Genomic DNA, 144,179 nt, shown 5'->3' on the forward strand with positions numbered 1-144,179 from the left:
ATAACACCTCTGTTGCACAAGCTGCATTGGATGCCAGTTTGCTTCTAGGTCCTATTGAAGGTGTTGGTTATGACCTTTGAAGTACCTGGCATTGGGATAGGCTACCTATGGAACCATCTTCATCCCATTACTTTGGCCCATCTCACCTGGTCTGCTAGGAAAAGTATTTGCAGATCTCATCAGCTAAAGAACTCCAGTTCATGAGGTCCAGGAAGAGAGCTTTCTCTGCCATTGTCCCTGCCCCTTGGAACATTCGTCCACCGGAGATGAGGTTGGTACCCATTCTCTTGACTGTTCAGAAATGTCTGGTTCTGCTGACTCACTTGGGACCCACAGAGATGCACACAGCCATAGGGCTAGTTAGTGGCTTGAAGGACCTGCCCTGTCTTTTTAATTCTGAATTTTAGACATTTTATTCTTGTTTTAATCTGCCTTATATTATAATATCTATATTATCTATATTTTTATGTTTTATATCTTATTTGACAATAATCACAGTAACTGTGAGGAAGATAGGCAGTTTGTAAATGTGATAGGGATAGATAGATAGATAGATAGATAGATAGATAGATAGATAGATAGATAGATAGATAGATAGATAGATCGGTAGGTAGGTAGGTAGGTAGGTAGGTACCATAAATAAAAATAGAAGAACTTTTTGCATTATTAGTCATGTTCTTTAGCTAAGAAAGAGAAAAATCTCTTTAAAAAATGTGGTCTTTTTGTCCAAGGGGCTGGAGGCTGAGGGTCCTGGATAGAGTGCAGCAGGCTTCAGCTCAACTCAAGCAAGATTGAGTTTCTTTGGGTGTTTGGGCCTTCCATTGCCAAGACCTTTTCACAAGCAGTCAAGAAATACATCACAAACTAGCACTTAGTAAAGCAGCCATGAAGGCCCTGGAAAATATATTCAGATGCCATAATAATAATAAAGTTGGAAAGGGCCTTGGAGGTCATCTAGTCCAACCCCCTGCTCAGGCAGGAAATCCTACACCATTTCTGAAAAATGGCTGTCCAGTCTCTTCTTAAAAACTTCCAGTGTTGGAGCATTCCCCTCTTCTGGAGGCAGGCTGTTCCTCTGGTTAATTGTTCTAACTATCAGGAAGTTGTATGTCCATATCTACAAAGGTCAGAATTGTTCAACTCATGTATTCCCTGTAATACTCTATGGAAGTAAATGTTGGACTTTGAAGAAGCAGGAGAGAAAGAGAATTGCCACTTTTTAATTTTAGGATTGGAGAAGACTCCTGAGTATACTGTGGGCAGCCAAAAAAACAAGGAAATGGAACATCAATTGATTCAACCAGAGTGCTCGCTCAACAAATGACCAGGCTCAAATTATCTCAGTTTGGAAACATTATATAAAGAGTTAACTCTCTGGAGAAAGTTATAATGCTGGGAATGTTGGAAAGAAAGAGAAGATGACTAAAAACAATCGGGCTGGATTCAGTTACAGTGGCAATGAAAGAGCAGGTTAGGGACAGAACATCATGACAAATTAGGTATGTAATCAATAAAAGACTCCACTGACTTTATGCACACAATGAACCAAAATCAATTAATAAATCTTGAGCTATTGTTTCATATTCGAATATAATTCATGTGCTCTTCTTTCACTCCCATCTAGTCTGGGTTATTTTAACGGACCTAAGGGATTACCAAATTAAATGATTGCTGACTTTGTTCAGTATCCTGAACCAATGCAAATTTAGGAAATGAACTCCTCCAAGATCTTTTTTTAAAAATAGGCTTCCTTATCTCCTTACAGGGAGAACTAAAAGGCCAGATTGAGGATAGATCTTGACAAACCTGAACACTGAGCCCTATCCAACAAAATGAAAATCAACACAGATAAAAGTAAGGTTTTACACTTAGGCAAAAAAAAAAAAAATTCCAACTGTGTAGCTATAGACTAGGTGAAACTTGGTTCAATACCAATAACTGTGAGAATGGAACTTGGAATCTTAGTGAACAATCACTTAAATATGAGCCAGCAGTGTGCTGCAGTAGCCAAAAAAGCTAATATAATTCTTGGTTATATAAACACAGGCTTGACATCAAAATCATGTGAAGTATTAGTATTGCCTTATAAAATCTTAATATGACCATATCTGGAACACTGCATCCAGTTTTGGTCACCACATTAGAAAAAAGTTCTTGAAACTTTGGAAAAGTATAGAGAAGAGCAACTAAGATGATTTAAGGCCTGGAGATTAAAACATGAAGAACAGTTGCAGAAATTGGGTATGGCTAGTGTAGCGAAAAGAAGAACTAGGAGTGACATGATAGCAGTATTCAAGTATTTGAGGGGCTGCCACAAAGAAGAGGAGGTCAACTTATTTTCCAAAGCACCAGAAGGCAAGACAAGACACAATGGATGGAAACTAATCAAGGAGAGAAGCAACCTGGCATTAAGGAGAAACTTTCTAACAGTGAGAACAATTAACCAGTGGAACAGCTTGCCTTCAAAAGTTGTTGGTGCTTCATCATTGGTGATTTTTAAGAAGTGACGAGACAGCCACTTGTCTGAAATGGTATAGGATCGCCTGCTTGAGCAAGGGGTTGGACTAGAAAACCTCCAAGGCCCCTTCCTGTTATATTCTATTCTAATTCTAAAATTGAGGATAGATCATCCTCGATAAATTCTATCTGCATGGTTGTTCTAAAACAGTATTGACATGATGGTCCTTAATATTACCAATATCCTCCAAGGGATCTAGTGACTTTGATGTGCTTGATGAAAAAAAGGGAAGACCAATGTTCTAGTAGAGCTCTCTTCTAAGAATAATCTGAGGGTTGGGGCAGATTATTCTGGAATAACACTGCATCTTGGAAAATCTCCAAATTTATTCTTCTTTATTATTCCTTTTTTTTCTTCTGTTCAATTGTGTGCAATTCTTGGAGACTGCCTGGATGAGTTCCTGCAGTTTTCTTGGCAAAGTTTTTCCAGAGTGGTTTGCCATTGCCTCCTTCCTAAGGCTGAGAGAAAGTGACTGGCCCAAGGCCAACCAGTGGAACAAGAGTTCATGTTCTTCCAGTTTCTAGCCTGAAGCCTTAATCAATACTCGTTATTCATATAATAAGGAGATAGAATAACTCTCATCTCTCCAAGGCTGACTAGACTGCCTACTCCTTTTGATAACTTTTACATCTTTTTGTTTCTTTCAGAATGTTTTCCAACAATACCCTATCATGTTTCTGAATTTTGCATATCAGCTTGCAAAATTAAGAATAAAAATTCACCAGCCATGATAGAGCCTGCCCTTGCACAGATGCATTGCTAGCTATTGAATCCTTGATATTAAACTTAACATTCCTTTGTCATAAAATAAAATTTTACTTTTATTGTTATTATTGTCTTTTCAGACAGTACACTGTGTAGAATCTTCTATAATATTTCCATACTTTTTCGTAGTAGACAGTTAATGTTGTAGATGTCACTATTATTAAAGCATATAAAGTTTTAATGTTCATATCAGCTAGGTGAAATAGTAAGCATTTTATCTTGCAATAGTTCTGTAGTTCTATATTATTAATTTTAATTTTTAGTGACTTCCCTCACAGTCTGTATGGATTGATACTTCCATACGGGAAGACTGTAATTTTTAATTTTATTGTTAATTTATCCTGATTCAGTGACTGAATTGAATATCTAAAATAAGGCTCCAAAGGTAGCCAGTACTGTGCTGAATTCACCTAATCAAATCAACAAAACTTTTTATGTCAAGACATAATAACAACAACCACTTACTAGAAATGGATTTTTCTTTGGAGCAGCTGAAGTCACCTCTACTAAATTGAATGCCTTTTTAAATAGGATGGATGGATGGTGTTTTCACACTCTTTAGATATCCTACATCCAAGGTCACCTGCCATGGATCCTGCTGTGGTCCTTGGCTTCTTTATTTTTTTTATCTTATTAATTAAAACAAAAGGTAAGATGGAAAATAGCACTCATTCTGAAGAAGCTGAAAGTTAACAGATGAGGACTATGGCCACTTGCCCAGAAAAGATGTCTGTGTGTGTGTGTGAGAGAGAGAGAGAGAGAGAGAGAGAGGGAGAGAGAGAGAGAGAAAACATTAATCACTAGCATGAAGTTCACATCAGGAATTACCTTTGAAAATGGTTGTTTGGAGGCTTGAAGAAGCGGTATGGATTTATGAAACTGCTAGATGTAGAAATGATTCCGCTTATCAGGAAATCTCCTGGCTTGTAGTAATTAAATATGTTACCTCCCTCTTTTTGTACGTTCAATGGACATTTGGATATCAGCGTGCCACATGGAAAATGAGACACCAGAAGAAGAAGCATCAGCAGTATTTCAGATATCATAATGGAGAACGTCTGTCATTCTCTGAGACAGCCACCCACTATATTTGGCTTCAGAGCTGTCTAAGAAGAAGCCCAGTTCTCTTGACAAACAACACAGATCCACTGACTTGGTCAAGCAAGATAAAATTTAATCTGGCACATTAAAAGGGCAGCATTAAAATTCAGACCTGTACAGTATGCCTACAGGAGTTTCACCATGTCTTCTTCATCATCCTTGAGGCACTTGTGGAACTTCAATCTTTTATAAGAATTACAAAATATTTGAGAAATCTGTGGATGAGGGTTACTAACTTCTACCTGGTTTCAAAACAACTGTGGGTGAGAGAAGTCCCCTAGCCTTTAGTGGAAGATGAAGTAATCATTGTGATTTTGATAATTATGAAGGGATTTGGGAATCACAGTTGATTCTCTGTATTAGTTCACTTACTACTGTGCAAGAGAGGAAAACTTTTGCATAATGTATGGACATAGTTTCAATTTAATAGTCAAAATAACAACTCAGGAAACTTGTTCCCATTATTCAAGAAACTTACTCTGGGGAAGCAGAATATCTGGTCCTGTTATATTTGGGTTTCTCATTGAGTCACAGCACAGAGAAAGCACTGATTGTGCCTGTGAATTAATTCTGCTGGACACTGAACCTCTGGTGGGGTATTCTGCTGGATCTCTCAGCAGCTTTCAATATTGAATCACAATATACAGGTAGTCCTCAACTTACAACAGGTCATTTAGTGACCGTTCAAAGTTACAACATCATTGAAAAAAGTGACTTATGGCTGTTTTTCACACTTACAATTGTCGCAGTATCCCCATGGGCATGTGATCTAAATTTGAACGCTTGGCAACTGGTATATATTTATGATGGTTGCACTGTCCCAGAATGATATAATCACCTTTTGCAACCTTCTGGCAAGCAAAGTCAATGAGTTACTAATTTAAGAACTGCAGTGATTCACTTAATTGAATTGTGGCAAGAAAGGTCGTAAAATGGGGCAAAATTCATTTAACAACTATCTCATTTGGCAACAGAAATTTTAGTTGAGGATTATCTGTACCTTTAGGGCAATTGAGAGGGTGGGGAATGAATGTTCCCCTCCCCCCAAAATTATCAGATTTCTCTACTGAGTCAATTCTCTTGTGATTTGCAAATACAGAGCGCCAGGAAAATTCTTCCTCACATTTCTCCCTATGTGAAGTCCCACACAACTCACTCAAGGAAACTGAGAATAATGTTGCTTCTCATATTCTAAACTTTGTAATTAAATTACAAAGTTACTATTGCAACTGAGATATTTTTGGGAAAGAAGTTTTGAAATTATGTCTTAATAAATGGAATAGATTTTTAGCCGGCAAAAAAAAAGTTATTGATACAAAAGAGTATCAATCATTTCCTGATGGAAATGAGCTCGTCTCCTTTCTCTCCTAATGCAAAAGGAGAGAATGCTTAATTCAAAACACCATGTACTTGAGTAGTGCCTTCATATTGGCACTCAGTATTTTCACATTAATAATCAGAAGAATCTAGATTGTCTGCAGAAAAGAACGTGAAACAAAACAACTCACATAGAGCCCTCATCGTCAATCAATCAGAATAGAGCTGGAATGGACCTTGGTCTAATCCCCTGCTCAAGCAGGAGACCCTATACAATTTCAGACAAGTGGCTGTCCAGTCTCTTCTTAAAGACCTCCAGTGATGAAGCACCCACAACCTCTGAAGGGAAGCTGTTCCACTGGTTAATTGTTCTCACTGTTAGAAAGTTTCTCCTTAATGCCAGGTTGCTTTTCTCTTTGATTACTTTCCATCCGTTGTTTCTTGTCTTGTCCTCTGGTACTTTGGAAAATAAGTTGACCCCCTCTTCTTTTTGGCAGCCCCTCAAATACTGGAATACTGCTATCATGTCACCCCTAGTCCTTTTCTCTAGGCTGGCCAAACCCAAATCCGTCAACCATTCTTCATTTGTTTTAGTCTCCAGTCCTTTAATCATCTTACTTGCTCTTCTTTGCATTTTTTCCAAAGTCTCAATATCTTTTTTTTTAATGAGGTTACCAAAACTGGATGCAGTTTTCTAGGTATAGCCTTACTAAGGCTGTATAAAGTAGTACTAATACTTTACATGATTTTGATTCTATGCCTCTCCTTATACCACCAAGGATTGTATTACCCTATTGCTGGCTCATGTTTCAGTGATTGTCCAAGGTCCCTCTCACAGCTACTGTTATTGAGTCAGGTTTTGCCTAGTTTGTACTTGTACCTTTGGTTTTTCTTGCCTAAGTGTAAAACCTTGCTTTTCTCCACATTAAATTTTATGTTGTTTAATAGGATCCATTATTCAAGTCTGAACATGTCTTCTGGGATGTTGGCTATCCCTGCCAGCTTAGTGTCATCTGCAAATTTGATGAGTTCTCTTTCTATTCACTCATCTAAGTCATTTATGAAAATATTGAAGAGTACTAGGCCTAAGACAGAGCGTTGTAGTACTCCACTGCTTATGTCCCTCCATGTAGTTGTAGTACCATTAAGAATTATTCATTGAGTGGTTTATCGGCCAGTTACAAATCCACCTGGTGGTGATGATATCTACCCCATATTTATCTAGCTTACAAAGAAATAGTATACTATGTCCACAGCATTTTGCTGGTATACTAATTTAGTCACTTTGTCAAAAAATAAAATAAGATTGGTTTGGCATGACCTGTTTTTAACACACCCATGCTGGATCCTAGTTATAGCTTTATTTGTTTTGAGATGTTCACAGATCTGATTTTTTATTATCTTTTCCATGATCTTCCCAGGTATTGATACCAGACTGATTGGTCTGTAGTTTCCTGGATCTGAGGTTTTATTTTCCATCATTTTTTCATCATCTCTGACAAGAGATTTGCATCTCATCTAAAAATTATACTGAGGAAAGCTCCTTGATAAAACATCTCTATATTGGTTTCAGAAACTTGTGGAGCCTGGATTGTATTTACTTGGTACTTTGGTTATTCTGCTGCTTTGAGTCACCCTTTGTAGTGAGTAAAAGGAGAAAAAGCAATTCAGTTTTGATTTTTGAAGGTCAGTTCATATGTCATGGGGGGTTGACGAACTGACCTAGTTGCTGATTTTGGAGAAAGCAGTCCCACTGGGCCAGCCTAGTATGTAGGTGTTAGGGACTAGAACCCTGAGGGAGACACATATCTTCATTCTGCTCTTAGGGACTAGAACCTTGAGGGAGACTCATATCCTGATTCTGCTGTTAGGGATTAGAACCCTGAGGAAGACTCATTATGCTGGTCTAGCTTAAAATTTGGACCAAGAGTAGAACAAGGAATAAAATCTGTGCATATTGAGAGTGAATGAAGTGGGTCCATTCCTTACCCCTTAGTTGATCTAAGATGAAATAGAAAAGATGGCAGATTGCTTTGCTTTTGAGGACAAAAATAAGTGCTTACTTTGAAGGGATTTTTTTTTCTGATGTTAACCCTATACTGACATATCAGCTGGTCAATTATATTCACCAAGTTATACAACTGCACAGAACTTTTTATTAGATCTATTGTTTGTTGCCCTATTCTTTTTTTTCCTTTCCCCAATAACAAATTGTAGTATTACACTGTGTCTCTTTTTGTTCTATTCTTTTATGGTAAATGCTGGTGAATGACTGTAAAAAATATTTTATTTCATTTGGTTTTATCATAGATTCGGGAAAATGGAACATCACGTGAAAGCAGCAGGAAGAAAAGTGTCAACCTGCATTTTATTTGCCTGGCATTTTTGTTATTCTGCTTCTGTGAGCCAACCTTTGTAGTCAGTAAAAGGGGAAAAAAGCAATTCAGTTTTTATTTTTGAAGGTCAGTTCAGTTGTCATGAGGGCTGATGAAGTGACCTGCTTGCTGATTTTGGAGAAAGCAGTCCCACTGGGCCAGCCTATTATATAGATGTTAGGGACTAGAACCCTGCAGGAGACTCATTATCCTCATGAGGCTGTTAGGGACTAGAACCCTGAGGGAAATGCATTTGGCTGGTTTACCTTAAAATTTGGTGAAACAAGAGACAGAGGGTGGAGGGAAATTGGAAGGATAAGTTAAGTACCCAAAGTAGATGTCACTTCCTGATTGGATAAACAGAAAACAAAAATACTTGTTAAGATTATGGCTTTTGTATATTATAAAACATAAAATATATCTTAACATAGGTGACCATAACAAATCTTTTAAAATAAATGAAGAATTAAAAGGAATTATGTTGAGCTATGGAATGTTTTTGAGAAATGACAATCTGACAATATCTCTTTGTCCTTTTAAAAAATTTACACAAGGACTCGAAGCCATACTCTGAAAAAACCAGAGTTAAACAGTATGATTTCAGATCAGTAAAGAAATGAGACAACACTGTACTCTCCCTTCTTATTTATTCATCTCGTATATTGAACGGATATTGAAGAAATGTAGATTAGAAGGCAAATAACATGGTTTTCAATTGCTGGAGGAAACATCAGTAACCTTCACTCTGCTATTTATTGATAGTAAGATTAATCACATGGGAGGGAAAAAATCTTTGAACAAATAACTGTTTGCAATGTCTTATTTTAACTTAGCAATAATTTGGATAAAATATAACTGCCAAAATCAAGATCACTCATTGTTTTTCAACATTAGATGCTCCTTCGCGTTCATGTCAGGTCTCAGAATGATGATATAACATTTGGGGACAAAGATGCAGCCAAGTAAGCCGAGGCTGGAGGTCAGGATGGAGAAGATCTGCACAGCCACCATGTATTTTCCTTTGGTGCTCAGGTAGGTGGGGACAAAAGAAACCCAAACACTGCAGAAGAGCAGCATGCTGAAGGTGATCCACTTGGCTTCGTTGAAGCCACCTGGTAGTTTCCGGGCTAGAAAAGCCACCAAGAAACAGATGGAAGCCAGAAAGCCCAAGTAGCCAAGGGCAGAATAGAACATGATGACTGAACCTTCATTGCATTGCAGTAGGATCTGCCCTTTTTGGGAATATAAGTCAGAATCTGGGAATGGGGGAAAGATTCCCAGCCATATGAAACAGATGCCCACCTGAACACCAGAGCAGGAGAAGATGATGAAATTGGCCAAAGATTTCCCCAGCCATTTCCTCATTTTGCTTCCTGGCTTTGTGGCCAGAAATGCCATCACCACCATGATAGTCTTAGCCAGCAAGGATGACACAGCAACTGAGAAAACAATACTGAAGGCAGTTTGTCGAAGAAGGCATGTCACTTTCTTGGGTTGACCAATGAATAGAAGGGAAGTCAAGAAGGAAAGCAAGAGAAAGATCAGGAGAATATAGGTGAGATCACGGTTGTTAGCTTTGACTATGGGAGTTTCTCGATATTTAATAAAAATTCCTAGAACTAAGGCAGTGGTAAGAGACAAAAAAAGGGTAGAGACACCCAGGATGAGACCTAAGTTTTCTCTGTATGACAGGAAAGTTATAACTTTGGCAACACACTGATCCCGCTTCTCGTTGGAGAAATGGTCATCTGGACATTTTGCACATTGGGCTACATCTGGAAAACACAACTGCTTTTTAAATAGTGATTCAATGACATTCAGTACATCATGACCAAACAACCAGAAGCAGGATGTGGATAGAGCAATGAAGATTTTCTCTTTCTCTCTCTATTTTTAAAGAAATTATATTATTAGAATAATGAAATGCAAGGAAAAATGCTTAATTACTAAGAATGAATAAAGTAGTTAATTATGTTTATGGAAACCATTTCTCTCTTTCCTTTCGTTATTTCATTATATCCCCAAACACACAAACACAAACACACCACTTCCACACATAATCTATTTGTTTCTCTGAGTGTGTGTGTTTTACTTTAAAGTGTAAAGATTCTTGCTGGCATCTGATATTAGGTTTGATTCATCTCACAATTTCTGGTTAAACATCATGTTCTAAAGCTTTAAATATAACCTGCTGTTCAATGTGTTCCACATACGGGAGCTATTCTTTTTAAAAGTTGCTTACACTTCATCACAGATTCTGTAGTTCAGCGTTTTCAACCTTCACAACATTAAGACGTGTACTTCAATTCCCAGAATTCCTCAGCCAGAATTCCCCAATTCCCTGAATTCCATGGCTCCTGAGGAATTCTGGGAGTTCATGTCCACATGACTTAATGTTGCCAAGAATCACTGCTGTAGGTATTGTCAAGTGTCATTGCTGCATATTCTCCAAATTGACCTACCAATCTGACATCACTGCCAAAATATCTATTTTTCCAATTCTCTCCTAACTTTCTTCTTGCGACTGCCAGAAAAAATAGGGTTAGGGTTAGCATTTTTTTTATTATTATTATTTTGCTTTTTGAAACTATACCTATAAAGAATATTTGTGATTTCAGTTCATTTTGTATAGGATTTTCTTGAATAATTTGATGTATTTCATTCCAATGCTTTTGAGGTTTTTTTGCATAACCACTACAGATGATAAAGTGTTCCTTTTTCTCATGGCTTTTCCAACATTAAATGTTCTATTATTTGTTTATTTTGCAATTGTTGATGTAGCTATAGAACATTTGAAAAACATTTGCAGCAATTTCCCCTTAAATTATAACTTGGCGTGAATTTTCTATATTTTTCTTTTTAAAAGCTCTTCTCATTTTTGTATTGTGCTTAATTGTTTGACATTTTGCATCCATTTTATCATAAAAATGTTTATTTTTTTCCATCTCCATGTTGTATTTCAAAAACAATTTATATATGGTTCTTAATCATAAATCTTGTTTTCTATATGTGTTTCAAATGCTATCGTGTTTCTTAAGGTCTCTCAATCTTTTTGAAAAATTGCTTGTTATTGTTTCAGCAACTTGTGAAAACATTCACAATGGTGAATTTTACCTTCACTGAACAGTTCTTGCAGTGTTTTTAGTCTGTTTCCTGAGTCTAGATGTAGCATATTGGCATATGAGAACAAATCTTGCTAATACCAGAGCTGTGGTGGCACAGTGATTAGAATGCAGTATTGCAGTCTAACTCTGCCCACAGCCTGGAGTTTGATATTGACCAGCTCAAGGTTGAATTAGTCTTCCATCCTTTCGAGATCAGTAAAACGAGGACCCAGATTTTTGAGGGGCAATATGTTGATTCTGTAAACTGCTTAGAGCATGCTGTGAAGCACTATGAAGTAATATATAAGTCTAAGTGCAGTTCCTATTGCTACTATATTATCCTTAGAATAAAAGACTAGTGCTGCTTCTTTGTTCTTGAATTACCTACCTTCCTGCACAGAGATAGTTCCTTCAATACATGGAGAACAGTCATAGCAGCAAAATGGTTCTCCCTCTCTTGTCAGCTTGGTATATCCTGGGAGGCAACTTTCCATACACCTAGAAAAGGGGGCCTTCTGAACAGAAAGAAAAATCAGAGAAATATATGAATGAGGGGATTACTTCTAAAAATGGAAGCGAGCACCAAAGTGCGTTCATGAATTCAAGAAGGTACTTTCAAGATATTTTTCCAAATACAATGAAAATATTTTTGTTTAGTGAAATTTCTCCACTAGCAGTTTCATTTCAGCAGGCTATAATCTCAGAGTCCCCTTAATGTTCAGAAAAAGCTGCTGACTCTCCAGTCCAATCATCATTATCCCGGGATTTTTCTGCATTTGGGCTTCAGATCCTATCAGATTCAGCCAACTGATCAATGTTACAAAACTGTGGAAAGTCTAGTCCAAAGGTTGGAAAAGAAAGAGTTACTTCATCTTATCTTAGCAATTGCTAGAACATCATCTGTCACAACATTTCCTCTGCCTTCTTACAATATGTATTTCTTAGATCTCAATTTACTATCAACTCAGTCTCAAAGGAGACTCCAGTTCTAAAAAAACATTGAATGATTCAATAGAAGAAAATCTGTGTAACTCAGTGTTGAATTGTAAACTCCTTGATGCTCTCTGGTTTTAACTGCCTGTTTGCAGTTATTTCATTATTTGAGTAAATAACATTATCACTGCTATCATCAGGCACTGATGATGTTACTTAGTTGGGAAATTAACCAATGAAATTACCTGCAAACAAACAACCAAGCTCAGAGAACACCAAAGATTCCCCTGAATAAAACGCCCTACCGTAAGTCCCTCAGTGTCAAAGGCCAGTTCCCTGGTTTATGATGCTCCTAAGTTTCCTTACGTGCTACAAGCAGCATTGGCCTAGCCAACAACATGTTTTCCATTCTACACCATTCTTTCCCATCGTAAGAAATAGATTTTTTTTAAGTATTTTATTAGTTTTCTATCATTACAATTCATTTGTGCTTAATGAACAATGTGTTGTCTGGGTTGATTTTTGCCTAGTCATATTGGTTAAATTCTTACTCTCTGCCCTGCTTTTCAAATCATTGATAAAATAAGTTCTATATTTGAAAGTATTCTGTATCTTCTTTTCCTTTGATTCTCAATGTGAGTCTATCCATTTCTGCACAGTCCAAAATGTTCTTCATTATTGCTTCTTTTAATTGTGCTATCTCATTTTTCCAGTGCAGTGCAAATACATGTAATGTTAAATATACATTTTGTTTATCAAACTTTTCTAGCATTATGCCTAGTTAAAAAAAAAAAATCAGGTTTAAAATCTACATGTTTTCCTAACATCTTTTTTCATCAAGTATGTATTTTAGTTCAAAAGTTTTTTATTTATTTATTTATTTATTTATTTCTAAAATTTATATGCCACCCAATCCCAAGGGACTCAAGGCGGTGCACAAAATTAAAACAATAATATGACAATAAAACAATAAAATAAATACATTCATACAGTGTGTCCGATCATATCCCGCCCCCCCCCCCTTGGACATCAGCCCCAGGCCTGCCGGAACAGGAGAGTTTTAATGGCTTTCTTAAAGGCCAGTAGGGTGGGAGTAGTTCGAACCTCGGGGGGAAGTTGATTCCACCAGGTCGGAGCTACCACAGAAAAGGCCCTTCCCTGAGGGCCTGCCAGCTGACATTGTCTGGCCAACGTGACCTGAAGGAGGCCCAATCTGTGGGACCTCACCGGTCTCTGAGAACTGTGCGGCAGTATGCGGTCCTGTAAGTAACCTGGCCCTATGCCATGAAGGGCTTTAAAGGTGATAACCAACACCTTGAATTGGGTCCAGAGACCCACAGGAAGCCAGTGCAGCTCGCGGAGGATAGGTGACACGTGGGCATACCTTGGAGTGCCCACAATCGCTCTCGTGGCTGCATTCTGAACAAACTGCACCCTCCGAACGCTCTTCAAGGGTAGCCCCATGTAGAGCGCGTTACAGTAATCCAGTCTTGAGATGACAAGGGCATAAGTGACTTTGAGTAAAGCCTCCCGGTCTGCTTTTACACATGTCCACCACAAGTGATAATATGTACTGGGATTTTGATTACATTTCCAACGTTTGCTAGACATATTTTTAAACATTTTTGCTAATCTAACAGTAGCAATTTCAATCAAGAATCTTTTCAATCTCTCTGCTATTACTGAGGCAAAAAATGTATAATCCACATTTAATAATAATATTGGTCTGTAATTTTTCATCTGTGTCAAATCTGAACCTTCTCTTCATATTAAAGTAATACTTGCTTCCATCCTCTAATAATACCTCATTACACACTTTCTTCATTGGTAGGCTTAATGTATCTTGGATATATTTGCAAACCTCTCCGGGTAGCACATCCAGTCCTGGTATTTTATCGTTTTTCTGCCTTTTTATAGCTTCTATGATTTCCATCAGTGTAATTTTTTCATTTAATATATTTTTTAGGTTTTCTGATATTTTTGGTAGGTTTGCATTTTCCAAGTATTGTATCATTTTTTTCTTGAGAAATTCCTTCTACATCATATAATTTTTCATAAAATTCTTTGTTTTTTTAATTGCATCAGTTTGAAATTGTATGTCACCCTTCTCATCTTGTAGTTTATTATCAGTTTCTTCTCTCTTTCTTTTTTCAGTTTATATGCCAACCATTTTCCCAGCTTGTTTTTATTTTCAAAAAAGTTTTGTTTTATCCTTTTTATTTGTAGAGCCAATGCTTCTGACTCTATTAAATTTAATTTATGTTTCATTGTCTCCATTTGTCTTTTCACAATTTTCTTTTGTGGATGTATTTGTAATTCTAACTCCAGTTTCTTGAATTCTTCTCTGTTATGTTTTTTTTTTGTTCTTTTTAGCCATATATGTTATAGCTAATCCTCTAAAATACTGTACTTTCTGGCGTATAAGATGACTTCCGCAAGCATTAAAATAGGTGCCGAAGTCGGGGGTCGTCTTATACGCTGAGTTGTCTTATTTGCCAGAATATACAGTACGCTTTGGCTATGTCCCATACATTCTGAATTGATATTGTTTCCCTTATAGTTTCTTTAAAGAAAAACTCCATTTCCTTTATTGCTAATTCTACAAATTGTTTCTCTTTTAACAAAGATTGATTTAAAGTCTATCTTGATTTCTTCTTTACCTCTTTCCGGGTCAGCATTATTGGATTATGATCCACCCAAATGTTAGGTTTTACCTCAATCTCATATATATTAGTACTTAATTAATTCTAGGCCAAGATTTATGTCTAATCAAATAAAACATGTACTGGGTCTTTTTTGGGTTACTTTCTGTCTAAGTATCCTGTATGGAAATTTCTTCTGTCATTCTAAAAAACACCTTAGGGAGTGTCTTTTTTCCCCTTTCCTCTCTTTTGCTGTTTCTATAATCTAACTTTCTATCTACAATTGCATTAAAATCTCCTATCAAACAAATGCTTTGATGTTCCATTTCCAATATTTTCCTTTGTAATTTTTGATATAATTCTTCTTGTTTGTTATTTGGTGCATATATTGCTACCATCAGTATCTGGTTTTGATTTATCATTATTTCTACCATTAGGATTCCTCCTTCTTTATCTGAGTAGACCTGTTTGGATTCCAATGTCTCTTTTATATATAAAGTGGCCCCTCTTTTCTTTTGAGATGCTGATGTAAAATAAAGTTTCCCAATTTTGGAATATTCCAGCAATTTATAGTGTTGGTTTTTTATATGTGTTTCTTGGTGACAAATTATATCTATTTTTAGCTTCCGTAATCGTGCAAAAAATATTTCTTTATGATGGGATTTCAGTTCATTTATATTCATTGAGAAAATTCCACTTTCTTTCTCCATCTTCTTTACTTATATTTAGGTTTTATTCACCTAGTGGATAATTCCTGTCTCTGTTCTTTTATTACCTACTCTCTTTCTTGATCTGTGTTTTCTTTTTTTTCTTCTTCTTCTTCTCTTTGTATGGGTGTCTCTTCTGTTACTAACTTTCTCTGTATTTCATCTTCCCTATCCCCTTGTGGTTCTTGTGTTTTCTCTTCAAGAAAACTTCTGTATGTCTCATAGAACTCTGTTGCCTTAAAGATGGAGTCCAATCTATAAGTTTTCACATCCCAATTTATTAATATTCCCTCCAGGACCAACCATCTGAAATTCACTCCTTTTTCATTTAATTTTATAATCAAAAATTGGTAGTATTTTTGAGAATCTCTTATCCTCCTAGAGATCTGTTCAGAACCACAATTTCTTTTTTTTTCTATACATCATCATCTCATCTCTCACTCTCTTCAATATTTCATCTCTCATTGTTTTTTCACAAATCTAACGTGAACCTAGGGAGTCTATGTCTCCTTGTGTAGCTTGAGTTAATTCTATATACCTGATCCAATTCTCCTTCCATCTCATTTTTTTCACTTCTACTGCCTCAGCAAACAAATTAGTAATCATTTCTATTAGGACTTCCTCCTTATCTTCAGGTATGTTCTGTTCTTTTAAAAAGTGTGATCTTTTTCCATTTCCAGAATTATGATTGTATCTTCCTAGCTGTCAGTACCTCTTGGACAGAGTGCATGAATGCAGTCCGTCTTTCTTCTGTGGGTTTGGAGGGATTTCCTCAGATCAAATGGGATAATTGCCATCTGCCCATGATCAACAAGGGTTTCCTCCTTTATTGTTGCCTCTCTGGGGTGACCTTTGGCCTTTTGGGGCTCCCTGGCAGAAGAAAACAAGCTGTTTCACTACAACGTCAAACCAAATATCCCTTATCATAAGAATAGATCTTTTGAGAGGACCAGGAGAAATAGTGTCTCCTTCAACTTGTCCTTTTAGCAGTGGTGACTCTCCATCTGAGTTAAAAGACTGATAAACCAAAAAATCACATGGATACATCGGAACAGGTGAACAATAAAACCCACATAGAGGCAGACTTGGTTACCTGGTTAAAAGATGTTGGCCATATGATGGCGCTCTCATCCACAGAGATCTTGATGTCTGAAGACTTCTTTTTCAACATTCCCAATTATCACCCCAGCAGCAGATTTGTTGGGAAATATTGCCCAGTCCATGATATTAAAGTCAGCAGTGGGAATTCCATACTCATTCAAATAAACGTCATTTACAGAAAAATTGTAAATCTGGAAGTTTCTTAGAAATGGATGGAGCTGAAAAGACATGGAGAATCACCCTTGCAATGTATACATTCTCATTTGAGCACTAAGTCAAAACAGAGGTACTTTATCCTAATGCTTCTCTCTGCAAATGTGGTAGGAAGAGTATATTTTTCACTTTAATTACATCTCTCCCTCTCTTTCCCACTCCCATTGTTTCTTCCAGGCTCTTTCCACTCTGTCTGTCTGTCTATGTCTGTCTGTCTCCCCTTCTCACATACATACAGATCATTTTAATTTATTATTTTAGCCTGCTCTTCTTTATGACATTTGTAAGCTCAGATCCCAAACATGTTGTGCAACAATGGTGGAAGCTCAATAGAGCATGATGGTTATTGTCACATCCTTGTTTTTGTTAATTGCAAAGTCATGTCCGACCCATCGTCACCCCATGGACAATGTTCCTCCAGGTCTTCCTGTCCTCTACCTTCTTCTGGAGTCCATTTAAGTTCACACCTACTGCTTCAGTGACTCCATCCAGCCACCTCATTCTCTGTTGTCCCCTTCTTGTGTTGCCCTCAATCTTTCCCAGCATTAGGCCCTTCTCCAGTGAGCCCTTCCTTCTCATTAGTTGGCCAAAGTATTTGAGTTTCATCTTCAGGATCTGGCCTTCTAAAGAGCAGTCGGGGTTGATCTCTTCTAGGACTGACCAGTTTGAACGCCTTGCAGTCCAAGGGATTCGCAGGAGTCTTCTCCATCATCATATTTCAAAGGCCTCAATTCTTTGTCGCTCAGCCTTTCTTATGGTCCAATTTTCACATCCATACATTGCAACTGGGAAAACCATGGCCTTAACTGTATGCACTTTTGTTGGCAGGGCGATGTCTCTGCTTTTTAGTATGCTGTCTAGATTTGCCATAGCTTTCCTCCCCAGGAGCAAGCGTCTTTTAATTTCTTGGCTGCAGTCCCCATCTGAGGTGACCTTGGAGCCCAGGAAAATAAAATCTGTCACTACATCCATTTCTTCCCCATCCTTTGCCAGGAATTGAGAGGCCCGGATGCCATGATTTTGGTTTTCTTAATGTTGAGTTTCAAGCCAACTTTTGCACTCTCCTTCTTCATCCGCATTAAGAGGCTCTTTAATTCCTCTTCACATTCTGCCATTAGAATGGTATCATCTGCCTATCTTAGGTTGTTGATATTTCTCCCGGCAATCTTAATTTTAATTTTTTGATTCATCTAGCCCTGCCTTTCTCATGATGTGCTCTGCATATAAGTTAAATAAACAGTATACAGCCTTGCCAGACTCCTTTCCAATTTTGAACCAATCAGTGGTTCCGTGTCCAGTTCTCACTGTTGCTTCTTGACCCACATATAGGTTTCTCAGGAGACAAATAAGATGGTCTGGTACTCCCATCTCTTTAAGAACTTGCCACAATTTGTTGTGATCCACACAATCAAAGTCTTTAGCATAGTCAATGAAGCGGACGTAGATGTTTTTCTGGAACACCCTAGCTTTCTCCATGATCCAGCGTATGTTGGCAATTTGATCTCTAGTTCCTCTGCCTCTTCGAAATCTTGCCTGTACTTCTGGTAGTTCTCAGTCAACATACTGATGGAGTCTAGCTTGTAGGATGTTAAAAAGTGTAAAAAATGTAAAAACTGTCACATCCTACTGTTATTTATTCAACAATTGTGAAAAGAAACTTCCAGTCTCTTGAAACATCATATCCTAAGGTCACAAGCATCCTGAATCAGCACACCAGGTTTAATCTAGAAGATTCAGCAACACAATCTATTTGTTTGGTTAGAACAAATATTAGAAACAGGCAATTGTTGTTAGGTCATCCCCATATGATGATACTTATCTTTAATGTAACATTTAAGAATTGAAAGGGAACCATCAGCAACATTTTGAAGAAGCATTACCTGCCATGGCTGTACCATCTGGAGTGTCTGGTGGTCCCCAGCAGGCATCCTCCTCTTACTCATTTGGGAGGAAAAGGCAGCACTGAGGATCCTGGCCACAACCTGGATTGTTGTGGAAATACTGGAGCCATCCTCAGACAGGATTCTTCCAACAAGATCCGGGGATGGGATTTCCCAAGTCTCTTTTTCCAGGCATCTCTTCCAAACTTTCTTAGACAACAAAGGGCTTGAATAAGAACACAAAAATGCTGCCTTTCCAAACTTTCCTGTAGCAGAATAATGTGAATTAAAATCATAATATTGTGTCCTTTTCTTTGCCTTAGTTGAGAAGGATAATAAAAGATGGTTATGCTGGAGATTAACCAATTGGTAAAATAATCTCACATTTAAATCTGACAAAGCTGTAGCAATCCATACTTTTTCCTCAAACAGGATTTTTCTCTTTTCAATGTCTCGTATTACCACTGCTAGTATTAATGAGGACTGAGAGTCCAACTGACAAACAATACTTTTCACTTTAGTGTCGCTAAAATATTCAAGGATGTCCTTTTCCCTCCCTTCTCTAATAACCATGGGTAAGATTTCTGAAAAGGCAACACAGACACCTTTCCTTACAGCTTCTGGCACAAAAGTTCTTCTGAACCGTTCTCCACTTTCATTGTCCGGAGCAACGAGGCCGATCCATGTCCATCGGAAATGCAGGAGCAACTTGATAATTGCCAAGTGAGGAGGTTCTTGTTTTGGACTCACTTGGTAGAAAAAAGGGAAATGATGTTTCTGCTCTGGAATGTGGCTGATGACCCCATAGTTGATCTAAGATGAAACACAAAAGATGGTTGATTGCTTTGCTTTTAAGGACAAAAATAAGTTCTTATCTCTAAGGGATTTTTTTTTGATGTTAACTCTATACTGACATATCAGCTGGTCAATTATATTCACCAAGTTATACAACTGCACAGAACTTTTCATTAGATATGCTGTTTTATTTTCCTTTTCTTTTTTCCTTTCCCCAATAACAAATTGCTGTATTACAGTGTTTCTCTTTTTGCTGTACTCTTGTATTATAAAGGCTTTGAAAATATATATCATTTGATTTGATTTGATCATAGATTGGGGAAAATGGAATGTCACGTGATGGCAGCAGAAAAAAAATATGTCAACTGGGTATGTTTTCATTGTCTTTGTGCAAGTAGGGAAAAACTCTCTTAAAGTAACATTTGCCTATGTTATTTCCATTACAATCCTTAGAGATTTTGTTTGGAATTGGTTGGATTAAGGGTAAAAAGATGTTTTTGTCTGCCAAGACATGAGACTGCAGTGACCAGAAGACAGGGAAAAGAGGCAGAAGGGGGGGGGGGAAGAGGATGCAAATTCCATGCAAAATATGGTTGAGAGCACTTCAGATGAGCTATGGGTGAAGATTCGTTCAGTTGGAAAATCTCTGTGTAACCTGTATATCTTATAAAAAAATCAAGATATGCAATGATGTAAGAATGAAGAAATGTATTTGAATGCCTGATGAAAATATTATATTTCAGGAGTCCTATAAGCTCTGTCATCTGACTCATTTTATTCATTATTTGACCCCTTTTGGATTATCAGTAGACTTTACAAAATTAAATTAGTTTCAGTATTCATTCCTACTTGTGGAATTTTGTAGATGCCTAGCATAGTTGAAATGGAAGTAAAGAGCTCCGAATCAGTCTCTTCAAGCACAGCCAGAAGATTATTTTGTCTTCCACAACTGAAGTTTGGGACATTCTCTTGCCCTGTAGACAGCAAGTCCATCATGACCTCATATGTTATCCTTGCATTGAAAAAGTTCTCATAGATGCTGTAGCCCAGGGTGATGTTGGGTAGCAGCTTTGGATTCTGGTTGATCTCATGAATGGCAAAGAAGAAGGGCAGGACATGACAGAAGCTCATACTCTGTATACTGCAAGATAAGAGACTGCAGTTGGTTTTCATCTTCAGTTCATAAAAACACATCATACTTCCTGAAGCTGTTCCTTTAAGGACAGTTGGATTGCTGTCTTATTAGTCTAGTACACAAATTTGACAATCTAATAATCTGAAATTAGTGATGGAATGCATCACCTTCTAATGTATCTCTAATGCTGTAGCCCAGTGTGACCTTTGGTAACAGCTTTGTGTTCTGGTTGACCCCATGAAGGAGAAAGCACGAGAAGATCAGATCAAAAACTCACTCCCTATATTGTAAAGCAGGAAATATTTTCAGAAATTAATTCCTCAATAAAATAATGTGAGATATCTGTATCATTTTTTGGACCATGCCAGGTGATTGACTTCTTTGGAACTTGCTATTAGAAGCACAGTCTTATTGACCACAGAGGACCTTCTTTCCAATGGTTTTCTTCAAGCTCAAAATCATCCCAATTGGAAACTCTAGACCTGATCCCAACCCTTATTTTCTCCAAATGGTGACTTAGAGATGCATTTTATAGTAATAAAATGCATCTCTAAGCAGATCAACTGTCTTAGCAACTGGATGCACTTATTTAAAATTCACTTTGGAAAATCATTTCCGTATTAAAAAAACAGGGTTCTGTTAAATAAGTCTCTTTATGTTGATTTGATTTCTAATTGGAGGAATATTTAAGTGGAATTATTCTGGCAAAAGTTTCCTTGTTATTTATTGTTTCTGCTTTGATGAATCAGTTTAGTTGAAAGGGTGCCTTAAATTCAATGAGTTAATTGTCTTTGGTTTTGGATGGGTTGCAATGCCAACTGTTTGTTTGCTTTTAATGGATTTCCTTATGTCCTTAGAGGAAGAACTAAAAGACTTTTCCCTAAAAAATTTTATCCTTGTAGTTGCTTTAAGTCAGCAGTGATATCATAGCCCTTAATAACAACAATATCATTCAAAGTATCTAATGATACTAGTGCCCCTTCTAAGACAGCTAGAAGTTTCAAAGGCTAAAGGGGGCCTCAATTTGGGAGATATAAAGTTCTTCTTTGACTGTGCTTGATGGGGAAAAAGGAAGAGCTCTCTTCTGGAATAATAACCTGGGAAGTGCAGCAGATTCTTCCTGAATAATAGTATGCATCTTGGAAAATCTCCAACATTGTCTGTCTTTATTACTTACTTAGGTTTTTTTTTCTTCTGTTTGATTATGTCTGATTCTCAGAGAATGCCTGGACACGTTCCTGCAGTTTTCCTGGCAAGGTTTTTCAGAAATGATTTACCATTGCCTCCTTCCTGGCATTAAGAGAATGTGACTGGTCCAGGGCTAGCCAGTTTAATTTATATCCAAGGCAAGACTAGAGATCATGCTTTCCTGGTTTCTAACCTGAAACATTAGCATTCATATCAGCTAACCATCCCTATTAAAAGGAAAATATGGGAAAAGATAAAATTAATCATTAGTGTTAAGTACACATTAGGAATTACCTTTGAAATCTGTGATATGGAGGCTTAAAGAAGACGTATGGTTTAAATACTGTGCTTGATGTAGAAATGATTCCACTAATCAGGAAATCTCCTGACTTGTAATAATTAAATTTGCTACCTCCCTCTTTTTGTATGTTCAATGGACATTTGGTCATCAGCGTCCCACATGGAAAATGGGATACCAGAGGAAGCAGCATCAGCAGTATTTCAGATATCATGATGGAGATCTTCTGTAGTTCTGTGAGACAGGTGCCCACTGTCTTTGGCCTCAGAGCTGTCTAAGGAGAAGCACACTTCTCTTGCCAAAGAACACAGATAGGCTGACTTGATCAAGCAAGATGAAATTTAATCTGGCACATTAAAAGGACAACATTAAAATTCCGACCTGTACATTTGTGCCTACAGGAGTCTCACCGTGTGTTCTTCATCAACCATGAGGTCCTTGTGAACCAGATTTTCAGATTTTTATAAGAATTACTAAATATTTGTGAAATCCATTGATGAGGGTTACTAACATCTACCTTGTTTCAAAATAACTGTGGCTGAAAGAAGTCCCTTAGGCTTTAGTGGAAGATGAAGTAATCATTGTGATTTTGATAATTATACAGAGAAGAGGAAGAGGAACAAAAACTGCATATTGACAGAGTGAATGAAGTTGGTGCAGGGAAATTGGAAAAAAATTTACAGTAAATACGCAAAGCAGATCCTGACTGGATCAACAGAAAACAAAAATACCGTAAATGCCGGCATATAAGACGACTTCCGCGAGCGCTGAAATCGGCGCCAAAGACGGGGGTCGTCTTATACGCCGAGTCGTCTTATACGCCGGAAATACTGGTAGTTTCCGGCGTATAAGATGACGTTCTAGGAATGCGGCCCGGCTATAAAGACGGGGGTCGTCTTATATGCCGGGTCACCTAATACGCCAGCATATACGGTATTTGTTAAGAACTTCAATTTTCAAGATTATAAAACATTGGCAAGAAACTAGGTTTCGGGCAAAGACAAAGGTTAAATATCTGGGGTTACATTGACAAGTAAAAAGTCTAAATTGTTTCAAAACAATTTTGTACTTGGAAAAACAATTTGGAACTCTGGTTTTATATATGGTGACGGCAACAAAACTGGCACAAAAATGGAAGGAGGCTTCCATTCTCACCATGCAGAAATGTTTACAAAAGCTGATGGAATTAGCAGAGATGGCCCAATTGATTGTTTTCATAAAAGAAAAGAATATAAGTACTTTTGTTTCTCTTTGGAATATGTTATTTTTATTCCAGACTTTACTGATATTGACAACTGACACTGTAGTTAACCAATGGCAAAAAATAAATAAATCTAAATTCATCTGGTAAGGGTTAGCATTAGGATTAGGTAAACTACTGCAAAATGATAAAGAAAGAGGAGCTTTGGGTTTACCAGATTTGAAACTGTATTTTGATACCTGCTCTTGGATCTGGATGAAAGAGTGGGTGACTCTCCAAAATAAGAGATTACTCAAATTAGAAGGTCATGAACTAAGATTTGGATGGCATGCCCACTTATGGGATGACAAGATTAAAATAAATGTTGACTTTAAGAATCTTTTTGCTAGGTGTGCCACCCTAGGGTTCTGGAATAAATATAAAATAAAGTTCTCTATGAAATTAACTCTTTGGGTGTCACCTTAGGAAGCTTTCTCTTAGAAAATAAATGATAGTGAGGCCAGACTGGTGGACCTATGGTTAAATAAGTGAACTTACTCTCAAGTCCAAAGAAGAGTTGGAGTCAGAAGGATTTGTCCGTTACTGGTTTACAAACCTATTGCTAAGGTTTATAAATTGTCACTGAAACTGAATGTGGAAAATGAATATATGAAACAGTATATGATCAAATGGACAAAAAAATTCAGGGTATAATATAAAACTTGTACAATGGGAAAACATGTGGCTAAAGGGTTTAATTACGCTTAATTACAATCTGAAAGAAATTTTTTATGCTATGATGTATCTTTGATCCTTAACAACCAATAAATTGTCAAACATGTATAAAAGTATTTCAGATGCATGTTGGAAATGTAAATGTAAATATAAAAAAGGAACTTCGTACTATCTTTGGTGAACCAAACCAAAAAAATATTATATTATCATGTTCATTTTGAGAATCTTCTGTATTAAAATTCATCCCTGCCAAGGAAGGGACGAGGGAAGGGGGAGAGGTTGGCAGCACTTCACTCAAAGAATGACAGAGCCATTAGAGATCTTCTATCTAAACCACAGGTCGGCAACCCACAAGGGCACTTGTGCTTCCCTTCTCTCTCTCTCTCTCTCTCTCTCTCTCTCTCTGTAAGAAAGAGAGTGGCCTCATACTGTTCTCCAAGCCGAGAAGCTTATTGGGCAGGGCTCCTCCTTTGCTGCATCTCTGCAAGAAGCAGGAAGCAGCAGGAAGCAGCAAGTAGCATATCTCTCTCTCACACACACACACACACACACACACACACAGAGAGAGAGAGAGAGAGAGAGAGAGAGAGAGAGAGAGAGAGAGAGAGAGAGTAGGGGAAGAGGACTGACAGACCAAGGGCAGGAGAGAGCCAGCCCAATAAGAATGGTAGTCCCAGCTTGTCTGAGAACAGCATGAAGCCAGCTTGCCAGGTGAGCAGAAGATTGGAGAGAGGGGGAAGAGAGAGAGAGAAAGAGACAGAGACAGAGACAGAGAGAGAGAGAGGAAAGATTGAGGGGGGAGAGAGAAAGACAGAGGGAGAGAGAAAGGGAGACAGAGAAAAAACAAGGGGAGAGAGAAAGATAGAGGGAGAGGAAAGAGAGAGAAAAAGAGAGAGGGAGAGGAAAGAGAGAAAAAGAGAGAGGGAGAGAGAGGAGAGAGAGGGAGAGAGAGGAGAGAGAGAGAAAGAGAGGGGGTGAGAGAGAGGGAGAGAGAGAGGGAGAGAGAGAGTGTGTGTGTGTGTGTGTGTGTGTGTGTGTGAGAGAGAGAGAGAGAGAGAGAGAGAGACAGAGAGAAAGTCATGCACAGCACTCTCTATTTCTTTTTAATTAAACTCTTCAATCAAGCCCCCCACCTCCAGCAAGCTTGCATACATGCGCACAATTTGCAGCTCCCAGTGTTTTCTTTCTGTGGGAAACAGGTCCAAGTGGCTCTTTGAATATTTAAGGTTGCCGATCCCTGATCTAGATCAACCCCCTGCTCAAGCAGGAGACCTATACCATTCCAGACAATGGAATGTCTATATCTCTGCTTAAAAGGAGCACCTACAACTTCTGAAGGCAAACCTTACATTGGTTAGTTCAGGGTCCGCAACCTGTGGGCCATGGCCCACTACCAGGCCATGGCTTGCTGTCTAGCAGGCCATAGAAAAGTCTGGTCAGGGCACACATGTGTGCTCACCCCCATTTGCTCTACTGCCTCGGTCACGGAGAAAACGGGACACCGCGTGGCAAAAATGTGGCAGTGCTGGTGTCATGCGCAGGCTAGCACTGCCCCATTTGCATCATGCCTACTTGCAGCCCTGTTTGTGTGTACACACAGAGACATGTGTAAAATGCTTCCCCCTCCCTTTCCCTCTGGTCCACCAACCAAGAAAGGTTGCAGACCCCAGGATTAGTAGTTTTCACTCCTTAGTTCTAGGCTGGTTTTCTCCTTGATTAGTTTCCATCTAGTGTTTCTTGTCTTGCCTTCTGGTGCTTTGAAAAGTAGGTTGACTCCTTCTTTGTGGCAGCCCCTCAAATATTGGAACAGTGCTATCATGTCATCACCGTTTGTCATATGTTTTAGCCTCCAGCCCCCTAATCATCTTTGTTTACCATCCATTAAGATCAGATGGTCCCACTGGTTTTGTTTATAGAACAATGAATGGCCAAGAGCAGAGCCTTCTCAGAGACAGCACCCCAAAAATAGAACTTTCTCCCAAGGAAAATATGAAAAGTACATCCCTCACCCGTTTAGAGGCAACTCCAAACACACTGTTCAGCCAGGCATATGTAGAACAACAACAAATTTCATGGTCAAACAGCACTAATGAAATTACTACTAATATTTTTCTTTCTTAAAATATACACTTTTAATAGTTTTAAGCAGTGCTGGTAATGCTTTACAATAGTTGTATTTGAGGGTTTTCTTGTAAACCACCTGGATTTCTCAGAAACATTGAATTTTGAATTAGATATTGATTTAATAAATTAGGCAGAAGAAACAAATGCTTAAATACATTTAAATTCCACAGACCCACTGCCTCCTAGGTGCATACTGCAGAAAAAATAAGGCATTTCTTTTCTAGCCAGCACAAGGTTCCTGTGGTTCTCAACCTGTGGGTCGGGACCCCATTTGGGGTCGAATGACCATTTCACGGGGGTCGCCAAACCATGCTGTCCACCATTTTTTTCCCTTTTCCCTAGCTGTCCTAATCCCTCTTATTGGTGGCCACACCCACTTGGGGGTCACCACAACATGGGGAACTGTATTATGGGGTCACGGCATTAGAAAGGTTGAGAATAACTGTCTATCATTTCATCTCTGTTAGTGAGAATTAAGTTCAATATGGCTGCTTCCTTTTTCTACTTTTGGGGAGACAAAGTTGTCTGCTAGGTTTGTCAGGAACCTATTTGATCTTCCACTTAGTGCAGAGTTTGTCTTCCAGTTGATGTTAGGGTAGTTAAAATCACCCATTACTGTTGTGATATGCTACCTACATACCTTAGTTAACTGACTAACAAAAACTTCATCTACTTCCTCTGTTTGATTGAGTGGCCTATAGTATACACCTACGGCAATGTCATTTTTTCCCCTTTTATTATATTGACCCAAATGCATTCAAAACAGTTTTCATCATTGTTGTGATTACTACCTATCTTGGTGCGACACTCACTATTAAAAGCTTGATTTTGCTTGACAGCAAGGTTGATATTCTTACCTGCAAAACATCTATCTTACATGTACTGATAATCCTATTAGTTTTAGATTGCTGGGGACAGAAATGTTCTATATCAATTAACTCATTGTCCCTGTTGTTTAGTTTGAATGTTTCTCCAGAAAATCTGTGGATTTAACTCAATCCCTTTAACTACATATTGAAATCTGATATACACTGGCCTTTTCCTTTTTGGTCCTTATATAGTGGTAAAACCATTAAAGAAGTAAGCCTAAAGCCTATCCTACTAAGTTCCTGCCCAAACTCTGGAAATCCTTCTGCACAGAGAGCACATCTTTTTGGGACAGATCATTCATGCCAAGATGTAAAATAGCATCAATATCACAGTCCTTACTAGTATTCTTGACTATCTTAAAAATATGTCTTTTGTCTCTGCTGGCAGTAGCACCTGGCAGACACCTGATGTTAGAACCCAATGCATTTTATCTTTCTTTCTTATGCTTTCATTTTCAGATTCTGCCATTCCAATGGGAGGAGAGGGACCTATGGGTATTCTGCAGTGTACTTCCTTTGCTTTGTTCTATTCTTTTTGAAGCATCTTTCTTGAGTGAGAATGAAATGAGCCTCTGCTTTATCTCCAGGTGGAGGGAAGAAGCTGCAGAGAAACCTGACAGCCTTGAGAACGGAAACTTATTGATTCTTTCCCACAGAAATTTGACACCTATGGATTGGCTCAATTTGAACCAGCTGGATGGACAGTTGGGATGGGATTTGAAAGGATTCTTTTAATATAATGTTTTACATGGGAAATCCTCAGATCCTGCCTTACTATCCTGCTGTCAATACTTTCCAATAAAAGTTCCTGTTGAGACAATGCAAGTTTCAAGAGTTCTGCTTTCTTGGGAGGTTTAACTGAGGCAGGTCCTTACACCTGACCTCTTTCAAAATCTCCATATTCTTTCCTAAATTTACATCCCTTATAATTGAATCACCAACCAGAAGGTGGCTTCTGTTTTTGGATGCCTTGCTCTATTTGAATGACTGATGTGTATTACCTGATTCACACTTTCCCCTATCCAAAACAAGTTCTGCCTCTTAGATCATAATCCCCTGCTCATTTGAGTTGTCATCATCATCATCACAACCAGCTTGACCTGCCACCTCAATATCCCTATTAAGGTCACCAAGTGCTTATCTTGCTTCACTGGACTTTGTCTCAGTCTCCCTAAACTCTATATGTACGGTGCATACAGAACATTTATTTATATACATACATAAACATACATATTTACATATACATACACATATCCACAACCAAATAGATAAAATATCTGTTAACTAGCAAAAGATGAGAAAGGTTTAAGTTATTGAAGGAGAATATAGATCAGCGTTTCTCAACGTTTGTGTGACGGCGACCCCCGTCACACAGACGCACCACGCATGTGCGGCGCCGCCCCATGCGCAGCGCGCATGCGTGGTGCCGCCCCCTGAGGGGGGGAAATGGCAGATCGCGTTGTTTGGCGACCCCCGTAAAATGGTCGTTCGACCCCAAATGGGGTCGCGACCCATAGGTTGAGAACCGCTGATATAGATTCACTGATCTGAACTGTGCTCAATTCCAAATGACTTTCAACAGTTCTCATGTGTTCCAGAAGAAGCTTTGCATTGTAACTATATTACTTATCTTTCTGTTTCCATACTCTTCATATGTATTTGTTTTTCATTTAAGTGAGCATATTTCTCACAAGGAAAGCATACACTGTTGGTTATATCTCAAAGAGCAGTGTCTCCATTGAAAAGGCATGCTTATGAATTCCAGTCCTCTTATCTCATGAAAGTGGCAGAACTCACAGTGATATTTGAGTAAGGTAGGCTGAAATTTGGTGGAGAAAATGTTCCTGTGAATACTCCATGGCAAAACTATATACAGCTTAAAAGCTCAAAAGCAACAGATTAAATTGCATTCAGAAGGTCATAGGAAGCCAATGTGGGATCTTTTTTGACCTACCAACAGCTCTGTAATTGGATTCTAGTCCAGTTAAAGCTGCTGAATGGGCTTCAAAGAAACTCATGTGTACTACAACACATTGAAATAGTCTGCACAAGGGAGAAAAGTGCTTATCACCAGACAAGTCTGAAAAAATGTGGTATCCAGACCTGAGCAAAGGTAGAAGGAAAGAGAAGTAGTGGATGACCAGCAGCAATATGGATGGGCTTAATTACAGTGTCAGAGATCATCTTGAAGAAGATCTAGCTATGATGGCATTACATACACATATGACAACCCATAATAACTCAATCCATAATAACTCAACCTTGAGCCATCCTGACTGGCTCAAGGTTAATTCAACCTTCCATCCTTCCAAGGACAGTAAAATGAGGACCCATATTGTTGGGGGCAATACGTTGACTCTGTAAACCGTTTAGAGAGGGCTGTAAAGCACTGTGAAGCAGTCTTTAAGTCTAAGTGCTACTGCTATTGCTATATCATGATCTGGAGGCAACCATATGGAATAGCTGATTTTCTATGTGATACACACCAGACAGAATAAGAATAAATTATAATGTCCCCACTGGCTAGTTAAAAAGAAACCGGCCCTTGGTGTTTTCAGAGCTTGCTTGTTTTCTAACAGATGTTTACCCTAACTACAAGTTACCCTAACTAGGTAATAATATCAGTGCTAGTAAGGAGAGCTGTTTGTTGTCAGTTTATATTCTGGTGTCTTGCCTGTCTGAGTGGGTGGGGGTGGTCTTAGGGATTCTATGGTTGGGCTGTTTACTAATGGCTCTTTGGCAGTTTCTTGATTGGGTTATTGCTTACTTGATTGTAGGTCTGAAGTTGACTTTGAAGTTATCTATGCTGATCTGAGAGCTGATTGCTGGTGGAGGTATACTGGAGTCTTTTTCTCTTTGGGGCTGGTTGATTGTCTCATACCCAATTCCATCAACCGTTCCTTACATCTTTTAGCCTCCAGTCCCCTAATCATCTTTGTTGCTCTTCTCTGCACTCTTTCTAGAGTCTCAACCTCTTTTTTACACCGTGGTGACCAAAACTGGATGCAGTGTTCCAAGTGTGGCCTTACAAAGGCATTGGAAAGTGGTATTAACACTTCACGTGACCTTGATTCTCTCCCTCTGTTAATGCAGCCTAACACTGTGCTGGCTTTTTTGGCTGCTGCAGCACAAGGCTGGCTCATATTTAAGTGATTGTCCACTAGGAGTCTGAGATCCCTCTCACAGTTACTACTATTGAACAAGGTACAACCTATACTATACCTGTACATTTGATTTTTCTTGCCTACATGTAGAATCTTACTTTTTTCACTGGTTAAAATCATGGCTTTTGAAGATTATAAAACATAAAATATATCTTAACATAGGTGGCCATACAAATCTTTTAAAATAAATGAAGAATTAAAAGAAATTATGTTGAGCTATGGAATGTTTTTGAGAAATAACAATCTGACAATATCTCTTTGTCCTTTAAAAAAATTTACACAAGGACTCGAAGCCAGACTCTGAACAGAACAGAGTTAAACAGTATGATCCCAGATCAGCAAAGAAATGAGACAACACTGTATTCTCCTCTCTTATGTATGCATCTCGTACATTGAATGGATATTGAGAAATGTAGGTTAGAAGACAAATGACATGGTTTTAAATTGGTGGAGGAAACATCAATAAATTTCACTATGCTATTTATTGATAGTAAGATTAATCACATGGGAGAAAGAAAAAATTCTTTGAAAAAATAACTGTTTACAATGTCTTATTTTAATTTAGCAATAATGTGGATAAAATATAACTGCCAAAATCAAGATCACTCATTGTTTTTCATCATTAGATGCTCCTTCGCATTCATGTCAGGTCTCAGAATGATGATATAACATTTCGGGACAAAGATGCAGCCAAGTAAGTCGAGGCTGGAGGTCAGGATGGAGAAGATCTGCACAGCCACCATGTATTTTCCTTTGGTGCTCAGGTAGGCGGGGACAAAAGAAACCCAAACACTGCAGAAGAGCAGCATGCTGAAGGTGATCCACTTGGCTTCGTTGAAGCCCCCTGGTAGTTTTCGGGCTAGAAAAGCTACCAAGAAACAGATGGAAGCCAGAAAGCCCAAGTAGCCAAGGGCAGAATAGAACATGATGACTGAACCTTCATTGCACTGCAGTAGGATCTGCCCTTTTTGGGAATATAAATCAGAATCTGGGAATGGGGGAAAGATTCCCAGCCATATGAAACAGATGCCCACCTGAACACCAGAGCAGGAGAAGATGATGAAATTGGCCAAAGATTTCCCCAGCCATTTCCTTATTTTGCTTCCTGGCTTTGTGGCCAGAAATGCCATCACCACCATGATAGTCTTGGCCAGCAAGGATGACACAGCAACTGAGAAAACAACACTGAAGGCAGTTTGTCGAAGAAGACAGGTCACTTTCTTGGGTTGACCAATGAATAGAAGGGAAGTCAAGAAGGAAAGCAGGAGAAAGATCAGCAGAATGTAGGTGAGATCACGGTTGTTAGCTTTGACTATGGGAGTTTCTCGATATTTAATAAAAATTCCTAGAACTAAGGCAGTGGTAAGAGACAAAAAAAGGGCAAAGACAGCCAGGATGAGACCTAGGTTTTCTCTGTAGGACAGGAAAGTTATAACTTTGGTGACACACTGATCCCGCTTCTCGTTGGAGAAATGGTCATCTGGACATTTTGCACATTGGGCTACATCTGGAAAACACAACTGCTTTTTAAATAGTGGTTCAATGACATTCAGCACATCATGACCAACCGACCAGAAACAGAATGTAGATAGAGCAATAAAGAGCAATAAAGATTCTCTCTCTCTCTCTCTCTCTCTCTCTCTCTCTCTCTCTCTCTCTCTCTCTCTCTGTCTCTCTCTCTCTCAAAAAATATTATTAAAATAATGAAATGCAAGGGAAAAATGCTTAATTACTAAGCATGAATAAAGTAGTTAATTATGTTTATGGAAAACATTCTTCCCTTTTGTTATTTCCCCAAGCTGTGAGTAGAATAAACAAAAATACATACACAAACAACTTCCACACATAATCTATTTGTTTCTCTCCCTGTGTGTTTTACTTTAAAGTGTAAAGATTCTTGCTGGTATCTGATATTAGTTTTGATTCATCTCAAAAGTTTCTAGTTAAAAATCATGTTCTAAAACTTTAAATATATCCTGCTGTGCAATGTGTTCCACATATGAGAGCTATTCTTTTTAAAAGTTGCTTAAACTTCATCACAGATACTGTAGATCAGTGTTTCTCAAACTTCACAACATTAAGACATGTACTTCAGTTCCCAGAATTCCTCAGCCAGAATTCCCCAATTCCCTGAATTCCATGGCTCCTGAGGAATTCTGGGAGTTCATGTCCCCATGACTTAATGTTGCAAAGAATCACTGCTGTACGCATTGTCAATTGTGTTATTGCTGCATATTCTGCAAATTGACCTCCCAATCTGACATCACTGACAAAATATCTATTTTTCCAATTCTCTCAAAAATTTGTTCAGGTTAGGGTAAGGGTTAGGGTTAGCATTTTTTTTTCTTTTTGAAACTATACTTATAAAGAATATTTGTGATTTCGGTTCATTTTGTATAGGATTTTTTCTGAATAATTTGATGTATTTCATTCCAATGCTTTTGAGGTTCTTCTGCATAACCACTACAGATGATAAAATGTTCCTTCTTATCATGGCTTTTCCAACTTTAAATGTTCTATTATTTGTTTATTTTGCAATTGTTGGTGTAGTTGTAGAACACTTGAAAAACATTTTGCAGCAATTTCCCCTTAAATTATAACTTGGTGTGAATTTTCTGTATTTTTCTTTTTGAAAGCTCTTCTCATTTTTGCATTGTGATCAACTGTTTGACATTTTGCATCCATTTTATCATAAAAATGTTTATTTTTTTCCATCTCCATGTTGTATTTCAAAAAGAAACTTATATATGGTTCTTAATCATAAATCTTGTTTTCTATATGTGTTTCAAATGCTGTCATATTTCTTAAGGTCTCTCAATCTTTTTCAAAATTGCTTGTTATTATTTCAGCAACTTGTGAAAACATTCACAATGGTGAATTTTACCTTCACTGAACAATTCTTGCAGTGTTTTTAGTCTGTTTCCTGAGTCTAGATGTAGCATATTGGTATACGAGAACAAATCTTGGTAATACTGACCAGCTCAAGGTTGAATCATTCTTCCATCCTTTCGAGTCAGTAAAATGAGGACCCAAATTTTTGAGGGGCAATATGCTGACTCTGTAAACTGCTTAGAGCATGCTGTAAAGCACTATGAAGCAACATATAAGTCTAAGTGCAATTCCTATTGCTACTATATTATCCTTAGAATAAAAGACTAGTGCTGCTTCTTTGTTCTTGAATTACCTACCTTCCTGCACAGAGATGGTTCCTTCCATACATGGAGAACAGTCGTAGCAGCAAACTGGTTCTCCCTCTCTCATCAGCTTGGTATATCCTGGGAGGCAACTTTCCGTACACCTAGAAAAGGGGGCCTTCTGAACAGAAAGAAAAATCAGAGAAATGTATGAATGAGGGGATTACTTCTAAAAATGGAAGCGAGCACCAAAGTGGGTTCATGAATTCAAGAAGGTAATTTCAAGATCTTTTTCCAAATACAATGAAAATATTTTTGTTTTAGTGAAATTTTGCACTAGCAGTTTCGTTTCTGCAGGCTATGATCTCAGAGTCCCCTTAATGTTCAGAAAAAGCTGCTGACTCTCCAGTCCAATCATCATTATCCTGGGATTTTTCTGCATTTGTGCTTCAGATCCTATCAGCTTCAGCCAACTGGTCAATATTACAAAACTATGGAAAGCCTAGTCCAAAGCATGGAAAGCAAAGGCTTACTTCATCTTATCTTAGCAATTGCTAGAACACCATCTGTGGCAACATTTCCTCTGCCTTCTTACAATATGTATTTCTTAGATCTCAATTTACTATCAATTAAGTCTCAAAGAAGACTCCAGTTCTAAAAAAACATTGAATGATTCAACAGAAGAAAACCTGTGTAACTCAGGGTTGAATTGTAAACTCCTTGATGCTCTCTGGTTTTGACTGCCTGTTTGCAGATATTTCATTATTTGAGTAGATAACATTATCAGTGCTATCATCAGGCATTGATGATGTTACTTAGTTGGGAAATTAATCAATGAAATTACCCGCAAACAAGCAAGCTCAGAGAACACCAAAGATTCCACTGAATAAAATGCCCTACCGTAAGTCCCTCAAAGTCAAAGGCCAGTTCCCTGGTTTGTGATGCTCCTAAGTTTCCTTACATGCTACAAGCAGCTTTGAGCTAGCCAACAACATGTTTTCCATTCTACACCAGAGCAATGCTGGTATTCCCATCAAAAGCAACAGATTTTTTTAAAGTATTTTATTAGTTTTCTTTCATTACAATTCAATTGTGCTTAATGAACAATGTGTTGTCTGGCTTGATTTTTGCCTAGTCATATTGGTTAAATTATTACTCTCTGTCCCGCTTTTCCAATCATTGATGAAATAAGTTCTGTATTTAAAATTATTCTGTATCTTCCTTTCCTTTGATTGTCAATGTGAGCCTGTCCATTTCTGCACAGTCCAATATTTTCTTAATTATCGCTTCCTTCGATGGTGTTATATCATTTTTCTAGTGCTGTGCAAATATAATCCTTGCTGCAGTTAATCCATGTATTGTTAAATATACATTTTGTTTATCAAACTTTTCTGGCCTTATGCCTAGTAAAAAAGGTTCAGGTTTAAAATGTATATGCTTTGCTAACATCTTTTCTCACCAAGTATGTATTTTAGTCCACTTTTTTTTCTTCTATACATGTCCCCCACAAGCGATAATATGTACCGGGATTTTGATTACATATCCAACATTTGCTAGACATATTTTGAAACATTTTTGCTAATCTAACAGTAGTAATTTCAATCAAGAACCTTTTCAATCTCTCTGCTATTATTGAGGCAAAAAAATATAATCCACATTTAATAATAATATTGGTCTATAATTTTTTTTATCTGTGACAAACCTGAATCTTCTCTTGATTTTTGCCTAGTCATATTGCTTAAATTCTTTGAACTATGGTGCTGGAAAAGACTCCTGCGAGTCCCTTGGACTGCAAGGCGTTCAAACCGGTCAGTTCTAGAAGAGATCAACCCCGACTGCTTTTTAGAAGGCCAGATCCTGAAGTTGAAACTCAAATACTTTGGCCACCTAATGAGAAGAAAGGACTCACCGGGTCACTAATGCTGGGAAAGATTGAGGGCAATAGAAGAAGGGGATGACAGAGAATGAGATGGCTGGATGGAGTCACAGAAGCAGTAGGTGTGAACTTAAATGGACACCAGAAGATGGTAGAGGACAGGAAGACCTGGAGGAACGTTGTCCATAGGGTCGCGATGGGTCGGACACGACTTCGCAATTAACAACAACAACAAATTGGTTAAATTCTTACTCTCTGCCCTGCTTTTCCAATAATTGATAAAATAAGTTCTATATTTGAAAGTATTCTGTATCTTTTTTTACTTTGATTCTCAATGTGAGTCTGTCCATTTCTGCATAGTCCAATATTTTCTTCATTATTGCTTCCTTCAATCGTGCTATCTCATTTTTCCAGTGCAGTGCAAATACATGTAATGTTAAATATACATTTCGTTTATCAAACTTTTCTAGCATTATGCCGAGTAAAAAAACAGTTCAGGTTTAAAATCTACATGTTTTCCTAACATCTTTTCTCATCAAGTATGTATTTTAGTCCAAAAGATTTTTGCTTTTACACATGTCCACCACAAATGATAATATGTACTGGGATTTTGATTACATTTCCAACATTTGCTAGACATATTTTTAAACATTTTTGCTAATCTAACAGTAGCAATTTCAATCAAGAATCTTCTCAATCTCTCTGCTATTACTGAGGCAAAAAATGTATAATCCACATTTAATAATAATATTGGTCTATAATTTTTCATCTGTGTCAAATCTGAATCTTCCCTTCATATTAAAGTAATACTTGCTTCCATCCTCTAATAATACCTCGTTACACACTTTCTTCATTGGTAGGCTTAATGTATCTTGTAGATATTTGTAAACCTCTGCGGGTAGCACATCCAGTCCTGGTATTTTATCGTTTTTCTGCTTTTTTATAGCTTCTATGATTTCCATCATTGTAATTTTTTCATTTAATATATTTTTTAGGTTTTCTGATATTTTTGGTAGGTTTGGATTTTCCAAGTATTGTATCATTTTTTTTCTCGAGAAATTCCTTCTACATCATATAATTTTTCATAAACTTCTTTGTTTTTTTAATTGCATCAGTTTGAAATTGTATGTTACCCTTCTCATCTTGTAGTTTATTATCAGTTTCTTGTCTCTTTCTGTTTTTAGTTTATATGCCAACCATCTTTCCGACTTGTTTGCATTTTCAAAAAATTTTTGTTTTACCCTTTTTATTTGTAGAGCCAATTCTTTTGACTCTATTAAATTTAATTTATGTTTCACTTTCTCCATTTGCCTTTTCACAATTTTCTTTTGTGGATGTATTTGTAATTCTAATTCCAGTTTCTTGAATTATTCTCTTAGTGTTGTAAATTGTTGGGGTTTTTTCTTTGTCCTTTTTAGCCATATATGTTATAGCTAATCCTCTAAAATACATTTTGGCTGTGTCCCATACATTCTGAATTGATGTTGCTTCCTTTTTATTTTCTTTAAAGAAATACTCCATTTCCTTTATTGCTATTTCTACAAATTGTTTCTCTTTTAACAAAGATTGATTCAAAGTCCATCTTGATTTCTTCTTTATCTCTTTATGGGTCATCTTTATTGGATTATGGTCCGCCCAAATATTAGGTTTTACCTCAATCTCATATATATTAGTACTTAGCTCAGGAGACATCCATATCATATCAATTCTAGACCAAGATTTATGTCTATTCGAATAAAATATGTACTGGTCTTTTTGGGGTTTCTTTCTCTATAAGTATCCTGTATGGAAATTTCTTCTGTCATTCTATCTTTCTTTCCTTTTTCCCTCCTTTGCTGCTTCTATAATATAATTTTTTATCGACAATTGCATTAAAATCTCCTATCAAGCAAATGTTTTGATGTTCCATTTCCAATATTTTCCTTTGTAATTTTTGATAAAATTCTTCTTGTTTGTTATTTGGTGCATATATTGCTACCATCAGTATCTGTTTTTGATTTATCATTATTTCTACCATTAGGATTCTTCCTTCTTCATCTGAGTAGACCTGTTTGGATTCTAATGTCTCTTTTATATATAAAGTGACTCCTCTTTTCTTTTGATGTGCTGATGTAAAATAAAGTTTCCCAATTTTGGGGCATTCCAGCAATTTATAGTGTTGTTTTTTTATATGTGTTTCTTGGAGACAAATTATATCTATTTTTAGTTTCCATAATCGTGCAAAAATCATTTCTTTTTGATGGGGAGTTCAATCCATTTATATTCATTGAGAAAATTCCACTTTCTTTCTCCATCTTCTTTACTTATATTTAGGTTTTATTCACCTAGTGGGCCTTTCCTGTCTCTGTTCTTTTATCACCTACTCTCTTTCTTGATTTGTGTTTTCTTTTTCTTCTTCTTCTTCTCTTTGTATGGGTGTCTCTTCTGTTACTAACTTTCTCTGTATTTCATTTTCCCAATCTCCTTGTGGTTCTTGTGTTTTCTCTTCAAGAAAACTTCTGTATGTCTCATAGAACTCTGTTGCCTTAAAGATGGAGTCCAATCTATATGTTTTCACATCCCAATTTATTAATATTCCTTCCAGGACCAACCATCTGAAATTCACTCCTTTTGCATTTAATTTTATAATCAAAAATTGGTAGTATTTTCGAGAATCTCTTATCCTCCTAGGGATCTGTTCAGGACCACAATTTCTTTTTTTTTCTATACATCAGTGGCTCATCTCTCACTCTCTTCAATATTTCATCTCTCATTGTTTTTTTCACAAATCTAACGTGAACCTAGGGAGTCTATGTCTCCTTGTGTAGCTTGAGTTAATTCTATATACCTGATCCAATTCTCCTTCCATCTCATTTTTTTCCACTTCTAGAGCCTCAGCAAACAAATTAGTAATCATTTCTGTTAGGACTTCCTCCTTATCTTCAGGTATGTTCTGTAGCCTTTAAAAGTGTGACGCATTTTCCATTTCCAGTATTGTGGTTGTATCTTCCAAGCTTTTATTTTCCTGTGCTAATCTTTGATTTTCTCCTTTTCTTTCTTCCATCTTTTTCTCAGTTTCTTCTGATTTCTCTTCCATTTTCTGGATTTTTTGCTCATTCTTTATAATCATTTGTTGAGAATTTTCTAATTGTAAGTTTATATTGAAGACCTGCTCATTTATCTTATCCAAATTTTTTTGTGTCTCCTTGTTTCCTTGTATCTTCTTTATGCTGACCAAGACTATCATGGTGGTGATGGCATTTCTGGCCACAAAGCCAGGAAGCAAAATGAGGAAATGGCTGGGGAAATCTTTGGCCAATTGCATCATCTTCTCCTGCTCTGGGGTTCAGGTGGCCATCTGTTTCATATGGCTGGGAATCTTTCCCCCATTCTCAGATTCTGACTTATATTCCGCAAAAGGGCAGATTCTACTGCAATGCAATGAAGGTTCAGTCATCATGTTCTATTCCTGAATTGATTGCAATGTTGTTTGCATTTCCTTTTGAAAATTGTTCACTTTTTTGTTGAATCATAGCTTCAATCGATCTCTGATATACTGGGCTGGGCTACCCAGATGATGGTGCTGAAGCAGGTTTTTTACAAGGTTTAGCAAGGTTTGGAATACTCTTTTTTTATTCCCCCTCCAGTTACTCTATCATCAGTCTGTTGTGCCCCCTGGAAAGTATCTTTATCTGAAAAAAACCCAGATCTCATATTCAATACATCAGTACACAATTTAAATTTAAAATCATATTATGTAATTCTTATAGTTCTTGTCTGACTTGCCACAAAAAACCAAAAACTGTAGTCCAGTTTTGTCTGTCAGTATCAAGTCTGGAGGGGTAGTTATAAAGTCTAATGTAGCCCCGTGTCCAGAGTGCAAAGTCCAAGAGTTGCCAATCAATCAATGTTTGTAATCCAAAATGGCCAGCCAATCTTAAACCAATCAGTAAGACTCACCAAGCCAGGAGTAGTAAAAAGCCATATCGTTCTCTGTCTCTAGATGTTTCTTGAAATCCCAGGTCAACTGACATTTGTAATCCACAGTGTGCAGTATAATTCCATACATTCATTGATAAAATATTACATAAAATCCTGCTTCCGTCTTCAGCTGTTTGTTACAGTTCTAAGAGCTTTCAAAGTCATCCAGCTGGCTGCTTATCTGTATCTGGGCTTTATCCCAAGTCTATTCCAGGGATAATATATTGAAAGATTTTGTCTCTATTTCACCACTAGCTGTCACTCTCCCAAGTAATTGGATTTTAAATCGAAAGTTATTCATAAGATTAGTCTCATACTATTATTTTTCAAGCACAAATTAATAATTTTGACAGTTGATCAAATTTAGCAAAGCAATGTCTTTATATTACTCATTGTTTATCATTCTGTATTCTCTATTCCTGTCCCTCTTAAAGTTTTCTTTCTGCCAGTTTTGTTTCTCTGGTAAGGTGGGGGGGGGAATCCCCTTCCTCCAGTCACGCCTGGGGAGTTCTTGATTTGGGGGAATTTATCTATTCCAGGGAATAGTGTTCAAAAGTGGTAGATAGAAAGAGGATCTTCTCACCCAGTTCCATGACATGCTGTTATTGATCCTCTCATAGGGCTAGTCCCTGCCCTTCCCTGCTGTCAGTAGCTCTTGGACAGACTGCATGAATGCAGTCCCTATTTCTTCTGTCAGTTTGGAAGGATTTCCTCAGATCAAATGTCTAACTGACATCTGTCCATAATCAATGAGGGTTTCCTCCTTGGTTGTTGCCTCTCTGGGGTGACTTTTGACCCTTTGGGGCTCCCTGGAAGAAGGAAAATAAGTGTGGGATGTGGAGCTCTGCTCTCTCCACATCTGTATCACTACAACGTCAAACCGGATATCCCTTATTATAAGAACAGATATTTTGAGAGGACCAGGAGAAATAGTGTCTCCTTCAACCTGTCCTTTTAGCAGTGGTGACTCTCCATCTGAGTTAAAAAAACTGGTAAACCACAAAATCACATGGATACATAGGAATAGGTGAACAATAAAACCCACATAGAGGCAGACTTGGTTACCTGGTTAAAAGATGTTGGCCATACAATGGCATTCTCATCCACAAAGATCTTGATGTCTGAAGAGACTTCTTTTTCAACATTCCCAATTATCACCCCAGCAGCACATTTGTTGGAAAATACTGCCCAGTCCACAATATTAAAGTCAGCAGTGGAAATTCCATACTCATCCAAATAAACATCATTTACAGAAAAATTGTAAATCTGGATGTTTCTTAGAAATGGATGGAGCTGAAAAGACATGGAGAATCACCCTTGCAATGTATGCACTTGAGCACTAAATCAAAACAGAGGTACTTTATCCTAGTGCTGCTGTCTGCAAATATGGTAGGAAGAGTATATTTTTCACTTTAATTACATCTCTCCCTCTCTTTCTTTCCCACTCCCATTGTTTCTTCCAAGCTCTTTCCACTCTGTCTGTCTGTCTATGTCTATCTGTCTCCCCTTCTCACACACATACAGATCATTTTAATTTAATATTTTAGCCTGCTCTTCTTTATGAAATTGGTAAGCTCAGATCCCAAACATGTTGTGCAACAATGGTGGAAGCTCAATAGAGCATGATGGTCATTGTCATATCCTACTGCTTATTTATTCAACAATTGTGAAAAGAATCTTCCAGTCTCTTGAAACATCATATTGTAACCTCACAAGGATCCTAAAGCAGCAACCCAGGTTTAATCTAGAAGATTCAGCAACACAATCTATCTTTTTCTCTCTCTCTAAAATGCCTCATCTGGTCAGAACAAATATTAGAAACAGGCAATTGTTGTTGGGTTATCCCATAAGATGATGTTTGTCTTTAATTTAACATTTAAGAATTGAAAGGGAAACATCAGCAACATTTTGAAGAAGCATTACCTGCCATGGCTGTATCATCTGGAGTGTCTGGTGGTCCCCAACAGGCATCCTCCTCTTATTCATTTGGGAGGAAAAGGCAGCACTGAGGACCCAGGCCACAACCTGGATCGTTGTGGAAATGCTGGAGCCATCCTCAGACAGGATTCTTCCAACCAGATCCATGGATGGGATTTCCCAGGTCTCTTTTTCCAGGCATCTGTTCCAAACTTTCTTAGACAACAAAGGACTTGAATAAGAACACTGAAATGCTGCCTCCCCAAACTTTCCTGTAGCAGAATAATGTGATTTAAAATCATAATATTGTGTCCTTTTCTTTGCCTTAGTTGAGAAAGATAATAAAAGATGGTTATGCTGGAGATCAACCAACTGGTAAAATAATCTCACATTTAAATCTGACAAAGCTGTAGCAATCCATACTTTTTCCTCAAACAGGATTTTTTTCTTTTCAATGTCTCGTATTACCACTGCTAGTATTAATGAGGACTGAGAGTCCAACTGACAAACAATACTTTTCACTTTAGTGTAGCTAAAATATTCAAGGATGTCCTTTAACCACCCTGCTCTAAGAACCCTGGGTAAGCTATCTGAAAAGGCAACACAGACACCTTTCCTTTCAGCTTCTGGCACAAAGGTTCTTCTGAACTTTTCTCCGCTTTCATTGTCCGGAGCAACAAGGCCGATCCACGTCCATTGAAAATGCAGGAGCAACATGACAATTGCCAAGTGAGGAGGTTCTTGTTTTGGACTCATCCGGTAGAAAAAAGGGAAATGATGTTTCTGCTCTGAAATGTGGCTGATGACCCCATAGTTGATCTAAGATGAAACAGAAAAGATGGTTAATTGCTTTGCTTTTAAGGACAAAAATAAGTTCTTACCTCTAAGGGATTTTTCTTCTGATGTTAACTCTATACTGATATATCAGCTGGTCAATTATATTCACCAAGTTATACAACTGCACAGAATTTTCAATTTAGATGTGCTGTTTTATTATCCTATTTTTTTTCCTTTCCCCAATAACAAATTGCTGTATTACAGTGTTTCTCTTTTTGCTGTACTCTTGTACAGGCTTTGATTTGCTTTGATCATAGATTGGGGAAAATGGAACGTCACGTGATGGCAGCAGAAAAAAAACATGTCAGCTGGGTATGTTTTTATTCTCTTTGTGCAAGTAGGGAAAAACTCTCTTAAAGTAACATTTGCCTATGTTATTTCCATTACAATCCTTAGAGATGTTGTTTGGAATTGGTTGGATTAAGGATAAAAAGATGTTTTTGTCTGCCAAGACATGAGACTGCAGTGACCAGAAGACAGGGAAAAGAGGCAGAAGGGTGGAAAAAGAGGATGCAAATTCCATGCAAAATATGGTTGAGAGCACTTCAGATGAGCTATGGGTGAAGGTTCGTTCAGTTGAAAAATCTCTGTGTAACCTGTATATCTTTTTAAAAAATCAAGATATGCAATGATGTAAGAATGAAGAAATGTATTTGAATGTCTGATGAAAATACATTTCAGGCGTCCTATAAGCTCTGTCATCTGACTCATTTTATTCATTATCTGACCCCTTTTGGATTATCAGTAGACTTTACAAAATTAAATTAGCTTCAGTATTCATTCCTACTTGTGGAATTTTGTAGATGCCTAGCATAGTTGAAATGGAAGTAAAGAGTTCCGAATCAGTCTCTTCAAGGACAGCCAGAAGATTATTTTGTCTTCCACAACTGTAGTTTGGGACATTCTCTTGCCCTGTAGACAGCAAGTCCATCATGACCTCATATGTTATCCTTGCATTGAAAAAGTTCTCAGAGATGCTGTAGCCCAGGGTGATGTTGGGTAGCAGCTTTGGATTCTGGTTGATCTCATGAGTGGCAAAGAAGAAGGGCAGGACACGCCATAAGCTCATACTCTGTATACTGCAAGATAGGAGACTGCAGTTGGTTTTCATCTTCAGTTCATAAAAACACATCATATTTCCTGAAGCTGTTCCTTTAAGGATATTTATAACTAATCAGTTGGATTGCTGTCTTATAAGGCTAGTACACAGATTTGACAATCTAACAATCTGAAGTTAGTTATGGAATGCACCACCTTCTAATGTATCTCTAATGCTGTAGCCCAGGGTGACCTTTGGTAACAGCTTTCTATTCTGGTTGGCCCCATGAAGGGGAAAGCAGGAGAAGATCAGACCAAAAGCTCACTCCCTATATTGTATAGCAGGAAATATTCTCAGAAATTAATTCCTCCAAAAAATAATTTGAGATATCTGTATCATTTTTTGGACCATGCCAGGTGATGGACTTCTTTGGATCTTGCTATTAGAAGCACAGTCCTATTGACCACAGAGGACCTTCTTTCCAATGGTTTTCTTCAAGCTCAAAAACATCCCAATTGGAAACTCTAGACCTGATCCCAACCATTATTTTCTCCAAATGGCGACTTGAAGATACATTTTATAGTAATGGACCAACTGTATTAGCAACTGGATGCATTTATTTAAAATTCACTTTGGAAAATCATTTCCGTATAAGTGCCCCTTCTAAGATAGCTAGAAGTTTCAAAGGCTAAAGGGGGCTTCAATTTGGGAGATATAAAGTTCTTCTTTGACTGTGCTTGATGGAGAAAAAGGAAGAGCTCTCTTCTGGAATAATAACCTGGGAAGTGCGGCAGATTCTTCCTGAATAATAGTATGCATCTTGGAAAATCTCCAACATTTTCTGTCTTTATTACTCGCTTACGTTTTTTTTCCTTCTGTTTGATTATGTCTGATTCTCAGAGAATGCCTGGACAAGTTCCTGCAGTTTTCCTGGCAAGGTTTTTCAGAAGTGATTTACCATTGCCTCCTTCCTGGGATTAAGAGAATGTGACTGGCCCAGGGCCAGCCAGTTTAATTTATATCCAAGGCAAGACTAGAGGTCATGCTTTCCTGGTTTCTAACCTGAAACATTAACCACCACATCAAACATTCATTTAATAGGGTGATTAAATAACTCTCATTTCTCCAAAGTTCACTAGATTGCCTACCAATTCTGATGTCTTTTACACCTTTTTATTTCTTTCAGAAAGTTTTCCAAAAATACCTTATCATATTTCTGAACTTTACAGATCATCTTGCAAAATTCAGAATAGTTTTTAACAGTAGACCACTAGAATCATAGATGTCAATGTTAAAAAATAAAACATAAAATTGTAGCATTCATATCAGCTAACCATCCCTATTAAAAAGAAAATAGGGGAAAAGATAAAATTAATCATTAATGTTAAGTACACATTAGGAATTACCTTTGAAATCTGTGATATGGAGGCTTAAAGAAGAGGTATGGTTTAAATACTGTGCTTGATGTAGAAATGATTCCATTAATCAGGAAATCTCCTGACTTGTAATAATTAAATATGCTACCTCCCTCTTTTTCTATGTTCAATGGACATTTGGTCATCAGCGTCCCACATGGAAAATGGGATGCCAGGTGAAGCAGCATCAGCAGTATTTCAGATATCATGATGGAGATCTTCTTTAATTCTGTGAGACGGGTGCCCACTGTCTTTGGCCTCAGAGCTGTCTAAGGAGATGCACACTTCTCTTGCCAAAGAACACAGATAGGCTGACTTGATCAAGTAAGATGAAATTTAATCTGGCACATTAAAAGGACAACATTAAAATTCCGACCTGTACATTTGTGCCTACAGGAGTCTCACCGTGTGTTCTTCATCAACCATGAGGTCCTTGTGAACCAGATTTTCAGATTTTTATAAGAATTACTAAATATTTGTGAAATTCATTGATGAGGGTTACTAACATCTACCTTGTTTCAAATTAACTGTGGCTGAAAGAAGTCCCTTAGGCTTTAGTGGAAGATGAAGTAATCATTGTGATTTTGATAATTATACCGAGAGGAGGAAGAGGAATGAAAACTGTGCATATTGATAGAGTGAATGAAGTTAGTGCAGGAAAATTGGAAAAAAAAGTTAAATACGCAAAGCATATGTCAGTTCCTGATTGGATCAACAGAAAACAAAAATATTTGTTAAGAACTTCAATTTTCAAGATTATAAAACATTGGCAAGAAACTAGGTTTCATGACAAAGAAAAAGGTTAAATATCTGGGGTTGCATTGACAAGTACAAAGTCTACATTGTTTCAAAACAATTTTGTACTTGGAAAAATAATTTGGAACTCTGATTTTATATATGGTGACCGCAACAAAACTGCTCTATACACAAAAATGGAAGGAGGATTCCATTCTCACCATGGACGAATGCTGATGGAATTAGCAGAGATGGCCCAATTGACTGCTTTGATAAAAGAAAAGAATATAAGTACTTTTGTTTCTACTTGGAAACCACTTTGTGACTTTGTGCTTGAGGTGGAAAAAATGATACTATGATTTTGGGTTTTACTGATTAGACTGATTTGTTGATAAAGAAATGGCTACTTCATATTACTATAGAAATGTAAAAAGTTGAGATTCAATTTTAATATCTTATTTTATTGCAACAGGGGAAGTCAGAAGTCAATACCTTTTTTTCCTTCCCCTGGCCCACGTCTCCACACTTTTTCATTTTCCCTTTCCCTATTATTATCCCTTACTATTTGCTTCTGTATTTTCATATTTTACATTAAAAATCAATAAAATTATAAAAAAAATTAAAATTGTACCTGTTTGGAATGATACTAGAAAAGATTTCTCATGATGGAGAATTTGCAGTTATTCCTACTGGATAGAATCTCTGTAATTAAGATGAATGCCTTATCAAATATGTTATTTTTATTCCAGACTTTACTGATACTGAAAACTGACACTGCAGTTAACCAATGGCAAAAGAATAAATCTAAATTCATATGGCAAGGGAAAAAAATGAGAATTAGGGTTAGCATTAGGGTTAGCTAAACTGCTGCAAAATGATAAAAAAAAGAGGAGCTTTGGGTTTACCAGATTTGAAACTGTATTTTGCTTGGATCTGGATGAAAGAGTGGGTGACTCTCCAAAATAAGAGATTACTCAAATTAGAAGGTCATGAACTAAGATTTGGATGGCATGCCCACTTATGGTATGACAAGATTAAAATAAATGTTGACTTTAAAAATCTTTTTGTTAGGTGTGCCATCCTAAGGTTCTGGAATAAATATAAAATAAAGTTCTCTATGAAGTTAACCCTTTGGGTGTCACCTTAGGAAGCTTTCTTTTAGAAAAGAAGTGATAGTGAGGCCAGACTGGTGGACCTATGGTTAAATAAGTGAACTTACTCTCAAGTCCAAAGAAGAGTTGGAGTCAAAAGGATTTCTGTGTCACTGGTTTACATACTTACAATAGAAAGAAAGTTTAAAACTAGACAAAAAAATGTTTTGGGTTTGACTTTGTAAAAATGAATTTGAAATCGTATTATGTGGTAATGATGAACATGCTATTGCCAAGGTTTATAAATTGTCACCGAAATTAAATTTGGAACATGAATATATGAAACAGTATATGATTAAATGGACAAAAAAAATCAGGGTATAATATAAAACATGTGGCTAAAGGGCTTAATTAAACTTAATTGCAATTTGAAAGAAAATTTTTATAATATGATGTATCTTTGGTCCTTGATAAATTCTCAAACATGTATAAGGTATTTCAGATGCATGTTGGAAATGTAAATGTAAATATAAAGAAGGAACTTCTTATTATCTTTGGTGAACTTGTAACAAACCAAAGAAATATTATATTATCATGTTCATTTTGAGAATCCTCTATATTAAAATTCAACCCTGCCAAGGAAGGGACGAGGTGAGGGGGAGAAGTTGACAACACTTCACTCAAAGAATGACAGACCCATTAGAGGTCTTCTATCTAGACCAACCCCCTGCTCAAGCAGGAGACCTATACCTTTCCAGACAATGGAATGTCCAATCTCTTCTTAAAAGCCTCCAGTGAAGGAGCAGCTACAACTTCTGAAGGCAAGCCTTCCATTGGTTAATTTGGGGTCCCCAACCTGTGGGCCGTGGTCCACTACAGGGCCATGGCTTGCTGGCCAGCAGGCCAAAGAAAAGGCTGGACAGGACACACATGTGTGTATGTGTGAATCACCTCCATTCGTTCTAGTTCCTCTGTCACAGTGAAAACGAGGCACTGCATGGCAAAAATGGGCCGGTGCTGGAGAGTGTCATGGGGGGGCAAGCACTGCCCCATTTGCATCATGCACGCTTGCGGCCCTGTTTGCGTGTGCGCACGCACACATGTATAAAATGCTTCCCCCTCCTTTCCCTCTGGTCCACCAACCAAGAAAGTTTGGAGACCCCTGGATTAGTTGTTTTCACTCCTTAGTTATAGGCTGATTTTTTCCTTGATTAGTTTCCATCTAGTATTTCTTGTCTTGCTTTCTGGTGCTTTGGAAAATAGGCTGACTCCTTCTTTGTGGCAGCCCGTCAAATATTGGAACAGTGCTATCATATCACCACCCCTGGTCTTTTTCATTAGGCTAGACATACCCAATTCCCACAAACGTTTGTCATAAATTTTAGCCTCCAGCCCCCTAATCATCTGTGTTTACCGTCCATTAAGGTCAGATGGTTCCACTGATTTCATTTATAGAACAATGGCCAAGAGCAGAGCCTTCTCAGAGACAGCACCCCAATAATAGAACTTTCTCCCAAGGAAAATATGAACAGTACATCCCTCACCCGTTTAGAGGCAACTCCAAACACACTGTTCAGCCAGGCATATGTAGAACAACAACAAATTTCATGGTCAAACAGCACTAATGAAATTACTACTAATATTTTTCTTTCTTAAAATATACACTTTTAATAGTTTTAAGCAGTGCTGGTAATGCTTTACAATAGCTGTATTTGAGGGTTTTCTTGTAAACTACCTGGATTTCTCAGAAACATTGAATTTTGAATTAGACATTGATTTAATAAATTAGGCAGAAGAAACAAACGCTTAAATACATTTAAATTCCACAGACCCACTGCCTCGTAGGTGCATACTGCAGAGAAAATAAGGCATTCCATTTCTAGCCAGCACAAGGTTCCTGTGGTTTCAACACCTTCTATCATTCCATCTCTGTTAGTGAGAATTAAGACCAATATGGCTGCTTCCCTTTTCTACTTTTGAGGAGACAAAGTTGTCTGCTAGGTTTGTCAGGAACCTATTTGATCTTCCACTTAGTGCAGAGTTTGTCTTCCAGTTGATGTTAGGGTAGTTAAAATCACCCATTACTGTTGTGATATGCTACCTACATACCTTAGTTAACTGACTAACAAAAACTTCATCTATTTCCTCTGTTTCGTTGAGTGGCCTATAGTGTACACCTACGGCAATGTCATTTTTCCCCCTTTTATTATATTGACCCAAATGCATTCAAGACAGTTTTCATCATTGTTGTGATTACTACCTATCTTGGTACGACACTCAGTATTAAAAGCTTGATTTTGCTTGACAACAAGGTTGATATTCTTACCTGCACAAACATCTATGTTACATGTATTGATAATCCTATTAGTTTTAGATTGCTGGGGACAGAAATGTTCTATATCAATTAACTCACTGTCCCTGTTATTTAGTTTGAATGTTTCTCCAGAAAATCTGTGGATTTAACTCAATCCCTTTAGCTACATATTGAATTCTGATATACACTGGCCTTTTCCTTTTTGGTCCTTATATAGTGGTAAAACCATTAAAGAAGTAAGCCTAAGTTCCTGCCCAAACTCTGGAAATCATTCTGCACAGAGAGTACATCTTTTTGGGACAGATCATTCATGCCAAGATGTACAATAGCATCAATATCACAGTCCTTACTGGCATTCTTGACTATCTTAAAAATATGTCTTTTGTCTCTGCTGGCAGTAGCACCTGGCAGACACCTGATGTTAGAACCCAATGCATTTTATCTTTCTTTCTTATGCTTTCATTTTCAGATTCTGCCATTCCAATGGGAGGAGAGGGACCTATGGGTATTCTGCAGTGTACTTCTTTTGCTTTGTTCTATTCTTTTTGAAGCATCTTTCTTGGGTGAGAATGGAATGTGCCTCCAGCCCTCTGCTTTATCTCCAGGTGGAGGGAAGAAGCTGCAGAGAAACCTGACAGCCTTGAGAACAGCAACTTATCGATTCTTTCCCACAGAAATTTGACACCTATGGATTGGCTCAATTTGAACCAGCTGGATGGACAGTTGGGATGGGATTTGAAAGGATTCTTTTAATATAATGTTTTACATGGGAAATCCTCAGATCCTGCCTTACTATCCTGCTGTCAATACCTTCCAATAAAAGTTCCTGTTGAGACAATGCAAGTTTCAAGAGTTCTGCTTTCTTGGGAGGTTTAACTGAGGCAGGTCCTTACACCTGACCTCTTTCAAAATCTCCATATTCTTTCCTAAATTTACATCCCTTATAACTGAATCACCAACCAGAAGGTTGGCTTCTGTTTTTGGATGCCTTGCTCTATTTGAATGACTGATGTGTATAACCTGATTCACACTTTCCCCTATCCAAAACAAGTTCTGCATCTTGGATCATAATCCCCTGCTCATTTGAGTTGTCATCATCATCATCACAACCAGCTTGACCTGCCACCTTAATATCCCTATTAAGGTCAGCAAGGGCACTATATCTATTAAGCAGGGAGACAGAGAAAGCTTTGTGCTTCTGATTCACAGCTCTCCCCCTTATAGATCCCACAGTTTTACATACTATCATTCTCCTGAAGGATCTTTGTGGTAAACGGCGCTGATAGCATGACAGGTCAATAAAGCAGAATGGCTGAGTTGGATACCTAACTTCTGCCTGAAGAGCACAGACTAGAGACTCTAGATAAGCAATCTGTCCATGTAGACTAATAATTTGTTTACAAATAGGACAGTATCCAAATTTGAAGAATACCCCAAAAGACAGCTGCAAAACAAGTATTGCACTGAACTAAGCCAGATATTCTGAAACTAAAATAAAATTGCAATCATAGACGCATTTATCCTGAATGTACTACTGCTGTTTTAGATTTTTAGTTATACTCACAGCTAGCAGCTCTTCCCAGTCTCTGGGAAATTCAGATGCAATGCAGATGAAACCAGCAGCTGAGCTTCCAAGTGCTTATCTTGCTTCACTGGACTTTGTCTCAGTCTCCCTAAACTCTATATGTGCGGTGCATTCAGAACATTTATTTATATACATACATAAACATGCATATACATACACATACACATATCCACACACAAATAGATAAAATATCTGTTATCTAGCAAAAAATGAGAAAGGTTTAAATTATTGAAGGAGAATATAGATTCACTGATCTGAACTGTGCTCAATTCCAAATGACTTTCAACAGTTCTCATGTGTTCCAGAAGAAGCTTTGCATTGTAACTATATTACTTATCTTTCTGTTTCCATACTCTTCATATGTATTTGTTTTTCATTTATGTGAGCATATTTCTCACAATAAGAAAAACAAAGGAAAGCATACACTGTTGGTTGTATCTCAAAGTGCAGTGTCCCCATTGAAAAGGCATGCTTATGAATTCCAGTCCTCTTATCTCATGAAAGTGGCAGAACTCACAGTGATATTTGAGTAAGGTAGGCTGAAATTTGGTGGAGAAAATGTTCCTGTGAATACTCCATGGCAAACTATATACAGCTTAAAAGCTCAAAAGCAACAGATTAAATTGCATTCAGAAGGTCATAGTTAGCCAATGTGGGATCTTTTTTGACCTACCAACAGCTCTGTAATTGGATTCTAGTCCAGTTAAAGCTGCTGAATGGGCTTCAAAGAAACTCATGTGTACTACAACACATTGAAATAGTCTGCACAAGGGAGAAAAGTGCTTATCACCAGACAAGTCTGAAAAAATGTGGTATCCAGACCTGAGCAAAGGTAGAAGGAAAGAGAAGTAGTGGATGACCAGCAGCAATATGGATGGGCTTAATTACAGTGTCAGAGATCATCTTGAAGAAGATCTAGCTATGATGGCATTACATACCCATATGTCAACCCATAATAACTCAATCCATATCTACTTATGCTCTATACAGGCACAGAGAGGGAAGTATTTTTTCATTCAAAAAAAAAGTTGATGTTAGTCATACACAGTCATGGTGGCGCAGTGGTTAGAATACAGTGCTGCAGACTAACTCTGCTTACTGTTAGTAATTCGATCCTGACTGGCTCAAGGTTAATTCAACCTTCCATCCTTCCAAGGACAGTAAAATGAGGACCCATATTGTTGGGGGCAATACGCTGACTCTGTACACCATTTAGAGAGGGCTGTAAAGCACTGTGAAGCAGTCTATAAGTCTAAGTGCTACTGCTATTGCTATATCATGATCTGGAGGCAACCATATGGAATAGCTGATCTTCTATGTGATACACACCAGACAGAATAAGAATAAATTATAATGTCCCCACTGGCTAGTTAAAAAGAAACGGGCCCTTGTTGTTTTCAGAGCTTGCTTGTTTTCTAGAAGATGTTTACCCTAACTACAAGTTACCCTAACTAGGTAATAATATCAGTGCTAGTAAGGAGAGCTGTTTGTTGTCAGTTTATATTCTGGTGTCTTGCCTGTCTGGGTGGGTGGGGGTGGTCTTAGGGATTCTATGGTTGGGCTGTTTACTAATGGCTCTTTGGCAGTTTCTTGATTGGGGTATTGTTAATTGATTGTAGGTCTGAAGTTGACTTTGAAGTTATCTATGCTGATCTGAGAGCTGATTGCTAGTGGAGGTGTACTGGAGTCTTTTTCTCTTTGGGGCTGGTTGATTGTCTCATACCCAATTCCATCAACCGTTCCTTACATCTTTTAGCCTCCAATCGCCTAATCATCTTTGTTGCTCTTCTCTGCACTCTTTCTAGAGTTTCAACCTCTTTTTTACACCGTGGTGACCAAAACTGGATGCAGTGTTCCAAATGTGGCCTTACAAAGGCATTGTAAAGTGGTATTAACACTTCACGTGACCTTGATTCTCTCCCTATGTTAATGCAGCCTAACACTGTGCTGGCTTTTTTGGCAGCTGCAGAACAAGGCTGGCTCATATTTAAGTGATTGTCCACTAGGAGTCCGAGATCCATCTCACAGTTACTACTATTGAGCAAGGTACAACCTATATTATACCTGTACATTTGGTTTTTCTTGCCTACATGTAGAACCTTACTTTTTTCACTGGTTAAAATCATGGCTTTTGAACATTATAAAACATAAAATATATCTTAACATATGTGGCCATACAAATCTTTTAAAATAAATGAAGAATTAAAAGAAATTATGTTGAGCTATGGAATGTTTTTGAGAAATGACAATCTGACAATATCTCTTTGTCCTTTTAAAAAATTTACACAAGGACTCGAAGCCAGACTCTGAACAGAACAGAGTTAAACAGTATGATCCCAGATCAGCAAAGAAATGAGACAACACTGTATTCTCCTCTCTTATGTATGCATCTCGTACATTGAATGGATATTGAGAAATGTAGGCTAGAAGACAAATGACATGGTTTTAAATTGGTGGAGGAAACATCAATAAATTTCACTATGCGATTTATTGATAGTAAGATTAATCACATGGGAGAAAGAAAAAATTCTTTGAACAAATAACTGTTTACAATGTCTTATTTTAATTTAGCAATAATGTGGATAAAATATAACTGTCAAAATCAAGATCACTCATTGTTTTTAATCATTAGATGCTCCTTCGCGTTCATGTCAGGTCTCAGAATGATGATATAACATTTCGGGACAAAGATGCAGCCAAGTAAGCCGAGGCTGGAGGTCAGGATGGAGAAGATCTGCACAGCCACCATGTATTTTCCTTTGGTGCTCAGGTAGGCGGGGACAAAAGAAACCCAAACACTGCAGAAGAGCAGCATGCTGAAGGTGATCCACTTGGCTTCGTTGAAGCCCCCTGGTAGTTTTCGGGCTAGAAAAGCCACCAAGAAACAGATGGAAGCCAGAAAGCCCAAGTAGCCAAGGGCAGAATAGAACATGATGACTGAACCTTCATTGCACTGCAGTAGGATCTGCCCTTTTTGGGAATATAAATCAGAATCTGGGAATGGGGGAAAGATTCCCAGCCATATGAAACAGATGCCCATCTGAACACCAGAGCAGGAGAAGATGATGAAATTGGCCAAAGATTTCCCCAGCCATTTCCTTATTTTGCTTCCTGGCTTTGTGGCCAGAAATGCCATCACCACCATGATAGTCTTAGCCAGCAAGGATGACACAGCAACTGAGAAAACAACACTGAAGGCAGTTTGTCGAAGAAGACAGGTCACTTTCTTGGGTTGACCAATGACTAGAAGGGAAGTCAAGAAGGAAAGCAGGAGAAAGATCAGCAGAATGTAGGTGAGATCACGGTTGTTAGCTTTGACTATGGGAGTTTCTCGATATTTAATAAAAATTCCTAGAACTAAGGCAGTGGTAAGAGACAAAAAAAGGGCAAAGACAGCCAGGATGACACCTAGGTTTTCTCTGTAGGACAGGAAAGTTCCTCTCTCTCTCTCTCTCTCTCTCTCTCTCTCTCTCTCTCTCTCTCTCTCTCTCTCTCTCTCTCTCTCTCTCTCCCTCCCCTCTCTCTCTCTTTAAAAAAATATTATTAAAATAATGAAATGCAAGGGAAAAATGCTTAATTACTAAGCATGAATAAAGTAGTTGATTATGTTTATGGAAAACATTCTTCCCTTTTGTTATTTCCCCAAGCTGTGAGTAGAATAAACACAATACATACAAACACAACTTCCACACATAATCTATTTGTTTCTCTCTGTGTGTGTTTTACTTTAAAGTGTAAAGATTCTTGCTGGTATCTGATATTAGTTTTGATTCATCTCAAAAGTTTCTAGTTAAAAATTATGTTCTAAAGCTTTAAATATATCCTGCTGTGCAATGTGTTCCACATATGAGAGCTATTCTTTTTAAAAGTTCCCCAATTCCCTGAATTCCATGACTCCTAAGGAATTCTGGGAGTTCATGTCCACATGACTTAATGTTGCCAAGAATCACTGCTGTACGCATTGTCAATTATATTATTGCTTTATATTCTGCAAATTGACCTCCCAATCTGACATCACTGACAAAATATCTATTTTTCCAATTCTCTCAAAAATTTGTTCAGGTTAGGGTTAGCATTTTTTTTTAAACTATACTTATAAAGAATATTTGTGATTTTGGTTCATTTTGTATAGGATTTTTTCTGAATAATTTGATGTATTTCATTCCAATGCTTTTGAGGTTTTTCTGCATAACCACTACAGATGATAAAATGTTCCTTCTTATCATGGCTTTTCCAACTTTAAATGTTCTATTATTTGTTTATTTTGCAATTCTTGGTGTATTTGTGGAACACTTGGAAAACATTTTGCAGCAATTTCCCCTTAAATTATAACTTGGTGTGAATTTTCTGTATTTTTCTTTTTGAAAGCTCTTCTCATTTTTGTATTGTGATCAACTGTTTGACATTTTGTATCCATTTTATCATAAAAATGTTTATTTTTTTCCATCTCCATGTTGTATTTCAAAAAGAAACTTATATATGGTTCTTAATCATAAATCTTGTTTTCTATATGTGTTTCAAATGCTGTCATATTTCTTAAGGTCTCTCAATCTTTTTCAAAATTGCTTGTTATTGTTTCAGCAACTTGTGAAAACATTCACAATGGTGAATTTTACCTTCACTGAACAGTTCTTGCAGTGTTTTTAGTCTGTTTCCTGAGTCTAGATGTAGCATATTGGTATACGAGAACAAATCTTGCTAATACCAGAGCTGTGGTGGCACAGTGATTAGAATGCAGTATTGCAGTCTAACTGTGCCCACAGCCTGGAGTTCAATACTGACCAGCTCAAGGTTGAATCAGTCTTCCATCCTTTCGAGGTCAGTAAAATGAAGACCCAAATTTTTGAGGGGCAATATGCTAACTCCGTAAACTGCTTAGAGCATGCTGTAAAGCACTATGAAGCAATATATAAGTCTAAGTGCAATTCCTAATACTACTATATTATCCTTAGAATAAAAGACTAGTGCTGCTCTTTGTTCTTGAATTACCTACCTTCCTGCACAGAGATGGTTCCTTCCATACATGGAGAACAGTCATAGCAGCAAACTGGTTCTCCCTCTCTCATCAGCTTGGTATATCCTGGGAGGCAACTTTCCGTACACCTAGAAAACGGGGCCTTCTGAACAGAAAGAAAAATCAGAGAAATATATGAATGAGGGGATTACTTCTAAAAATGGAAGTGAGCACCAAAGTGGGTTCATGAATTCAAGAAGGTACTTTCAAGATCTTTTTCCAAATACAATGAAAATATTTTTGTTTTAGTGAAAGTTTTCCACTAGCAGTTTCATTTCAGCAGGCTATGATCTCAGAGTCCCCTTAATGTTCAGAAAAAGCTGCTGACTCTCCAGTTCAATCATCATTATCCTGAGATTTTTCTGCATTTGGGCTTCAGATCCTATCAGATTCAGCCAACTGGTCAATGTTACAAAACTATGGAAAGCCTAGTCCAACGCATGGAAAGCAAAGGCTTACTTCATCTTATCTTAGCAATTGCTAGAACACCATCTGTGGCAACATTTCCTCTGGCTTCTTACAATATGTATTTCTTAGATCTCAATTTACTATCAACTCACTCTCAAAGGAGACTCCAGTTCTAAAAAAAAACATTGAATGATTCAACAGAAGAAAATCTGTGTAACTCAGTGTTGAATTGTAAACTCCTTGATGCTCTCTGGTTTTGACTGCCTGTTTGCAGATATTTCATTATCTGAGTAGATAACATTATCAGTGCTATCATCAGGCATTGATGATGTTACTTAGTTGGGAAATTAATCAATGAAATTACCTGCAAACAAACAACCAAGCTCAGAGAACACCAAAGATTCCACTGAATAAAATGCCCTACCATAAGTCCCTCAAAGTCAAAGGCCAGTTCCCTGGTTTGTGATGCTCCTAAGTTTCCTTACATGCAACAAGCAGCTTTGAGCTAGCCAACAACATGTTTTCCATTCTACACCAGAACAATGCTGGTATTCCCATCAAAAGCAACAGATTTTTTTAAAGTATTTTATTAGTTTTCTTTCATTACAATTCATTTGTGCTTAAGGAACAACGTGTTGTCTGGCTTGGTTTTTGCCTAGTCATAAAGGTTAAATTATTACTCTCTTTCCCACTTTTCCAATCATTGATGAAATAAGTTCTGTATTTAAAATTATTCTGTATCTTCTTTTCCTTTGATTTTCAATGTGAGCCTGTCCATTTCTGCACAGTCCAATATTTTCTTAATTATCACTTCCTTCGATGGTGTTATATCATTTTTCCAGTGCTGTGCAAATACAATCCTTGCTGCAGTTAATACATTGTATTACCTCAAGCGATAATAAGTACCAGGGTTTTGATTACATATCCAACATTTGCTAGACATATTTTGAAACATTTTTGCTAATCTAACAGTAGTAATTTCACTCAAGAACCTTTTCAATCTCTCTGCTATTATTGAGGCAAAAAATTATAATCCACATTTAATAATAATATTGGTCTATAATTTTTTTTATCTGTGACAAACCTGAATCTTCTCTTGATATTAAAGTAATACTTGTTTCCATCCATGTGTTTGGTAGTTTGGCCTCTAATAATATCTTGTTACATACAGTACTTCCTTCATTGGTAGACTTAATGTATCTTGTAGACATTTGTAAAGCCTCTGCAGGTAGCCCATCCGGTCCTGGGGTTTTATCGTTTTTCTGTTTTTTTATAGCTTCTATCACTTCCATCACTGTAATTTTTTCATTTAATATATTTTTTAGGTTTTCTGGTATTTTTGGTAAGTTTGCATTTTCCAAGTATTGTATCATTTTTTCTTGAGAAATTCCTTCTACATTATATAATTATTCATAAAATGCTTTGTTTTTTTAATTGCATCAGTTTGAAATTGGAAGTCACCCTTCTTATCTTATAGTTTATTATCAGTTTCTTCTCTCTTTCTTTTTTCAGTTTATATGCCAACCATTTTCCCAGCTTGTTTTTATATTCCAAAAAGTTTTGTTTTACCCTTTTTATTTATAGAGCTAATTCTTCTGACTCTATTAAATTTAATTTATGTTTCACTGTCTCCATTTTTCTTTTCACAATTTTCTTTTGTGGATGTATTTATAATTCTAATTCCAGTTTCTTCAATTCTTCTCTGTTTTTTGTTTTTGTTTTTTGTTCTTTCTTTCTCCATCTTCTTTACTTATATTTAGGTTTTATTCACCTAGTGGATCTTTCCTGTCTCTGTTCTTTTATCACCTACTCTCTTTCTTGATCTGTATTTTCTTTTTCTTCTTCTTCTTCTCTTTGCATGGGTGTCTCTTCTGTTACTAACTTTCTCTGTATTTCATCTTCCCCATCCCCTTGTGGTTCTTGTGTTTTCTCTTCAAGAAAATTTCTATATGTTTCATAGAAGATGGAGTCCAATCCATATCTTTTCACATCCCAATTTATTAATATTCCCTCCAGGACCAACCATCTGAAATTCACTCCTTTTGCATTTAATTTTATGATCAAAAATTGGTAGTATTTTTGAGAATATCTTATCCTCCCAGAGATCTGTTCAGAACCACAATTTCTTTTTTTTCTATACATCAGTGGCTCATCTCTTACTCTCTTCAATATTTCATCTCTCATTGTTTTTTTCACAAATCTAACGTGAACCTAGGGAGTCTATGTCTCCTTGTGTAGCTTGAGTTAATTCTATATACCTGATCCAATTCTCCTTTCATCTCATTTTTTTCCACTTCTAGTGCCTCAACAAACAAATTAGTAATCATTTCTGTTAGGACTTCCTCCTTATCTTCAGGTATGTTCTGTAGTCTTAAAAAGTGTGACGCGTTTTCCATTTCCAGTATTGTGATTGTATCTTCCAAGCTTTTATTTGCCTGTGCTAATCTTTGATTTTCTTCTTTTCTTTCCTCCATCTTTTTCTCAGTTTCTTCCATTTTCTAGATTTTTTGCTCATTCTTTGTAATCTTCGGTGAGAATTTTGTAATTGTGAGTTTATATTGAAGACCTGCTCATTTATCTTATCCAAATTCTTTCTTGTCTCCTTGTCTTCTTGTATCTTCTTTTTGTGAAATGATTGCTTCCTGAATTGATTGCAAAGTTGTTTTCATTTCCTTTCTTGTTGAATCATGGCTTCAATCAATCTCTGATATACTGGGCTGGGCTACCCATATGATGGTGCTGAAGCAGATTTTTAAAAAGTTTTAGCAAGGTTTGGGATACTCTGTTTTTTTATTCCCCCTCCAGTTACTCTATCATCAATCTTTTGTGCTCCCTGGAAAGTATCTTTATCTGAAAAAAAACCCCAGATCTCGTATTCAATACATCAGTACACAATTTAAATTTAAAATCATGTTATGTAATTCTTATAGTTCTTGTCTGACTTGCTACAAAAAAAACGAAAACTGTAGTCCAGTTTTGTCTGTCAGTATCAGGTTTGGAGGAGTAGTTATAAAGTCTATAATAGCCCCGTGTCCAGAGTCCAAAGTCCAAGAGTTGCCAATCAATTGATGTTTGTAATCCAAAATGGCCAGCCAATCTTAAACCAATCAGTAAGACTCACCAAGCCAGGAGTATCTCTGTCTCTAGATGTTTCTTGAAATCCCAGGTCTACCAACGTTTGTAATCCACAGTGAACAGTATAATTAGTAATAGTAATAGTAGTAAAGTTGGAAGGGACCTTGGAGGTCATCTAGTCCAACCCCCTGCTCAGGCAGGAAACCCTACACCATTTCGGACAAATGGCTGTCCAGTCTCTTCTTAAAAACTTCCAGTGTTGGAGCATTTACTGCTTCTGGAGGCAGGCTGTTCCACTGATTAATTGTTCTCACTGTCAGGAAGTTTCTCCTTAGTTCTAGGTTGCTTCTCTCCTTGATTAGTTTCCACCCGTTGCTTCTTGTCCTGCCTTCAGGCGCTTTGGAAAATAGCTTGACTCCCTCTTCTTTGTGGCAGCCCCTGAGATATTGGAACACTGCTATCATGTCCCCCCTTGTCCTTCTCTTCATTAAACTAGACATACCCAATTCTAGCAACCGTTCCTTATATGTTTTAGCCTCCAGTCCCCTAATCATCTTTGTTGCTCTTCTCTGTACTCTTTCTAGAGTCTCAACATCTTTTTTACATCGTGGTGACTAAAACTGGATGCAGTATTCCAAGTGTGGCCTTACCAAGGCATTGAAGAGTGGTATTAATACTTCACGTGATCTTGATTCTATCCCTCTGTTAATGCAGCCTAGCACTGTGTTGGCCTTTTTGGCAGCTGCAGCACACTGCTGGCTCATATTTAGGTGATTGTCTACTAGGACTCCGAGGTCCCTCTCACAGTTACTACTATTGAGCATGGTGCCACCTATGCTGTACTTGTGCATTTGGTTTTTCTTGCCTAAATGTAGAACCTTGCTTTTTTCACCATTGAATTTCATTTTGTTAGTTAGTGCCCAGTGTTCAAGTCTGTCCAGATCCTTCTGTATCTTAAGCCTGTCTTCTGGAGTGTTGGCTATTCCTGCCAGCTTGGTGTCGTCTGCAAATTTGATGAGTTCCCCATCTATCCCTTCATCCAAATCGTTGATGAAGATGTTGAAGAGTACTGGGCCCAGAACAGAGCCCTGGGGCACCCCACTACACACTTCCCTCCATATAGATGCAGTTCCATTGAGGACCACTCGCTGAGTACGGCCGGTCAGCCAGCTACGGATCCATCTGGTGGTGGTTCTGTCTACCCCACATTTTTCTATCTTGTCAAGTAGTAGGTTGTGATCTACTTTATCAAATGCCTTACTGAAGTCCAAGTAAATTATGTCCACAGCATTCCTCTGATCCACTAATTTTGTCACTTGGTCAAAGAATGCAATAAGATTTGTCTGGCATGATCTATTTTTGACAAACCCGTGTTGGCTTTTAGTAATGACTTTGTTTGCCTCTAGGTGTTCGTTGATTTGTTGTTTGATTATCTTTTCCAGGATCTTCCCAGGTATTGAGGTCAGGCTGATAGGTCTGTAATTTCCTGGATCCATTTTTTTTCCTTTTTTGAGGATGGGAACTACATCAGCTCTTTTCCAGTCCTCTGGTAGTTCCCCTGTGTTCCAGGATCTTTGAAAAATATAGTTCAGTGGCTCCGATATCACATCTGCCAGTTCCTTGAGAACTCTGGGGTGTAATCCATCTGGTCCTGGCGATTTGAACTCATCTAGGCTGGACAGGTGCTCACTTACCATTTTCTTGCCTATCTTAACTTGTGTTTCTATTTTGTTTTTTATGGCACTATTTTTGATAGGTTGGTCTGTTTTTTCCCTTTGTGTAAAGACAGATGCAAAAAAACGAGTTAAATAGTTCTGCTTTCTCCCTGTTGCTTGTCACCTTCTTGCCACTTTCACCCACTAATGGACCAATCATTTCCTTCACTTTTTTCTTGTTTTTTACATGTTTAAAGAAGCTTTTTTTGTTATTTTTGACTTTGGTCGCAAGCCTTAGTTCATTTTGAGCCTTGGCTTTCTTCACTTCATCTTTGGAGGCTCAGGCTATTTGCTGATATTCTGACTTAGTTGTGTTCCCCTCTTTCCACTTTCTATACTTGTCCTTTTTATCTTTCAATTTGTCAGAGAGTTCTTTATGCAGCCATGCTGGTTTCTTTTGAGAGCTGTTGTTTTTCCTCTTTGTTGGTATTGTGCTAGACTGTGCTTTTATTATCTCATTTTTCAAAATTTCCCAAGCTTCTTGAGTTGTTTTCCCCTTGAGGATTCTCATCCATGGAATCCTTCCCAAGCCCTCTCTAAGTTTATTGAAATTAGCTCTCTTGAAGTCCAAGACTCTAGTTTGACTGTGTTCTATTGGTTGTGCTTCTATAATGTTGAATTCTAATATTGCATGATCACTTCCTCCCAGGGTTCCTATGGCTTCAACACCGTCTATCATTTCATCTCTGTTAGTGAGAATTAGATCCAAAATGGCTGATCCCCTAGTTCCTTCTCTACTTTTTGGGAGACAAAGTTGTCTGCTAGGTTTGCCAGGAACCTGTTTGATCTTCCACTTGGTGTGGAGTTTGTCTCCCAGTTGATGTCAGGGTAGTTAAAGTCCCCCATTACTATTGTGATGTGCTTCCTACATACTTTAGTTAGCTGACTAGCAAAAAGTTCATCTATTTCCTCTGTTTGGTTGGGTGGTCTGTAGTATACACCTATGGCAATGTCATTTCCCCCCCTTTTATATTGACCCAAATGCAAAGACAGTTTTTATCATTGTTGTGCTCTATTTCTGTGGAGATGTAGTTATTTCTTATATAGAGAGCAACTCCACCTCCTCTTTTATTTGGTCTGTTTCTTTTAAATAATTTAAATCCCTTTAGCTGTGTGTTCCATGTGTGGGTTTCATTCCACCATGTTTCTGTAATGGCAACAATATCGTATCTGCCCTCATTAACCTGAATTTCTAGTTCACTCTGTTTGCTGTTCATACTCTGTGCATTGGTGTATAAACATTTGAGTCCTTTGTGAATGGCCCTGTGTTTCCTTCCTACATAACCTGTGTGGTGCCTGAGTTCCCCTATTGTCTTACCACCTATTTGGTTAGTGCACTTTATGTGGCACTCGCTATTAGAGGCTTCATTTTGCTTGATAGCAAGGTTGGTATTCTTGTCCATACACACATCTATGCTACATGCACTGATAGCCCTATAATTTTTAAATTGCCGGGGACAGGGTTGTTCCGTATCAATTAACTCCCTGTCCCCGCTGTTTAGTTTAAATTTCCCTCCAGAAAATCTGTGAATTTATAGCCGAGTAACTCAGTCCCTTTTTTTGATGGATGCAAACCATCTCTTTTGTACATCTTTTGATTGGACCAGCTACTGACATCGTGACTAATATATCCAAAGCCTTCCCCTTTACACCACTCCTTTAGCCACATATTGAATTGTGCTATGCGCTGGCCTTTTCCGTTTTGCTCCTTATACACTGGTAAAACCTCTGAGAAAGTAAGCCTACAGCCTATTCTGCTAAGTTCCTTCCCCAAGCTCTGGACATCGTTCTGCACAGAGAGTACATCTTTTTGGGACAGATCGTTACTGCCAAGATGTACAATAGCCTCCACATCACAGTCCTTGCTGCCATTCTTGATTATTTTAGAAATACGCTTCTTGTCCCTACTTTCAGTAGCACCTGGAAGACACCTGACCTCTTTCGAAGCCTCTGTGTCCTTTCCTAAATTTACATCCCTTATAATTGAATCACCTACCAGAAGGTAGCTTCTCTTTTTGGGTGCCTTTCTATTCTTGCATGACTGATGTGCAATACCTGATTCACACTTCTCCCTGTCAAAATCTAGTTCTTCATCTCGGACCACAATCCTCTGCTTATTTGAGTTATCTTCACAAATACCTTTACCTGTCTCCTTAATGTCCCTATTAAGGTCAGCAAGGGCACTGTAACTGTTGTGCAGGGACATAGCGAACGCTTGGTGTTTATGGTCTACAGCTCTCACCCTGCCAGAACCCACGGTTGTCCACACTGCCCTTCTCCTGCAGGATCTTTGTGGTAAAGGGGGCTGATAGCACGGACGATTACTAGAGTAGAGGGGCTGAACTGGACACCTAATTTCTGCCTGAAGAGCACGGATTACAGACCCTAGGTAAATGATCTGTCCTTGTAGGCTAGTGATTTGTTTACAGATAAGACAGTTTCCAAGTTTGAAAAGTGTGCTGTGAAAGACAGCTGCAAAGTAAGTGTTGCATTGAACTAAGCCAGACATTCTTAGATACAGGGGATCTCAGACACACTTGCCCTGAATGAACTGCTGCTGTTTGTGATTTTTAGTTATATAATTCTATAAATATAATGGAGATCCAATCAGGGCCTCGCTACTTTCCTGGTGGATTCTCCCAAAACTTACAGATCTAGCTGCAGCTGATGCAATATAGCACGTTCCAGCAGCCCGGCAGGAGTTGAAATGGGGTTTAAATAGAGTATAATACACTATAAATATATGAATACATAGGAACAGGTGAACAATAAAACCCACATAGAAGCAAACTTGGTTACCTGGTTAAAAGATGTTGGCCATATGATGGCACTCTCATCCACAGAGATCTTGATGACTGAAGAGACTTCTTTTTCAACATTCCCAATTATCACCCCAGCAGCAGATTTGTTGGGAAATATTGCCCAGTCCATGATATTAAAGTCAGCAGTGATAATTCCATACTCATCCAAATAAACATCATTTACAGAAAAATTGTAAATCTGGAAGTTTCTTAGAAATGGATGGAGCTGAAAAGACATGGAGAATCATCTTTGCAATGTATACATTCTCATTTGAGCACTAAGTCAAAACAGAGGTACTTTATCCTAGTGCTTCTGTCTTCAAATGTGGTAGGAAGAGTATATTTTTCACTTTAATTACATCTCTCCCTCTCTTTCTTTCCCACTCCCATTGTTTCTTCCAGGCTCTTTCCACTCTGTCTGTCTGTCTATGTCTGTCTGTCTCCCCCTCTCACACAGATACAGATCTTTTTAGTTTATTATTTTAGCCTGCTGTGCTTTATGAAATTCGTAATCTCAGATTCCAAACATGTTGTGCAACAATGGTGGAAGCTCAATAGAGCATGATGGTTATTGTCATATCCTACTGCTTATTTATTCAACAATTGTGAAAAGAACCTTCCAGTTTCTTGAGACATCATATCCTAATGTCACAAGCATCCTGAATCAGCACACCAGGTTTATTCTAGAAGATTCAGCAACAAAATCTATCTGTTTGGTCAGAACAAATATTAGAAACAGGCAATTGTTACATTTAAGAATGGAAAGGGAACCATCAGCAACATTTTGAAGAAGCATTACCTGCCATGGCAGTACCATCTGGAGTGTCTGGTGGTCCCCAACAGGCATCCTCCTCTTACTCATTTGGGAGGAAAAGACAGCACTGAGGACCCAGGCCACAACCTGGATTGTTGTGGAAATACTGGAGCCATCCTCAGACAGGATTCTTTCAACCAGATCTGGGGATGGGATTTCCCAAGTCTCTTTTTCCAGGCATCTCTTCCAAACTTTCTTAGACAACAAAGGGCTTGAATAAGAACACAGAAATGCTGCCTTTCCAAACTTTCCTGTAGCAGAATAATGTGAATTAAAATCATAATATTGTGTCCTTTTCTTTGCCTTAGTTGAGAAGGATAATAAAAGATGGTTATGCTGGAGATTAACAAATTGGTAAAATAATCTCACATTTAAATCTGACAAAGCTGTAGCAATCCATACTTTTTCCTCAAACAAGATTTTTTTCTTTTCAATGTCTCGTAATAGCACTGCTAGTATTAATGTGACCTGAAAGTTCAAGTAACAAACAATACTTTTCACTTTAGTGTCGCTAAAATATTCAAGGATGTTCTTTTCCCTCGTTGCTCTACGATCCAAGGATAAGCTTTCTGAGAAGGCAACACAGACACCTTTCCTTACGGCTTCTGGCACAAAGGTTCTTCTGAACTTTTCTCCACTTTCATTGTCCGGAGCAACGAGGCCGATCCATGTCCATCGGAAATGCAGGAGCAACTTGACAATTGCCAAGTGAGGAGGTTCTTGTTTTGGACTCATCCGGTAGAAAAAAGGGAAATGATGTTTCTGCTCTGGAATGTGGCTGATGACCCCATAGTTGATCTAAGATGAAACACAAAAGATGGTTGATTGCTTGCTTTTAAGGACAGAAATAAGTTCTTATCTCTAAGGGATTTTTTTTCTGATGTTAACTCTATACTGACATATCAGCTGATCAATTATATTCACCAAGTTATACAACTGCACAGAACTTTTCATTAGATATGCTGTTTTATTTTCTTTTTCTTTTTTCCTTTCCCCAATAACAAATTGCTGTATTACAGTGTTTCTCTTTTTGCTGTACTCTTGTATTGTAAAGGCTTTAAAAAAATATATCATTTGATTTGCTTTGATCATAGATTGGGGAAAATGGAACATCATGTGAATGCAGTAGAAAAAATATGTCAGCTGGATATGTTTTCATTGTCTTTGCATGCAAGTAGGGAAAAACTCTCTTAAAGTAACATTTTCCTATGTAATTTTCATTACAATCCTTAGAGATGTTGTTTGGAATTGGTTGGAATAAGGGTAAAAAGATGTTTTTGTCTGCCAAGACATGAGACTGCAGTGACCAGAAGACATGGAAAAGAGGCAGAAGGGGGGGGGGGGGGAACAGGATGCAAATTCCATGCAAAATATGGTTGAGAGCACTTCAGATGAGCTATGGGTGAAGGTTCATTCAGCTGAACTCTGTGTAATCTATGTATCTTTAAAAAAAATCAAGATATGCAATGATGTAAGAATGAAGAAAGGTATTTGAATGCCTAATGAATAGTTCAGGTGTTCTTTAATCTGACTATTTTATTTATTATCTGACCCCTTTTGGATTATCAGTAGATTTTACAAAATGAAATTAGCTTCATTATTCATTCCTACTTGTGGAATTTTATAGATGCCCAGCATAGTTGAAATGGAAGTAAAGAACTCTGAATCAGTCCCTTCAAACACAGCCAAAAGATTATTTTGTCTTCCACAACTGTAGTTTGGGACATTCTCTTGCCCTGTAGACAGCAAGTCCATCATGACCTCATATGTTATCCTTGCGTTGAAAAAGTTCTCATAGATGCTGTAGCCCAGGGTGATGTTGGGTAGCAGCTTTGGATTCTGGTTGATCTCATGAATGGCAAAGAAGAAGGGCAGGACATGCCAGAAGCTCATACTCTGTATACTGCAAGATAAGAGACTGCAGTTGGTTTTCATCTTCAGTTCATAAAAACACATCATATTTCCTGAAGCTGTTCCTTTAAGGACATTTATAAGTAATCAGTTGGATTGCTGTCTTATAAGTCTAGTACACAAATTTGACAATCTAACAATCTGAAGTTAGTTATGGAATGCATCACCCTCTAATGTATCTCTAATGCTGTAGCCCAGGGTGACCTTTAGTAACAGCTTTGGATTCTGGTTGACCCCATGAAGGGGAAAGCAGGAGAAGTCAGACCAAAAGCTCACTCCCTCTATTGTAAAGCAGGAAATATTCTCAGAAATTAATTCCTCAAAAAAATAATGTGAGATGTCTGTATCATTTTTTGGACCATGCCAGGTGATGGACTTCTTTGGATCTTGCTATTAAAAGCACAGTCCTATTGACCACAAATTGCCTTCAACTGTGAAGCTATAGACTAGATGAAACGTGGTTCAATACCAATAACTGTGAGAATGGATCTTGGAATCTTAGTGAACAATCACTTAAATATGAGCCAGGAGTGTGCTGCAGTAGCCAAAAAAGCTAATATAATTCTTGGTTATATAAACACAGGCTTGACATCAAAATCATGTGAAGTATTAGTATTGCCTTATAAAATCTTAGTATGACCATATCTGGAATACTGCATCCAGTTTTGGTCACCACATTAGAAAAAAGATGTTGAAACTTTGGAAAAGTACAGAGAAGAGCAACTAAGATGATTAAAGGCCTGGAGATTAAAACATGAAGAACAGTTGCAGAAATTGGGTATGGCTAATGTAGCGAAAAGAAGAACTAGGAGTGACATGATAGCAGTATTCAAGTATTTGAGGGGCTGCCACAAAGAAGAGGAGGTCAACTTATTTTCCAAAGCACCAGAAGGCAAGACAAGACACAATGGATGGAAACTAATCAAAGAGAGAAGCAACCTGGCATTAAGGAGAAACTTTCTAACAGTGAGAACAATTAACCAGTGGAACAGCTTGCCTTCGAAAGTTGTTGGTGCTTCATCATTGGTGATTTTTAAGAAGTGACAGGACAGCCACTTGTCTGAAATGGTATAGGATCGCCTACTTTAGCAAGGGGTTGGACTAGAAAACCTCCAAGGCCTCTTCCAGTTATATTCTATTCTAATTCAAAGATTGAGGATAGATCATCCTCGATAAATTCTATCTGCATGGTTGTTCTAAAACAGTATTGATATGATGGTCCTTAATATTACCAATATCCTCCAAGGAATCTAGTGACTTTGATGTGCTTGATGAAAAAAAGGGAAGACCAATGTTCTAGTAGAGTTCTCTTCTAATAATAATCTGAGGGTTGGGGCAGATTATTCTGGAATAACACTGCATCTTGGAAAATCTCCAAATTTGTTCTTCTTTATTATTCCTTTTTTTTCTTCTGTTCAATTGTGTTCAATTCTTGGAGACTGCCTGGATGAGTTCCTGCAGTTTTCTTGGCAAAGTTTTTCCAGAGTGGTTTGCCAATGCCTCCTTCCTAAGGCTGAGAGAAAGTGACTGGCCCAAGGCCAACCAGTGGAACAAGAGTTCATGTTCTTCCAGTTTCTAGCCTGAAGCCTTAATCACCACTCGTTATTCATATAATAAGGAGATGGAATAACTCTCATCTCTCCAAGGCTGACTAGATTGCCTACTCCTTTTGATAACTTTTACATCTTTTTGTTTCTTTCAGAATGTTTTCCAACCCTATCATGTTTCTGAATTTTGCATATCAGCTTGCAAAATTAAGAATAAAAATTCACCAGCCATGATAGAGCCTGCCCTTGCACAGATGCATTGCTAGCTATTGAATCCTTGATATTAAACTTAACATTCCTTTGTCATAAAATAAAATTTTAATTTTATTGTTATTATTGTCTTTTCAGACAGTACATTGTATAGAATCTTCTATAATATTTCCATACTTTTTTGTAGTAGACAGTTAATGTCGTAGATGTCACTATTATTAAAGCATATAAAGTTTTAATGTTCATATCTGCATGGTAAGCATTTTATCTTGAACTAGTTCTGTAGTTCTATATTATTAATTTTAATTTTTAGTGACTTCCCTCACAGTCTGTATGGATTGATACTTCCATACGGGAAGACTGTAATTTTTAATTTTATTGTTAATTTATCCTGGTTCAGTGACTGAATTGAATATCTAAAATAAGGTTCCAAAAGTAGCCAGTACTGCGCTGAATTCACCTAATCAAATCAACAACAACTTTTTATGTCAAACTATAATAACAACAACCACTTACTAGAAATGGATTTTTCTTTGGAACAGCTGAAGTCACCTCTACTAAATTGAATGCCCTTCTAAATAGGATGGATGGTGTTTTCACGGTCTTTAGATATCCTACATCCAAGGCCACCTGCCATGGATACTGCTGTGGTCCTTGGCTTCTTTATTTTTTTTATCTTATTAATTAAAACACAAAGTAAGATGGAAAATAGCACTCATTCTGAAGAAAGCAAAATACCAGCCTCAACTCCTTTTATGGCACAAGTTGCCCATAAACCTTCTGATGAAAAAAAAAAGCTGAAAGTTAACAGATGAGGACTATGGCCACTTGCCCAGGAAAGATGTGTGTGTGTGTGTGTGTGTGTGTGTGTGTGTGTGTGTGTGTGTGTGTGTGTGAGAGAGAGAGAGAGAGAGAGAGAGAGAGAGAGAGAGAGAGAGAGAGAGAGAGAGAGAGAGAGAGAGAGAGAGAGGGAGAGAGAGAGAGAGAAAACATTAATCACTAGCATGAAGTTCACATCAGGAATTACCTTTGAAAACGGTTGTTTGGAGGCTTGAAGAAGCGGTATGGATTTATGAAACTGCTAGATGTAGAAATGATTCCGCTTATCAGGAAATCTCCTGGCTTGTAGTAATTAAATATGTTATCTCCCTCTTTTTGTACGTTCAATGGACATTTGGATATCAGCGTGCCACATGGAAAATGAGACACCAGAAGAAGAAGCATCAGCAGTATTTCAGATATCATAATGGAGAACTTCTGTCCTTCTCTGAGACAGGCACCCACTATATTTGGCTTCAGAGCTGTCTAAGGAGAAGCCAAGTTCTCTAGGCAAACAACACAGATCCACTGAGTTGGTCAAGCAAGATAAAATTTAATCTGGCACGTTAAAAGGGCAGCATTAAAATTCAGACCTGCACAGTATGCCTACAGGAGTCTCACCATGTGTTCTTCATCATCCTTGAGGCACTTGTGGACCAGAGCTTCAATTTTTTATAAGAATTACAAAATATTTGAGAAATCTGTGGATGAGGGTTACTAACACCTACCTTGTTGCAAAATAACTGTGGGTGAGAGAAGTCCCCTAGCCTTTAGTGGAAGATGAAGTAATCATTGTGATTTTGATAATTATGAAGGGATTTGGGAATCACAGTTGATTCTCTGTATTACTTCACTTACTACTATGCAAGAGAAGAAAACCTTTGCATAACGTATGGACATAGTTTCAATTTAATAGTCAAAATAACAACTCAGGAAACTTGTTCCCATTATTCAAGAAACTTACTCTGGGGAAGCAGAATATCTGGTCCTGTTATATTTGGGTTTCTCATTGAGTCACAGCACAGAGAAAGCACTGATTGTCCCTGTGAATTAACTCTGCTGGACACTGAACTTCTGGTGGGGTATTCTGCTGGATCTCTCAACAGCTTTCAATATTGAATCGCAATATACAGGTAGTCCTCAACTTACAACAGGTCATTTAGTGACCGTTCAAAATTACAACATCATTGAAAAAAGTGACTTATGGCTGTTTTTCACACTTACAATTGTCGCAGCATCCCCATGGGCATGTGATCTAAATTTGAACGCTTGGCAACTGGTATATATTTATGATGGTTGCACTGTCCCAGAATGATATAATCACCTTTTGCAACCTTCTGGCAAGCAAAGTCAATGAGGAAGTGAGATTCTCTTAACCAAATTACTAATTTAAGAACTGCAGTGATTCACTTAATTGAATTGTGGCAAGAAAGGTCGTAAAATGGGGCAAAATTCATTTAACAACTATCTCATTTGGCAACAGAAATTTTAGTTGAGGATTATCTGTACCTTTAGGGCAATTGAGAGGGTGGGGAATGAATTTTCCCCTCCCCCCAAAATTATCAGATTCCTCTACTGAGTCAAGTCTCTTGTGATTTGCAAATACAGAGCACCAGGAAAATTCTTCCTCACATTTTTCCCTATGTGAAGTCCCACACAACTCACTCAAGGAAACTGAGAATAATGTTGCTTCTCATATTCTAAACTTTGTAATTAAATAACAAAGTTACTATTGCAACTGAGATATTTTTGGGAAAGAAGTTTTGAAATTATGTCTTAATAAATTGAATAGATTTTTAGCCGGCAAAAAAAAAAGTTATTGATACAAAAGAGTATCAATCATTTCCTGATGGAAATGAGTCCGTCTCTTTTCTCTCCTAATGCAAAAGAGAATTCTTCCAAATGTTCTGCTTAATTCAAAACATCATGTACTTGAGTAGTGCCTTCATATCGGCACTCAGTATTTTCACATTAACAATCAGAAGAATCTAGATTGTCTGCAGAAAAGAACGTGAAACAAAGCAACTCACATAGAGCCCTCATCGTCAATCAATCAGAATAGAGCTGGAATGGACCTTGGTCCAACCCCCGGCTCAAGCAGGAGACCCTATACAATTTTAGACAAGTGGCTTTCCATCTCTTCTTAAAGACCTCCACTGATGAAGCACCACAACTTCTGAAGACATGCTGTTCCACTGGTTAATTGTTCTCACTGTTAGAAAGTTTCTCCTTAATTCCAGGTTGCTTTTCTCTTTGATTAGTTTCCATCCGTTGTTTCTTGTCTTGTCCTCTGGCAGTTTGGAAAATAAGTTGACTCCCTCTTCTTTTTGAAAGCCCCTCAAATACTGGAATACTTCTATCATGTCACCCCTAGTCCTTTTCTCTAGACTGGCCAAACCCAAATCCTTCAACCGTTCTTCAAATATTTTAGTCTCGAGTCCTTTAATCGTCTTACTTGCTCTTCTTTGCATTTTTTCCAAAGTCTCAATATCTTTTTTTTTAATGTCGTGACCAAAACTGGATGCAGTTTTCTAGGTATAGCCTTACTAAGGCTGCATAAAGTGGTACTAATACTTCACATGATTTTGATTCTATGCCTCTCTTTATACCACGAAGGATTGTATTACCCTATTGCTGGCTCATGTTTCAGTGATTGTCCAAGGTCCCTCTCACAGCTACTGTTATTGAGTCAGGTTTTGCCTAGTTTGTACTTGTACCTTTGGTTTTTCTTGCCTAAGTGTAAAACCTTGCTTTTCTCCACATTAAATTTTATGTTGTTTAATAGGATCCATTATTCAAGTCTGAACATGTCTTCTGGGATGTTGGCTATCCCTGCCAGCTTAGTGTCATCTGCAAATTTGATGAGTTCTCCTTCTATTCACTCATCTAAGTCATTTATGAAAATTTTGAACAGTACTAGGCCTAAGATGGAGCGTTGTAGTACTCCACTGCTTATGTCCCTCCATGTAGTTGTAGTACCATTAAGAATTATTCGTTGAGTGGTTTATCGGCCAGTTACAAATCCATCTGGTGGTGATGATATCTACCCCATATTTATCTAGCTTACGAAGAAATAGTATACTATGTCCACAGCATTTTGCTGGTATACTAATTTAGTCACTTTGTCAAAAAATAAAATAAGATTGGTTTGGCATGACCTGTTTTTAACACACCCATGCTGCATCCTAGTTATAACTTTATTTGTTTTGAGATATTCAAAGATCTGATTTTTTATTATCTTTTCCATGATCTTCCCAGGTATTGATACCAGACTGATTGGTCTGTAGTTTCCTGGGTCTGGGTTTGTTTGTTTTTTTCATCATTTTTTCATCATCTCTGACAAGAGATTTGCATCTCATCTAAAAATTATACTGAGGAAAGCTCCTTGATAAAACATCTCTATATTGGTTTCAGAAACTTGTGGAGCCTGGATTGTATTTGCTTGGTATTTTGGTTATTCTGCTGCTTTCAGTCACCCTTTCTAGTGAGTAAAAGGAGAAAAAGCAATTCAGTTTTGATTTTTGAAGGTCAATTCATTTGTCATGGGGGGTTGACGAACTGACCTAGTTGCTGATTTTGGAGAAAGCAGTCCCACTGGGCCAGCCTAGTATGTAGGTGTTAGGGACTAGAACCCTGAGGGAGACACATATCCTTATTCTGCTGTTAGGGACTAGAACCCTGAGGAAGACTTATATCTTCATTCTGCTCTTAGGGACTAGAACCTTGAGGGAGACTCATATCCTGATTCTGCTGTTAGGGATTAGAACCCTGAGGAAGACTCATTATGCTGGTCTAGCTTAAAATTTGGACCAAGAGTAGAACAAGGAATAAAATCTGTGCATATTGACAGAGTGAATGAAGTGGGTCCATTCCTTACCCCTTAGTTGATCTAAGATGAAATAGAAAAGATGGCAGATTGCTTTGCTTTTGAGGACAAAAATAAGTGCTTACTTTGAAGGGATTTTTTTTTCTGATGTTCACCCTATACTGACATATCAGCTGGTCAATTATATTCACCAAGTTATACAACTGCACAGAACTTTTTATTAGATCTATTGTTTGTTGCCCTATTCTTTTTTTTCCTTTCCCCAATAACAAATCGTAGTATTACACTGTTTCTCTTTTTGCTGTATTCTTTTATGGTAAATGCTGGTGAATGACTATAAAAAAATATTTTATTTCATTTGGTTTTATCATAGATTGGGGGAAATGGAACATCATGTGAACGCAGCAGGAAGAAAAGTGTCAACCTGCATTTTATTTGCCTGGCATTTTTGTTATTCTGCTTCTGTGAGCCAACCTTTGTAGTCAGTAACAGGGGAAAAAAAGCAATTCAGTTTTTATTTTTGAAGGTCAGTTCAGTTGTCATAAGGGCTGATGAAGTGACCTGCTTGCTGATTTTGGAGAAAGCAGTCCCACTGGGCCAGCCTATTATATAGAAGTTAGGGACTACAACTCTGCAGGAGACTCATATCCTCATGAGGCTGTTAGGGATTAGAACCCTGAGGGAAATGCATTTGGCTGGTTTACCTTAAAATTTGGTGAAACAAGAGACAGAGGGTGGAGGGAAATTGGAAGGATAAGTTAAGTACCCAAAGTAGATGTCACTTCCTGATTGGATAAACAGAAAACAAAAATACTTGTTAAGATTATGGCTTTTGTACATTATAAAAAATAAAATATGTCTTAACATAGGTGACCATAACAAATCTTTTAAAATAAATGAACAATTAAAAGAAATCATGTTGAGCTATGGAATGTTTTTGAGAAATGACAATCTGACAATATCTCTTTGTCCTTTTAAAAAATCTACACAAGGACTCGAAGCCATACTCTGAAAAAACCAGAGTTAAACAGTATGATTCCAGATCAGTAAAGAAATGAGACAACACTGTACTCTCCTTTCTTATTTATTCATCTCGTATATTGAATGGATATTGAAGAAATGTAGATTAGAAGACAAATAACATGGTTTTCAATTGCTGGAAGAAACATCAATAACCTTTACTATGCTATTTATTGATAGTAAGATTAATCACATGGGAGGGAAAAAATTCTTTGAACAAATAACTGTTTGCAATGTCTTATTTTAACTGAGCAATAATTTGGATAAAATGTAACTGCCAAAATCTAGATCACTCGTTGTTTTTCAACATTAGATGCTCCTTCACATTCATGTCAGGTCTCAGAATGATGATATAACATTTGGGGACAAAGATGCAGCCAAGTAAGCCGAGGCTGGAGGTCAGGATGGAGAAGATCTGCACAGCCACCATGTATTTTCCTTTGGTGCTCAGGTAGGCGGGGACAAAAGAAACCCAAACACTGCAGAAGAGCAGCATGCTGAAGGTGATCCACTTGGCTTCGTTGAAGCCACCTGGTAGTTTTCGGGCTAGAAAAGCCACCAAGAAACAGATGGAAGCCAGAAAGCCCAAGTAGCCAAGGGCAGAATAGAACATGATGACTGAACCTTCATTGCATTGCAGTAGGATCTGCCCTTTTTGGGAATATAAGTCAGAATCTGGGAATGGGGGAAAGATTCCCAGCCATATGAAACAGATGCCCACCTGAACACCAGAGCAGGAGAAGATGATGAAATTGGCCAAAGATTTCCCCAGCCATTTCCTCATTTTGCTTCTTGGCTTTGTGGCCAGAAATGCCATCACCACCATGATAGTCTTGGCCAGCAAGGATGACACAGCAACTGAGAAAACAACACTGAAGGCAGTTTGTCGAAAAAGACATGTCACTTTCTTGGGTTGACCAATGAATAGAAGGGAAGTCAAGAAGGAAAGCAGGAGAAAGATCAGCAGAATGTAGGTGAGATCACGGTTGTTAGCTTTGACTATGGGAGTTTCTCGATATTTAATAAAAATTCCTAGAACTAAGGCAGTGGTAAGTGACAAAAAAAGGGTAGAGACAGCCAGGATGAGACCTAAGTTTTCTCTGTAGGACAGGAAAGTTATAACTTTGGCAACACACTGATCCCGCTTCTCATTGGAGAAATGGTCATCTGGACATTTTGCACATTGGGCTACATCTGGAAAACACAACTGCTTTTTAAATAGTGATTCAATGACATTCAGTACATCATGACCAAACAAGCAGAAGCAGGATGTAGATAGAGCAATGAAGATTTTCTCTTTCTCTCTCTATTTATAAAGAAATTATATTATTCGAATAATGAAATGCAAGGAAAAAATGCTTAATTACTAAGAATGAATAAAGTAGTTAATTATGTTTATGGAAACCATTTCTCTCTTTCCTTTCGTTATTTCCCCAAGCTGTGAGTAGAATAAACACACAAACACAAACACACCACTTCCATACATAATCTATTTGTTTCTCTCTGTGTGTTTTACTTTAAAGTGTAAAGATTCTTGCTGGCATCTGATATTAGGTTTGATTCATCTCACAACTTTCTGGTTAAAAATCATGTTCTAAAGCTTTAAATATATCCTGCTGTTCAATGTGTTCCACATACGGGAGCTATTCTTTTTAAAAGTTGCTTAAACTTAATCACAGATTCTGTAGTTCAGCGTTTTCAACCTTCACATTAAAACATGTACTTCAATTCCCAGAATTCCTCAGCCAGAATTTCCCAATTCCCTGAATTCCATGGCTTCTGAGGAATTCTGGGAGTTCATGTCCACATGACTTAATGTTGCCAAGAATCACTGCTGTAGGTATTGTCAAGTGTCATTGCTGCATATTCTCCAAATTGACCTCCCAATCTGACATCACTGACAAAATATCTATTTTTCCAATTCTCTCCTAACTTTCTTCTTGCGACTGCCAGAAAAAATAGGTTTAGGATTAGCATTTTTTATTTATTTATTTATTTATTTATTTTGCTTTTTGAAACTATACCTATAAAGAATATGTGTGATTTCAGTTCATTTTGTATAGGATTTTCTTGAATAATTTGATGTATTTCATTCCAATGCTTTTGAGGTTTTTTTGCATAACCACTACAGATGACAAAGTGTTCCTTTTTCTCGTGGCTTTTCCAACATTAAATGTTCTATTATTTGTTTATTTTGCAATTGTTGATGTAGCTATAGAACATTTGAAAAACATTTTGCAGCAATTTCCCCTTAAATTATAAGTTGGCGTGAATTTTCTGTATTTTTCTTTTTGTATTGTGGTTAATTGTTTGCCATTTTGCATCCATTTTATCATAAAAATGTTTATTTTTTTCCATCTCCATGTTGTATTTCAAAAACAATTTATATATGGTTCTTAATCATAAATCTTGTTTTCTATATGTGTTTCAAATGCTATCGTGTTTCTTAAGGTCTCTCAATCTTTTTGAAAAATTGCTTGTTATTGTTTCAGCAACTTGTGAAAACATTCACAATGGTGAATTTTACCTTCACTGACCAGTTCTTGCAGTGTTTTTAGTCTGTTTCCTGAGTCTAGATGTAGCATGTTGGTATATGAGAACAAATCTTGCTAATACCAGAACTGTGGTGGCACAGTGATTAGAATGCAGTATTGCAGTCTAACTCTGCCCACAGCCTGGAGTTTTATACTCATCAACTCAAGGTTGAATTAGTCTTCCATCCTTTCAAGATCAGTAAAATGAGGACCCAGATTTTTGAGGGGCAATATGTTGATTCTGTAAACTGCTTAGAGCATGCTGTGAAGCACTATGAAGTAATATATGTCTAAGTGCAATTCCTATTGCTACTATATTATCCTTAGAATAAAAGACTAGTGCTGCTTCTTTGTTCTTGAATTACCTACCTTCCTGCACAGAGATGGTTCCTTCCATACATGCAGAACAGTCATAGCAGCAAACTGGTTCTCCCTCTCTTGTCAGCTTGGTATATCCTGGGAGGCAACTTTCTGTACACCTAGAAAAGGGGGCCTTCTGAACAGAAAGAAAAATCAGAGAAATGTATGAATGAGGGGATTACTTCTAAAAATGGAAGCGAGCACCAAAGTGGGTTCATGAATTCAAGAAGGCACTTTCAAGATCTTTTTCAAAATACAATGAAAATATTTTTGTTTTAGTGAAATTTTTCCACTAGCAGTTTCATTTCAGCAGGCTATGATTTCCGAGTCCCCTTAATGTTCAGAAAAAGCTGCTGACTCTCCAGTCCAATCATCATTATCCCGGGATTTTTCTGCATTTGGGCTTCAGATCCTATCAGATTCAGCCAACTGGTCAACGATACAAAACTGTGGAAAGTCTAGTCCAAAGGTTGGAAAAGAAAGGGTTACTTCATCTTATGTTAGCAATTGCTAGAACATCATCTGTCACAACATTTCCTCTGCCTTCTTACAATATGTATTTCTTAGATCTCAATTTACTATCAACTCACTCTCAAAGGAGACTCCAGTTCTAAAAAAACATTGAATGATTCAATAGAAGAAAATCTGTGTAACTCAGTGTTGAATTGTAAACTCCTTGATGCTCTCTGGTTTTAACTGCCTGTTTGCAGTTATTTCATTACTTGAGTAAATAACATTATCACTGCTATCATCAGGCACTGATGATGTTACTTAGTCGGGAAATTAACCAATGAAATTACCTGCAAACAAACAACCAAGCTCAGAGAACACCAAAGATTCCCCTGAATAAAACACCCTACCGTAAGTCCCTCAGTGTCAAAGGACAGTTCCCTGGTTTGTGATGCTCCTAAGTTTCCTTACGTGCTACAAGCAGCTTTGGCCTAGCCAACAACACGTTTTCCATTCTACACCATTCTTTCCCATCATAAGAAATAGATTTTTTTTAAAGTATTTTATTAGTTTTCTATCATTACAATTCATTTGTGCTTAATGAACAATGTGTTGTCTGGGTTGATTTTTGCCTAGTCATATTGGTTAAATTCTTACTCTCTGCCCTGCTTTTCAAATCATTGATAAAATAAGTTCTATATTTGAAAGTATTCTGTATCTTCTTTTCCTTTGATTCTCAATGTGAGTCTATCCATTTCTGCACAGTCCAAAATGTTCTTCATTATTGCTTCTTTTAATTGTGCTATCTCATTTTTCCAGTGCAGTGCAAATACGTGTAATGTTAAATATACATTTTGTTTATCAAACTTTTCTAGCATTATGCCTAGTAAAAAAAAAAAATCAGGTTTAAAATCTACATGTTTTCCTAACATCTTTTTTCATCAAGTATGTATTTTAGTTCAAAAGTTTTTTATTTATTTATTTATTTATTTATTTATTTATTTATTTATTTATTTCTAAAATTTATATGCCGCCCAATCCCAAGGGACTCAAGGTGGTGTACAAAATTAAAACAATAATATGACAATAAAACAATAAAATAAATACATTCATACAGTGTGTCCGATCATATCCCGCCCCCCCCCTGGGACATCAGCCCCAGGTCTGCCGGAACAGGAGAGTTTTAATGGCTTTCTTAAAGGCCAGTAGGGTGGGAGTAGTTCGAACCTCGGGGGGAAGTTGATTCCACCAGGTCGGAGCTACCACAGAAAAGGCCCTTCCCTGAGGGCCCGCCAGCCGACATTGTCTGGCCAACGGGACCTGAAGGAGGCCCAATCTGTGGGACCTCACCGGTCTCTGGGAACTGTGCGGCAGTATGCGGTCCTGTAAGTAACCTGGCCCTATGCCATGAAGGGCTTTAAAGGTGATAACCAACACCTTGAATTGGGTCCAGAGACCCACAGGAAGCCAGTGCAGCTCGCGGAGGATAGGTGACATGTGGGCATACCTTGGAGTGCCCACAATCGCTCTCGTGGCTGCATTCTGAACAAACTGCAGCCTCCGAACGCTCTTCAAGGGTAGCCCCATGTAGAGCGCGTTACAGTAATCCAGTCTTGAGATGACAAGGGCATAAGTGACTGTGAGTAAAGCCTCCCGGTCTGCTTTTACACATGTCCACCACAAGTGATAATATGTACTGGGATTTTGATTACATTTCCAACATTTGCTAGACATATTTTTAAACATTTTTGCTAATCTAACAGTAGCAATTTCAATCAAGAATCTTTTCAATCTCTCTGCTATTACTGAGGCAAAAAATGTATAATCCACATTTAATAATAATATTGGTCTGTAATTTTTCATCTGTGTCAAATCTGAATCTTCCCTTCATATTAAAGTAATACTTGCTTCCATCCTCTAATAATACCTCGTTACACACTTTCTTCATTGGTAGGCTTAATGTATCTTGTAGATATTTGCAAACCTCTGCGGGTAGCACATCCGGTCCTGGTATTTTATCGTTTTTCTGCCTTTTTATAGCTTCTATGATTTCCATCATTGTAATTTTTTCATTTAATATATTTTTTAGGTTTTCTGATATTTTTGGTAGGTTTGCATTTTCCAAGTATTGTATCATTTTTTTCTCGAGAAATTCCTTCTACATCAGCGGTTCTTAACCTTTGTGTGACGGCGACCCCCGTCACACAAAGGTTATGCGCATGCGCGGCGGCGGCGCGCATGGGGGCAGGGCCCCGCGCGTGGCGTGCATGCGCAATGCGCATGGGGGCGGGGCCGCGCGCGGCGCGCATGTGCGGCGGCGCCCCCCGCGCGCGGCGTGCATGGGGGCGGGGCCCCGCGCGCGGCGCGCATGCGCGGCGGTGCCCCCCGGGGGCGCGCCGCCACCCCCACGTGCGGCGCGCATGCGCGGCGGCGCCCCCCGGAGGGGACAAAATGGCAGATCGCCACCTTTGGCGACCCCCGAAAAGAGGTCGATCGACCCCAAATGGGGTCGCGACCCATAGGTTGAGAACCACTGTTCTACATCATATAATTTTTCATAAAATTCTTTGTTTTTTTAATTGCATCAGTTTGAAATTGTATGTCACCCTTCTCATCTTGTAGTTTATTATCAGTTTCTTCTCTCTTTCTTTTTTCAGTTTATATGCCAACCATTTTCCCAGCTTGTTTTTATTTTCAAAAAAGTTTTGTTTTATCCTTTTTATTTGTAGAGCCAATGCTTCTGACTCTATTAAATTTAATTTATGTTTCATTGTCTCCATTTGTCTTTTCACAATTTTCTTTTGTGGATGTATTTGTAATTCTAACTCCAGTTTCTTGAATTCTTCTCTGTTATGTTTTTTTTTTGTTCTTTTTAGCCATATATGTTATAGCTAATCCTCTAAAATACTGTACTTTCTGGCGTATAAGATGACTTCCGCAAGCATTAAAATAGGTGCCGAAGTCGGGGGTCGTCTTATACGCCGAGTTGTCTTATTTGCCGGAATATACAGTACGCTTTGGCTATGTCCCATACATTCTGAATTGATATTGTTTCCCTTATAGTTTCTTTAAAGAAAAACTCCATTTCCTTTATTGCTAATTCTACAAATTGTTTCTCTTTTAACAAAGATTGATTTAAAGTCTATCTTGATTTCTTCTTTACCTCTTTCCGGGTCAGCATTATTGGATTATGATCCACCCAAATGTTAGGTTTTACCTCAATCTCATATATATTAGTACTTAATTAATTCTAGGCCAAGATTTATGTCTAATCAAATAAAACATGTACTGGGTCTTTTTTGGGTTACTTTCTGTCTAAGTATCCTGTATGGAAATTTCTTCTGTCATTCTAAAAAACACCTTAGGGAGTGTCTTTTTTCCCCTTTCCCCTCTTTTGCTGTTTCTATAATCTAACTTTCTATCTACAATTGCATTAAAATCTCCTATCAAACAAATGCTTTGATGTTCCATTTCCAATATTTTCCTTTGTAATTTTTGATATAATTCTTCTTGTTTGTTATTTGGTGCATACATTGCTACCATCAGTATCTGGTTTTGATTTATCATTATTTCTATCATTAGGATTCCTCCTTCTTTATCTGAGTAGACCTGTTTGGATTCCAATGTCTCTTTTATATATAAAGTGGCCCCTCTTTTCTTTTGAGATGCTGATGTAAAATAAAGTTTCCCAATTTTGGAATATTCCAGCAATTTATAGTGTTGGTTTTTTATATGTGTTTCTTGGAGACAAATTATATCTATTTTTAGCTTCCATAATCGTGCAAAAAATATTTCTTTATGATGGGATTTCAGTTCATTTATATTCATTGAGAAAATTCCACTTTCTTTCTCCATCTTCTTTACTTATATTTAGGTTTTATTCACCTAGTGGATAATTCCTGTCTCTGTTCTTTTATTACCTACTCTCTTTCTTGATCTGTGTTTTCTTTTTTTTCTTCTTCTTCTTCTCTTTGTATGGGTGTCTCTTCTGTTACTAACTTTCTCTGTATTTCATTTTCCCAATCTCCTTGTGATTCTTGTGTTTTCTCTTCAAGAAAACTTCTGTATGTCTCATAGAACTCTGTTGCCTTAAAGATGGAGTCCAATCTATAAGTTTTCACATCCCAATTTATTAATATTCCCTCCAGGACCAACCATCTGAAATTCACTCCTTTTTCATTTAATTTTATAATCAAAAATTGGTAGTATTTTTGAGAATCTCTTATCCTCCTAGAGATCTGTTCAGAACCACAATTTCTTTTTTTTTCTATACATCATCATCTCATCTCTCACTCTCTTCAATATTTCATCTCTCATTGTTTTTTCACAAAACTAACGTGAACCTAGGGAGTCTATGTCTCCTTGTGTAGCTTGAGTTAATTCTATATACCTGATCCAATTCTCCTTCCATTTCATTTTTTTCACTTCTACTGCCTCAGCAAACAAATTAGTAATCATTTCTATTAGGACTTCCTCCTTATCTTCAGGTATGTTCTGTTCTGTTAAAAAGTGTGATCTTTTTCCATTTCCAGGATTGTGATTGTATCTTCCCAGCTGTCAGTAGCTCTTGGACAGACTGCATGAATACAGTCCGTCTTTCTTCTGTGGGTTTGGAGGAATTTCCTTAGATCAAATGGGCTAATTGCCATCTGCCCATGATCAACAAGGGTTTCCTCCTTTATTGTTGCCTCTCTGGGGTGACCTTTGGCTTTTGGGGCTCCCTGGCAGAAGGAAATCAGCTGTGGGGTGTGGAGCTCCACACTCCCCACATCTGTATCACTACAACATCAAACCAGAAATCCCTTATCATAAGAATAGATCTTTTGAGAGGACCAGGAGAAATAGTGTCTCCTTCAACTTGTCCTTTTAGCAGTGGTGACTCTCCATCTGAGTTAAAAGACTGATAAACCAAAAAATCACATGGATACATCGGAACAGGTGAACAATAAAACCCACATGGAGGCAGATTTGGTTACCTGGTTAAAAGATGTTGGCCATATGATGGCGCTCTCATCCACAGAGATCTTGATGTCTGAAGAGACTTCTTTTTCAACATTCCCAATTATCACCCCAGCAGCAGATTTGTTGGGAAATATTGCCCAGTCCATGATATTAAAGTCAGCAGTGGGAATTCCATACTCATTCAAATAAACGTCATTTACAGAAAAATTGTAAATCTGGAAGTTTCTTAGAAATGGATGGAGCTGAAAAGACATGGAGAATCACCCTTGCAATATATACATTCTCATTTGAGCACTAAGTCAAAACAGAGGTACTTTATCCTAGTGCTTCTGTCTGCAAATGTGGTAGGAAGAGTATATTTTTCACTTTAATTACATCTCTCCCTCTCTTTCCCACTCCCATTGTTTCTTCCAGGCTCTTTCCACTCTGTCTGTCTGTCTATGTCTGTCTGTCTCCCCTTCTCACATACATACAGATCATTTTAATTTATTATTTTAGCCTGCTCTTCTTTATGACATTTGTAAGCTCAGATCCCAAACATGTTGTGCAACAATGGTGGAAGCTCAATAGAGCATGATGGTTATTGTCACATCCTTGTTTTTGTTAATTGCAAAGTCATGTCCGACCCATCGTCACCCCATGGACAACGTTCCTCCAGGTCTTCCTGTCCTCTACCTTCTTCTGGAGTCCATTTAAGTTCACACGAACTGCTTCAGTGACTCCATCCAGCCACCTCATTCTCTGTTGTCCCCTTCTTGTGTTGCCCTCAATCTTTCCCAGCATTAGGCCCTTCTCCAGTGAGCCCTTCCTTCTCATTAGTTGGCCAAAGTATTTGAGTTTCATCTTCAGGATCTGGCCTTCTAAAGAGCAGTCGGGGTTGATCTCTTCTAGGACTGACCAGTTTGAATGCCTTGCAGTCCAAGAGGCTCGCAGGAGTCTTCTCCATCATCATAGTTCAAAGGCCTCAATTCTTTGTCGCTCAGCCTTTCTTATGGTCCAATTTTCACATCCATACATTGCAACTGGGAAAACCATGGCCTTAACTGTATGCACTTTTGTTGGCAGGGCGATGTCTCTGCTTTTTAGTATGCTGTCTAGATTTGCCATAGCTTTCCTCCCCAGGAGCAAGCGTCTTTTAATTTCTTGGCTGCAGTCCCCATCTGAGGTGACCTTGGAGCCCAGGAAAATAAAATCTATCACTACGTCCATTTCTTCCCCATCCATTTGCCAGGAATTGAGAGGCCCAGATGCCATGATTTTGGTTTTCTTTTTTTTTTTTTTTTTTATTAAAAGTTTTATAAATTTTACAAAAAAACAAAAACAATACAAAGCAAAAACAACATGTACAAAAAAAACACTAAACATTACATATTAAAAAAAAACCCCATCCCCCACCCCTCACAAAAACCCTCCCTTCCCCCCCCCCCTGAGCTTCCCAGAGCAGAATATAGGCTTAATTAAAAATTAACAAATAAAAAATTAAATTAAAAAATTTATATTTATATATAAAAAAGAATATCTATATATAACATTAATATATATATATATATATATATATATATATATATATATATATAAGTAAAAATTATGAAAAAGCTATATGATATTTTTTATACCCAATCTAAATTGTATAAATTTTATCCATTTATCCCAAACGACAAGAAACTTCTCTTGCGTTTGTTGCTTTAAGAAAGCCGAAATCTTTGCCATTTCTGCCAAATAAGCTACTTTGAAAAACCATTCCTGCAATGTAGGCAAAGACTCCTTCTTCCAGTATTGTCCTACTAACAGCCTCGCAGCTGTAATCAAATTTAACATCAATACAACCTCCTTTGTATCACAATCTGTAACTATACCCAGCAAAAATAATTGCGGAGTAAATTTTACCCTCCTTTTAAAAATTCTCTGGATATTCCACCATATCTTAATCCAAAATGCTTTTATCTCTCTACACGACCACCAAATATGATAATAAGTGGCATCCATACACCCACATCTCCAACATTTAGGTTGTAGGTCAGGGTACATAAGAGACATTTTTTGTGGATCAAGGTGCCATCTATAAAACATTTTATAAAAATTCTCCCTAAGGTTCTGTGCTTGTGTAAATTTGACATTTCTCACCCAAATAGTTTCCCAAATGTCCAATGGAACTGGCTCACCAAAATTCTGCGCCCATCTAATCATGCAATCTTTAATTAATTCCATTTCTGAATCCATTTCAACTAATACCCCATAAATTCTCTTAATATGGGTTTGTCTTTGATCCTTAACTTGTTTAATAAAATTTCCATCTTCTCTAAGAAAACCCAATTTGCAATCCACCTTCCATTTATCTACTAGTTGCCTATATTGGAACCAAGAATAAATAATATTTTCTTGCGCTAAATCTTCCCGTAATCTTAACTGCCATTTTTGCCCGTCCCATCTGAGTAGTTGACTATAAGACACCATATCCATTTTTACTCCTCTTTTTATTCCTTCTATCGCATGCCAAGGTATAGCCCATAATGGAACTTTAAAATCACTTTTGTAATATTTTCTCCAAATCCTAAGTAGAGAAATTCTTAAGATATGAGATTTAAAAACCCAATCCATTTTTTTATTAAATATTAGGTAGGCATGCCACCCATAAAGTAAATCCCATCCCTCTAAATGAAGTATCTCGGAATTTGTCAAATTTACCCAATCACTAATTAGTGTTAAAACCACTGCATCATAATATAATTTCAAATTTGGTACCTTTAATCCACCCCTCTCACGGAAGTCTTGCATAATTTTAAACTTAACCCTTGGCTTTTTCCCTGCCCAAATAAATTTATTAAGACCCTTTTGCCACTCACTTAAGTTAATCTCATTTTTCAAAATCGGTAGCATTTGAAACAAAAAAAGAAACTTGGGTAGAATATTCATTTTTATCACTGCAATTCTTCCCATGAGGGATAATTGCAACTTCTCCCAATTCTTCAAGTCCTTCTGTACCCTGATCCACAACCTTTCATAATTATTTTTAAATAATTTTACATTAGAAACAGACAACATCACCCCCAAATATTTTACCTTATTAACAATCTCAAAACCTGTCAAATTAGCCAAAATCTGCTTCTCCTGACTAGACATATTTTTAGGTAAAATTTTAGTCTTATTTACATTAATCTTGAAACCCGAAACCAAACCATAATGGTAAATCAACTGTAATAAATTTACTACAGAATACTCAGGTTGCGACAAAGTAACAACCAAGTCGTCCGCAAAAGCTCTCAACTTATATTCTTTTTTATTAACTTCTATTCCTTTAATTTCCTGAGACTCTCGAATTTTGATCAATAATATTTCCAGTGTTAAAACAAACAACAGTGGCGACAAAGGACACCCCTGTCTAGTACCTTTTTCTATTGTAAAAACCTCCGACAAACCTCCATTAACAATAAGTTGAGCCGTTTGTTTTTGATATATTACCATAAAGGCTTGTAATATCTTTTCGCCAAAATTCATTTCTTCCATTACTCTTAACATAAAGTGCCAATTCAATTGATCAAATGCTTTTTCAGCGTCTAAAAATATGAGCCCTGCAGGAACTTGGTTGTTCTTGTCTAAATATTCTAATAAATTAATAATTTGTCTAACATTATTTTTCATATACCTTCCTGTTATAAACCCTGATTGATCTTTATGCACAAGATGATGCACCACCCTCATAAGCCTATTTACCAAAATTTTAACAAATATCTTATAATCCACATTTAAAAGAGATATAGGCCTATAATTTTTTGGTAAAGTAAGATCTTGATCCTCCTTTGGAATCAATGATATAAACGCACTACGCCATGAAGGAGGAATCTCTAAACCCTGTAAGATACCATTAAAAAGATCATTTAATGGTTGAATCATCTCCTCCATTAAAGCTTTATAATAAACAGCTGTTAACCCATCCGTACCCGGTGCTTTCCCTAGTTTCAATTGTTGAATTGCTGAGGCAATTTCCTCCTTAGTAATTAAGCCATTAATTTCATGTTTCTGATCCTCAGTCAGTTTAGGAAAACTTGCCTCAGCTAGATATTTATTTATATCTAGCAGTTGCACATTAGTAGATTTGTATAACTTTTGATAATAATCCAAAAAAGATTTTTTGATCAATTCCTTCTGAAAAACTAATTTACCCTTATAATTTATTTTCTCTATTATTCTTTGTCTCTGTTTCTTTCTTAATTGATAAGCCAACCATCTCCCAGGCTTGTTAGCATTACAAAATGTATTTTGTTTCATAAACAATAAATTAGTTGCAGCTTGATCTGCTATCAACATATTAAATTGTGACTTTAATAACTTTAAGGATTCTTTAATACTTTCATCAGAAGGATTTAAAATCAAAACCGTTTCTTTTAATTTAATTTCATCTTCAAGTTCTCTACGTTTCTGAATCTGCTTCCGCTTGTGACAATTATTCATTTTTATCAAAACACCACGCATAAATGCTTTACCTGCATCCCATACCATTGACATTGAAGTCCCTTTATACATATTCAAAGCAAAATAGTCCTTTAAACACTCTTTTAACTTTTGAACATTCTTCTCTTGTCTAAACAAGTTTTCATTAACTCTCCAGGATCTCCTTTCCTCTTTCTCTTGGGTCAGCTCCATCCAAACTGGGCTATGATCCGTCAGTGATCTAGGAAAAATCTTTACATTCTTTACTTTATTATACAAATCAGTAGTAATCAAAAAAAAGTCAATTCTTGAAAAAGATTGGTGTCTATCAGAAAAAAAAGTGAAGTCTCTCTCCTCTTGATTACATTCCCGCCAATAGTCCCTTAATTCCCAATCTTCCTTCATATCAAAAAAGGCTTTAGGTAACCTTGCTTGTTTAAGAAAAGGAGAGGAACCTTTCTTGTCCCTTTGTATATCTAAGACACCATTCCAATCACCCATTAATACCACTGATCTATAGTCAAGCAATGTTATTTTTTGATGTAACTGCTTATAAAATTGTTCCTGTTGTTGATTTGGAGCATAAAGTCCCACTATAAGTACTTTCTTACCATATATACCAAGTTCAATCATCACATATCTCCCCTGGGGATCTGATTCTACCAGACAAGCTGGTAGGTTTTGTTTAACATATATAACAACTCCCCCTTTCTTCCCAGGAGCAGAAGATATAAAATGAGATCCCAAACGAGCATTGACTAAATATTTCTGATCTTTGAGTAAAATATGAGTTTCCTGTAAGCAAATAACATCATTGGTATGTTGCTTCAAATAATAAAAGATTTTTTTCCGTTTCTGAGGAGAATTCAATCCATTAACATTCCAGGTCAAAAACTTTGCCATCTCCCTTGGCACGCAGCCTGGAGAAGACACCATCAAACTCTGAAAGAGCTGCGTGTGTTGCATAACTCTTGGGTCTTGCTCCTCCCACCGGCGGTGATGCACTTCCAGGAGAACTCTCTTTAGGCTCTTTTTTACGTTGCTCCTTCTCTTTACGCTTATAGGCTGCACGAGTCATCCTCTGCTCTTTAACCTCCGTCTGGCGTTGTCTTACAGCTTCTATCATCCCAGCGGAAACCAAATCTAGTGCTTCAGATTGCTGCTCGACTTCCTTGCCACTCAAAGATTTCCGACCAGATGAAGTTGAGCCTGCACCCAGGACCGAAGTATAAAAGTCTCTAGCTTTATCAACTGTATTCAATCTGTAACGTGTCCCAGCATGGCTCAAAACAATACCCATCGGAATTTCCCATCTAAATGGCATCGATCTAGCTTTGAGCTCGTTGGTTAAAAAAGCAAAGTCTTTCCTGCTTCTTAAAATTTTGGATGGGATTTCCTTTAGAATGATGACATCTTGGGCGGCAATCTGAAATCTTTTGTTGTAAAAAGCTTGTATAATCTCATTCCGCAGGGACTTCTTTGTAAAATAAATCACCACATCTCTAGGCAAATTCTTCTGCTTAGCAATCCAGGAGTTGAGTCTATAAATTTTTTCCACTTCTCTCTGTAATTCTCCTTTATCCATATCCAAGGCCAGCGCCAGATCAGTAAGGACCACCTCCACCAAATCTTGATTCATATCTTCCTTGAGGCCTCTAATCCTCAGGGCATACTCCATCTGTCTGTACTGAAACATCAAAATGTCTTCTTGTGAGGAGTCCACCTTCCTTTCCACATCTTGAATTTTATCATCCAAGGAATCAACTTTGTCTTCCACTTCCTCAAGCCTTGCATCGAGCTTAACCACCACAGTAGCCAAACCTGAAACAGCTGCAAGTATATCTTGTCGTAAATCATTATTATTTTCTTGCAATTTAGTCTTTATCCCCGTTATCTCTTCTTTAAGATCAGATTTAATTTCTGATTTAATCTGTGAGACAAATTGATTCATTTCCTCTCTCATTTGAACTACAATCTCTCCCATTATGCCTCTAACCTCTTGTGCTGAAAGTCCAGATAGAGGAGGGGAGGGTGGTGGCTGAGCCGGTGGTACATGTTTAGATTGTTGTTGTAATTGTGGAGTGGAAGTTATAGGAGAAGAAATAACCTTGGGTATTGAGGAAGGCTGCTGCCTCTTTGAAGCCATTTTAAAAAGCACAATTCTCACTTCCCTTTCCCCTCCACACAAGAAGGGAGGAGGAAAAAAAAATTAAAAAGAGACAAACTATAATCCTTGAAAGTCCAGAATAAGTCCAAAAAATAAAAAATAAAAGAGCAAACAATTCAAAAGAAAAAATTCTAAGCCAAAAGCAAAAGCAAAAGCAAAAACCGGTCCTTAAAAAGGGAAAGTAAAACAAAAGAGAAAGGAAAAAAAACTCCGACACTTTCAAAACGCCATCTTAAATCCTTTCACTAATATAACAAAGAAAAGGAGGAAAAATAGTAGAAATCAAATAATAAAAAAATAAACACCTAAATTATATAACAAAAATCCTTTAAACTGCTCCGTCCGTTTAAAAATTACTCACCAAAATGCTATAAACACGGAGATAGAAGCGGCAGTTTCTTTTGCTTCCTAAGAAGCAAAAACAGCTGGGAGGCGGAGATCAGCAGGAGCTCCGAGGGAACACTCCTTTCACCCCCTCTAGAAATAAATCCAGAGGGGGTTCAGGGGTTCTACCTCTATCCCTGCACTCTCTGTCCCTTCCCTTTGCCCGGGAAGGGAATTCCGAGCCACGGGCCAGCTGATGCGCGCTGCGCTCCGCGGCTCTAACACTTTCCCAGCTGGACGGCTAAAAGATAGCCGCCATCGCCGTCGCCTCGCACCGGAAGCTTTTGGTTTTCTTAATGTTGAGTTTCAAGCCAACTTTTGCACTCTCCTTCTTCACCCGCATTAAGAGGCTCTTTAATTCCTCTTCACATTCTGCCATTAGAATGGTATCATCTGCCTATCTTAGGTTGTTGATATTTCTCCCGGCAATCTTAATTTTAATTTTTTGATTCATCTAGCCCTGCCTTTCTCATGATGTCCTCTGCATATAAGTTAAATAGGCAGGGCAACAGTATACAGCCTTGCCAGACTCCTTTCCAATTTTGAACCAATCAGTGGTTCCGTGTCCAGTTCTCACTATTGCTTCTTGACCCACATATAGGTTTCTCAAGAGACAAATAAGATGGTCTGGTACTCCCATCTCTTTAAGAACTTGCCACAATTTGTTGTTATCCACACAATCAAAGTCTTTAGCATAGTCAATGAAGTGGACGTAGATGTTTTTCTGGAACACATTAGCTTTCTCCATGATCCAGCGTATGTTGGCAATTTGATCTCTAGTTCCTCTGCCTCTTCGAAATCCTGCCTGTACTTCTGGTAGTTCTCAGTCAACATACTGATGGAGTCTAGCTTGTAGGATTTTAAAAAGTATAAAAAATGTAAAAAATGTCATATCCTACTGCTTATTTATTCAACAATTGTGAAAAGAAACTTCCAGTCTCTTGAAACATCATATCCTAATGTCACAAGCATCCTGAATCAGCACACCAGGTTTAATCTAGAAGAGTCAGCAACACAATCTATTTGTTTGGTCAGAACAAATATTAGAAACAGGCAATTGTTGTGAGGTTATCCCCATACGATGATGCTTATCTTTAATGTAACATTTAAGAATGGAAAGGGAACCATCAGCAACATTTTGAAGAAGCATTACCTGCCATGGCTGTACCATCTGGAGTGTCTGCTGGTCCCCAGCAGGAATCCTCCTCTTATTCATTTGGGAGGAAAAGGCAGCACTGAGGACCCAGGCCACAACCTGGATTGTTGTGGAAATACTGGAGCCATCCTCAGACAGGATTCTTTCAACCAGATCCGGGGATGGGATTTCCCAGGTCTCTTTTTCCAGGCATCTGTTCCAAACTTTCTTAGACAACAAAGGACTTGAATAAGAACACTGAAATGCTGCCTCCCCAAACTTTCCTGTAGCAGAATAATGTGATTTAAAATCATAATATTGTGTCCTTTTCTTTCCCTTAGTTGAGAAAGATAATAAAAGATGGTTATGCTGGAGATTAACCAATTGGTAAAATAATCTCACATTTAAATCTGACAAAGCTGTAGCAATCCATACTTTTTCCTCAAACAGGATTTTTTTCTTTTCAATGTCTCGTATTACCACTGCTAGTATTAATGAGGACTGAGAGTCCAACTGACAAACAATACTTTTCACTTTAGTGTCGCTAAAATATTCAAGGATGTCCTTTTCCCTCCCTTCTCTAACAACCATGGGTAAGATTTCTGAAAAGGCAACACAGACACCTTTCCTTACAGCTTCTGGCACAAAGGTTCTTCTGAACCGTTCACCACTTTCATTGTCCGGAGCAGCGAGGCCGATCCACGTCCATCGGAAATGCAGGAGCAACTTGATAATTGCCAAGTGAGGAGGTTCTTGTTTTGGACTCATCCGGTAGAAAAAAGGGAAATGATGTTTCTGCTCTGGAATGTGGCTGATGACCCCATAGTTGATCTAAGATGAAACAGAAAAGATGGTTGATTGCTTCCTTTTAAGGACAAAAATAAGTTCTTACCTCTAAGGGATTTTTTTTCTGATGTTAACTCTATACTGACATATCAGCTGGTCAATTATATTCACCAAGTTATACAGCTGCACAAAATTTTCAATTTAGATATGCTGTTTTATTATCCTATTTTTTTCCTTTGCCCAATAACAAATTGCTGTATTACAGTGTTTCTCTTTTTGCTGTACTCTTGTATTATAAAGGCTTTGAAAATATATATCATTTGATTTGCTTTGATCATAGATTGGGGAAAATGGAACATCACGTGATGGCAGCAGAAAAAAAATATGTCAACTGGGTATGTTTTCATTGTCTTTGTGCAAGTAGGGAAAAACTCTCTTAAAGTAACATTTGCTTATGTTATTTCCATTACAATCCTTAGAGATGTTGTTTGGAATTGGTTGGATTAAGGATAAAAAGATGTTTTTGTCTGCGAAGACATGAGACTGCAGTGACCAGAAGACAGGGAAAAGAGGCAGAAGGGTGGAAAAAGAGGATGCAAATTCCATGCAAAATATGGTTGAGAGCAGTTCAGATGAGCTATGGGTGAAGGTTCATTCAGTTGAAACATCTCTGTGTAATCTATGTATCTTTAAAAAAAATCAAGATATGCAATGATGTAAGAATGAGGAAAGGTATTTGAATGCCTGATGAATAGTTCAGGTGTTCTTTAAGCTCTGCAATCTGACTATTTTATTTGTTATCTGACCCCTTTTGGATTATCAATAGACTTTACAAAATGAAATTAGCTTCAGTATTCATTCCTACTTGTGGAATTTTGTAGATGCCCAGCATAGTTGAAATGGAAGTAAAGAACTCCGAATCAGTCCCTTCAAGCACAGCCAGAAGATTATTTTGTCTTCCACAACTGTAGTTTGGGACATTCTCTTGCCCTGTAGACAGCAAGTCCATCATGACCTCATATGTTATCCTTGCACTGAAAAAGTTCTCATAGATGCTGTAGCCCAGGGTGATGTTGGGTAGCAGCTTTGGATTCTGGTTGATCTCATGAGTGGCAAAGAAGAAGGGCAGGACATGACAGAAGCTCATACTCTGTATGCTGCAAGATAAGAGACTGCAGTTAGTTTTCATCTTCTATTCATAAAATCACATCATATTTCCTGAAACTGTTCCTTTAAGGACATTTATAACTAATCAGTTGGATTGCTGTCTTATAAGTCTAGTACACAAATTTGACAATCTAACAATCTGTGCTCTACCTGGGGCTACTCTTGAAAAGTATCTAGAAGTTCAGATGGCACAGGATGTGGCTGTGCCAGCAATTATGGACACCTAAAGGACTGCACATATAACACCTCTGTTGCACAAGCTGCATTGGATGCCAGTTTGCTTCTAGGTCCTATTGAAGGTGTTGGTTATGACCTTTGAAGTACCTGGCATTGGGATAGGCTACCTATGGAACCATCTTCATCCCATTACTTTGGCCCATCTCACCTGGTCTGGTTGGAAAAGTATTTGCAGACCTCATCAGCTAAAGACTCCAGTTCGTGAGGTCCAGGAAGAGAGCCTTCTCTGCCATTGTCCCTGCCCCTTGGAACATTCCACCAGAGATGAGGTGGGTACCCATTCTCCTGACTGTTCAGAAATGTCTGGTTCTGCTGACTCACTTGGGACCCACAGAGATGCACACAGCCATAGGGCTAGTTAGTGTCTTGAAGGACCTGCCCTGTCTTTTTAATTCTGAATTTTAGACATTTTATTCTTGTTTTAATCTGCCTTATATTATAATATCTATATTATCTATATTTTTATGTTTTATATCTTATTTGACAATAATCACAGTAACTGTGAGGAAGATAGGCAGTTTGTAAATGTGATAGGGATAGATAGATAGATAGATAGATAGATAGATAGATAGATAGATAGATAGGTCGGTCGGTAGGTAGGTAGGTAGGTAGGTACCATAAATAAAAATAGAAGAACTTTTTGCATTATTAGTCATGTTCTTTAGCTAAGAAAGACAAAAATCTCAACTTAAAAAAATGTGGTCTTTTTGTCCAAGGGGCTGGAGGCTGAGGGTCCTGGATAGAGTGCAGCAGGCTTCAGCTCAGCTCAAGCAACATTGAGTTTCTTTGGGTGTTTGGGCCTTCCATTGCCAAGACCTTTTCACAAGCAGTCTTAGTAAAGCAGCCATGAAGGCCCTGGAAAATATATTCAGATGCCATAATAATAATAAAGTTGGAAAGGGCCTTGGAGGTCATCTAGTCCTGGTTAATTGTTCTAACTATCAGGAAGTTGTATGTCCATATCTACAAAGGTCAGAATTGTTCAACTCATGTATTCCCTGTAATACTCTATGGAAGTAAATGTTGGACTTTGAAGAAGCAGGAGAGAAAGAGAGTTGCCACTTTTTAATTTTAGGGTTGGAGAAGACTCCTGAGTATACTGTGGGCAGCCAAAAAAACAAGGAAATGGAACATCAATTGATTCAACCAGAGTGCTCACTCAACAAATGACCAGGCTCAAATTATCTCAGTTTGGAAACATTATATAAAGAGTTAACTCTCTGGAGAAAGTTATAATGCTGGGAATGTTGGAAAGAAAGAGAAGATGACTAAAAACAATGGGGCTGGATTCAGTTACAGTGGCAATGAAAGAGCAGGTTAGGGACAGAACATCATGACAAATTAGGTATGTAATCAATAAAAGACTCCACTGACTTTATGCACACAATGAACCAAAATCAATTAATAAATCTTGAGCTATTGTTTCATATTCGAATATAATTCATGTGCTCTTCTTTCACTCCCATCTAGTCTGGGTTATTTTAACGGACCTAAGGGATTACCAAATTAAATGATTGCTGACTTTGTTCAGTATCCTGAACCAATGCAAATTTAGAAAATGAACTCCTCCAAGATCTTTTTAAAAAAATAGGCTTCCTTATCTCCTTACAGGGAGAACTAAAAGGCCAGATTTAGGATAGATCTTGACAAACCTGAACACTGAGCCCTATCCAACAAAATGAAAATCAACACAGATAAAAGTAAGGTTTTACACTTAGGCAAAAAAAAAAAATTCCAACTGTGTAGCTATAGATTAGGTGAAACTTGGTTCAATACCAATAACTGTGAGAATGGATCTTGGAATCTTAGTGAACAATCACTTAAATATGAGCCAGCAGTGTGCTGCAGTAGCCAAAAAAGCTAATATAATTCTTGGTTATATAAACACAGGCTTGACATCAAAATCATGTGAAGTATTTGTATTGCCTTATAAAATCTTAGTATGACCATATCTGGAACACTGCATCCAGTTTTGGTCACCACATTAGAAAAAAGTTGTTGAAACTTTGGAAAAGTACAGAGAAGAGCAACTAAGATGATTTAAGGCCTGGAGATTAAAACATGAAGAACAGTTGCAGAAATTGGGTATGGCTAATGTAGCGAAAAGAAGAACTAGGAGTGACATGATAGCAGTATTCAAGTATTTGAGGGGCTGCCACAAAGAAGAGGAGGTCAACTTATTTTCCAAAGCACCAGAAGGCAAGACAAGACACAATGGATGGAAACTAATCAAAGAGAGAAGCAACCTGGCATTAAGGAGAAACTTTCTAACAGTGAGAACAATTAACCAGTGGAACAGCTTGCCTTCAAAAGTTGTTGGTGCTTCATCATTGGTGATTTTTAAGAAGTGACGGGACAGCCACTTGTCTGAAATGGTATAGGATCGCCTGCTTGAGCAAGGGGTTGGACTAGAAAACCTCCAAGGCCCCTTCCTGTTATATTCTATTCTAATTCTAAAATTGAGGATAGATCATCCTCGATAAATTCTATCTGCATGGTTGTTCTAAAACAGTATTGACATGATGGTCCTTAATATTACCAATATCCTCCAAGGGATCTAGTGACTTTGATGTGCTTGATGAAAAAAAGGGAAGACCAATGTTCTAGTAGAGTTCTCTTCTAATAATAATCTGAGGGTTGGGGCAGATTATTCTGGAATAACACTGCATCTTGGAAAATCTCCAAATTTGTTCTTCTTTATTATTCCTTTTTTTTCTTCTGTTCAATTGTGTTCAATTCTTGGAGACTGCCTGGATGAGTTCCTGCAGTTTTCTTGGCAAAGTTTTTCCAGAGTGGTTTGCCATTGCCTCCTTCCTAAGGCTGAGAGAAAGTGACTGGCCCAAGGCCAACCAGTGGAACAAGAGTTCATGTTCTTCCAGTTTCTAGCCTGAAGCCTTAATCACCACTCGTTATTCATATAATAAGGAGATGGAATAACTCTCATCTCTCCAAGGCTGACTAGATTGCCTACTCCTTTTGATAACTTTTACATCTTTTTGTTTCTTTCAGAATGTTTTCCAACCCTATCATGTTTCTGAATTTTGCATATCAGCTTGCAAAATTAAGAATAAAAATTCACCAGCCATGATAGAGCCTGCCCTTGCACAGATGCATTGCTAGCTATTGAATCCTTGATATTAAACTTAACATTCCTTTGTCATAAAATAAAATTTTAATTTTATTGTTATTATTGTCTTTTCAGACAGTACATTGTATAGAATCTTCTATAATATTTCCATACTTTTTTGTAGTAGACAGTTAATGTCGTAGATGTCACTATTATTAAAGCATATAAAGTTTTAATGTTCATATCTGCATGGTAAGCATTTTATCTTGAACTAGTTCTGTAGTTCTATATTATTAATTTTAATTTTTAGTGACTTCCCTCACAGTCTGTATGGATTGATACTTCCATACGGGAAGACTGTAATTTTTAATTTTATTGTTAATTTATCCTGGTTCAGTGACTGAATTGAATATCTAAAATAAGGTTCCAAAAGTAGCCAGTACTGCGCTGAATTCACCTAATCAAATCAACAACAACTTTTTATGTCAAACTATAATAACAACAACCACTTACTAGAAATGGATTTTTCTTTGGAACAGCTGAAGTCACCTCTACTAAATTGAATGCCCTTCTAAATAGGATGGATGGTGTTTTCACGGTCTTTAGATATCCTACATCCAAGGCCACCTGCCATGGATACTGCTGTGGTCCTTGGCTTCTTTATTTTTTTTATCTTATTAATTAAAACACAAAGTAAGATGGAAAATAGCACTCATTCTGAAGAAAGCAAAATACCAGCCTCAACTCCTTTTATGGCACAAGTTGCCCATAAACCTTCTGATGAAAAAAAAAGCTGAAAGTTAACAGATGAGGACTATGGCCACTTGCCCAGGAAAGATGTGTGTGTGTGTTTGTGTGTGTGTGTGTGTGTGTGTGTGTGTGTGTGAGAGAGAGAGAGAGAGAGAGAGAGAGAGAGAGAGAGAGAGAGAGAGAGAGAGAGAGAGAGAGAGAGAGAACATTAATCACTAGCATGAAGTTCACATCAGGAATTACCTTTGAAAATGGTTGTTTGGAGGCTTGAAGAAGCGGTATGGATTTATGAAACTGCTAGATGTAGAAATGATTCCGCTTATCAGGAAATCTCCTGGCTTGTAGTAATTAAATATGTTACCTCCCTCTTTTTGTACGTTCAATGGACATTTGGATATCAGCGTGCCACATGGAAAATGAGACACCAGAAGAAGAAGCATCAGCAGTATTTCAGATATCATAATGGAGAACTTCTGTCCTTCTCTGAGACAGGCACCCACTATATTTGGTTTCAGAGCTGTCTAAGGAGAAGCCAAGTTCTCTAGGCAAACAACACAGATCCACTGAGTTGGTCAAGCAAGATAAAATTTAATCTGGCACGTTAAAAGGGCAGCATTAAAATTCAGACCTGCACAGTATGCCTACAGGAGTCTCACCATGTGTTCTTCATCATCCTTGAGGCACTTGTGGACCAGAGCTTCAATTTTTTATAAGAATTACAAAATATTTGAGAAATCTGTGGATGAGGGTTACTAACACCTATCTTGTTGCAAAATAACTGTGGGTGAGAGAAGTCCCCTAGCCTTTAGTGGAAGATGAAGTAATCATTGTGATTTTGATAATTATGAAGGGATTTGGGAATCACAGTTGATTCTCTGTATTACTTCACTTACTACTATGCAAGAGAGGAAAACCTTTGCATAACGTATGGACATAGTTTCAATTTAATAGTCAAAATAACAACTCAGGAAACTTGTTCCCATTATTCAAGAAACTTACTCTGGGGAAGCAGAATATCTGGTCCTGTTATATTTGGGTTTCTCATTGAGTCACAGCACAGAGAAAGCACTGATTGTCCCTGTGAATTAACTCTGCTGGACACTGAACTTCTGGTGGGGTATTCTGCTGGATCTCTCAACAGCTTTCAATATTGAATCGCAATATACAGGTAGTCCTCAACTTACAACAGGTCATTTAGTGACCGTTCAAAATTACAACATCATTGAAAAAAGTGACTTATGGCTGTTTTTCACACTTACAATTGTCGCAGCATCCCCATGGGCATGTGATCTAAATTTGAACGCTTGGCAACTGGTATATATTTATGATGGTTGCACTGTCCCAGAATGATATAATCACCTTTTGCAACCTTCTGGCAAGCAAAGTCAATGAGGAAGTGAGATTCTCTTAACCAAATTACTAATTTAAGAACTGCAGTGATTCACTTAATTGAATTGTGGCAAGAAAGGTCGTAAAATGGGGCAAAATTCATTTAACAACTATTTCATTTGGCAACAGAAATTTTAGTTGAGGATTATCTGTACCTTTAGGGCAATTGAGAGGGTGGGGAATGAATTTTCCCCTCCCCCCAAAATTATCAGGTTCCTCTACTGAGTCAAGTCTCTTGTGATTTGCAAATACAGAGCGCCATGAAAATTCTTCCTCACATTTCTCCCTATGTGAAGTCCCACACAACTCACTCAAGGAAACTGAGAATAATGTTGCTTCTCATATTCTAAACTTTGTAATTAAATTACAAAGTTACTATTGCAACTGAGATATTTTTGGGAAAGAAGTTTTGAAATTATGTCTTAATAAATTGAATAGATTTTTAGCCGGCAAAAAAAAAGTTATTGATACAAAAGAGTATCAATCATTTCCTGATGGAAATGAGCCCGTCTCTTTTCTCTCCTAATGCAAAAGAGAATTCTTCCAAATGTTCTGCTTAATTCAAAACATCATGTACTTGAGTAGTGCCTTCATATCGGCACTCAGTATTTTCACATTAACAATCAGAAGAATCTAGATTGTCTGCAGAAAAGAACGTGAAAAAAAGCAACTCACATAGAGCCCTCATCGTCAATCAATCAGAATAGAGCTGGAATGGACCTTGGTCTAATCCCCGGCTCAAGCAGGAGACCCTATACAATTTTAGACAAGTGGCTGTCCAGTCTCTTCTTAAAGACCTCCAGTGATGAAGCACCCACAACCTCTGAAGGGAAGCTGTTCCACTGGTTAATTGTTCTCACTGTTAGAAAGTTTCTCCTTAATTCCAGGTTGCTTTTCTCTTTGATTAGTTTCCATCCGTTGTTTCTTGTCTTGTCCTCTGGCAGTTTGGAAAATAAGTTGACTCCCTCTTCTTTTTGACAGCCCCTCAAATACTGGAATACTGCTATCATGTCACCCCTAGTCCTTTTCTCTAGACTGGCCAAACCCAAATCCTTCAACCGTTCTTCAAATATTTTAGTCTCCAGTTCTTTAATCATCTTACTTGCTCTTCTTTGCATTTTTTCCAAAGTCTCAATATCTTTTTTTTTAATGTCGTGACCAAAACTGGATGCAGTTTTCTAGGTATAGCCTTACTAAGGCTGTATAAAGTGGTACTAATACTTCACATGATTTTGATTCTATGCCTCTCTTTATACCACGAAGGATTGTATTACCCTATTGCTGGCTCATGTTTCAGTGATTGTCCAAGGTCCCTCTCACAGCTACTGTTATTGAGTCAGGTTTTGCCTAGTTTGTACTTGTACCTTTGGTTTTTCTTGCCTAAGTGTAAAACCTTGCTTTTCTCCACATTAAATTTTATGTTGTTTAATAGGATCCATTATTCAAGTCTGAACATGTCTTCTGGGATGTTGGCTATCCCTGCCAGCTTAGTGTCATCTGCAAATTTGATGAGTTCTCCTTCTATTCACTCATCTAAGTCATTTATGAAAATTTTGAACAGTACTAGGCCTAAGATGGAGCGTTGTAGTACTCCACTGCTTATGTCCCTCCATGTAGTTGTAGTACCATTAAGAATTATTCGTTGAGTGGTTTATCGGCCAGTTACAAATCCATCTGGTGGTGATGATATCTACCCCATATTTATCTAGCTTACGAAGAAATAGTATACTATGTCCACAGCATTTTGCTGGTATACTAATTTAGTCACTTTGTCAAAAAATAAAATAAGATTGGTTTGGCATGACCTGTTTTTAACACACCCATGCTGCATCCTAGTTATAACTTTATTTGTTTTGAGATATTCAAAGATCTGATTTTTTATTATCTTTTCCATGATCTTCCCAGGTATTGATACCAGACTGATTGGTCTGTAGTTTCCTGGGTCTGGGTTTGTTTGTTTTTTTTCATCATTTTTTCATCATCTCTGACAAGAGATTTGCATCTCATCTAAAAATTATACTGAGGAAAGCTCCTTGATAAAACATCTCTATATTGGTTTCAGAAACTTGTGGAGCCTGGATTGTATTTGCTTGGTATTTTGGTTATTCTGCTGCTTTCAGTCACCCTTTCTAGTGAGTAAAAGGAGAAAAAGCAATTCAGTTTTGATTTTTGAAGGTCAATTCATTTGTCATGGGGGGTTGACGAACTGACCTAGTTGCTGATTTTGGAGAAAGCAGTCCCACTGGGCCAGCCTAGTATGTAGGTGTTAGGGACTAGAACCCTGAGGGAGACACATATCTTCATTCTGCTCTTAGGGACTAGAACCTTGAGGGAGACTCATATCCTGATTCTGCTGTTAGGGATTAGAACCCTGAGGAAGACTCATTATGCTGGTCTAGCTTAAAATTTGGACCAAGAGTAGAACAAGGAATAAAATCTGTGCATATTGAGAGTGAATGAAGTGGGTCCATTCCTTACCCCTTAGTTGATCTAAGATGAAATAGAAAAGATGGCAGATTGCTTTGCTTTTGAGGACAAAAATAAGTGCTTACTTTGAAGGGATTTTTTTTTCTGATGTTAACCCTATACTGACATATCAGCTGGTCAATTATATTCACCAAGTTATACAACTGCACAGAACTTTTTATTAGATCTATTGTTTGTTGCCCTATTCTTTTTTTTCCTTTCCCCACTAACAAATTGTAGTATTACACTGTTTCTCTTTTTGCTGTATTCTTTTATGGTAAATGCTGGTGAATGACTATAAAAAAATATTTTATTTCATTTGGTTTTATCATAGATTGGGGGAAATGGAACATCATGTGAACGCAGCAGGAAGAAAAGTGTCAACCTGCATTTTATTTGCCTGGCATTTTTGTTATTCTGCTTCTGTGAGCCAACCTTTGTAGTCAGTAACAGGGGAAAAAAAGCAATTCAGTTTTTATTTTTGAAGGTCAGTTCAGTTGTCATGAGGGCTGATGAAGTGATCTGCTTGCTGATTTTGGAGAAAGCAGTCCCACTGAGCCAGCCTATTATATAGATGTTAGGGACTAGAACCCTGCAGGAGACTCATATCCTCATGAGGCTGTTAGGGACTAGAACCCAGAGAGAAATGCATTTGGCTGGTTTACCTTAAAATTTGGTGAAACAGGAGACAGAGGGTGGAGGGAAATTGGAAGGATAAGTTAAGTACCCAAAGTAGATGTCACTTCCCGATTGGATAAACAGAAAACAAAAATACTTGTTAAGATTATGGCTTTTGTACATTATAAAACATAAAATATGTCTTAAGATAGGTGACCATAACAATCTTTTAAACTAAATGAAGAATTAAAAGAAATTATGTTGAGCTATGGAATGTTTTTGAGAAATGACAATCTGACAATATCTCTTTGTCCTTTTAAAAAATTTACACAAGGACTCGAAGCCATACTCTGAAAAAACCAGAGTTAAACAGTATGATTTCAGATCAGTAAAGAAATGAGACAACACTGTACTCTCCTTTCTTATTTATTCATCTCATATATTGAACGGATATTGAAGAAATGTAGATTAGAAGGCAAATAACATGGTTTTCAATTGCTGGAGGAAACATCAATAACCTTCACTCTACTATTTATTGATAGTAAGATTAATCACATGGGAGGGAAAAAAATTATTTGAACAAAAAACTGTTTGCAATGTCTTATTTTAACTGAGCAATAATTTGGATAAAATATAACTGCCAAAATCTAGATCACTCATTGTTCTTCAACATTAGATGTTCCTTCACGTTCATGTCAGGTCTCAGAATGATGATATAACATTTGGGGACAAAGATGCAGCCAAGTAAGCCGAGGCTGGAGGTCAGGATGGAGAAGATCTGCACAGCCACCATGTATTTTCCTTTGGTGCTCAGGTAGGCGGGGACAAAAGAAACCCAAACACTGCAGAAGAGCAGCATGCTGAAGGTGATCCACTTGGCTTCGTTGAAGCCCCCTGGTAGTTTTCGGGCTAGAAAAGCCACCAAGAAACAGATGGAAGCAAGAAAGCCCAAGTAGCCAAGGGCAGAATAGAACATGATGACTGAACCTTCATTGCATTGCAGTAGGATCTGCCCTTTTTGGGAATATAAGTCAGAATCTGGGAATGGGGGAAAGATTCCCAGCCATATGAAACAGATGCCCACCTGAACACCAGAGCAGGAGAAGATGATGCAATTGGCCAAAGATTTCCCCAGCCATTTCCTCACTTTGCTTCCTGGCTTTGTGGCCAGAAATGCCATCACCACCATGATAGTCTTGGTCAGCAAGGATGACACAGCAACTGAGAAAACTATACTGAAGGCAGTTTGTCGAAGAAGGCATGTCACTTTCTTGGGTTGACCAATGAATAGAAGGGAAGTCAAGAAGGAAAGCAGGAGAAAGATCAGGAGAATGTAGGTGAGATCACGGTTGTTAGCCTTGACTATGGGAGTTTCTCGATATTTAATAAAAATTCCTAGAACTCAGCCAGTGGTAAGAGACAAAAAAAGGGCAGAGACAGCCAGGATGAGACCTAGGTTTTCTCTGTAGGACAGGAAAGTTGTAACTTTGGCAACACACTGATTCCGCTTCTCGTTGGAGAAATGGTCATCTGGACATTTTGCACATTGGGCTACATCTGGAAAACACAACTGCTTTTTAAATAGTGATTCAATGACATTCAGTACATCATGACCAAACAACCAGAAGCAGGATGTAGATAGAGCAATGAAGATTTTCTCTTTCTCTCTCTATTTTTAAAGAAATTATATTATTAGAATAATGAAATGCAAGGAAAAAATGCTTAATTACTAAGAATGAATAAAGTAGTTAATTATGTTTATGGAAATCATTTCTCTCTTTCCTTTTGTTATTTCCCTAAGCTGTGAGTAGAATAAACACAAAAACACAAACACACCATTTCCACACATAATCTATTTGTTTCTCTCTGTGTGTGTGTTTTACTTTACAGTGTAAAGATTCTTGCTGGCACCTGATATTAGGTTTGATTCATCTCACAACTTTCTGGTTAAAAATCATGTTCTAAAGCTTTAAATATATCCTGCTGTTCAATGTGTTCCACATACGGGAGCTATTCTTTTTAAAAGTTGCTTAAACTTAATCACAGATTCTGTAGATCAGCGTTTTCAACCTTCACAACATTTAAGACATGTACTTCAATTCCCAGAATTCCTCAGCCAGAATTCCCCAATTCCCTGAATTCCATGGCTCCTGAGGAATTCTGGGAGTTCATGTCCACATGACTTAATGTTACCAAGAATCACTGCTGTAGGTATTGTCAAGTGTCTTTGATGCATATTCTCCAAACTGACCTCGCAATCTGACATCACTGCCAAAATATCTATTTTTCCAATTCTCTCCTAACTTTCTTCTTGCGACTGCCAGAAAAAATATCTTAGTAGAGTCTGAGGTTAGGGTTAGGGTTAGCATTTTTTTTTTATTTTTTATTTTTTGCTTTTTGAAACTATACCTATAAAGAATATTTGTGATTTCAGTTCATTTTGTATAGGATTTTTCTGAATAATTTGATGTATTTCATTCCAATGCTTTTGAGGTTTTTTTGCACAACCACTACAGATGATAAAGTGTTCCTTCTTCTCGTGGCTTTTCCAACATTAAATGTTCTATTATTTGTTTATTTTGCAATTGTTGATGTAGCTTTAGAACATTTGAAAAACATTTGCAGCAATTTCCCCTTAAATTATAACTTGGCGTGAATTTTCTATATTTTTCTTTTTAAAAGCTCTTCTCATTTTTGTATTGTGCTTAATTGTTTGACATTTTGCATCCATTTTATCATAAAAATGTTTATTTTTTTCCACCTCCATGTTGTATTTTAAAAATAATTTATATATGGTTCTTAATCATAAATCTTGTTTTCTATATATGTTTCAAATGCTATCGTGTTTCTTAAGGTCTCTCAATCTTTTTGAAAAATTGCTTGTTATTGTTTCAGCAACTTGTGAAAACATTCACAATGGTGAATTTTACCTTCACTGAACAGTTCTTGCAGTGTTTTTAGTCTGTTTCCTGAGTCTAGATATAACATATTAGTATATGAGAACAAATATTGCTAATACCAGAGCCGTGGTGGCACAGTGATTAGAATGCAGTATTGCAGTCTAACTCTGCCCATAGCCTGGAGTTTGATACTGATCAACTCAAGGTTCAATAAGTCTTCCATCCTTTCAAAATCAGTAAAATGAGGACCCAGATTTTTGAGGGGCAATATGCTGACTCTGTAAACTGCTTAGAGCATGCTGTGAAGCACTATGAAGCAATATGTAAGTCTAAGTGCAATTCCTATTGCTACTATATTATCCTTAGAATAAAAGACTAGTGCTGCTTCTTTGTTCTTGAATTACCTACCTTCCTGCACGGAGATAGTTCCTTCAATACATGAAGAACAGTCATAGCAGCAAACTGGTTCTCCCTCTCTAGTCAGCCTGGTATATCCTGGGAGGCAACTTTCTGTACACCTAGAAAAGGGGGCCTTCTGAACAGAAAGAAAAATCAGAGAAATGTATGAATGAGGGAATTACTTCTAAAAATGGAAGCGATATTTTTGTTTAGTGAAATTTCTCCACTAGCAGTTTCATTTCAGCAGGCTATAATCTCAGAGTCCCCGTAATGTTCAGAAAAAGCTGCTGACTCTCCAGTCCAATCATCATTATGCTGGGATTTTTCTGCATTTGGGCTTCAGATCCTATCAGCTTCAGCCAACTGATCAACGATACAAAACTATGGAAAGCCTAGTCCAAAGCATGGAAATCAAAAGGTTACTTCATCTTATCTTAGCAATTGCTAGGACATCATCTGTCACAACATTTCCTTTGCCTTCTTACAATATGTATTTCTTACATCTCAATTTACTATCAACTGAGTCTCAAAGGAGACTCCAGTTCTGAAAAAACATTGAATGATTCAATAGAAGAAATTCTGTATAACTCAGGGTTGAATTGTAAACTCCTTGATGCTCTCTGGTTTGACTGCCTGTTTGCAGATATTTCATTACTTGAGTAGATAACATTATCACTGCTATCATCGGGTATTGATGATGTTACTTAGTTGGGAAATTAATCAATGAAATTACCTGCAAACAAACAACCAAGCTCAGAGAACACCAAAGATTCCTCTGAATAAAACGCCCTACCATATGTTCCTCAGTGTCAAAGGCCAGTTCCCTGGTTTGTGATGCTCCTAAGTTTCCTTATGTGCTACAAGCAGCTTTGGCCTAGCCAACAACATGTTTTCCATTCTACACCGGAACAATGCTGGTATTCCCATCATAAGAAATAGATTTTTTTTAAAGTATTTTTATTAGTTTTCTATCATTACTATTCATTTGTGCTTAATGAACAACGTGTTATCTGGGTTGATTTTTGCCTAGTCATATTGCTTAAATTCTTTGAACTATGGTGCTGGAAAAGACTCCTGCGAGTCCCTTGGACTGCAAGGCATTCAAACCGGTCAGTCCTAGAAGAGATCAACCCCAACTGCTTTTTAGAAGGCCATATCCTGAAGTTGAAACACAAATACTTTGGACACCTAATGAGAAGGAAGGACTCACTGGGTCACTAATGCTGGGAAAGATTGAGGGCAATAGAAGAAGGAGATGACAGAGAATGAGATGGCTGGATGGAGTCACTGAAGCAGTAGGTGTGAACTTAAATGGACTCCAGAGGACAGGAAGACCTGGAGGAACGTTGTCCATGGGGTCGCGATGGGTTGGACACGACTTCGCAATTAACAACAACAACAAATTGGTTAAATTCTTACTCTCTGCCCTGCTTTTCCAATCATTGATAAAATAAGTTCTATATTTGAAAGTATTCTGTATCTTCTTTCACTTTGATTCTCAATGTGAGTCTGTCCATTTCTGCACAGTCCAATATTTTCTTCCTTATTGCTTCTTTTAATTGTGCTATCTCATTTTTCCAGTGCAGTGCAAATACATGTAATGTTAAATATACATTTCGTTTATCAAACTTTTCTAGCATTACGCCGAGTAAAAAAACAGTTCAGGTTTAAAATCTACATGTTTTCCTAACATCTTTTCTCATCAAGTATGTATTTTAGTCTAAAAGATTTTTGCTTTTACACATGTCCACCACAAGTGATAATATGTACTGGGATTTTGATTACATTTCCAACATTTGCTAGACATATTTTTAAACATTTTTGCTAATCTAACAGTAGCAATTTCAATCAAGAATCTTCTCAATCTCTCTGCTATTACTGAGGCAAAAAATGTATAATCCACATTTAATAATAATATTGGTCTATAATTTTTCATCTGTGTCAAATCTGAATCTTCCCTTCACATTAAAGTAATACTTGCTTCCATCCTCTAATAATACCTCGTTACACACTTTCTTCATTGGTAGGCTTAATGTATCTTGTAGATATTTGCAAACCTCTGCGGGTAGCACATCCGGTCCTGGTATTTTATCGTTTTTCTGCTTTTTTATAGCTTCTATGATTTCCATCATTGTAATTTTTTCATTTAATATATTTTTTAGGTTTTCTGATATTTTTGGTAGGTTTGCATTTTCCAAGTATTGTATCATTTTTTTCTCGAGAAATTCCTTCTACATCATATAATTTTTCATAAAATTCTTTGTTTTTTTAATTGCATCAGTTTGAAATTGTATGTCACCCTTCTCATCTTGTAGTTTATTATCAGTTTCTTCTCTCTTTCTTTTTTCAGTTTATATGCCAACCATTTTCCCAGCTTGTTTTTATTTTCAAAAAAGTTTTGTTTTATCCTTTTTATTTGTAGAACCAATGCTTCTGACTCTATTAAATTTAATTTATGTTTCATTGTCTCCATTTGTCTTTTCACAATTTTCTTTTGTGGGTGTATTTGTAATTCTAATGCCAGTTTCTTGAATTCTTCTCTGTTATGTTTTTTTTGTTGTTGTTCTTTTTAGCCATACATGTTATAGCTAATCCTCTAAAATACTGTACTTTCTGGCGTATAAGATGACTTCCGCAAGCATTAAAATAGGTGCCGAAGTCGGGGGTCGTCTTATACGCTGAGTTGTCTTATTTGCCAGAATATACAGTACGCTTTGGCTATGTCCCATACATTCTGAATTCATATTGTTTCCCTTTTATTTTCTTTAAAGAAAAACTCCATTTCCTTTATTGCTAATTCTACAAATTGTTTCTCTTTTAACAAAGATTGATTTAAAGTCTATCTTGATTTCTTCTTTACCTCTTTCCGGGTCAGCATTATTGGATTATGATCCACCCAAATGTTAGGTTTTACCTCAATCTCATATATATTAGTACTTAATTAATTCTAGGCCAAGATTTATGTCTAATCAAATAAAACATGTACTGGGTCTTTTTTGGGTTACTTTCTGTCTAAGTATCCTGTATGGAAATTTCTTCTGTCATTCTAAAAAACACCTTAGGGAGTGTCTTTTTTCCCCTTTCCCCTCTTTTGCTGTTTCTATAATCTAACTTTCTATCTACAATTGTATTAAAATCTCCTATCAAACAAATGCTTTGATGTTCCATTTCCAATATTTTCCTTTGTAATTTTTGATATAATTCTTCTTGTTTGTTATTTGGTGCATACATTGCTACCATCAGTATCTGGTTTTGATTTATCATTATTTCTATCATTAGGATTCCTCCTTCTTTATCTGAGTAGACCTGTTTGGATTCCAATGTCTCTTTTATATATAAAGTGGCCCCTCTTTTCTTTTGAGATGCTGATGTAAAATAAAGTTTCCCAATTTTGGAATATTCCAGCAATTTATAGTGTTGGTTTTTTATATGTGTTTCTTGGAGACAAATTATATCTATTTTTAGTTTCCGTAATCGTGCAGAAAATATTTCTTTTTGATGGGGAGTTCAATTCATTTATATTCATTGAGAAAATTCCACTTTCTTTCTCCATCTTCTTATATTTAGGTTTTATTCACCTAGTGGACAATTCCTGTCTCTGTTCTTTTATCACCTACTTTCTTTCTTGATCTGTATTTTCTTCTTCTTCTTCTTCTTCTTCTTCTTCTTCTTCTTCTTCTTCTTCTTCTTCTTCTTCTTCTTCTTCTTCTTCTTCTTCTTCTTCTTCTTCTTCTTCTTTTTGTATGGGTGTCTCTTCTGTTACTAACTTTCTCTGTATTTCATCTTCCCTATCCCCTTGTGGTTCTTGTGTTTTCTCTTCAAGAAAACTTCTGTATGTCTCATAGAACTCTGTTGCCTTAAAGATGGAGTCCAATTTTCATATCCCAATTTATTAATATTCCCTCTAGGACCAACCATCTGAAATTCACTCCTTTTTCATTTAATTTTATAATCAAAAATTGGTAGTATTTTCGAGAATATCTTATCCTCCTAGGGATCTGTTCAGGACCACAATTTCTTTTTTTCTATACATCAGCAGCTCATCTCTTACTCTCTTCAATATTTCATTGTTTTTTTCACAAATCTAATGTGAACCTAGGGAGTCTATGTCTCCTTGTGTAGCTTGAGTTAATTCTATATACCTGATCCAATTCTCCTTCCATCTCATTTTTTTCACTTCTAGTGCTTCAGCAAACAAATTAGTAATCATTTATGTTAGGACTTCCTCCTTATCTTCAGGTACGTTCTGTTCTGTTAAAAAGTGTGATCTTTTTCCATTTCCAGTATTGTGATTGTATCTTCCAAGCTTTTATTTGCCTGTGCTAATTTTTGATTTTCTTCTTTTCTTTCCTCCATCTTTTTCTTAGTTTCTTTTGATTTCTCTTCCATTTTCTGGATTTCTTGCTCATTTTTTGTAATCATTTGTTGAGAATTTTCTAATTGTGAGTTTATAATGAAGACCTGCTCATTTATCTTATCCAAATTGTTTCTTGTTTCCTTGTATCTTCTTTATGTGAAACAATTGCTTCCTGAATTGATTGCAATGTTGTTTGCATTTCATTTCTTGTTGAATCATGGCTTCAATCAATCTCTGATATACTGGGCTGGGCTACCCAGATGATGGTGCTGAAGGAGATTTTTTAGAAGTTTTAGCAAGGTTTGGGATACTCTGTTTTTTTATTCCTCCTCCAGTTACTCTATCATCAATCTGTTGTGCCCCCTGGAAAGTATCTTTATCTCAAAAAAAAACTGTCTGTCACTATCAGGTTTGGAGGAGTAGTTATAAAGTCAATCGATATTTGTAATCAAAATGGCCAGCTAATCTTAAACCAATCAGTAAGACTCACCAAGCCAGGAGTAGTAAAAAGCCATATTGTTCTCTGTCTCTAGATGTTTCTTGAAATCCCAGGTCAACCAACGTTTGTAATCCACAGTGAGCAGTATAATTCCATACATTCAGTGATAAAATATTATATAAAGTCCTGCTTCCTTCTATCTTCAGCTGTTCCAAGAGCTTTCAAAGTCATCCAGCTGGCTGCTTATCTGTATCTGGGCTTTATGCCAAGTCCATCCCAGGGATAAGTTTTCTTCCTCCCACTTTTGTTTCTCTGGTGGGGGGGGGAAATCCCCTTCCTCCAGTCACATCTGGGGAGTTCTTGCTTTGGGGGAATTTATTCCAAGGAATAGTGTTCAAAAATGGTAGATAGAAAGAGGATCTTCTCACCCAGTTCCATGACATACTGTTATTGATCCTCTCGTAGGGCTAGTCCTCACCCTTCCCAGCTGTCAGTAGCTCTTGTACAGACTGCATAAATGCAGTCCATCTCTCTTCTGTGGGTTTGGAGGGATTTCCTCAGATCAAATGTGCTAATTGCGACCTGCCCATGATCAACAAGGGTTTCCTTCTTTGTTATTGCCTCTCTGGGGTGACTTTTGGGCTTTGGGGGCTCCCTGGTAGAAGGAAATCAGCTATGGGGTGTGGAGCTTCGCACTCCCCACAACTGTATCACTACAACATCAAACCGGATATCCCTTATCATAAGAACAGATCTTTTGAGAAGACCATGAAAAATAATTTCTCCTTCAACTTGTACTTTTAGCAGTGGTGACTCTCCATCTGAGTTAAAAGACTGATAAACCAAAAAATCACATGGATACATAGGAACAGGTGAACAATAAAACCCACATAGAGGCAGACTTGGTTACCTGGTTAAAAGATGTTGGCCATATGATGGCACTCTCATCCACAGAGATCTTGATGTCTGAAGAGACTTCTTTTTCAACATTCCCAATTATCACCCCAGCAGCAGATTTGTTGGGAAATATTGCCCAGTCCATGATATTAAAGTCAGCAGTGGGAATTCCATACTCATTCAAATAAACGTCATTTACAGAAAAATTGTAAATCTGGAAGTTTCTTAGAAATGGATGGAGCTGAAAAGACATGGAGAATCACCCTTGCAATGTATACATTCTCATTTGAGCACTAAGTCAAAACAGCGGTACTTTATCCTAGTGCTTCTGTCTGCAAATGTGGTAGGAAGAGTATATTTTTCACTTTAATTACATCTCTCCCTCTCTTTCTTTCACACTCCCATCGTTTCTTACAGGCTCTTTCCACTCTGTCTGTCTGTCTATGTCTTTGTGTCTTCCCTTCTCACACACATATATATCTTTTTAATTTATTTTAGCCTACTCTTCTTTATGAAATTGGTAAGCTCAGATCCCAAACATGTTGTGCAACAATGGTGGAAACTCAATAGAGCATGTCACATCCTTGTTTTTGTTAATTGCAAAGTCATGTGCGACCCATCGTCACCCCATGGACAATGTTCCTCCAGGTCTTCCTGTCTTCTACCTTCTTCTGGAGTCCATTTAAGTTCACACCTACTGCTTCAGTGACTCCATCAAGCCACCTCATTCTCTGTCGTCCCCTTCTTGTATTACCCTCAATCTTTCCCAGCATTAGTCCCTTCTCCAGTGAGTCCTTCCTTCTCATTAGGTGGCCAAAGTATTTGAGTTTCAACTTCAGGATCTGGCCTTCTAAAGAGCAGTCGGGGTTGATCTCTTCTAGGACTGACCGGTTTGAACGCCTTGCAGTCCAAGGGACTCGCAGGAGTCTTCTCCAGCACCATAGTTCAAAGGCCTCAATTCTTTGTTGCTCAGCCTTTCTTATGGTCCAATTTTCGCATCCATACGTTGCAACTGGGAAAACCATGGCCTTAACTATATGCACTTTTGTTGGCAGGGTGATGTCTCTGCTTTTTAGTATGCTGTCTAGATTTGCTATAGCTTTCCTCCCCAGGAGCAAGCGTCTTTTAATTTCTTGGCTGCAGACCCCATCTGAGGTGATCTTGGAGCCCAGGAAAATAAAATCTGTCACTACCTCCATTTCTGCCCCATCCATTTGCCAGGAATTGAGAGGCCCGGATGCCATGATATTGGTTTTCTTAATGTTGAGTTTCAAGCCAACTTTTGCACTCTCCTTCTTCACCCACATTAAGAGGCTCTTTAGTTCCTCATCACTTTCTGTCATTAGAGTGGTATCATCTGCCTATCTTAGGTTGTTGATATTTCTCCCGGCAATCTTAATTCCAACTTTTGATTCATCTAGCCCTGCCTTTCTCATGATGTGTTCTGCATATAAGTTAAATAGGCAGGGTGACAATATACAGCCTTGCCAGACTCCTTTCCCAATTTTGAACCACTGCTAGTGGTTCCGTGTCCTGTTCTCACTGTTGCTTTTTGACCCACATATAGGTTTCTCAAGAGACAAATAAGATGTCTGGTACTCTCATCTCTTTAAGAACGTGCCACAATTTGTTGTGATCCACACAATCAAAGTCTTTAGTGTTATGTCCCGAGCCTTGCAAACGGGCTCGGGGCATTTGCAGGCAGTCCCGGGCAGGTGCAAGCTGCCCGGGACCAGACAGGCTGTCGCCAGCGCCTGTGCGCATGCGCGGGTGCTGGCGCGGGAAAAGTAACACATTGACCCGGGAATTGCCTATATAAGAGGCTGGGAGCTTTTGGGCGCTGCTGAAGCCTTCACCTGTAAGCTGAACACAGAATAAAAGAAAACCTGAGAACTACAACTGCTTCTCGTGTCTGCTTTTTGCCAAGGACTCAACACTGGCGACGAAGGTGGGATGCCTTACATCGTCTGGAAAGGAAGAGGTGTAAGCTTACCCAAGTGAGTCCTGAGCAGCGGAACGGAGTTGACTCGGCAGCTACCCGCCAATCCAGCGTGCATTCGGGGGTAGGCTGGCTTTTAGACCCGTCTCCTGAAGATGGCGAAAATTGGAAAGCTTTTGGAGTTCGATGTCTCACATCCAGAGAGGTGGGAGTCCTACGTAGCCAGGTTGGAAAACTACCTCAAGGTGAACCAAGTGAGGGAAGATAGCTTGAAGGCTGCCACCCTGCTGTGTGTCTGTGGTCAAGACGCCTTCGAAATTGCGGAGAACCTCACAGCACCTGTCCCATTAGAGTCTGTCAACTACGCAGATCTAAAGAAGCTACTGAAGGAGCACTTCCAGCCTAAGATGTCCGTCATCGCATGGCGCCACACTTTCGAGCAGAGGGATCAACGATCCGGAGAATCGGCCAAAGAATACATCGCCGCATTAAGAAAGGCCGCCAAGCACTGCGAGTTCAAGGACCTCGAAGAACGACTGAGGGATCGATTCGTGTGCGGGCTAAGGCATCGAGAGCTACAACAGAGGCTTTTCGCCAAAAAGGACTTGTCTTTCCAAGATGCCTTAAGAGAGGTCACCGCAGAAGAAGCAGCAGGCGGCGCCATCAAGAACATGCGGCCGATCAGGAACAGTCCAGATGTTGCATCCGTGCACCAAGAAGAAGTCCAAGGGAACTCCGAGGAGGATCCGGACGAGGAAGTCGACCGTCTTCACCCCACGAAGGAAGAGAACCGGAAAGGAAGCTCTTCAGCTTCCCTCAAGTGCATCGGCTGTGGAGGTCGCCACAGGAGAGCCAACTGCAAGTTCCGCGCCGCGATCTGCCGGGCGTGCGGGAAACAAGGAGATATTGCAGCTGTGTGTCTGGGCCGACGAAAGGTACAACCTCAGGAAGAACTGCGCCTGAAAGGTACCAGGGTCCCTAGCCAGAATAGGGTAGGTTTTTGCGCTTCGCGAAGGAGCATCCTTAGGACAGGCACACACAAGCCCATTAAGAAAAAGCTGTCACTCAAGGTGAAGCTACAAGGGGTTCCATTAACCATGGAACTAGACATGGGGTCTGCACTTTCAATCATCTCCTTGCCTACTTTTAGGAAGATTTGTTCCGGCAGTGGAACTCAGGCCAAGTTAAGGCCTTCTGACATTGTGCTAACAGATTTTCAGAATTCGAGAGTGTGTGTTAAGGGGGAGGCCACCCTTAACGTACAGTATAAGAATTTTGAAGGTCCACTAGACCTATTAGTAGTAGGGGGTGAACGAACGAGTCTCATAGGACTCGATTGGTTTGAAGCCTTGGGGATACACGTCACGGGGCTCAACAGCTTACAAACACTCGACCTACAGGAAGTCTGCAAAGAATTTGCAGATGTCTTCAGCCCCCAGCTGGGCACATTCAAGGGACCCCCTGTGTCCTTAAAACTAGACCCCACTGTCACTCCCATTAGAATTAAAGCAAGAAGGGTCCCTTTTGCTTTAAAGAGTAAAATTGACACTGAGTTAGACAAACTGATCCAACAGGGAATTCTAGAACCTGTTGATTCCAGCCCTTGGGAGACCCCCATTGTCACGCCTCTAAAGGCAAATGGGGACATTCGCATTTGTGCTGACTACAAATGCACTCTTAATAAGGCATTGCAGCAACATGCCTATCCTGTTCCTGTGGTCAGTCATATTCTGGCCTCCCTCAAGGGGGGGGGCGCGTTTTTGCGAAGCTTGACCTAGCTCAAGCGTATCAACAGCTGCCTGTTGATGATGATGCTGCCATAGCTTAGACTATTGTGACCCACAGGGGAGCCTTTAAGGTAAAAAGGCTACAGTTTGGAGTGAATGTCGCTCCAGGGATTTTCCAAAGCGTAATGGAAAACACACTACGGGGCATACCGGGGGTTTGCCCCTACTTTGATGATGTCTTAATTGCAGGAGACTCCACACACATTCTAGCTGAAAGGTTAAGGGCTGTTCTGTTAAGGTTCAGGAAAACAGGCCTCAAGCTCAAAAAAGACAAATGCAAAATTGGGGTGCCTTCTACTGAATTTCTGGGGTTCAAAATTGATGCTGCTGGGATTCACCCTGCTGAATCCAAACTAACTGCCATTTTAGAAGCACCTAAGCCAAAGTCTAAGGCCGAACTTCAGGCCTTCCTGGGCCTCCTGAATTTCTACAATTCCTTTCTTCCACATAAAGCTAGTGTAGCTGAGCCTCTTCACAGGCTGTTAGACAAACAAGCAGTGTGGCAGTGGTCACGAACACATGAGGCTAGTTTCAATGAGGTCAAGGCCTTACTCACTTCTAACAGTGTACTTGCACACTTCAATGAGTCCCTTCCTGTGTGCATCGCTTGTGATCCTTCCCCTTACGGGGTAGGAGCCGTCCTGAGCCACCTCAGTTCTGATGGAACTCAGGTTCCTGTTGCATATTACTCCAGAACACTGTCTTCTGCTGAGCGCAACTATGCTCAGATAGACAGGGAGGCTCTGGCTGTTGTTGCTGGAATTAAAAAATTCCATGATTTTTTGTATGGCAGGCATTTCACGGTCTTCACTGACCATAAGCCTCTGCTGGGACTGTTTACCACACGTAAACAAACTCCCCAAATCATTTCCCCTAGAATGCTTAGGTGGTCTATTTTTCTGTCTGCATATGATTTTTCATTACTCCACAAGCCTGGAAAAGAAATGGGCCATGCTGATGGCCTCAGTAGACTACCCCTGCCAGTTGTAGAAGCTGACCCTGCGCCAGCTGTCAACATTCTTTCCATCCAAGCCTTGCCCGAGTCCCCTCTAAATGCCAGGGATGTTGCCGCTGAAACAGGCACAGATCACACACTTTCACGTGTCCTTTCTTGGGTTTTGTCTGGATGGCCTGAGCACTGCCCTAGTCCTGAGTTTCAGAGTTTCTGGTCCAAAAGGAACGAGTTGTCCACGTCTCAGGATTGTCTGCTTTGGGGAAACAGAGTTGTCATTCCCACCTCAATGAGGACTAGGATCTTAGAGTCCCTCCACGAGGGTCATCCTGGCATTGTTCGCATGAAGGCCCTTGCACGCAGCCACTTGTGGTGGCCTGGGTTAGATAAGGACATTGAGGCTAAGGTGCATGCATGCACCTGTGCCAGCGCTCTCGCCCAGAGATGCCCCAAGCTCCTGTGCATAGATGGGAGGATACACAGTCCCCATGGTCTAGGGTGCACATTGACTACACTGGGCCCTTTCAGGGCCAGTTCTTCTTGGTCCTCGTTGACAGTCATTCAAAATGGCTTGAGGTTGTACCTGTCTCATCCACCACCGCTGCAAAGACTATTCAGGTACTGAGGGGGATTTTTGATGCACACGGGCTTCCAGATGTCATCGTGTCTGACAACGGCCTTCAATTTACTTCCTCCGAATTCCAAGCTTTCTTACAGGCTAACATGATTCGTCATGCCACGTCTGCACCCTTCCACCCATCCACCAACGGTATGGCTGAACGCATGGTCCGCATCACAAAGGACGCCTTGAAAAGACTCACCTATGGGGACTGGTATCACAGGTTGGCTGACTTTCTCCTTTCTTACCGCACCACACCGTCCACTTCTACAGGGAGAAGCCCAGCTGAACTTCGCTGGGGGCGCAAACTTACTACGAAGCTTGACCGGTTGCATCCGGACAGACTGCCTTCATCTACCTCACATCCTAGGGCACCTAGACAACTACTTGTGGGTGCCCCGGTTTGGACTCGCAATTACGGGCCTGGTCATACATGGGTCCCCGCTTCTATTTCCAGGGTCACAGGTCCTCTATCCTACGAGGTAGCCCTAGACAACGATCGTGTCCTGCATCGGCACATCGACCAACTCCGCCCTAGGCGGGATCTTCCAGATGCGCCTCCTGGGCCTCTTCCAGGGGGGAGGGGGACCCTTTAGAGCAAAGGGAAGGGCACGAGCTGCTGCCCAACTCCAATGATGGAGTCACAAACGGCCCATTCCATGATTCCGCGAGTGCCCCAAACAGGAATTCTAAGAGCCTATCCAACTACCAGGCATTCACGCCTACTCCAGCCAGGGAGTCACCCCAGGGGTACAATCACTATTCACCTGCACAGCGCAGTACTCCAGTCAGGGAGGATACCCGGGAGCATCCCAATAAATCATATCCCGCAAGAGAGCTGGCACATAATCCCCAGAGTTGGCCTGACCTTACCCCAAGTCCTACAGGGGGTCAAACATACAGGGAGGTGGTCGAGGAACCAAGTCCCGACCGCAACACCTCTAGCCCAAATCAGGGAGTAACTGAGTTTTGGGAAGGTACAGAAACCCACACGAGCCCGGACACAGAACGGGGTTTAGGGAATGGACAGCCTCCTGACAGGTCTTGGACGGACCTAGGAGGTTCTACAGAGACGCCCAGCAGTGGCTATCACGTCAAGGGGCCCGAGGGCCTACAGCTAGGCAGGTCAACCAGGTCACAAAGTGACAGAAGCCCTGGCCTGACGAGCCCGGTGGGCGAGCAAGCAGGCCAGGCATTGGGGCACAGTCCTTGGAAGGCACCAAGGCAAGATAAGGAGAACAGGCTCACGTCTCCCTTCAGTCAGGGAACACCTGTCAGAAACCCAGAGCTGAGAAGGTCACAGAGAGCAAGGAAATCTCCTAAGTACTTAGAGGATTACATAACATTGCTGGCTAAACAAAAGCCAGAAAACAGTAGGAGCACTGGGGAGTAGAACATTGCATTAAGAAATGATTGTATGTTGGTAGTAGTTTTAGCCCGGGGGAAAGGGGTGTTATGTCCCGAGCCTTGCAAACGGGCTCGGGGCGTTTGCAGGCAGTCCCGGGCAGGTGCAAGCTGCCCGGGACCAGACAGGCTGTCGCCAGCGCCTGTGCGCATGCGCGGGTGCTGGCGCGGGAAAAGTAACACATTGACCCGGGAATTGCCTATATAAGAGGCTGGGAGCTTTTGGGCGCTGCTGAAGCCTTCACCTGTAAGCTGAACACAGAATAAAAGAAAACCTGAGAACTACAACTGCTTCTCGTGTCTGCTTTTCGCCAAGGACTCAACATTTAGCATAGTCAATGAAGCAGACGTAGATGTTTTTCTGGAACACCCTAGCTTTCTACATGCTCCAGCATATGTTGGCAATTTGATCTCTAGTTCCTCTGCCTCTTCGAAATCCTGCCTGTACTTCTGGTAGTTCTCGGTCAACATACTGCTGGAGTCTAGCTTGTAGGATTTTAAAAAATGTAAAAAATGTCACATCCTACTGTTATTTATTCAACAATTGTGAAAAGAAACTTCCAGTCTCTTGAAACATTTATCCTAATGTCACAAGCATCCTGAATCAGCACACCAGGTTTAATCTAGAAGATTCAGCAACACAAACTATTTGTTTGGTTAGAACAAATATTAGAAACAGGCAATTGTTGTTAGGTCATCCCCATATGATGATACTTATCTTTAATGTAACATTTAAGAATGGAAAGGGAACCATCAGCAACATTTTGAAGAAGCATTACCTGCCATGGCAGTACCATCTGGAGTGTCTGGTGGTCCCCAACAGGCATTCTCCTCTTACTCATTTGGGAGGAAAAGGCAGCACTGAGGACCCAGGCCACAACCTGGATTGTTGTGGAAATACTGGAGCCATCCTCAGACAGGATTCTTCCAACCAGATCCGGGGATGGGATTTCCCAAGTCTCTTTTTCCAGGCATCTGTTCCAAACTTTCTTAGACAACAAAGGGCTTGAATAAGAACACAGAAATGCTGCCTCCCCAAACTTTCCTGTAGCAGAATAATGTGAATCAAAATCATAATATTGTGTCCTTTTCTTTGACTTAGTTGAGAAGGATAATAAAAGATGGTTATGCTGGAGATTAACCAATCGGTAAAATAATCTCACATTTAAATCTGACAAAGCTGTAGCAATCCATACTTTTTCCTCAAACAGGATTTTTTTCTTTTCAATGTCTCGTATTAGCACTGCTAGTATTAATGTGACCTGAAAGTTCAAGTAACAAACAATACTTTTCACTTTAGTGTCGCTAAAATATTCAAGGATGTCCTTTTCCCTCCCTGCTCTAGGACCCAAGGGTAAGCTTTCTGAGAAGGCAACACAGACACCTTTCCTTACGGCTTCTGGCACAAAGGTCCTTCTGAACTTTTCTCCGCTTTCATTGTCCAGAGCAGCGAGGCCGATCCACGTCCATCGGAAATGCAGGAGCAACTTGACAATTGCCAAGTGAGGAGGTTCTTGTTTTGGACTCACCCGGTAGAAAAAAGGAAAATGATGTTTCTGCTCTGGAATGTGGCTGATGACCCCATAGTTGATCTAAGATGAAACAGAAAAGATGGTTGATTGCTTTGCTTTTAAGGACAAAAATAAGTTCTTATCTCTAAGGGACTTTTTTTCTGATGTTAACTCTATACTGACATATCATCTGCTCAATTATATTCACCAAGTTATACAACTGCACAGAACTTTTCATTAGATATGCTGTTTTATTTTCCTTTCCTTTTTTCCTTTCCCCAATAACAAATAGCTGTATTACAGTTTTTCTGTTTTTGCTGTACTCTTGTATTGTAAACGCTTTAAAAAATATATCATTTGATTTGCTTTTATCATAGATTGTGGAAAATGGAACATCATGTGAATGCAGTAGAAAAAAATATGTCAGCTGGGTATGTTTTCATTGTCTTTACGTGCAAGTAGGGAAAAACTCTCTTAAAGTAACATTTGCCTATGTTATTTTCATTACAATCCTTAGAGATGTTGTTTGGAATTGGTTGGAATAAGGGTAAAAAGATGTTTTTGTCTGCCAAGACATGAGACTGCAGTGACCAGAAGACAGGAAAAAGAGGCAGAAGGGCAGGAAAAGAGGATGCAAATTCCATGCAAAATATGGTTGAGAGCACTTCAGATGAGCTATGGGTGAAGGTTCATTCAGTTGAAACATCTCTGTGTAATCTATGTATCTTTAAAAAAAATCAAGATATGCAATGATGTAAGAATGAGGAAAGGTATTTGAATGCCTGATGAATAGTTCAGGTGTTCTTTAAGCTCTGCAATCTGACTATTTTATTTATTATCTGACCCCTTTTGGATTATCAATAGACTTTACAAAATGAAATTAGCTTCAGTATTCATTCCTACTTGTGGAATTTTGTAGATGCCCAGCATAGTTGAAATGGAAGTAAAGAACTCCGAATCAGTCCCTTCAAGCACAGCCAGAAGATTATTTTGTCTTCCACAACTGTAGTTTGGGACATTCTCTTGCCCTGTAGACAGCAAGTCCATCATGACCTCATATGTTATCCTTGCACTGAAAAAGTTCTCATAGATGCTGTAGCCCAGGGTGATGTTGGGTAGCAGCTTTGGATTCTGGTTGATCTCATGAGTGGCAAAGAAGAAGGGCAGGACATGACAGAAGCTCATACTCTGTATGCTGCAAGATAAGAGACTGCAGTTAGTTTTCATCTTCTATTCATAAAATCACATCATATTTCCTGAAACTGTTCCTTTAAGGACATTTATAACTAATCAGTTGGATTGCTGTCTTATAAGTCTAGTACACAAATTTGACAATCTAACAATCTGTGCTCTACCTGGGGCTACTCTTGAAAAGTATCTAGAAGTTCAGATGGCACAGGATGTGGCTGTGCCAACAATTATGGACACCTAAAGGACTGCACATATAACAACTCTGTTGCACAAGCTGCATTGGATGCCAGTTTGCTTCTAGGTCCTATTGAAGGTGTTGGTTATGACCTTTGAAGTACCTGGCATTGGGATAGGCTACCTATGGAACCATCTTCATCCCATTACTTTGGCCCATCTCACCTGGTCTGGTTGGAAAAGTATTTGCAGACCTCATCAGCTAAAGACTCCAGTTCATGAGGTCCAGGAAGAGAGCCTTCTCTGCCATTGTCCCTGCCCCTTGGAACATTCGTCCACCAGAGATGAGGTGGGTACCCATTCTCTTGACTGTTCAGAAATGTCTGGTTCTGCTGACTCACTTGGGACCCACAGAGATGCACACAGCCATGGGGCTAGTTAGTGTCTTGAAGGACCTGCCCTGTCTTTTTAATTCTGAATTTTAGACATTTTATTCTTGTTTTAATCTGCCTTATATTATAATATCTATATTATCTATATTTTTATGTTTTATATCTTATTTGACAATAATCACAGTAACTGTGAGGAAGATAGGCAGTTTGTAAATGTGATAGGGATAGATAGATAGATAGATAGATAGATAGATAGATAGATAGATAGATAGATAGATAGATAGATAGATAGATCGGTAGGTAGGTAGGTAGGTAGGTAGGTAGGTAGGTACCATAAATAAAAATAGAAGAACTTTTTGCATTATTAGTCATGTTCTTTAGCTAAGAAAGACAAAAATCTCAACTTAAAAAAATGTGGTCTTTTTGTCCAAGGGGCTGGAGGCTGAGGGTCCTGGATAGAGTGCAGCAGGCTTCAGCTCAGCTCAAGCAAGATTGAGTTTCTTTGGGTGTTTGGGCCTTCCATTGCCAAGACCTTTTCACAAGCAGTCAAGAAATACATCACAAACTAGCACTTAGTAAAGCAGCCATGAAGGCCCTGGAAAATATATTCAGATGCCATAATAATAATAAAGTTGGAAAGGGCCTTGGAGGTCATCTAGTCCAACCCCCTGCTCAGGCAGGAAATCCTACACCATTTCTGAAAAATGGCTGTCCAGTCTCTTCTTAAAAACTTCCAGTGTTGGAGCATTCCCCTCTTCTGGAGGCAGGCTGTTCCTCTGGTTAATTGTTCTAACTATCAGGAAGTTGTATGTCCATATCTACAAAGGTCAGAATTGTTCAACTCATGTATTCCCTGTAATACTCTATGGAAGTAAATGTTGGACTTTGAAGAAGCAGGAGAGAAAGAGAATTGCCACTTTTTAATTTTAGGGTTGGAGAAGACTCCTGAGTATACTGTGGGCAGCCAAAAAAACAAGGAAATGGAACATCAATTGATTCAACCAGAGTGCTCGCTCAACAAATGACCAGGCTCAAATTATCTCAGTTTGGAAACATTATATAAAGAGTTAACTCTCTGGAGAAAGTTATAATGCTGGGAATGTTGGAAAGAAAGAGAAGATGACTAAAAACAATCGGGCTGGATTCAGTTACAGTGGCAATGAAAGAGCAGGTTAGGGACAGAACATCATGACAAATTAGGTATGTAATCAATAAAAGACTCCACTGACTTTATGCACACAATGAACCAAAATCAATTAATAAATCTTGAGCTATTGTTTCATATTCGAATATAATTCATGTGCTCTTCTTTCACTCCCATCTAGTCTGGGTTATTTTAACGGACCTAAGGGATTACCAAATTAAATGATTGCTGACTTTGTTCAGTATCCTGAACCAATGCAAATTTAGAAAATGAACTCCTCCAAGATCTTTTTTAAAAAATAGGCTTCCTTATCTCCTTACAGGGAGAACTAAAAGGCCAGATTGAGGATAGATCTTGACAAACCTGAACACTGAGCCCTATCCAACAAAATGAAAATCAACACAGATAAAAGTAAGGTTTTACACTTAGGCAAAAAAAAAAAATTCCAACTGTGTAGCTATAGATTAGGTGAAACTTGGTTCAATACCAATAACTGTGAGAATGGATCTTGGAATCTTAGTGAACAATCACTTAAATATGAGCCAGCAGTGTGCTGCAGTAGCCAAAAAAGCTAATATAATTCTTGGTTATATAAACACAGGCTTGACATCAAAATCATGTGAAGTATTTGTATTGCCTTATAAAATCTTAGTATGACCATATCTGGAACACTGCATCCAGTTTTGGTCACCACATTAGAAAAAAGTTGTTGAAACTTTGGAAAAGTACAGAGAAGAGCAACTAAGATGATTTAAGGCCTGGAGATTAAAACATGAAGAACAGTTGCAGAAATTGGGTATGGCTAGTGTAGCGAAAAGAAGAACTAGGAGTGACATGATAGCAGTATTCAAGTATTTGAGGGGCTGCCACAAAGAAGAGGAGGTCAACTTATTTTCCAAAGCACCAGAAGGCAAGACAAGACACAATGGATGGAAACTAATCAAGGAGAGAAGCAACCTGGCATTAAGGAGAAACTTTCTAACAGTGAGAACAATTAACCAGTGGAACAGCTTGCCTTCAAAAGTTGTTGGTGCTTCATCATTGGTGATTTTTAAGAAGTGACGAGACAGCCACTTGTCTGAAATGGTATAGGATCGCCTGCTTGAGCAAGGGGTTGGACTAGAAAACCTCCAAGGCCCCTTCCTGTTATATTCTATTCTAATTCGATAAATTCTATCTGCATGGTTGTTCTAAAACAGTATTGACATGATGGTCCTTAATATTACCAATATCCTCCAAGGGATCTAGTGACTTTGATGTGCTTGATGAAAAAAAGGGAAGACCAATGTTCTAGTAGAGCTCTCTTCTAAGAATAATCTGAGGGTTGGGGCAGATTATTCTGGAATAACACTGCATCTTGGAAAATCTCCAAATTTGTTCTTCTTTATTATTCCTTTTTTTTCTTCTGTTCAATTGTGTTCAATTCTTGGAGACTGCCTGGATGAGTTCCTGCAGTTTTCTTGGCAAAGTTTTTCCAGAGTGGTTTGCCATTGCCTCCTTCCTAAGGCTGAGAGAAAGTGACTGGCCCAAGGCCAACCAGTGGAACAAGAGTTCATGTTCTTCCAGTTTCTAGCCTGAAGCCTTAATCACCACTCGTTATTCATATAATAAGGAGATGGAATAACTCTCATCTCTCCAAGGCTGACTAGATTGCCTACTCCTTTTGATAACTTTTACATCTTTTTGTTTCTTTCAGAATGTTTTCCAACAATACCCTATCATGTTTCTGAATTTTGCATATCAGCTTGCAAAATTAAGAATAAAAATTCACCAGCCATGATAGAGCCTGCCCTTGCACAGATGCATTGCTAGCTATTGAATCCTTGATATTAAACTTAACATTCCTTTGTCATAAAATAAAATTTTACTTTTATTGTTATTATTGTCTTTTCAGACAGTACACTGTGTAGAATCTTCTATAATATTTCCATACTTTTTCGTAGTAGACAGTTAATGTTGTAGATGTCACTATTATTAAAGCATATAAAGTTTTAATGTTCATATCAGCTAGGTGAAATAGTAAGCATTTTATCTTGCAATAGTTCTGTAGTTCTATATTATTAATTTTAATTTTTAGTGACTTCCCTCACAGTCTGTATGGATTGATACTTCCATACGGGAAGACTGTAATTTTTAATTTTATTGTTAATTTATCCTGATTCAGTGACTGAATTGAATATCTAAAATAAGGCTCCAAAGGTAGCCAGTACTGTGCTGAATTCACCTAATCAAATCAACAAAACTTTTTATGTCAAGACATAATAACAACAACCACTTACTAGAAATGGATTTTTCTTTGGAGCAGCTGAAGTCACCTCTACTAAATTGAATGCCTTTTTAAATAGGATGGATGGATGGTGTTTTCACACTCTTTAGATATCCTACATCCAAGGTCACCTGCCATGGATCCTGCTGTGGTCCTTGGCTTCTTTATTTTTTTTATCTTATTAATTAAAACACAAAGTAAGATGGAAAATAGCACTCATTCTGAAGAAAGCAAAATACCAGCCTCAACTCCTTTTACGGCACAAGTTGCCCATAAACCTTCTGATGAAAAAAAAAGCTGAAAGTTAACAGATGAGGACTATGGCCACTTGCCCAGGAAAGATGTGTGTGTGTGTGTGTGTGTGTGTGTGTGTGTGTGTGTGTGTGTGTGAGAGAGAGAGAGAGAGAGAGAGAGAGAGAGAGAGAGAGAGAGAGAGAGAGAGAGAGAACATTAATCACTAGCATGAAGTTCACATCAGGAATTACCTTTGAAAATGGTTGTTTGGAGGCTTGAAGAAGCGGTATGGATTTATGAAACTGCTAGATGTAGAAATGATTCCGCTTATCAGGAAATCTCCTGGCTTGTAGTAATTAAATATGTTACCTCCCTCTTTTTGTACGTTCAATGGACATTTGGATATCAGCGTGCCACATGGAAAATGAGACACCAGAAGAAGAAGCATCAGCAGTATTTCAGATATCATAATGGAGAACTTCTGTCATTCTCTGAGACAGGCACCCACTATATTTGGCTTCAGAGCTGTCTAAGAAGAAGCCCAGTTCTCTAGGCAAACAACACAGATCCACTGAGTTGGTCAAGCAAGATAAAATTTAATCTGGCACATTAAAAGGGCAGCATTAAAATACAGACCAGTACAGTATGCCTACAGGAGTCTCACCATGTGTTCATCGTCCTTGAGGCACTTGTGGACCAGAGCTTCAATTTATTATAAGAATTACAAAATATTTGAGAAATCTGTGGATGAGGGTTACTAACTTCTACCTGGTTTCAAAATAACTGTGGGTGAGAGAGGTCCACTAGCCTTTAGTGGAAGATGAAGTAATCATTGTGATTTTGATAATTATGAAGGGATTTGGGAATCACAGTTGATTCTCTGTATGACTTCACTTACTACTATGCAAGAGAGGAAAACCTTTGCATAATGTATGGACATAGTTTCAATTTAATAGTCAAAATAACAACTCAGGAAACTTGTTCCCATTATTCAAGAAACTTACTCTGGGGAAGCAGAATATCTGGTCCTGTTATATTTGGGTTTCTCATTGAGTCACAGCACAGAGAAAGCACTGATTGTCCCTGTGAATTAACTCTGCTGGACACTGAACCTCTGGTGGGGTATTCTGCTGGATCTCTCAGCAGCTTTCAATATTGAATCACAATATACAGGTAGTCCTCAGCTTACAACAGGTCATTTAGTGACCGTTCAAAATTACAACATCACTGAAAAAAGTGATGGTTGCACTGTCCCAGAATGATATAATCACCTTTTGCAACCTTCTGGCAAGCAAAGTCAATGAGGAAGTGAGATTCTCTTAACCAAGTTACTAATTTAAGAACTGCAGTGATTCACTTAATTGAATTGTGGCAAGATAGGTCGTAAAATGGGGCAAAATTCATTTAACAACTATCTCACTTGGCAACAGAAATTTTAGTTGAGGATTATCTGTACCTTTAGGGCAATTGAGAGGGTGGGGAATGAATTTTCCCCTCCCCCCAAAATTATCAGGTTCCTCTACTGAGTCAAGTCTCTTGTGATTTGCAAATACAGAGCGCCATGAAAATTCTTCCTCACATTTCTCCCTATGTGAAGTCCCACACAACTCACTCAAGGAAACTGAGAATAATGTTGCTTCTCATATTCTAAACTTTGTAATTAAATTACAAAGTTACTATTGCAACTGAGATATTTTTGGGAAAGAAGTTTTGAAATTATGTCTTAATAAATTGAATAGATTTTTAGCCGGCAAAAAAAAAAGTTATTGATACAAAAGAGTATCAATCATTTCCTGATGGAAATGAGCCCGTCTCTTTTCTCTCCTAATGCAAAAGAGAATTCTTCCAAATGTTCTGCTTAATTCAAAACATTATGTACTTGAGTAGTGCCTTCATATCGGCACTCAGTATTTTCACATTAACAATCAGAAGAATCTAGATTGTCTGCAGAAAAGAACGTGAAACAAAGCAACTCACACAGAGCCCTCATCGTCAATCAATCAGAATAGAGCTGGAATGGACCTTGGTCCAACCCCCGGCTCAAGCAGGAGACCCTATACAATTTTTGACAAGTGGCTGTCCAGTCTCTTCTTAAAGACCTCCAGTGATGAAGCACCCACAACCTCTGAAGGGAAGCTGTTCCACTGGTTAATTGTTCTCACTGTTAGAAAGTTTCTCCTTAATTCCAGGTTGCTTTTCTCTTTGATTAGTTTCCATCCGTTGTTTCTTGTCTTGTCCTCTGGCAGTTTGGAAAATAAGTTGACTCCCTCTTCTTTTTGACAGCCCCTCAAATACTGGAATACTGCTATCATGTCACCCCTAGTCCTTTTCTCTAGACTGGCCAAACCCAAATCCTTCAACCGTTCTTCAAATATTTTAGTCTCCAGTTCTTTAATCATCTTACTTGCTCTTCTTTGCATTTTTTCCAAAGTCTCAATATATTTTTTTTAATGAGGTGACCAAAACTGGATACAGTTTTCTAGGTATAGCCTTACTAAGGCTGTATAAAGTGGTACTAATACTTCACATGATTTTGATTCTATGCCTCTCTTTATACCACCAAGGATTATATTACCCTATTGCTGGCTCATGTTTCAGTGATTGTCCAAGGTCCCTCTCACAGCTACTGTTATTGAGTCAGGTTTTGCCTAGTTTGTACTTGTACCTTTGGTTTTTCTTGCCTAAGTGTAAAATCTTGCTTTTCTCCACATTAAATTTTATGTTGTTTAATAGGATCCATTATTCAAGTCTGAACATGTCTTCTGGGATGTTGGCTATCCCTGCCAGCTTAGTGTCATCTGCAAATTTGATGAGTTCTCTTTCTATTCACTCATCTAAGTCATTTATGAAAATATTGAAGAGTACTAGGCCTAAGACAGAGCGTTGTAGTACTCCACTGCTTATGTCCCTCCATGTAGTTGTAGTACCATTAAGAATTATTCATTGAGTGGTTTATCAGCCAGTTACAAATCCACCTGGTGGTGATGATATCTACCCCATATTTATCTAGCTTACGAAGAAATAGTATACTATGTCCACAGCATTTTGCTGGTATACTAATTTAGTCACTTTGTCAAAAAATAAAATAAGATTGGTTTGGCATGACCTGTTTTTAACACACCCATGCTGGATCCTAGTTATAGCTTTATTTGTTTTGAGATGTTCACAGATCTGATTTTTTATTATCTTTTCCATGATCTTCCCAGGTATTGATACCAGACTCATTGGTCTGTAGTTTCCTGGGTCTGGGGTTTTATTTTCCATCATTTTTTCATCATCTCTGACAAGAGATTTGCATCTCATCTAAAAATTATACTGAGGAAAGCTCCTTGATAAAACATCTCTATATTGGTTTCAGAAACTTGTGGAGCCTGGATTGTATTTACTTGGTATTTTGGTTATTCTGCTGCTTTGAGTCACCCTTTGTAGTGAGTAAAAGGAGAAAAAGCAATTCAGTTTTGATTTTTGAAGGTCAGTTCATATGTCATGGGGGGTTGACGAACTGACCTAGTTGCTGATTTTGGAGAAAGCAGTCCCACTGGGCCAGCCTAGTATGTAGGTGTTAGGGACTAGAACCCTGAGGGAAACACATATCTTCATTCTGCTCTTAGGGACTAGAACCTTGAGGGAGACTCATATCCTGATTCTGCTGTTAGGGATTAGAACCCTGAGGAAGACTCATTATGCTGGTCTAGCTTAAAATTTGGACCAAGAGTAGAACAAGGAATAAAATCTGTGCATATTGACAGAGTGAATGAAGTGGGTCCATTCCTTACCCCTTAGTTGATCTAAGATGAAATAGAAAAGATGGCAGATTGCTTTGCTTTTGAGGACAAAAATAAGTGCTTACTTTGAAGGGATTTTTTTTCTGATGTTAACCCTATACTGACATATCAGCTGGTCAATTATATTCACCAAGTTATACAACTGCACAGAACTTTTTATTAGATCTATTGTTTGTTGCCCTATTCTTTTTTTTCCTTTCCCCAATAACAAATTGTAGTATTACACTGTGTCTCTTTTTGTTGTATTCTTTTATGGTAAATGCTGGTGAATGACTGTAAAAAATATTTTATTTCATTTGGTTTTATCATAGATTCGGGAAAATGGAACATCACGTGAAAGCAGCAGGAAGAAAAGTGTCAACCTGCATTTTATTTGCCTGGCATTTTTGTTATTCTGCTTCTGTGAGCCAACCTTTGTAGTCAGTAAAAGGGGAAAAAAGCAATTCAGTTTTTATTTTTGAAGGTCAGTTCAGTTGTCATGAGGGCTGATGAAGTGACCTGCTTGCTGATTTTGGAGAAAGCAGTCCCACTGGGCCAGCCTATTATATAGATGTTAGGGACTAGAACCCTGCAGGAGACTCATTATCCTCATGAGGCTGTTAGGGACTAGAACCCTGAGGGAAATGCATTTGGCTGGTTTACCTTAAAATTTGGTGAAACAAGAGACAGAGGATGGAGGGAAATTGGAAGGATAAGTTAAGTACCAAAAGTAGATGTCACTTCCTGATTGGATAAACAGAAAACAAAAATACTTGTTAAGATTATGGCTTTTGTATATTATAAAACATAAAATATGTCTTAACATAGGTGACCATAACAAATCTTTTAAAATAAATGAACAATTAAAAGAAATTATGTTGAGCTATGGAATGTTTTTGAGAAATGACAATCTGACAATATCTCTTTGTCCTTTTAAAAAATTTACACAAGGACTCAAAGCCATACTCTGAAAAAACCAGAGTTAAACAGTATGATTTCAGATCAGTAAAGAAATGAGACAACACTGTACTCTCCTTTCTTATTTATTCATCTCATATATTCAATGGATATTGAAGAAATGTAGATTAGAAGACAAATAAAATGGTTTTCAATTGCTGGAGGAAACATCAATAACCTTCACTATGCTATTTATTGATAGTAAGATTTATCACATGGGAGGGAAAAAATTCTTTGAACAAATAACTGTTTGCAATGTCTTATTTTAACTTAGCAATAATTTGGATAAAATATAACTGCCAAAATCTAGATCACTCATTGTTTTTCAACATTAGATGCTCCTTCGCGTTCATATCAGGTCTCAGAATGATGATATAACATTTGGGGACAAAGATGCAGCCAAGTAAGCCGAGGCTGGAGGTCAGGATGGAGAAGATCTGCACAGCCACCATGTATTTTCCTTTGGTGCTCAGGTAGGCAGGGACAAAAGAAACCCAAACACTGCAGAAGAGCAGCATGCTGAAGGTGATCCACTTGGCTTCGTTGAAGCCACCTGGTAGTTTTCGGGCTAGAAAAGCCACCAAGAAACAGATGGAAGCCAGAAAGCCCAAGTAGCCAAGGGCAGAATAGAACATGATGACTGAACCTTCATTGCATTGCAGTAGGATCTGCCCTTTTTGGGAATATAAGTCAGAATCTGGGAATGGGGGAAAGATTCCCAGCCATATGAAACAGATGCCCACCTGAACACCAGAGCAGGAGAAGATAATGCAATTGGCCAAAGATTTCCCCAGCCATTTCCTCATTTTGCTTCCTGGCTTTGTGGCCAGAAATGCCATCACCACCATGATAGTCTTAGCCAGCAAGGATGACACAGCAACTGAGAAAACATTACTGAAGGCAGTTTGTCGAAGAAGGCATGTCACTTTCTTGGGTTGACCAATGAATAGAAGGGAAGTCAAGAAGGAAAGCAAGAGAAAGATCAGGAGAATATAGGTGAGATCACGGTTGTTAGCTTTGACTATGGGAGTTTCTCGATATTTAATAAAAATTCCTAGAACTAAGGCAGTGGTAAGAGACAAAAAAAGGGTAGAGACAGCCAGGATGAGACCTAAGTTTTCTCTGTAGGACAGGAAAGTTATAACTTTGGTGACACACTGATCCCGCTTCTCGTTGGAGAAATGGTCATCTGGACATTTTGCACATTGGGCTACATCTGGAAAACACAACTACTTTTAAATAGTGATTCAATGACATTCAGTACATCATGACCAAACAACCAGAAGCAGGATGTAGATAGAGCAATGAAGATTTTCTCTTTCTCTCTCTATTTTTAAAGAAATTATATTATTAGAATAATGAAATGCAAGGAAAAAATGCTTAATTACTAAGAATGAATAAAGTAGTTAATTATGTTTATGGAAACCATTTCTCTCTTTCCTTTTGTTATTTCCCCAAGCTGTAAGTAGAATAAACACACAAACACAAACACACCACTTCCACACATAATCTATTTGTTTCTCTGAGTGTGTGTGTTTTACTTTAAAGTGTAAAGATTCTTGCTGGCATCTGATATTAGGTTTGATTCATCTCACAACTTTCTGGTTAAACATCATGTTCTAAAGCTTTAAATATAACCTGCTGTTCAATGTGTTCCACATACGGGAGCTATTCTTTTTAAAAGTTGCTTACACTTCATCACAGATTCTGTAGTTCAGCGTTTTCAACCTTCACAACATTAAAACATGTACTTCAATTCCCAGAATTCCTCAGCCAGAATTCCCCAATTCCCTGAATTCCATGGCTCCTGAGGAATTCTGGGAGTTCATGTCCACATGACTTAATGTTGCCAAGAATCACTGCTGTAGGTATTGTCAAGTGTCATTGCTGCATATTCTCCAAATTGACCTCCCAATCTGACATCACTGCCAAAATATCTATTTTTCCAATTCTCTCCTAACTTTCTTCTTGCGACTGCCAGAAAAAATAGGGTTAGGGTTAGCATTTTTTTTATTATTATTATTTTGCTTTTTGAAACTATACCTATAAAGAATATTTGTGATTTCAGTTCATTTTGTATAGGATTTTCTTGAATAATTTGATGTATTTCATTCCAATGCTTTTGAGGTTTTTTTGCATAACCACTACAGATGATAAAGTGTTCCTTTTTCTCATGGCTTTTCCAACATTAAATGTTCTATTATTTGTTTATTTTGCAATTGTTGATGTAGCTATAGAACATTTGAAAAACATTTTGCAGCAATTTCCCCTTAAATTATAAGTTGGCGTGAATCTTCTGTATTTTTCTTTTTGAAAGCTCTTCTCATTTTTGTATTGTGCTTAATTGTTTGACATTTTGCATCCATTTTATCATAAAAATGTTTATTTTTTTCCATCTCCATGTTGTATTTCAAAAACAATTTATATATGGTTCTTAATCATAAATCTTGTTTTCCATATGTGTTTCAAATGCTATCGTGTTTCTTAAGGTCTCTCAATCTTTTTGAAAAATTGCTTGTTATTGTTTCAGCAACTTGTGAAAACATTCACAATGGTGAATTTTACCTTCACTGAACAGTTCTTGCAGTGTTTTTAGTCTGTTTCCTGAGTCTAGATGTAGCATATTGGCATATGAGAACAAATCTTGCTAATACCAGAGCTGTGGTGGCACAGTGATTAGAATGCAGTATTGCAGTCTAACTCTGCTCACAGCCTGGAGTTCGATACTGACCACCTCAAGGTTGAATCATTCTTCCATCCTTTCGAGTCAGTAAAATGAGGACCCAAATTTTTGAGGGGCAATATGCTGACTCTGTAAACTGCTTAGAGCATGCTGTAAAGCACTAAAGCACTATGAAGCAACATATAAGTCTAAGTGCAATTCCTATTGCTACTATATTAGAATAAAAGACTAGTGCTGCTTCTTTGTTCTTGAATTACCTACCTTCCTGCACAGAGATGGTTCCTTCCATACATGGAGAACAGTCATAGCAGCAAACTGGTTCTCCCTCTCTTGTCAGCTTGGTATATCCTGGGAGGCAACTTTCCATACACCTAGAAAAGGGGGCCTTCTGAACAGAAAGAAAAATCAGAGAAATATATGAATGAGGGGATTACTTCTAAAAATGGAAGCGAGCACCAAAGTGCGTTCATGAATTCAAGAAGGTACTTTCAAGATCTTTTTCCAAATACAATGAAAATATTTTTGTTTAGTGAAATTTTTCCACTAGCAGTTTCATTTCAGCAGGCTATAATCTCAGAGTCCCCTTAATGTTCAGAAAAAGCTGCTGACTCTCCAGTCCAATCATCATTATCCCGGGATTTTTCTGCATTTGGGCTTCAGATCCTATCAGATTCAGCCAACTGGTCAATGTTACAAAACTGTGGAAAGTCTAGTCCAAAGGTTGGAAAAGAAAGGGTTACTTCATCTTATCTTAGCAATTGCTAGAACATCATCTGTCACAACATTTCCTCTGCCTTCTTACAATATGTATTTCTTAGATCTCAATTTACTATCAACTCAGTCTCAAAGGAGACTCCAGTTCTAAAAAAACATTGAATGATTCAATAGAAGAAAATCTGTGTAACTCAGTGTTGAATTGTAAACTCCTTGATGCTCTCTGGTTTTAACTGCCTGTTTGCAGTTATTTCATTACTTGAGTAAATAACATTATCACTGCTATCATCAGGCACTGATGATGTTACTTAGTCGGGAAATTAACCAATGAAATTACCTGCAAACAAACAACCAAGCTCAGAGAACACCAAAGATTCCCCTGAATAAAACACCCTACCGTAAGTCCCTCAGTGTCAAAGGCCAGTTCCCTGGTTTATGATGCTCCTAAGTTTCCTTACGTGCTACAAGCAGCATTGGCCTAGCCAACAACATGTTTTCCATTCTACACCATTCTTTCCCATCGTAAGAAATAGATTTTTTTTAAGTATTTTATTAGTTTTCTATCATTACAATTCATTTGTGCTTAATGAACAATGTGTTGTCTGGGTTGATTTTTGCCTAGTCATATTGGTTAAATTCTTACTCTCTGCCCTGCTTTTCAAATCATTGATAAAATAAGTTCTATATTTGAAAGTATTCTGTATCTTCTTTTCCTTTGATTCTCAATGTGAGTCTATCCATTTCTGCACAGTCCAAAATGTTCTTCATTATTGCTTCTTTTAATTGTGCTATCTCATTTTTCCAGTGCAGTGCAAATACATGTAATGTTAAATATACATTTTGTTTATCAAACTTTTCTAGCATTATGCCTAGTAAAAAAAAAAAAATCAGGTTTAAAATCTACATGTTTTCCTAACATCTTTTTTCATCAAGTATGTATTTTAGTTCAAAAGTTTTTTATTTATTTATTTATTTATTTATTTCTAAAATTTATATGCCGCCCAATCCCAAGGGACTCAAGGCGGTGTACAAAATTAAAACAATAATATGACAATAAAACAATAAAATAAATACATTCATACAGTGTGTCCGATCATATCCTGCCCCCCCCCTGGGACATCAGCCCCAGGCCTGCCGGAACAGGAGAGTTTTAATGGCTTTCTTAAAGGCCAGTAGGGTGGGAGTAGTTCGAACCTCGGGGGGAAGTTGATTCCACCAGGTCAGAGCTACCACAGAAAAGACCCTTCCCTGAGGGCCCGCCAGCCGACATTGTCTGGCCAACGGGACCTGAAGGAGGCCCAATCTGTGGGACCTCACCGGTCTCTGGGAACTGTGCGGCAGTATGCGGTCCTGTAAGTAACCTGGCCCTATTCCATGAAGGGCTTTAAAGGTGATAACCAACACCTTGAATTGGGTCCAGAGACCCACAGGAAGCAAGTGCAGCTCGCGGAGGATAGGTGACATGTGGGCATACCTTGGAGTGCCCACAATCGCTCTCGTGGCTGCATTCTGAACAAACTGCACCCTCCGAACGCTCTTCAAGGGTAGCCCCATGTAGAGCGCGTTACAGTAATCCAGTCTTGAGATGACAAGGGCATAAGTGACTGTGAGTAAAGTCTCCCGGTCTGCTTTTACACATGTCCACCACAAGTGATAATATGTACTGGGATTTTGATTACATTTCCAACATTTGCTAGACATATTTTTAAACATTTTTGCTAATCTAACAGTAGCAATTTCAATCAAGAATCTTTTCAATCTCTCTGCTATTACTGAGGCAAAAAATGTATAATCCACATTTAATAATAATATTGGTCTATAATTTTTCATCTGTGTCAAATCTGAATCTTCCCTTCATATTAAAGTAATACTTGCTTCCATCCTCTAATAATACCTCGTTACACACTTTCTTCATTGGTAGGCTTAATGTATCTTGTAGATATTTGCAAACCTCTGCGGGTAGCACATCCGGTCCTGGTATTTTATCGTTTTTCTGCCTTTTTATAGCTTCTATGATTTCCATCATTGTAATTTTTTCATTTAATATATTTTTTAGGTTTTCTGATATTTTTGGTAGGTTTGCATTTTCCAAGTATTGTATCATTTTTTTCTCGAGAAATTCCTTCTACATCATATAATTTTTCATAAAATTCTTTGTTTTTTTAATTGCATCAGTTTGAAATTGTATGTCACCCTTCTCATCTTGTAGTTTATTATCAGTTTCTTCTCTCTTTCTTTTTTCAGTTTATATGCCAACCATTTTCCCAGCTTGTTTTTATTTTCAAAAAAGTTTTGTTTTATCCTTTTTATTTGTAGAGCCAATGCTTCTGACTCTATTAAATTTAATTTATGTTTCATTGTCTCCATTTGTCTTTTCACAATTTTCTTTTGTGGATGTATTTGTAATTCTAACTCCAGTTTCTTGAATTCTTCTCTGTTATGTTTTTTTTTTGTTCTTTTTAGCCATATATGTTATAGCTAATCCTCTAAAATACTGTACTTTCTGGCGTATAAGATGACTTCCGCAAGCATTAAAATAGGTGCCGAAGTCGGGGGTCGTCTTATACGCCGAGTTGTCTTATTTGCCGGAATATACAGTACGCTTTGGCTATGTCCCATACATTCTGAATTGATATTGTTTCCCTTATAGTTTCTTTAAAGAAAAACTCCATTTCCTTTATTGCTAATTCTACAAATTGTTTCTCTTTTAACAAAGATTGATTTAAAGTCTATCTTGATTTCTTCTTTACCTCTTTCCGGGTCAGCATTATTGGATTATGATCCACCCAAATGTTAGGTTTTACCTCAATCTCATATATATTAGTACTTAATTAATTCTAGGCCAAGATTTATGTCTAATCAAATAAAACATGTACTGGGTCTTTTTTGGGTTACTTTCTGTCTAAGTATCCTGTATGGAAATTTCTTCTGTCATTCTAAAAAACACCTTAGGGAGTGTCTTTTTTCCCCTTTCCCCTCTTTTGCTGTTTCTATAATCTAACTTTCTATCTACAATTGCATTAAAATCTCCTATCAAACAAATGCTTTGATGTTCCATTTCCAATATTTTCCTTTGTAATTTTTGATATAATTCTTCTTGTTTGTTATTTGGTGCATATATTGCTACCATCAGTATCTGGTTTTGATTTATCATTATTTCTACCATTAGGATTCCTCCTTCTTTATCTGAGTAGACCTGTTTGGATTCCAATGTCTCTTTTATATATAAAGTGGCCCCTCTTTTCTTTTGAGATGCTGATGTAAAATAAAGTTTCCCAATTTTGGAATATTCCAGCAATTTATAGTGTTGGTTTTTTATATGTGTTTCTTGGAGACAAATTATATCTATTTTTAGCTTCCGTAATCGTGCAAAAAATATTTCTTTATGATGGGATTTCAGTTCATTTATATTCATTGAGAAAATTCCACTTTCTTTCTCCATCTTCTTTACTTATATTTAGGTTTTATTCACCTAGTGGATAATTCCTGTCTCTGTTCTTTTATTACCTACTCTCTTTCTTGATCTGTGTTTTCTTTTTTTTCTTCTTCTTCTTCTCTTTGTATGGGTGTCTCTTCTGTTACTAACTTTCTCTGTATTTCATCTTCCCTATCCCCTTGTGGTTCTTGTGTTTTCTCTTCAAGAAAACTTCTGTATGTCTCATAGAACTCTGTTGCCTTAAAGATGGAGTCCAATCTATAAGTTTTCACATCCCAATTTATTAATATTCCCTCCAGGACCAACCATCTGAAATTCACTCCTTTTTCATTTAATTTTATAATCAAAAATTGGTAGTATTTTTGAGAATCTCTTATCCTCCTAGAGATCTGTTCAGAACCACAATTTCTTTTTTTTTCTATACATCATCATCTCATCTCTCACTCTCTTCAATATTTCATCTCTCATTGTTTTTTCACAAATCTAACGTGAACCTAGGAAGTCTATGTCTCCTTGTGTAGCTTGAGTTAATTCTATATACCTGATCCAATTCTCCTTCCATCTCATTTTTTTCACTTCTACTGCCTCAGCAAACAAATTAGTAATCATTTCTATTAGGACTTCCTCCTTATCTTCAGGTATGTTCTGTTCTGTTAAAAAGTGTGATCTTTTTCCATTTCCAGAATTATGATTGTATCTTCCTAGCTGTCAGTACCTCTTGGACAGAGTGCATGAATGCAGTCCGTCTTTCTTCTGTGGGTTTGGAGGGATTTCCTCAGATCAAATGGGCTAATTGCCATCTGCCCATGATCAACAAGGGTTTCCTCCTTTATTGTTGCCTCTCTGGGGTGACCTTTGGCCTTTTGGGGCTCCCTGGCAGAAGAAAACAAGCTGTGGGGTGTGGAGCTCCGCACTCCCCACATCTGTATCACTACAACGTCAAACCAGATATCCCTTATCATAAGAATAGATCTTTTGAGAGGACCAGGAGAAATAGTGTCTCCTTCAACTTGTCCTTTTAGCAGTGGTGACTCTCCATCTGAGTTAAAAGACTGATAAACCAAAAAATCACATGGATACATCGGAACAGGTGAACAATAAAACCCACATAGAGGCAGACTTGGTTACCTGGTTAAAAGATGTTGGCCATATGATGGCGCTCTCATCCACAGAGATCTTGATGTCTGAAGAGACTTCTTTTTCAACATTCCCAATTATCACCCCAGCAGCAGATTTGTTGGGAAATATTGCCCAGTCCATGATATTAAAGTCAGCAGTGGGAATTCCATACTCATTCAAATAAACGTCATTTACAGAAAAATTGTAAATCTGGAAGTTTCTTAGAAATGGATGGAGCTGAAAAGACATGGAGAATCACCCTAGCAATGTATACATTCTCATTTGAGCAATAAGTCAAAACAGAGGTACTTTATCCTAATGCTTCTCTCTGCAAATGTGGTAGGAAGAGTATATTTTTCACTTTAATTACATCTCTCCCTCTCTTTCCCACTCCCATTGTTTCTTCCAGGCTCTTTCCACTCTGTCTGTCTGTCTATGTCTGTCTGTCTCCCCTTCTCACATACATACAGATCATTTTAATTTATTATTTTAGCCTGCTCTTCTTTATGACATTTGTAAGCTCAGATCCCAAACATGTTGTGCAACAATGGTGGAAGCTCAATAGAGCATGATGGTTATTGTCACATCCTTGTTTTTGTTAATTGCAAAGTCATGTCCGACCCATCGTCACCCCATGGACAATGTTCCTCCAGGTCTTCCTGTCCTCTACCTTCTTCTGGAGTCCATTTAAGTTCACACCTATTGCTTCAGTGACTCCATCCAGCCACCTCATTCTCTGTTGTCCCCTTCTTGTGTTGCCCTCAATCTTTCCCAGCATTAGGCCCTTCTCCAGTGAGCCCTTCCTTCTCATTAGTTGGCCAAAGTATTTGAGTTTCATCTTCAGGATCTGGCCTTCTAAAGAGCAGTCGGGGTTGATCTCTTCTAGGACTGACCAGTTTGAACGCCTTGCAGTCCAAGGGATTCGCAGGAGTCTTCTCCATCATCATATTTCAAAGGCCTCAATTCTTTGTCGCTCAGCCTTTCTTATGGTCCAATTTTCACATCCATACATTGCAACTGGGAAAACCATGGCCTTAACTGTATGCACTTTTGTTGGCAGGGCGATGTCTCTGCTTTTTAGTATGCTGTCTAGATTTGCCATAGCTTTCCTCCCCAGGAGCAAGCGTCTTTTAATTTCTTGGCTGCAGTCCCCATCTGAGGTGACCTTGGAGCCCAGAAAAATAAAATCTGTCACTACATCCATTTCTTCCCCATCCATTTGCCAGGAATTGAGAGGCCCGGATGCCATGATTTTGGTTTTCTTAATGTTGAGTTTCAAGCCAACTTTTGCACTCTCCTTCTTCATCCGCATTAAGAGGCTCTTTAATTCCTCTTCACATTCTGCCATTAGAATGGTATCATCTGCCTATCTTAGGTTGTTGATATTTCTCCCGGCAATCTTAATTTTAATTTTTTGATTCATCTAGCCCTGCCTTTCTCATGATGTGCTCTGCATATAAGTTAAATAAACAGTATACAGCCTTGCCAGACTCCTTTCCAATTTTGAACCAATCAGTGGTTCCGTGTCCAGTTCTCACTGTTGCTTCTTGACCCACATATAGGTTTCTCAGGAGACAAATAAGATGGTCTGGTACTCCCATCTCTTTAAGAACTTGCCACAATTTGTTGTGATCCACACAATCAAAGTCTTTAGCATAGTCAATGAAGCGGACGTAGATGTTTTTCTGGAACACCCTAGCTTTCTCCATGATCCAGCGTATGTTGGCAATTTGATCTCTAGTTCCTCTGCCTCTTCGAAATCTTGCCTGTACTTCTGGTAGTTCTCAGTCAACATACTGATGGAGTCTAGCTTGTAGGATGTTAAAAAGTGTAAAAAATGTAAAAACTGTCACATCCTACTGTTATTTATTCAACAATTGTGAAAAGAAACTTCCAGTCTCTTGAAACATCATATCCTAAGGTCACAAGCATCCTGAATCAGCACACCAGGTTTAATCTAGAAGATTCAGCAACACAATCTATTTGTTTGGTTAGAACAAATATTAGAAACAGGCAATTGTTGTTAGGTCATCCCCATATGATGATACTTATCTTTAATGTAACATTTAAGAATTGAAAGGGAACCATTAGCAACATTTTGAAGAAGCATTACCTGCCATGGCTGTACCATCTGGAGTGTCTGGTGGTCCCCAGCAGGCATCCTCCTCTTACTCATTTGGGAGGAAAAGGCAGCACTGAGGATCCTGGCCACAACCTGGATTGTTGTGGAAATACTGGAGCCATCCTCAGACAGGATTCTTCCAACAAGATCCGGGGATGGGATTTCCCAAGTCTCTTTTTCCAGGCATCTCTTCCAAACTTTCTTAGACAACAAAGGGCTTGAATAAGAACACAAAAATGCTGCCTTTCCAAACTTTCCTGTAGCAGAATAATGTGAATTAAAATCATAATATTGTGTCCTTTTCTTTGCCTTAGTTGAGAAGGATAATAAAAGATGGTTATGCTGGAGATTAACCAATTGGTAAAATAATCTCACATTTAAATCTGACAAAGCTGTAGCAATCCATACTTTTTCCTCAAACAGGATTTTTCTCTTTTCAATGTCTCGTATTAGCACTGCTAGTATTAATGAGGACTGAGAGTCCAACTGACAAACAATACTTTTCACTTTAGTGTCGCTAAAATATTCAAGGATGTCCTTTTCCCTCCCTTCTCTAATAACCATGGGTAAGATTTCTGAAAAGGCAACACAGACACCTTTCCTTACAGCTTCTGGCACAAAAGTTCTTCTGAACCGTTCTCCACTTTCATTGTCCGGAGCAGCGAGGCCGATCCATGTCCATCGGAAATGCAGGAGCAACTTGATAATTGCCAAGTGAGGAGGTTCTTGTTTTGGACTCACTTGGTAGAAAAAAGGGAAATGATGTTTCTGCTCTGGAATGTGGCTGATGACCCCATAGTTGATCTAAGATGAAACACAAAAGATGGTTGATTGCTTTGCTTTTAAGGACAAAAATAAGTTCTTATCTCTAAGGGATTTTTTTTTGATGTTAACTCTATACTGACATATCAGCTGGTCAATTATATTCACCAAGTTATACAACTGCACAGAACTTTTCATTAGATATGCTGTTTTATTTTCCTTTTCTTTTTTCCTTTCCCCAATAACAAATTGCTGTATTACAGTGTTTCTCTTTTTGCTGTACTCTTGTATTATAAAGGCTTTGAAAATATATATCATTTGATTTGATTTGATCATAGATTGGGGAAAATGGAATGTCACGTGATGGCAGCAGAAAAAAAATATGTCAACTGGGTATGTTTTCATTGTCTTTGTGCAAGTAGGGAAAAACTCTCTTAAAGTAACATTTGCCTATGTTATTTCCATTACAATCCTTAGAGATTTTGTTTGGAATTGGTTGGATTAAGGGTAAAAAGATGTTTTTGTCTGCCAAGACATGAGACTGCAGTGACCAGAAGACAGGGAAAAGAGGCAGAAGGGGGGGGGGAAGAGGATGCAAATTCCATGCAAAATATGGTTGAGAGCACTTCAGATGAGCTATGGGTGAAGATTCGTTCAGTTGGAAAATCTCTGTGTAACCTGTATATCTTATAAAAAAATCAAGATATGCAATGATGTAAGAATGAAGAAATGTATTTGAATGCCTGATGAAAATATTATATTTCAGGAGTCCTATAAGCTCTGTCATCTGACTCATTTTATTCATTATTTGACCCCTTTTGGATTATCAGTAGACTTTACAAAATTAAATTAGTTTCAGTATTCATTCCTACTTGTGGAATTTTGTAGATGCCTAGCATAGTTGAAATGGAAGTAAAGAGCTCCGAATCAGTCTCTTCAAGCACAGCCAGAAGATTATTTTGTCTTCCACAACTGAAGTTTGGGACATTCTCTTGCCCTGTAGACAGCAAGTCCATCATGACCTCATATGTTATCCTTGCATTGAAAAAGTTCTCATAGATGCTGTAGCCCAGGGTGATGTTGGGTAGCAGCTTTGGATTCTGGTTGATCTCATGAATGGCAAAGAAGAAGGGCAGGACATGACAGAAGCTCATACTCTGTATACTGCAAGATAAGAGACTGCAGTTGGTTTTCATCTTCAGTTCATAAAAACACATCATACTTCCTGAAGCTGTTCCTTTAAGGACAGTTGGATTGCTGTCTTATTAGTCTAGTACACAAATTTGACAATCTAATAATCTGAAATTAGTGATGGAATGCATCACCTTCTAATGTATCTCTAATGCTGTAGCCCAGTGTGACCTTTGGTAACAGCTTTGTGTTCTGGTTGACCCCATGAAGGAGAAAGCACGAGAAGATCAGATCAAAAACTCACTCCCTATATTGTAAAGCAGGAAATATTTTCAGAAATTCATTCCTCAATAAAATAATGTGAGATATCTGTATCATTTTTTGGACCATGCCAGGTGATTGACTTCTTTGGAACTTGCTATTAGAAGCACAGTCTTATTGACCACAGAGGACCTTCTTTCCAATGGTTTTCTTCAAGCTCAAAATCATCCCAATTGGAAACTCTAGACCTGATCCCAACCCTTATTTTCTCCAAATGGTGACTTAGAGATGCATTTTATAGTAATAAAATGCATCTCTAAGCAGATCAACTGTCTTAGCAACTGGATGCACTTATTTAAAATTCACTTTGGAAAATCATTTCCGTATTAAAAAAACAGGGTTCTGTTAAATAAGTCTCTTTATGTTGATTTGATTTCTAATTGGAGGAATATTTAAGTGGAATTATTCTGGCAAAAGTTTCCTTGTTATTTATTGTTTCTGCTTTGATGAATCAGTTTAGTTGAAAGGGTGCCTTAAATTCAATGAGGTAATTGTCTTTGGTTTTGGATGGGTTGCAATGCCAACTGTTTGTTTGCTTTTAATGGATTTCCTTATGTCCTTAGAGGAAGAACTAAAAGACTTTTCCCTAAAAATTTTTATCCTTGTAGTTGCTTTAAGTCAGCAGTGATATCATAGCCCTTAATAACAACAATATCATCCAAAGTATCGAATGATACTAGTGCCCCTTCTAAGACAGCTAGAAGTTTCAAAGGCTAAAGGGGGCCTCAATTTGGGAGATATAAAGTTCTTCTTTGACTGTGCTTGATGGGGAAAAAGGAAGAGCTCTCTTCTGGAATAATAACCTGGGAAGTGTGGCAGATTCTTCCTGTTATCTCCTTCTTTTTGTATGTTCAATGGACATTTTGTCATTAGCGTCCCACATGGATAATGGGATATCAGGAGAAGCAGCATCAGCAGTATTTTAGATATCATGATGGAGATCTTCTGTAGTTCTGTGAGACGGGTGCCCACTGTCTTTGGCCTCAGAGCTGTCTAAGGAGAAGCACACTTCTCTTGCCAAAGAACACAGATAGGCTGACTTGATCAAGCAAGATGAAATTTAATCTGGCACATTAAAAGGACAACATTAAAATTCCGACCTGTACATTTGTGCCTACAGGAGTCTCACCGTGTGTTCTTCATCAACCATGAGGTCCTTGTGAACCAGATTTTCATAAGAATTACTAAATATTTGTGAAATCCATTGATGAGGGTTACTAACATCTACCTTGTTTCAAAATAACTGTGGCTGAAAGAAGTCCCTTAGGCTTTAGTGGAAGATGAAGTAATCATTGTGATTTTGATAATTATACAGAGAAGAGGAAGAGGAACAAAAACTGCATATTGACAGAGTGAATGAAGTTGGTGCAGGGAAATTAGAAAAAAATTTACAGTAAATATGCAAAGCAGATCCTGACTGGATCAACAGAAAACAAAAATATTTGTTAAGAGCTTCAATTTTCAAGATTATAAAACATTGGCAAGAAACTAGGTTTCGGGCAAAGACAAAGGTTAAATATCTGGGGTTACATTGACAAGTAAAAAGTCTAAATTGTTTCAAAACAATTTTGTACTTGGAAAAACAATTTGGAACTCTGATTTTATATATGGTGACAGCAACAAAACTGGCACAAAAATGGAAGGAGGCTTCCATTCTCACCATGCAGAGAGAGAGAGAGAGAGAGAGAGAGAGAGAGAGAGTAGGGGAAGAGGACTGACAGACCAAGGGCAGGAGATAGCCAGCCCAATAAGAATGGTAGTCCCAGATTGTCTGAGAACAGCATGAAGCCAGCTTGCCAGGTGAGCAGAAGATTGGAGAGAGGGGGAAAGAGACAGAGACAGAGACAGAGAGAGAGAGGAAAGATTGAGGGGGGAGAGAGAAAGGCAGAGGGAGATAGAGAAAAAACAAGGGAGAGAGAGAAAGAGAGAGGGAGAGGAAAGAGAGAGAAAAAGAGAGAGGGAGAGAGAGAGGAGAGAGAGGGAGAGAGAGGAGAGGAGAGAGAAAAAGAGAGGGGGTGAAAGAGAGAGATAGTGTGTGTGTGTGTGTGTGTGTGTGAGAGAGAGAGAGAGAGAGAGAGAGAGAGAGAGAGAGAGAAACTCATGCACAGCACCCTCTATTTCTTTTTAATTAAACTCTTCAATCAAGCCCCCCCCCCTCCAGCAAGCTTGCATACATGCGCACATTTTGCAGCTCCCAGTGTTTTCTTTCTGTGGGAAACAGGTCCAAGTGGCTCTTTGAATGTTTAAGGTTGCCGATCCCTGATCTAGATCAACCCCCTTCTCAAGCAGGAGACCTATACCATTCCAGACAATGGAATGTCTATATCTCTGCTTAAAAGCCTCCAGTGAAGGAGTACCTACAACTTCTGAAGGCAAGCCTTACATTGGTTAGTTCAGGGTCCCCAACCTGTGGGCCATGGCCCACTACCAGGCCATGGCTTGCTGTCTAGCAGGCCACAGAAAAGTCTGGTCAGGGCACACATGTGTGCTCACCCCCATTTGCTCTAGTGCCTCGGTCACGGAGAAAACTGGGCACCGCGTGGCAAAAATGTCGCAGTGCTGGTGTCATGCGCAGGCTAGCACTGCCCCATTTGCATCATGCCTACTTGCAGCCCTGTTTGTATGTACACACAGAGACATGTGTAAAATGCTTCCCCCTCCCTTTCCCTCTGGTCCACCAACCAAGAAAGGTTGCAGACCCCAGGATTAGTAGTTTTCACTCCTTAGTTCTAGGCTGGTTTTCTCCTTGATTAGTTTCCATCTAGTGTTTCTTGTCTTGCCTTCTGGTGCTTTGAAAAATAGGTTGACTCCTTCTTTGTGGCAGCCCCTCAAATATTGGAACAGTGCTATCATGTCATCACCCCTGGTCTTTTTCACTAGGCTAGACATAACCAATTCCCACAAACGTTTGTCATATGTTTTAGCCTCCAGCCCCCTAATCATCTTTGTTTACCATCCATTAAGATCAGATGGTCCCATTGGTTTTGTTTATAGAACAATGAATGGCCAAGAGCAGAGCCTTCTCAGAGACAGCACCCCAAAAATAGAACTTTCTCCCAAGGAAAATATGAACAGTACAACCCTCACCTGTTTAGAGGCAACTCCAAACACACTGTTCAGCCAGGCATATGTAGAACAACAACAAATTTCATGGTCAAACAGCACTAATGAAATTACTACTAATATTTTTCTTTCTTAAAATATACACTTTTAATAGTTTTAAGCAGTGCTGGTAATGCTTTACAATAGTTGTATTTGAGGGTTTTCTTGTAAACCACCTGGATTTCTCAGAAACATTGAATTTTGAATTAGACATTGATTTAATAAATTAGGCAGAAGAAACAAATGCTTAAATACATTTAAATTCCACAGACCCACTGCCTCCTAGGTGCATACTGCAAAGAAAATAATGCATTCCATTTCTAGCCAGCACAAGGTTCCTGTGGTTTCAACACCTTCTATCATTTCATCTCTGTTAGTGAGAATTAAGACCAATATGGCTGCTTCCCTTTTCTACTTTTGAGGAGACAAAGTTGTCTGCTAGGTTTGTCAGGAACCTATTTGATCTTCCACTTAGTGCAGAGTTTGTCTTCCAGTTGATGTCAGGGTAGTTAAAATCACCCATTACTGTTGTGATATGCTACCTACATACCTTAGTTAACTGACTAACAAAAACTTCATCTACTTCCTCTGTTTGATTGAGTGGCCTATAGTATCACCTACAGCAATGTCATTTTTTCCCCTTTTATTATATTGACCCAAATGCATTCAAAACAGTTTTCATCATTGTTGTGATTACTACCTATCTTGGTGCGACACTCACTATTAAAAGCTTGATTTTGCTTGACAGCAAGGTTGATATTCTTACCTGCACAAACATCTATGTTACATGTACTGATAATCCTATTAGTTTTAGATTGCTGGGGACAGAAATGTTCTATATCAATTAACTCACTGTCCCTGTTGTTTAGTTTGAATGTTTCTCCAGAAAATCTGTGGATTTAACTCAATCCCTTTAGCTACATTTATTTATTTATTTATTTATTTATTTATTTAATTTTATTTATATGCAGCCCAATCCCAAAGGACTCAGGGCGGCGTACAAAATTAAAACAATCATCAACAATAAAAAAATAAAATAATACAATCATATAGCATGTCCGATCATATCCCGCCCCGCCCCCCCGGGGACATCAGCCCCAGGCCTGCCGGAACAGGAGAGTTTTAACGGCTTTCTTAAAGGCCGGCAGGGTGGGAGTAGTTCGAACCTCAGGGGGAAGTTGATTGCACCACGTCGGAGCTACCACAGAAAAGGCCCTTCCCCGAGGGCCCACCAGCCAACATTGTCTGGCCGACGGGACCTGAAGGAGGCCCAATCTATGGGACCTCACCGGTCTCTGGGAGCTGTGCGGCAGTATGCAGTCCTGTAAGTAACCTGGCCCTATGCCATGAAGGGCT

The 144,179-nt window shown here is 38.2% G+C and overlaps 3 protein-coding genes and 2 pseudogenes across 3 annotated transcripts; all 5 read right to left on the minus strand.

Annotated features, from left to right (window-relative positions):
* Positions 1–8,946: 8,946 nt before the first annotated feature.
* LOC120313430 (vomeronasal type-2 receptor 26-like) lies at positions 8,947–20,645 on the minus strand. Its single transcript, XM_039355344.1, has 6 exons — positions 20,301–20,645; positions 19,041–19,469; positions 18,779–18,922; positions 15,535–15,698; positions 11,569–11,678; positions 8,947–9,851 (listed from the first exon to the last, which is right to left on the minus strand). Exons 1-6 carry the CDS (start codon positions 20,643–20,645, stop codon positions 8,947–8,949), a joined length of 2,097 nt encoding a protein of 698 aa, XP_039211278.1.
* Positions 20,646–30,746: 10,101 nt separating this feature from the next.
* LOC120313431 (vomeronasal type-2 receptor 26-like) lies at positions 30,747–42,937 on the minus strand. Its single transcript, XM_039355345.1, has 5 exons — positions 42,656–42,937; positions 41,038–41,850; positions 40,180–40,407; positions 33,333–33,459; positions 30,747–31,651 (listed from the first exon to the last, which is right to left on the minus strand). Exons 1-5 carry the CDS (start codon positions 42,935–42,937, stop codon positions 30,747–30,749), a joined length of 2,355 nt encoding a protein of 784 aa, XP_039211279.1.
* A 30,508-nt stretch (positions 42,938–73,445) lies between these two features.
* LOC120313432 lies at positions 73,446–91,560 on the minus strand (annotated as a pseudogene).
* Positions 91,561–100,759: 9,199 nt separating this feature from the next.
* On the minus strand, positions 100,760–118,496 carry LOC120313433 (annotated as a pseudogene).
* A 9,248-nt stretch (positions 118,497–127,744) lies between these two features.
* Positions 127,745–139,486, minus strand: LOC120313434 (vomeronasal type-2 receptor 26-like). The gene is made up of 7 exons (XM_039355346.1): positions 139,142–139,486; positions 137,883–138,311; positions 137,621–137,764; positions 135,395–135,622; positions 134,342–134,505; positions 130,378–130,487; positions 127,745–128,649 (listed from the first exon to the last, which is right to left on the minus strand). Exons 1-7 carry the CDS (start codon positions 139,484–139,486, stop codon positions 127,745–127,747), a joined length of 2,325 nt encoding a protein of 774 aa, XP_039211280.1.
* Between the last annotated feature and the right edge of the window lie 4,693 nt (positions 139,487–144,179).

The sequence above is a fragment of the Crotalus tigris genome, unplaced genomic scaffold, assembly GCF_016545835.1.
Source record: "Crotalus tigris isolate CLP2741 ecotype Arizona unplaced genomic scaffold, ASM1654583v1 scf7180000018682.9941245338:1185362, whole genome shotgun sequence".
Classification (NCBI taxonomy): domain Eukaryota; kingdom Metazoa; phylum Chordata; class Lepidosauria; order Squamata; family Viperidae; genus Crotalus; species Crotalus tigris.

Excerpts from the sequence above, each read along its gene's own strand:
- LOC120313430 (XM_039355344.1), bottom strand. The coding sequence starts at position 20,645 with ATGTGTTTTTATGAACTGAAGATGAAAACCAACTGCAGTCTCTTATCT. Across the intron at positions 19,470-20,300 it reads GCATCTACAAAATTCCACAA|ATCAACTATGGGGTCATCAG; the intron begins GTAGGAATGAAT and ends GTTTCATCTTAG. Across the intron at positions 18,923-19,040 it reads CAGCTTTGTCAGATTTAAAT|GAAAGTTTGGAAAGGCAGCA; the intron begins GTGAGATTATTT and ends ATTCTGCTACAG.
- LOC120313434 (XM_039355346.1), bottom strand. The coding sequence starts at position 139,486 with ATGTGTTTTTATGAACTGAAGATGAAAACCAACTGCAGTCTCTTATCT. Across the intron at positions 134,506-135,394 it reads GGCCAACATCTTTTAACCAG|GCAACAGAGTTCTATGAGAC; the intron begins GTAACCAAGTCT and ends TCCATCTTTAAG. Across the intron at positions 128,650-130,377 it reads AACCATCTCTGTGCAGGAAG|ATGTAGCCCAATGTGCAAAA; the intron begins GTAGGTAATTCA and ends TGTGTTTTCCAG.
- LOC120313431 (XM_039355345.1), bottom strand. The coding sequence starts at position 42,937 with ATGAGCTTATGGCGTGTCCTGCCCTTCTTCTTTGCCACTCATGAGATC. Across the intron at positions 41,851-42,655 it reads GCATCTACAAAATTCCACAA|ATCAACTATGGGGTCATCAG; the intron begins GTAGGAATGAAT and ends GTTTCATCTTAG. Across the intron at positions 33,460-40,179 it reads GGCCAACATCTTTTAACCAG|AAGGCCCCCTTTTCTAGGTG; the intron begins GTAACCAAGTCT and ends CTTTCTGTTCAG.